Genomic DNA, 144179 nt, shown 5'->3' with positions numbered 1-144179 from the left:
ATTTGACCTAAGCCAGATAATGTGTTCTTCGGGATGACTCCCTTTTTGGAAAAATTAAAGCCCTACTTCTTGTCATCTTAAATTCTTGCCTCGGCAAGCCTTTCTTCAGCATAGTAGCTCCAAGAAGTGGCACTTCAACACACCCATAATTTTAATCTAAGATCAAATTTTTCTGGTTTCTTTGGGGTTATAGTATTTTCCTGTGTTAGGGAACAAACCTTGGGAAACTGTAGTTTTAAGCAATTTATTTCACACTCAGCATAATAAAACTTTTGTCTTCTCTCAGAATATTGCACTTTCACTATTGCTTTATTTTGCTAATGATGATAATAAACAATGAGTGATAATACTGATTGCAGCATTACAATGCAGCAACTCTAAACTGCAAAAGTGAGGTACTCACAAAATACATGTTTTCTAAGAGACTTTTTTGTGTAAGTCTGAGTCTCTTGGATGGGGGGGGTCTTAAAGATGAGAGTAAATGTACAGAAAATCTATAAAGGGAACACCCATCTCTCTCTCTCTCTCTCTCTCTCTCTCTCTCTCTCTCTCTCTCTCTCTCTCTCTCTCTGTCTCTCTCTGTCTCTCTGTCTCTCTCTCTCTCTCTCTCTCTCTCTCTCTCTCTCTCTCACACACACACACACACACACACACACACACACAAATGGGCAAGAACCAGGGGAAGGCTCTAGGAGCCATCCCACAGTCTGATACAGTTAGGTGGGAAGAGCAGATGCCAGAAAGGTTAGTGAAAGTGTCCTAGACTGTTAACAATCTAAGTAACTTTCAACAAATCCATTGAAGATCCTTAATCTAAAGATCTGTTGTTAGAGACTTTTCTGGAACCAGTTTGCCTTAAATCTGTGCTTCCCTGTGTTGATGCAAATGTGGCAAAGGATTTCTGAGTGTAGTACATGAGCTCACTCCCCACCCCCTCTGTTCAACAGCCATAGACGTTTAAGATTGGTTTCATGATTGTGTATCATGTGCTCCCCTGCCCTCACAGGTTCCTGTAATATTGTCCTGGCTGGTCCAGTATTCTGTAGCCTGTGGTGGCCTTGAACTTGCTTCTGTCCTCCTATCTCAGCTTCAAATTTCAAGTCTTAAGAGAAGATTTTAGAGATGATAAGAGTAGGAATTTTTAGAGTCTTATCCACTTCCCTACACTCCTTTAATTCCAGTGACATTACTCAGAGAACTACCTATGTATCACCAGAGCTTTTAGAGATACTATGATATTTTGAGAAATACCCTGATATCTGAGAAATGTCAAAAGAGTAGGAGAAATGGAACAGCAAGAAGTTTTGGCAAAGGTGACAGAGAGTCACTATGTTGATACTGACCATTTGTACCACAGTGTGTCAAGGCAAATAATGCATCAAGTGTAGCCCACAAAAGCGAGAGAGCTGAGTTAGAACCTTCTTGATATGTCTAAGAAGAGAGATGAGACTCTAGCAGAAACCCTGCTTGGCTTGGATTAGTAGAAAATGTATCCAAAGCAATGGATAAGTAAAGTATTGATGGAAAAAATTTAATGTTACTTATCTAGGGTAATCTGCTTATTCTTGTGGCCCCTGCTTCTTTAGAGCCAAAACTCCTGAGAGATGCTTTTACTGGCATTTCAAGGTCTCCTGTAGTCATGTACAATGGCCAGAACACAACAGTGAATTTCTGATCTTGTTCCTTTCATCTTTGCTTCCATTTTTGGAAGAGTTAGAATTTTGCAGACTTTAATTTTTAACTAAATTTCTTTTTTTACTTTTCTTTATGGATTCAATAAATGTGTGTGTGTGTGTGTGTGTGCGCGCGCGCGCACGCGAGCAAGCGTGTGCTCACGTGCACATGCACCTGTGTGTGGCGGGGGTGAATACACACATGCACATGAGGCCAAGTGTCCTGCTCTATCATTCTCACCCTCATTCCCTTGAGACAAGGTCTCCCACTGGACCGGAACTCACCATTTTTTAGCTAGCCTGGCAGCTAGAGAGCTCTAGAGAGCTTCCTGTCTCCCTCGCTTCAAGCACTGGGGATTGCAGGAGCATACATCCATCCCTGGCTTTTCTATGGATGTTCAGGATCTGAACTCAGGTCTTCATGCTTGTGCTGAAAGATCATTAACCAGTGAACCATTTCCATAGCCTAGGTAAACATTTTCGAGCAACTATTTAGTGTCAACCACAGTATATAATCTTTGAAGTACAGAATGAGAAACACAGTAGAAGCATATGCAATAAAATATTAACAAAAAAATTTAAGTGCTATAATACAGGTATATTATTTTTAGAAAGGAGCTATCCAAAGGATTTATGTCTCTATTTTACTAATTGTGAGCATGGAGCAATCCAGAAAACTAGCAACTCAGATACTACTTTTGGCTGCCCATGTCTACCCAACCTGAAGGAGTGTCAAGAGAGCATTAATTGACCAGGAAAGCAGGGGTTGTCACTTGCTCCTGAGATGGCTCTCTGCCCATCCCAGGATGTTGTGACTGTTACAAATGGCTGGCCCTTCAATGGATTCCTGGAAGATTACTCCATGTGAAACCTCTGAGGAAAAGCGGGAGACGGTCTGGCAAGGTGAGAACCCCGGAATCCTATAAATCTGTACCCAGAGTTCCATCATGGGTTCCCAGCTCTGGGGCCCCTCCTATGCTGACAGGAGAGTTTTTTATTTTTAAATATAATTTGTGCTTTATTCTTCTCCTTCTCTGGCTGTTACTTTTCTGTTCCCCATGGCTGTAGCCCTCTTCTTCCTGTCACTTTCACTTGCCAAGCACCAGGAAACTTTTCAGCACTCCCAGCTGACACTTTCACTTTCTAATTACCTGTGTCTTTCTCATTCTCTGGGTTTGTCTCCTCTCTCAGGTTTACAATTATGTGCTCATGTTGATACCCCTAGGTAACAACCCCTTACCTCAAGACCCTCATAATATACCTACAAAACCCCTAGCAAGTTACTTTCCTTTCTTTTACCATGAAGATCTCACTCAAGACCAGCAAGAAATCACAACTCTGAAGGTAGGTTCATATCAATTTTCAGTAGACACTTAAGGACCACAAACTATGAACAGAGGGAGCAAACAGGGAATCGACGATGAATTGTTAATGTATAAAATGCATGTTCCCAGCTTATGGACATAAACAGATTTAATACACGGTTATTTTGTAAGTCAGGTACAGGTCTTGGAAATTGTGATGGTTTACACATGCTTGGCCCAGGGAGGGGCACTATTAGAAGGTGTGACCTTGTTGGAGGAAGCGTGTCACTCTGGGCCTGGAGACACTCCTCCTAGCTGCCTGAGGATGCTCAGTTTGTTCCTGGCTTTCTTCAGATGAAGTTGTAGAGCTCTCGGCTTCTCTAGCACCATGTTTGCTTGGATGCTGCCATGTTCCCACCTTGATGATAATTGACTGAATCTCTGAACCTGAAAACCAGCCCCAATTAAATGTTATCTTTTATAAAACTTGCATTGGTCATGGTGTCTGTTCACAGCAATAAAACCCTAAGGCAGAAATGAAAGATTTAATTGTTGAAAAGCATAGTTGAATATCATCAGTACAGTTAAGACAGATCAAAAAGAGCCAACCCTCCTGAGGGACCCTTGGTGAGGGGTTCAACATTATTAGGGAATGTTAAAAATATTAATTTCTTAGTTTTTTTTATTGTAAGCATCCTTTAATATTTTCCCCCTGTGACTGAGCTAGAGTCAAGAATGGGCCAGCTGGCCCCTTGCATGAAAGCCTGTCTGCTCTGACTTTGGAGGCCTTGGTTATGCACTCTTCCCTGGCAACTGACTGACCTGCCCAGGGCAGTCCCTGCTGATGAACACCCCATGACATGAAGAGAACTATTCCAGCTGCAAGGAACCCCAAAAACCAAGACGACTGCTACAGTCCAGCTGCTCTTTCAGAACTTTCTCCAATCACAACCACTGCAGGAAACTCATGGTGGAATTGGAAGAGGTTAGTGGACTTTGTGGAACCTTAGATGATCTTGTCCACCATCAACTGTTCTTATTCAGGATAAGAAGAGGAGGCACCTCCCCGACTGACTCAGCATAAGCTCATGATTGCTACGTAAGGCTTCTGATTCATTCATAGAGAAGGCATCTGGTAAGGGTGTAAGTAAGCTGTGGATTTTAAATTGGAAGCCACCCACACACAAAGCTGTGTTTGGTAAAATCACCTTCTTCTAACACCCCCTAACCACCCACTTTTGCAACATTGGCACTCAGGAAAGGTTTCCCCCAATGACCCCTCCTCACACCCACCATAAGGATTTATAATATAGCCCATACTAGCCTTGAACTCACTCTCCTCCTCTCCCTGCCTCCAAATTGCTGAGATTACTGGTATTCACCACTGTGCCTGGCTCCTAAATATTCATTTGTTGGTTACTTGCAGGGGTTTTGTTTGTTTGTTGTTTTTACAGCTAGTGTAGGCTGATACAAGGAAAATCAGCACTCCTAGGGATTTTAGTCCCAAACCCACCCACTAGCTATGAAGATTTCAAGAGCGCCATGGGGAGCTAAACCAGCAAACCTGGGACGGAGGAGGGCAGAGGGGCTTTAAGAAACTGCAGGCAGAAGCTTGCAGCCCCTGGTTTCTGGAAGAATTCCTGAAAGCCAACAAAGTTAAAGAGTCAAAGGTCCTGTTACCTACTGCTCAGGAGCTGTCACACCAGCCACTGGGTACTGGGCTACTGCCACTCAAAACCTAGAGCAACCAATAATGTTTTGACCAGAACAGCTAGAACTGTAAGTCTTTGCTTTTGAACCTAGCAGTCATGAGCCTTTAGGTTCTTGGGTGGTAAAGCCATAAGCTTCTGGGTTCAAAGCCCAGCCCCTAGGTGTCTATCACTCAAAAGCTCAGGGAGCTGTTCCTTGCCTGTTCATGATTTCCACGTGAGTGGAGCAAAAGGAGCCTTGCTAGGCCATCTGTGTTTAGCCCTGGAATGTTAGCAGCAGAGAGGGAGGAATAACTGTTACCCAAAGATACTCGCTGTGCTGGTGGTATCACCCTGTATGTTTGCACACAAGACCTCTAGACGTCTCTGAGCAAGTGACAGGAGTCTGCGGTCACTCCTCCTCCTAATCTTAAGAAAACAAAAAACATGGAAAGAATCAACACAGCAGCCAAAACTGCATTCTCCCTCTGAACCCGAAATCCTGTAGTCCAAGAGCCTTTCACATAAAATGACAAAACAGTATATTTTAAGACAGTTCACGAATTCAAAACTGGGCCACTGGCAGGAGGCCTCTGGAAAGATTGGAGGAATGGGATAGCTTGTTATTTAAGGAAATGCTAATTAAAGATTTTAATTATTTTTAATTAACTAATTAATTAATTAATTATAAAATTAATTGCTACTTTAAAAATTAACTTGTTTAAAAAATTCCCACACATTATGGTCATATTTTCCCCCTGCTCTAATCCTTTCAAGATGCTTTCCACCTTGCTACCTGCCCAACTTTATGCTCTTTTTCTATGTTCAAAAAGGAAAGAACATCAGAACAAACAAGAGCCCAATATGACAAAACATACCAAAGCAAAGCAACATATATACACACACTTGCACACGTGCACATGCACACAAAAATGGAATCTATTTTATGTTGGCCAACTGCATGGGGCCTGTCCTGGAGTATGGTTGCTGTATTCAGTGACACTATATTGAAAAAAAAAACGATTTTACCTTCCAGCAGATATCAATTGCAGATAACGTCTTGGTTGGAGTGAGCCTTTGTCATCTCTTACACGTCTCCATTCTGAGATTTTTGTTTGGTTTGAACTTGAGAAGATCTCGTGAATACTATCACAGTGTCTGTAATTTCATGTGTCTATCAATCCTTCTGTGTCTGGATGACCATATTTCCTTGGAGTCATCCACCATCTTTAGAATCTTTCCTCTCCCTCTTCCACATAGATCTCTGACCCTTGGAGGGAGTGGTTTTATAAAGGTCACATAGAGGACTGAGTGCTCCAAAGTCTCCCATTCTCTACTCCTTGAACTGTTATGAGCCTGTGGTAATTACCATCCGCACGAAGAAGCCTCTCTGACAAGGCTTGAGCAAGGCTCTGGTCTGAGTCCCAGCCTTAGGGGGCAGCTGTTGACCCCTGGTTGAGAGTGGTTATGTGGGTCAGCAGCATCATATCTTCCCTTTGAAGCTGAGTAGTTCATACCAGCTCTCTAGTAGCAAAGTGCACATAACTGGTATCATGTGACTTCTGAGGGTTACAAAATGTTGCTTCTGCCTACCTCTCTCTTTTTGGAAAATTTACTCTGGGAAAACCAGGCACCTGCAAGGAACCCCAAAGTAATCTGCAAACAGAAGTCACCTGGAGAGACCCACAGGGAAAGGAAATGAATCTCCCAGCCAGCATCCACCACCAGCATTCTAAGGGATACGATCTCTAGTGACTTCAAAACACTGGTCCTCAGTCATCCTAATAAGGATCCAAACACTGTAGAGCAGAGATGAGCTGTCTCTGCATATTTTTGAGTCTGACTCACACAGAGGCCATGAGCATAAAAGTTGTTTTTATAATATTGAACTCAGGAGTCTTTTTCTTTTACAGCCACAAAATCTGAAATACAGGAATATGGTAGGTAAGTTGCACAGGATAATGTTGGCATACGGCAGTGGACTCAGTATTAATTAATTCTGAGCAGGACTAGAAAGAGGAGTGGGACCTGGAGGGATGACTCAGTTGATGGTGTGCTTGCTGTAGTTATCTGAAGACCCTGGAACCCCAATCAGATGTTAGGCGTGATAACAGACACTGGATGACCCAAGCCACAATGAAATGGGAGGTGAGAGCAAATTCCTTGAGCTCATGGACAGCTAGCCCAGCCTACTTGGCCAAGTTACAGGCTGGTGCAAGGCCTCCCTCCAGCAAAAGATCCATAGACACCTAAGATTGTCCTGTGACCTCCACATACACATGCACATACACCCCGTACACGTGCGCCCCACATTCATACCCTCACACACAAAGGAACAAGTTTAAGTTTATTAGAGTGGTATAATCATTTAAGGATAAATAGTAGATGAAAAGCTTCACATTCCGTTTTTAAAGTTCATTTTTAATCTTTTCATGAGAGATGCCTTTAAATGACACGCAAGGAGAAGAATGAAGAGAAAGAATATTCTGGGAGACTCTGTCTATTAAAAATACTATGGGACAAAGTAGCTTACTGGGAAATGACTAAGAGCAGCAAAGGAGACGGTGTTGGACTACCGAGGTAGCAGCCCTTTATCAAAGCCATGAACTTCATTGCAAAGAGCTTCACAGGCTCAAGGTCCAAGTTTGTGCTTTACAAAAATGAAGTGCTAATTCAGAAGGAAGAGCCAAGAGCTTGGATGGTAAGGCCAGGTGATTTGGAATGGATCTAACTAAAAACTATTTTATTGTCCAAATGTCAATCAGAATCATGCAGACTGTGTGCTGTACCCATTGCCACCTTGCAAAACTGAGCCTCTATACCAGGTGGCCCAGGGCCTCTCCACCCCATGTCTACTTGGCCTGCAAGGCACAGGCAATTTGTCTTCTTTCTTCACTAGACTTCAGATTGGTACGAACAATACCCAGGAGCTTTTCTTTGTTTGTTGGGGTTTTTTATTTATTTTGTTTTGTTTCAAGATAGAGTTCATAAGTCTAGCTGTCCTGGAACTCACTCTGTAGACCAGGCTGGCCTCATATTCACAGAAATCCACCTGCCTCCGAGTCCCTAGTGCAAGGATTGGAGGCATGTGTCACTACACCTGGTCCCAGTACCCTTTTTTTAAAGGATCTTACAACAAAGTCTCATCCACATGTAGCTACGTATCCAACTGTAGCCATTTTCTCCTGGAGGAAAGATGGGGGCTCAAGGATTTAGGAAGTAACAGAAACGAATCACAAGGCCCTGCCCTCAAGGTTGTAAAAGCAGTAAACAATTTCTGGGGAGAGGAGACCTCGCTAGCAGCCAAGTCATCTGCAAGTTATGGGAGAAGCCCCATGAGGAGAAGCCAAGCTGATGCAGCCTATGCTCCTGCTCTGAGTCACCTTCTTGAAGTAACCTCTTACCTGACTTATCACTCATGCCGGCTAGGTACCTGCTCTGAGTCACCTACACTCCCTTAAGTAACCTCTTACCAATGTTCCTGTAAGTATCCCTGGGAGGCTCACTAGTTACTAATCACTTCTATGACCTGTCTTAGGTGCCCTATCTGGATGTTCCCCAGGACGAGCCATAACACCTAGATATAAATTTGGGGGCTTTGTGCTCATTCTCTGCCGGCACATTTGAAAGTGACTGTATTTCCCACATGATAAGCACGTGAAGAATTGGGGAGGGGTACTTGGGAAACGAAGGAGGTGGCCACTGAGAAGGTGCCCAGTGATTTTTTCGTTTAATATTAACAGACTGTTAGCAGACAGTTGGTCTGTGCAGCCAAAGTGACAGAGTGTAATGAGGGGTGGGGGGGACCCAGGATGGGGTAATAAAGGGAAGGTGACTTGGACCTTGTTTTCTCTCAGATTAGTTGCTGTGGTGGGTGCCAGCTGCCATGCCAGAGTGCACACAACAGCCTGGCAGAGCTAAGGGATGCTTCAGAGGAGCCACCTGGCAACAGCTGCCTAGCATAGAGACACTTGAAAGCACATCACTAACCACTACTGTCAAGCTGTGATGGCACTTTTAGTGAGCCTGGCCTGCTGTTCCCTCTTGTGACACAGTGCCCCAGACACCTTGCAGTGCTGCTCCTGGGTCACTCCCCACACAAACTGTAATAAAATTACAAATGATTGTGAAGCTTGAGGCAATTGTTAATGTAATTATAAATTGATAACCAAGGGATTTCTCCAAAACATGGTCTATTTCCCTACCAAAACTATAAGCACAATGCATATCTCCAAGTCATGCTAGAGAGATAAGAGCCAAGCTGCTGAAAGCAGACAGGTAGAAACATTTAAGAGTGCATACCTGTATGCTTTCAGCAGCTTCGCCCTTACTTCTCCCATGACTTTGAAATATGTATTGTGGAATACCCAAGATACAATTCACAGACCACATAAAGCTCAAGAAGAAGGAAGACCAAAGTGTGGATGCTTCAGTCCTTCTTAGAAGGAGAAACAAAATACTCACAGGAGGAAATACAGGGACAAAGAGTGAAGCAGAGACTGAAGGAAAGGCCATCCAGAGACTGCCCCACCTGGGGATCCATCCCATATAAGGCCACCAAACCCAGACACTATTGCAGATGCCAAGAAAAGCTTGTTGATAGGAGCCTAATACAGCTGTCTCCTGAGCTATCAGAGCCTGACAAATACAGAGGTGGATGCTCACAGCCAACCACTGGACTGAGAATGGGGTCCCCAATGGAGGAGTTAGAGAAAGAACTGAAGGAGCTGAAGAGGTTTGCAGCCCTATAAGTTGAGCAACAATATCCACCAACCAGACCCTCCAGACAGTTCACAGGTGTTATCCATGGCTCCAGCTGCACATGTAGCAGAGGATGGCCTTGTCAGGCATCAGTGGGAGTAGAGGCCCTTGGTCCTGTGAAGGCTCCATGCCCTAGTGTAGAGGAATGCCAGGGTGGGGAGGTGGGAGGGAGTTGGTGGGTGGAGGAGCACCCTCATAGAAGCAGGAGGAGGGGGGTGGGATAGAGGGTTCCTGGAGGGGAAATTGGGAAAGGGGATAACATTTGAAATTTAAATAAAAATATCCAATAAAAGAAAAAAAGAAAAATTTAAGAGCAAAACTCATGCTGGAGAGATGTCTCAGTGGTTAAGGACACTTGTGGTTCTTTCAAAGGAGCCAGGTTCGGTTCCCAGCACCCATATCAGTTACAACCATCTGTAACTCCAGTTCCAGGAGATTTAATGCCTTCCACCAGATTTTCTGCCACCTGTATATATCTGTTGCACACCCTCACAAGAGACCCTTAATCACATAAAATTAACAATCAACGCTTTAAAAGCAAAACTTATATTTTAGGAATTGGATAGGTCATGATACCTAAATAGAAACAGGGGAAGCCAGAGACGATATAAAATACCTTATTTGCTGTGCAAGAAAACAACTGTCCACCTAGACTCCATGGCAACCAAAAAAATGAAGTATCAAAAGTGAAGCAAATACATCTTCAGACCAATAAACACTGAAGAATTACTTTAGAGCATAGACTAAAAGATGTATGGTGGTACACGCCTCCAGTCCCAGCACTTTGGGAGGCAGAGGCAGGCAGATCTTTATACAGGAAAATATTCTGTCTAATTGGAAGATATAACAATTTGTATGTACATAATAACATCACTTCAAAATGTGCAGAGCAAAAGGACAGAGCTATAAGAGAAAAAGACACATCAATGTTCATAGTGGAAATTTCATTATCTCTTATCAGCATGTAATAGCTGCATATATATGTGTGTGTGTGTGTGTGTGTGTGTGTGTGTGTGTGTGTGTGTAGGGTATATCACTACTACTACTACTACTACTACTACTACTACTACTACTACTGTGTGTGCATGTGTATGTATGTACATGTGTATACAAGTCAGAGAAACATTTTGTGTAGTAGATTGCTTGCACCATTATGTGAATTCTGGGGATTACTTGGGTAATCAGGCTTATGTGGTAAGCTCCTTTACCTGCTGAGCCATCTTGCCAGCCCCTATATATACTCTCCTAGTAACTAAGAGAATAGGGTCAAAAAGAAAAATAGAGATCTAGAAGAGAAAACTGACCCAGATTCACCTAAGTGACATCTATAGACACTTTGCCTTGTATGCACATTATTTTGAAAAGCACACAAATGATTTGCTAATCTTGACTATATTAAAGACTGTAAAGCAATCTCAACAAATTAGGACAGTTTGAGTTTCTGAGAAATTCCTTTTCTGATCACAATAGAATTGGGCTCAAAATCCATAACAAAAAGCAGCAAAGAAAAAAAATCAAAGAAACACTGCGGTTTTAGATATTAAGCTATATATTTCAAAAGAAACCCCAAGGGTTAAAGGAATACCATCTAAAAAGTTTTAACCCAGAATTATTCCTGTCTAAAGGAAATTCATGGACCAAAAAAAAAAAAAAAAAAAAAGAAATGGAGCAGAGACTGAAGAAAGGGCCATCTAAACCTTCCCACTTTGAGATCCATCCCATCTGCAGACGCCAAACCCTGACACTATTGCTGATGCCAAGAAGTGCTTGCTGACAGGAACCTGGTATATAGCTGTCCTCTGAGAGGCTCTGCCAGCACCTGGCTAATACAGATGCAGATACTCATAGTCAAACATCTGAATGAGCCAAGGGACCCTAATGGAAAAGTTAGAGGAAAGACTGAAGGAGCTGAAAAGGTTTGCAACCCCATAGGAAGAATAACAATATCAACCAACCAGAACCCCCCACTGAGAACTCAGGGACTAAAGCACCAACCACAGAGTACACATGGAGGGACTCATGGCTCCAGTTGCATTTGTAGCAAAGGGTGGCCTTATCTGGCATCAATGGGAGGGGAGGCCCTTGGTCCTATGGAGGCTCAATACCCCAATATAGGCATATGCCAGAGTGGTGAGGTGGGAATGGGTTGATGGGTGGGTGAGCACCCTCTTAGAGGCAAAGAGAATGGGGGATGGGATGGGAGGTTTTTAGAGGGGAGACCAGGAAGGGGGACATTTGAAATGTAAATAAATAAAATAACAAAAACCCCAAAACCAAACAAATTGACCCCCCAAATAAAAACCCTTGCAATAGAAGTTTAAAAAATATTTTGAAACAGCTAATGCAGTGCTCAGGAGGGAGATTTACAGGTTTATGCAGATGGATATGGAAAAGAGATGGAATGGGTTAGTTCAGGAATTCACTAAAGTGGCCAGAAGCAGAAGACAAGCTCATATGGTGTAAAGTGGAGAAATGAGCAAAGGAGTCATAGGGAGGATGAGCGGACTGGGAGGGCCATGGTGGGCACGCCTTCAGTTCCACAGAGGCAGCTGGATCTCTGAGTTCGAGGCCAGCCTGGTCTACAGAACAACAGGATCAACAAACTTAAAAATTTGGGTGCTTAAGATGAGAGACAGACAGACAAAGTGACTGAGTGTGTGTGTGTGTGTGTGTGTGTGTGTGTGAGAGAGAGAGAGAGAGAGAGAGAGACAGAGAGAGAGAGAGAGAGAGAGAGAGAGAGAGAGAGAGAGAGAGAGAGAAAGAAAGAGAGAGAGAGATCACAATTTATAGTAGCAATGTATAAGGATATAACACATCTACAAACAGGAAAATATATGGCTGGAAAATGTACAGAAGATACAAATGTGAGCCAATGACGTCACTATCAACACACTTTGTTTCTAAGCTTATACTTTCCCCTTCTTTCAGTGTGGGGAGTCTGACCTAGGGCCATGTGTAATGCTAGGTAAATACTCTGCCACTGAGCTGCTTCCTCCAGGCAGGACTCTACTTTCCAAAATAATCATCAAGTATAACTGCATTTTGAAATCTATTCATTCTGGGATAGCACTTATGTAATTTTAGTGCCTTTAAAACTATATTCAAATGACAAACACATTTAATGGTTATATTCTTAAAACCTTGTGGCATTTATCTGCTACTACTGTGTTTGAGATGCTTAATGTCTAAGTTCCTTAGTTGGAGAATTTCGTTAATATTTAATATGTTAAAGGAAGCTCCACTATGTGAAATGCTATATAAATATTTACTTATTTGTCTTGATCTTGGGATAGTTTGCATGGTATAAATTCTAGGAAATGTGCTGAAACTCTATCTTAAAATTTATCCCAAGAGTGAAGAGACAGCTAATGGAATAGAATAAAATATTTTGCTAAACAAATTTATTCAACAGTCAAATTTATCCATCCTATACATTTTTAAATGGACAAAGAATTTGAGTGGAAACTTTCCAAAGAAGAAACTCGAGTGGCCAATAAATATATGAAAAATGTCACTAGCTGTTAAAGGAATGCAAATAGAAATCACAGCAAGCAATTTTGTCGCCCTGGTTAGAATGGTTATTGTTTAACAAACAAAGAAACAAAACTAAGATAGCAAATATTAGTAGCAATGTAGAGAAAATAGTGTGTGGTCCAACAAGATGGTTTCAGCAGGTAAAACACTTGTTACACACAAATCTGGCCACCTGAGAGTTTAATCCCCCAATGCACACAAGGACAGGGAGAGAATTTGATTCCACAAAGTTGTCCTCTTACCCCCACCCCCACATGCACACCTACTCAGAATAAAATTTAACATTTTTTAAAAAAATGAGACTGTAAGTCAGTGCTATTATTATGGGGAGCAGTACAAACATTGCTTCAAAAAGTGCAAGTGTATGTGTTATAGGATCTAGTTAACCCACTTCAGAGCATAAATCCACAGGAAATGAAGTCTACACACCAAAGTGGTTTCTGGATTATCATCTTAACTGCACCACTCTTCCCAGTAGCTTAAGAATTAACATAGTTGTCCATCAACGGTGCCCAAAAAAAGGAAAAGTGTGGTATGTATGCACTTGAGAATATTATTTGGCTATGGGGCAGGGGATGAAATGTATTTGCACCAACCTGGATGGAGCTGGATAGGATGATGCTGAGTGGAAAGAATCTAGACACAGAAAAGCAGTTGCTTCAAGTTTCTCTCCTAGGTGGGAGCTTTGGATGCCATCAATCTGAATGTGGAATAGAGCTTTCTAGAAGCTGTGAGTGGGGGAGCATGAACGGAGGAAAGTGGAATGTTAGCTTGCACATTGCACCCATAGACTGAAATATGACATAGGACCCCACTGATGTGCTCAAGCAATACAGAGCAAGGGAAAGAAAAATGACATTTAAATGGGGCCTGGTGGTGCACAGTTGCACTCTAGCACTTGAGAGGCAGAGGCAGGAGGATGGCCATTTCAAGACAGGCAGTGTGGTGAGACTGTTCAAAGGGAGCTGCAGTTATGTAAGCATTCCGTTTTTCTCTGCAGTTTAAAGGCAGGAACACAGACATGAGATCTCCTTTTGTGTTTTGCTACACAAATCTTTTGTACTCTAGACCTATATGTTCCTGACACATATGTGCTAAGACCTCCTTTGATTGTGGACCACCTAGTTGTTTTATTTTAATTTTTATATTTTGCTTTATAAGAAAAAATTATGGGGTCCTGGAGAGAAGGCTCAGTGGTTAAGAGCACTGGCTGCCCTTCCAGAGGTCCTGAGTTCAATTCCCAGCAACCACATGGTGTGTCTGAAGACAGCTACTGTCTACTCATATGCATACAATAAATATTTTTTAAATCTTACATTATTATGTAAAAGTTCAGGATTATGATACTTTCTTAGTGATTGCTCTTTTTATTACTCTTGAGAGACTATTTTCATCCCCATTAAGCTTTGGTGTTTAAATGACATTCATAGTTTACCTGGTTTTCTTTCACTGTGTTCCTGGCATGTCTTCCCATCCTTTGCTTTCAGACTTCACACTTTTATTTTAGGCTTTCTCTTGTACAAAGTTCAGAGACTGCGTTTATTTTGGGGATTCAGTCTCAGAATCTGTCATGTATTGTCTAAGCTTAATTTGTTAAATTGGTTATTGATACACTTAGATTACTTTTTATTGGAGTACTACAGCATTATTAAGTTTTTATGTTTTCTGTTTTTCATCATGGGTGGAAAGCATTCATAGCTTTTAAATTTTCTCCTGGATTAGAAACTGTGGGATCTAAGTCTTTTCTTTTAGTAGTCATCCTTAATTATATTTCTCCTTATGGATATAAATTATGAGTATAAATTTTTATCAGCGCCCACACTCAATTTTCTTACCATGAGGTGCTTTACCCACTAAATGCCAACCCTAACTCCAAATCTTTTGGCTGGTACATAGTTTTGGCATCAAGTTGTTTGAAGATAAAATTTCCCCAAAGAATTAATTTTCTGAAATACTTTGTAACTTTCAGAAATCTACAAGTTGTTAAATCTGGGACCTCCCCCTGCCCCCAGGCTGATCTACCTCTCGAAAAGTTCAGCATGACCAGGAAGGTGATATTTAAGCTTGTTTATTCTTCCTATGTGGCAAATACCTCTATCCCACCTCCACTGTCCTGTTATTTTAGCTAGCTGTGAGGGCTTAGGTTGATAGTCATGTCCTCTTTACACTTGGCAGTTCCAGACATTGTCATGAAATCTCTAAGATTTTTCTGGAGGGGTGTCCTTTACTTTGTCATTTACCTGCATTTAATCTTTTTTTTCTTGCTGTCTTAGTGCTCTACTGCTAATCCTTCAGTGTCTGTCCCTAAAATGAGGAAAAGAGGAAAATGGAAGGAAGAGAGAGGCACGGGCTCTTTAAATGTCCTGGCAGTTGCTTCAGCCTGCAGAGGACAGTATTGTAACCGTGGCCTGCAGCAGGTTTGTGTGACCATTGGGCAACAATGCCTTTTCCCCTTTATGTCAGTACCTCTGTAATTAGAAGTAATGATCAGTAATCTCAGTACGGAACCAGGTTGGGGGTATAGCCTTGGTCTTGCATATGTGAACCACTGTGTACCCAACCACCACTGCCACAATACATAAAGAGGGAGGGAGAAAAGAAGGAAGGAAAAAGTGATTTGGGGGATGTGTGGAGCAAGCACTTGTTTCTTGTTGCATATCCTGGCTTTTACTCCAGGATTAAGAACCTAAGTATTTTCCTAGTTATTTCCAACTACAGAAGCTGGCATGAGCTATGAACTGAAATAGACAAAAACTGCTAGGAGTCAATCTGGACAAGACTTCCTCTGGAAGTTGTAAGCCTTCAGTGGACTTCAGAGTTCTGAAATAATTGCCTCATCAACAGATCCTGACAAACAGCTCTTGACTAAGTAGATAGACACCTGGTACCCACTTCCTTGCTATAGTCTCAGAGTTATTTCTAGATGCCTGTCTGTTTATAAGTTGTCTTTTAGATAAGGTGAAATTTATTTCTGCTTCATGAAGTCTACTCATTTCAAATGATTAATTTAATCTTTCTGTTCCAATAGTTGTGGATGTAAAAAGGGCCTTCTAAACTATTTTTTTAAGTAAGTGTTTGAATCCTGTTGCACTTTGAGCTAAGAGTGTGTCTTAGGGTTTTTATTCCTGCACAAACACCATGACCAAGAAGCAAGTTGGCGAGGAAAGGGTTTATTCAGTTTACACTTTCATAACACTGCTCATCACCAAAGAAATCAGGACTAGAAGCCAAGCAGGTCAGGAAGCAGGAGGTGATGCAGAGTCCATGGATGGATGTTACTTACTGGCTTCCTTCTCCTGGCTTGCTCACCTTGCTTTCTTATAAGAAAAACCAGCCAATATAACTAACCTCTTGTCAACTTGACACACAAACACATCACTATTAAGCCTCAACCCTTACTTTATCATTCATCCCCAAGATCTAAATAACCTTAAGTGTCCCACAATCTTTACAAAATCTTAAATATTAAAAATTTGATTCCTTTAAATATCCAATCTCTTTTAAAATTCAGTCTTTTTTCAATTCAAAGTCTCTTAACTGTGGGCTCCACTTCTTCTTTCAAGAGGGAAAAATATCAGGGCACAGTCACAATCAAAATCAAAATCAAACTCTTAACTGTCCAATGTCTGGGATACACTCACAAACTTCTGGGATTCTCCAAGGCTTGGATCACTTCTCCAGCTCTGCCCTTTGTAGCACACACCTTGTCTTCTAGGCTCCAGCTGCCTGTTCTCCATTGATGCTGCTGCTCTTGGCAGTTATCCCATAGCACTGGCATCTCCAATACACTGCTGTCCTCTGCAACTAGGCTTCATCAATAGCCTCTCACAGGCTCTCTTCATGGTGCCAAGTCTCAACTCCTCTGCATGACCCTTTCAGTCTGGGGCATTAATTGCAACTGAGGCTGCACCTTCACCAATTGCCTTCCATGGCCTCTCACAGTGCTGAGCCTCAGCTGCTCTTCATGACCCCTTCATGCCTTCAAAACTAGTACTGCCTGGGTGACTTACACATTACCAAGTCCAGTCACAGAACAAGGTATAACCTTGACTGTGTCTGGAACACAGCCTCTTTGTGCTCTCAGAAAACACTTCCCAGAAGACTTCACCCTAGTGATTCTGGTCTCTTCTTAATCACCACTAATTTCTTAGCTCCAGCTGACCAGCATGAATAGTCTTAGTAATACAGTTTGGTTTAGTAGTTCTGTTATCTTGTTAATCACAGCTGATTCTTCAGCCCCAACTAACCAAAACCACAGAATCTTCACAATCAAAACAACAACACTGATAAGAGTCTTTAATCTTCTCTCTGAAATTGCACAAGGCAGGCCTCCATCTTCTGCACTGTTCGAAACATTATCTTCCAAACTCCTATAGAACATCCCACAGAGCTCTTAACATCCTAATGGCTCTTCTAGCTCAAAGTTCCAAAGACCTTCCACAGTCCTCCCCCAAACATGGTCAGGTTGTTACAGGAATGCCCCAATCCTGGTACCAATTTGTCTTAGTCAGGGTTTCTATTCCTGCACAAAACATTATGACCTAGAAGCATGTTGGGGAGGAAAGGGTTTATTCAGCTTACACTTCCAAATTGCTGTTCATCACCAAAGAAGTCAGGACTGGAACCCAAGCAGGCCAGGAAGCAGGAGCTGATGCAGAGGCCATGGAGGAATGTTACTTACTGGCTTGCTTTCCCTGGCTTGCTCACCTTGCCTTTATTTATAGAACCTAGGTCTACCAGCCCAGGGATAGCACTAGCCACAATGGGCTGGGACCTTGCCCCTTTGATCACTAGCTGAGAAAATGCTTTACAGCTGGATCTCATGGAGACATTTCTTCAACTTAGGCTCCTTTCTCTGTGACAACTCCAGCTGTGTCAAGTTGACAGAAAACCAGCCAGTACAGAGTAGGATACTGGCAGCATGTGTGCGGTCTAGCTACTCTGATGTTTTGGATTTTTGAAAAAGGCAACAGAGGTAATCTAAGACTCACTAAGATCTTTTTTTTTTTCACTTAAAGTTGGTGAGCTTCTATCTGTTGCCTTGAGGTTAGGCTCCTTTGATTTAGTTGGCTCCTTGTCTCTGATGAATGTAAGCTGTCTGGTGACTTGGTCAGTTAAAGTAAAGACTATGAGCTATAAACAACCCCCTACACACTCAGTTGATTTATTATGTAATACTTATTTCCAGGCTAAACTCTTTTTTTCTTTTTAAGTTTTTTAGTTATTTTATGTATATGGATGTTCTGCCTGTGTGCATGTGTAAGAAGCATATGATTCTCTACAACTGAAGTTACAGATGGTTGTAAGCCTCCATATGGTTGCTGTGAATTGGATCAGGATCCTCTAGAAGAGCAACCAACACTCTTAACTGCTGATCCACCTCTCCAAATTCTATTACTTCTTTTTCTGCTACAGTCTAGTTTTCCCTTCCTGTTAGGAAGACAATGAAATACAAAATTACTTGACCACAAGTCATTCAGTTTCTCTCTTTCCCTCTGTTAAATATTAAAATAAAAATAATTTAAATATTTGTCTGACTCATTCTTTAGTATCAAGAATTATCAACTCAAAGACAACCATTTCATCTTTTATCCATATTATTTATTATATGTCTTCCTCTTACTTGTCAAATAATTTTCTGATAAACTACCATCTTGTCTGTAAAAATGCAATACATCTCTAAGTAGTACATTTTAAAAGCTTATGTATATATATGTGCGTGTGCATATATATATATAATTTACACTTATATATTGAAAATTTTTACTACCAAGTATCTTCAGTCTTCAAACTTCCAATTGTCCCTTATTCATGTTTGTTTGTTTGCTCAAATAAGGATCAAAGTGACATCTGTACCTTTATCTCTTACAAAATTTCTCTGTCTCTGTTTGTCTGTCTCTGTGTGTGTGTTGTGTAGTGTGTTGTGTGTGTGTCTGTGTGTTGGTGGAGGCCTGAGGTTGATATTGCAAGTCTTTCCTCCTTTGCTCTCACGTTCAGGTTTTGAGACAGAGTCTTTTACTGAACACAAAGCTCAAAAATTCTGTGAGGCTGGTTTGCCAGCAAGCTTTAGAGATCTTCCTAACTTTGCAGAAAGGATACACATTTTGGTTTGTTTTCAAGGTGGATACAGACACAAAAATAAAGTTTGATGAGAATACTTCAGAGCATGATGGTGCATCATTTTCTTCATGTAAATTATAAAAACTACAACAAAACTAACTACTCATATTCCAAAACAACTATTTTTTTTCTACTAAAACACAAACAAGCTTTTCTCCCCTTTTCTCTTCAGCAATGTGTGTCCTCTTGTCTGGAGCAATGCAAATATTATATTAAGGAGAAAATCTACCAGCATTCACGAGGTAGAGATAGGCAAGAGCTCTGAGAGTTCAAGGCCAGTGTGGTCTATAAATTGAGATCTTGAACAATTGGGGCTCTGTTACACTGTGGCAGGGCCTGTTACCCTGTCTCGTTGCCCCTTCCTCCAAGAAAATCTATCTTGCAAGCATCATTATATATCATAAATATGCCCTTTTGATATTAATAGGTTTCACCTTCAGTTTTATATTTATGTTTGTACTTTTTGTGTAAATTTCAGCTTCCCTCGTCTAGGACTGTAGTACACCAACATAGTTACCACCCAAACCCAAGGGTTCTTCGTGCGTTTCTTTTTCTTGTTCCTTCCTTCTTTCCTTTCTAATTAAAGGGTAAAGTTCGTGTGGCAACAGGTCAATGTGTTCAAAAGCATATCCTAAGACAATGGAAAATTCATAAAAGTTTTAAAGCTGGTTTTAGGAAAATTTTCGGCGTGCCAGAGGTTCCACCCCCAACCCCCCCCCCAAAAAAAAACCCAAAAAGCAAAAAACAAAACAAACAAGCAAACAAACAAAAAACCCCAAACCTACGGCACACAGTCGAAGCCAATATTCTCAGTTTCGATTTTAATATTTTGCTATATCCCTCCGCCTCGAATTTTTGATGGCAGCAGTTTCCACGGGTGCTTCCACGTGTTTTTTTTTTTTTTTCCTCTCCATTTCCCCCCCCCCCCTCTTAAGGAAGGTAATTATTTACCACGTGAGATCAGTAGGCTTCTAAAACGTTCTGAGAGGAGCCACGTTTGAACTTTGTACGACTCTTGTGTGGTGTGGGGGAGGATTCTTTTCTTGGGGGCAAGGATTCCATTTTTGAGTCTGTGAAGTGTGTGCAAGGGTTTTCTTCGCAGAGAGGACTTCCTTTGCTCTGACAAGACCTCCGGGCCTTGGGCGGAGGTCATCCCGCGTTGGGAGAAGACCTTTCCTCACAGTGTAGCGTGTGAGGCTGCTTTTGAGCTCAGGGTTGGCTCCCTTGCGGGCCAGAGCTTTGGGTGGCAGCTCCGTCCAACAACTAGGACTTCAAGGGATACCAGAACTTGCGTGATCCGAGTAAGTACAGGGAAGACGCCATTTGCTAAGTCGGGGCTGGTTAAACATCTCTGGGTTGAGAACATTTCCTGTCAACCAAGGTTTGCCAAGAGCACCAGTTCCTGCTTCTGGTGTCTACTTGGGAAAGTACAGTAGCCATTTTCCCGCTCTTCCACCGGCAGTAGGATGCCCGCCGCCGGTGAGTTGAGGGGGAATGGTGAGCCAAGACGCAGGGAGGCGCCTTAGGGAGAGGTCGACCGTGGCCTCAGCGCCATGGCCTAGTCTCGTGCGGCTGAGGCGCGGACCCTTCCGGCCGCCGTTCTCTTCCGCTCTCCTCAGGTGCAGCGTGGATCCCTCCGCCGCAGCGTGCGCTGCCGGCAGCGCGGCGCTCGGCTTTCCGGCAATACCCGGATGGAGGAGTAATGGCCGCCATCTGGGACTCGCAGGCAAGGGGGACCACGACAGGTATTCCCTGTGTGCGGAGCCGCCAAGACCAGTTAGGATGTCGGGGCTCACAGAGAGACAGCAAGGGGTCAAGGGCGAATTTGTGGGGTGCTAGGGTTCCCCCCGAAGTGGTCTAGGGGATCCGCCTCTTGTGATAGGAAGCTCATGTTAAATAGTCCCGTCCATCCAGCGCTTCCGGCCAACTTGCCGCAAAGTTTTCTAGAGAAGTCATTGGTTTTTAACCCGGGGCTCTTGCCAGCTATTAGGGCTGGTCACTGTCGTCTCGGCCTGGGCTTGTTGTAAGTTTGTCCGTAAGAACCCCCCCCACAGTCTCAAAGCTTAGGACTTGGGCGCGAGCGCGGCGACCGTGTACTTCCGCGCGTTCTTGGGGCAGCGGAACTCCGGGGAAAGGGGCGGATCGGGCGCGGCGTTTGGGGGCGACGCGGGGGCGTTTGGCGCGCGAAGCCATCACTCGTCGGGTTCCGCGGCTGGTGGGGACGGAATGGCCAGCTCTCAGCCCGCACCTCCCTAGCTGTAGGTTCGCTGGCCCGCCTCGACGGCATCCCTACGGTGGACCCAGTCTATGGCTATTGGGGGCTCTTCCTTGGCAGAGACTCCCCACTCTCTGGTGCGCTCACTGCGCGCCCTCAGAGTTGGGCAAAAAAGTGTTCCTCTTTGTAGAGCTCCCCCCCCTCCAACCACACCCAGTGGCTGATGGATTTCTTTGTAACTGTCTTTTTTCACTTGTAGGGTCCATCTTGAATCTGTTAACATGGTGTCCTCTTTGTTAAGTGTGTAGTTTCTTGAGTTAAAAGGCTTTGGTAACTCAAAAGTATTCGGTCTGAATGCATTTATGATAATGTGTTTTAACTCTTATCTAGACCAATGGAACAGATGGAACTTCAAAGTTTAGAACACAAAAAGTTAAGGGTCATCTTTCGCTTCAGGTTTAAATTTGGGGCATTTAGTGTTTGTGAAGTTTTTTTTTTTTTTTCAAAAGTCTTAAAAACTTGGGGGTGGTGTCAGTTTTTAAGGAATTCATGAGAATGTTGAACTGTGTGATTATCTCAGGGATGTAATGTGAAAACAACTCCTATCATGGTAGGAACGTCATTAATTTGAAAGTCTGTTTTTTAAGGCACATTTTACTAATACTAACTGAATTGCTTCCCCCATCCCCACCCCCAGCAAAACAGGTCTGATTTGAGTGTGCTCTAAAGTTTGTATAGTCTTAATGAGTAGAGAGCATTTAAGGTGACTTGCTGAAATTCTCTTACACTTTTAAAGATATATCTGCAGATCTGTTAATTATCCTTCAACAAAGATGTATATTTTTTAGAAATTTATGAGGGACCATTCATATTAACACTTGGGGGTATTGGGTAGGTAAGCATAGTAGACTTTACTCTTTACTGGATTTTCCCCCCAAATTATAATTACCAATTCAAAACGTTGTATGTCTGATGTTCGAAAGGATAAAAGGATAGCAACTACAATGGCTATGTCTGTGTGAATTCATAGCATATAAACTTAAATATTGGAGGATTTTTATCATTACGCCTTCACATCTTACCATATCCTTTCTGGAAGTAGTATAGTGTGGTTCCAAAAGCTGCTGTATTTTGAAATATTCTGATTGAGAAAGTTTCCATCTAAATATAGTTTGATTAAAAACAAAAAACCAAACCATATACTTTTATTGCTACTTTATTTGCAGTTTGGGGGGATTATTCTCACTGAAGCATTGTGCCCTGTAGAGAGCACTTAATATGACCAGTCTTCCTTCCTGGGTTTTTGTTGGTTTTTTTTTTTTTTTGTTTTTTTTTTTTTTTTTTTTTTTGAGTGTAAGATTTTAATCTTCTATTTCTTCCGTTACTCTACTTAAAAGGTTTTTGTCAATAAGGAAAAAAGGGTTCTTAGAAAATTTGAAGTGTTTATTTGTTGTATACTCTCATATATAACCTGTTAATTCCTATAGCCTTCACATCATAGGCAAGTCTCCTGGGATGTTGATACCAGCATTGAGCATTGTTATTGTTAGTATGCTTTTGTAGGGCGAATAAGTGGTTCAGAATCAGATTCGATACTACTGCTTTTGAGATTTGGATAGCGCAAGACCAGTTTTCCTTTTATAATATTAAATAATGCTGTTGTATTAGATTCTTTGAGTTGTGACTTCTGTATTACACAAATTATGACATGTTATCACTGGGTATCAATGATATCCTTATGCCCAAGTACAGAGGCACTTAAAAACAAATGAACATGCCTAACGTAAATGTGAGGAGTAATTGACAAAGATGAAAGCATTCCACTTTTGCTGTCAAGGTTTTAAAGCCTTCATTTTCATTTCCAGATACCATCTCTTTTGATCACTATACCTGATTGTGGCGTTGTCCAAGCATTAAGTTGTGTGCCTTTGTTCCTGGGAGAAAGGTATGGATTGGAGCACTTGAGCAGATAGACTAACGTTTATGTTCACACGTTTTAATATTGGATTAAATGGGATGAATGGTTACATATTTCAGAATGTTCAAAGTTACTTTAGAAGTTTATTTTTGGCCAAAAGGGATTTATTTCCCCCAGAAGTTTTTATTTTTAATGTAAGCAAAAAACTAATTTTGGGTTTCATAGTTGTTTAATGATTTATCAGAACTCAGATATTTTTAACATGTCATACTAAATACAGAGGTAGCGTTAAGGATTTCTGGATAATAAACAATAAAGACAAGTATGGTAGAAACAGGTTTCAAAGCTCTATAAATGCCAGAGTGTGTATGCCTTAATTTGGCAAGTGCTAGTCAGTGCGCCTAAAGAAAAACAATATATATTTACATTTGGATCAATGGTTATCTACTTGAAGTTAGGAAAGGAACTGGAGAATCACTAAAGAATTATGACTGGTTTCCTGGGATAAGCATCTGAATGTCCTGATGTGGGCAAAAATAAAATAAAATAAAACAAAATAAAAAACAGCAAAAACTGCCAACAAATGCATGGTATTTTAAGGAGAGCTATTAAAATGCATTGGAAAGCATTGTGTACCCTTCACAAACATGGTTTAATCTACTTCCAACACACTATGTCTGTCACTTGCTTGTGTTACTTAGGTCTTGGTATCTTTAAAAAGGGTGCCGTGGTGTCTTATAATTCTCATCTCTAAGTGCGTTAAGCATATACTGAAATACTTGGGAATCATAACCATGTTCTTCCATGAACCTTACCAATAGATTATATTCTTTTCAGGGTCTTTTCCCACAAAGGCATATGATTTTTTTTATTTTGAAATTAATGTCTGATAACTATATTGACTAGAACAAGTTCAGATACCAGGTTATCATTTATTTTCCTTCCTTGAGTAACTTCTTTTTATAAAACATGTTTGATGTCTTGCTAGATTTGCATAGTGCTTTGTTCCTTTGTAAAATAATGATGAATGTGGAGAATTTTTCAAAACTGTATTTGATGTGTTCTGTGTAGAAAAAAATCATGACTAGCGAAAGTAAATAAGAAATTGCAGCACAGTCATTAAACTAACTTAGATTATACATTTTGCAGAATTGATGCTAAGATTAGTATTGTTATACGAATGTTAGAAAAATAGACTATATTTATAGAGTTTGAAGGTTTATGCTTCACACGGGTGAAGAAGTAATAATAAGTAAAAGTAAGTATTAGCTCTATAGACAGTTATTAATGCTGTTTAGTTGATTTACAAATAATCAACTTAGAATGCTAGTCTGTTTCTTAAATATTAATGATTTTTCTTACCCTTTTTGAGAGATCCCTTAGTAACAAATACTACTTTTAGAGATACAACCAGTTCAAAAGTGATACGGGAGTAGATCACAAAACAGATAAAAAAGATAAGAAATGAAATTTAAGTAAACATTTGGTTACTTATAGAATTGATCTCTTGAAGAGCATGCTGGGAGAAGTCTTTAATTCCAACACTTAAAAGGCAGAGTCAGGAGGTTCTCTGAGTTCCAGACCAGCCTGATCTAGTTCCAGGTAGCCAGGTCCACACAGTAAGACTTTGTCTCCAACACCAAGAAAAAAGAAAAGAAAAGAAAGAAAGAATAAAAGAGAGGAAGGAAAAGGAAAAGAAGGAAAAGAAAAAAAATTTTCATGTAGAGCTGAGTGCTAAGAAAGACATAAAAGTTAACGTATCACTTGTTTATTAGATGCTGGTGTTGTCTAAAATCATGTCTTTTTTTCATAGCCAAATTATCTGACCTTCAAATTTAAGATTAACAGTTTAAGATTGTTAACCAGGGTTTGCAGACTTCTCTTGTAAATGTACAAACAGTAAATATCTTAGACTTCGTAGGTCATCTGGCTTATGTTGCTGCTATCAGCTGTCATTGGCGTATGAGAGGTAGTCATAGACAATATATAGTTGAGCAAATGTGGCTTGTGTTTCAGTGAGACTTATGAAACCAGCTGTTAGCCAAGTTTGGCCCATAGGTAAACTTGATGAGACACTTTGTTCCATGGGCACTCACAGATTGGTTCACCTGCTGGCATCTGTGTCACCCCTGTAGTTACTGCAGATGAAGTCTCTGTCTTTTCTGAGTATGACTCCAGCTGATTCTGTATGCCATCCCTTCCCATCTACCAGGTCATTGTCCCATATGTTTTCTTTTATTTTTAGCTTAAAAGATTTCTACTAGGATTATTTTCATAGATATTCATTTATACTGTAGTTTTTCTTACTAAAAAACAAAACAAAAACCCAATGACTTCAGTTCCACCTGTATATCTTCTGTGGTAAACTCCCTCAAAGAGTTGTCTGTACAGCAGCTTTGTTCCTATTGTCCCCACATTTTTTCTTAAACCTGTGTAATTCTGCCTTTTATTAACTCCTTCAAAATTGTGCTAGCCACTGTTCCTGGTGATTGGGACCTTAAAACCAGTGGTAATTTCTGTCTTATCTCACTTAATGGAATTGATTAATCCCAATTTCTCCTTTAGCTTCAGTATCAATGGATGTTTCTTTTCTACCCCACTTACTATTCTTGAGGCTTTAGGCTTTGAACTTTTCTGTTTATTTATACTTTGGTGAGTTAATTATGTCCCTGGTAAATAAATGCAAACACAGTTATATCTTGGTAACAACTGAAACTTTATTTTTTAACTAGACCTCTGTGGAGTACTCATTACATAATTCCTCTTGAATGTCAGAGACATCAGAATTGTGCCTGGATATAACTGATACAGTTTCCTGCTATTTCTGTAGTTTTTTAAAAAATCAGTAAATGTTTGACATACATTTTATTTATATTACAATACTTATGGCTTAATAATAGATTATATTTCTGGTTATTGGAGTTGGAAGTTTTAGTTGCTTTTGTTATATCTCTTTATATCAGAGAAGATTGGCCAATAAATCTTATAGGTGCTCTCCTCAAAATCAGTTCAGAACCTGACCATTCCTGCTAGATCCTGAAAGGTCATTATGTTATATAAAATAATTTATAATAGCCTTTAAATTGATTCTTCAATTTTCATATTTCTCCCACATCTTTTACTTTTTATATAATGACTCAGATGGTCTCTTTTAAAAGTGGTTCAGAGGCTGGGGAATAAAGATAAATGGGAATATATTTGCCTAACATGTCCAAGTCACTTGGAAGGAAGAAACAAAAAACTAATTCACTTCACGCCCCATCTGCTGAAGTAGCTTCTTGTCATTCAGAAGAAACCAGTTGCATAGCATCTTCAGGCCCTTTTTCTGTCCCCATGTGATTTGTATCTTTGATTTTACATTTCTTCTCTTTTCATGCTTTCTGATCCAGTAATACTGATAGAGCAAGTATGTTAGGTATGCTGTACACTCAGGATCTTGGGACTTTATATTTCTTTACTTAGAATGCTTGCTCTCTCAACTTCTCCTTTTTTCCTTTTTGTTTAATTTATTATTTATAGGCAGTGTTGTACTGTGTATTTGTGGCTGGCCAAGAAGTCAGTTTATAAACCAGGCTGGCCTCACACTCAAAGATCCACTTGTCCCTGCTTCCTGGGCCCAGGTACTAAAAGCAAATGCTACCACATCTGCATCCCAGTTTCTTTTTCTTAACTTTTTAAGACTCTTTCTTTTGGCAGTGCTGAGGATTGAACTCAGCCTTATTGAGCACACTAGACAAATAACTATCACTGACCCTCACCCTGTAAGAACTTTTGAAGAGAGAGTTTTCTGGTATTCTATTTAAAATTACAGCACTCTGGTTCTTCCTTTTCCCCACTGTTTTATCTGCTGTTGCTCCCTTTGACCAAAATAGCAGTGTCCTTTATTGTCTGAACAGTAGAATATTCGCTCTACAAGGAGAGGGATTTTTATCTGTTCCTTTTCCTCTATTGTACTCCTGATACTTAGAACAAAAGACCAGCACTATGTTGGTAGAGCAGCAAAGAACATTCTAGACACTGTCCTTACTTAGTACATGCCATAGTGTAGAGTTAGGAGATAAATTGGCAGAGTTAAAATAATGCTAACACATTATAAAAGTCTAATAAAGGCATAAAAGAGTTATTTATTTTTGAGGAGGGGGTGTTTTATAGGTTCATAGAAGGCCTTGCTGAGGAGGTGATGCAAAGTTAAGAAAGGAATGATTGAGGAGCTAAGAGATTGGTGACTCACCAAGATGTTTACAGATGGCAAGTGCGGTATGAAATCAAAGGGAAGGGGAAGGCAAGAAAAAGGTGCTGTTCCCTTTTTTAATAGTTACAAACACAGATTTGTTTTCTAATAGCTCAACATTATGTTTAGGTGTGTGCATATCTGCATGTGGATATGCACATTTGAGTGCAGGTGTCCATTTCTGGGCCAGAAGTGTCAGATACCCTGTATGTGGACTTACAGGTGGTTGTCCTGTTATTGGGTTGTCAGAACTTAGTACACATGTGCTGGGAACCAAACTCAGGTCATTTCTCCAGCCCCAATAATAATAATAGTAATAGTAATAATAGGCATTATTATTATTATTATTATTATTATTATTATTATTATTATTAGTCAGGCCCCTGCAAATAGATTAAAATTTAAGTGCTGAAGTATTACAGATTGAATAATCTTAATTCCCCAATGTGATGGCGTTAGAAGGTCAAGGCTTTGGGAATTGATTAGATTCTTTATGAATGAAATTAGTGTCCTTATTAAAGAGACCCTAAGGAGTTTCTGTGCTGTTTCTCTGCCATTTACAAACTAGGAAGATAGCAGTGATGCTAGTGCTTTTATCATGGCCTTCCTGGACTCTGGAACTATGAGAAATAGATTTCATACATTACTAGCTGCTCAGTCTGTAGTATGCTATTATTGAATCCTGTTAGGTCAGCCTAAACGGACTTAATGTTTAAGTTAAGGAACATTGTGACTTATATTGATAGATTATTTGGCTCCTGCTTAGAGAATGCATTTATATTTTAAAGTATTATTTTATGTGCATTGGTGTTTTGCCTGCATATGTATCCGTGCATCACTTTTGTCCAGTGCCCATAGTGTACAGAAGAGGATGTCAGATCCCCTGGGACTAAAATTACAGATGGTCATGACCTGCCATATAAGTGCTGGGAATTGACTGCTGGTCCTCTGCAAGAGCAACTATTGTTTCTATCCACTGAACCATCTCTTCAGCCTTAGAGAATGTGTTTAGGGGAAGCGGGAAGCATGGATGCCACTTAGGAAGACTCTTAACTTCAAGTTAGATCTGGTAGTGGCTGACTAAGATGATGACATTGAATATAGCAAGAGGACAGTGAGGACACGAGCTGTATTCTGAAGGTAAGAGTAGATTAAGGTTACTTGTGGATTATATGGTGTGGAGGTGCCCTCTCCTCCACGCACTACTCCTAAAAATCAAAACAGAACAGTATTTTGCCAGGTGTGGTGGTATACACCTTAAATCTCAGCACTGGGGAGGCAGAGACAAGTGACTCTCTCTATGAGTTTGAGGCTAGCCTGATCAAAATATAGTGAGTTCTAGGACAGCCAGGGCTATGTAGAGAGACCCTGTCTCAGACAGAAACAAACAAACAAAACCAGTATTTCATGGTAGTATGGGCTTCTTAAATTTTTCCACTCATGAACCCTTTTGCCCAAGAAATTTTTATGTCACTGTGGATTATTAAGTTTATAAAATAGGTATATAAATTAAATATTTAGTGATAGTCATAAAATTTTTGTTTTCAAGCAATTATCTGGTATACATATAATTTTATAACTTAGCAAAGGCTAAAACAAATTTACATACTAGTATCATGGGTGTGCCTGTTTGTTTTTATATCAAAAATTACAATTTGGCTGAATATTTGATACTGCAGGGGGCATCTGATTTTTTTTTTTCATGGTTGATCAGTATTTTGACTTTATAATACTCAGTGCCAAGAACACCACTTTGTATAAATACATAATAGCAGAAGTACGTTTAGGGCTACTTTAGAAATTATTGGAAAGTCTGTTGCATTAAATAATAAAAAAGGAAAAGCGTATTCTTCAGTCAGCAACCAGAAAAGCTTCTATCTTGCATCCTCTATTTTCTCCCAGAAAAATAATTCTGTCATGATCCCAATTCACGATTCACTTTCAATAATTATAAAATAATAATAACAGTTCGATGTTATTACTTTGTGCAGGGTTGGTGTACATATAAGTGTGTAGAGGTAAGAGTACAACTTGACGGGCATCAGTTCTCTCATTCTGTCTTCTACTCGTGTTCTAGGGATTGAACTGTAGTTTTGTGCAGCAGTGGCCTTAACCTGCTGATGAAACTCAAGTTAGCAATTCAGACAGTGTTGAAATCAAGTATTCTACCCACTACAATCTAAAGTTAATACTAATTAAACACTGAGGAATAAGAGAGATACTACAAGCTTTTGTCTTCTCTAAATAATCCTATTTCTGTAAGTAGAAAGCTTTGTATGTACAGTGAAAACTGCAGCTCATAGCGCAAGATTGTTGAATTTGAACTGAGCTATTTTCAGGCAGCATTGGTTGGCATTGTGAGATTTGAGGATATACTAGTACAAGTGTACAATTGTGTGTTCAGAACCGAGACTGCTAAGGTCAGGCCATGTAACAATGCTAATGAAGACACCTTAAATTTATTAAACTAGATTTTTAAATTAATTTTAGTTATTGTGTATTCAGAGACTTCTTAACTGTTTTATCTGCATATATGTATGTACACCATGAGTGCATGTGTGTGTTTCATGAGTTTTTACCTGCATCTATGTATGTACACCATGAGTGCATGTGTGTTTTTCATGAGTGTTTTACCTGCATCTATGTATGTACACCATGAGTGCATGTGTGTGTTTCATGAGTGTTTTACCTGCATCTATGTATGTGTACCATGAGTGCATGTGTGTGTTTCATGAGTTTTTACCTGCATGCTTGTGTGTGTACTAGATGCATGTGTGATCCCAGTAGAGGACAGAAGATAGTATTGCATCCTCTGGAACTAGAGTTGCAGATGTTTGTGAGCTGCCATTTGGGTGCTGGGAATTGAACTCTGGCTTCTCTAGAAGAATATTCAGTGCTCTTAACTGCTAAGCCATCTCTATAACACCAAAAAATTATTTTAAACTAGGAGGTATGGCTCAGTGCCTATAATCCCAGAAATTGGAAGGCAGAGCCAAAGGTGTGCCAGTTTTAGGCAGTTTGGGGCTAGAAAGGAAATTGGGTTTCAACCCTCTCCTAAATCATTTCAGTGACTTTGTGTGATATAACTTTGTTCTTGCATTCCTGTTGTTCAGTGTTGAGAGCTCTGTTGTTCTAGCCTTCTCACACAGTTTTTGTTGTTGGGATTTTTGTTGTTGTTAGGGTGTTTGGTTGGTTTTGCTTTTTTCCTTTTTTTGAGACAGTTTTTTTTCTGTACACTAGGCAGACACATTCAACAGATTCTGTACTTTTCAGCAGTTATATTGTCTCAGCCTCCAGTGTGCTAGGATGACATGTTCAGCCATACCTAGTTTACCTGCTTTGCTCTAGTATCAGAAAACTTACCTCATTAGCTTTCCAGCCTTTCTACTTTTTTAAATGTTTGTCTTATTATACTTTGGTTGTTTTATTACTTTAACGTGGTCTCACTATGTAGTTTAGGCTGGTCTCAAACTTGTCACCCTGGTTCAGTAAATATTAAAAAGTGGCTTAATCTTTCATCCTGCAGTTTGCCAGCTCCTGCGGGGCCATCTGGCACTGCAGGGATCTCTAACGTGGTGCTCCATGTCACCTCTAAGAACTCAGGCGTAGTCCACTCCAACACTCTGCTCTTGTGTCCCGGGTGGATATGACTTCCCTGGTGTGTTTCTCTCCTTCACCACCCGGTACAAACATGACTCACATCCATTAAGCAAACAGGTTTATATGTTAAACTCTCAATCCACAAACCTTCTACACAGTAAGCTTACAACCAGCAGACAAAGATATAAACTGTCTATCCAGAAAACATAAATTAGACCCATAGAAACCCTTAGAAATAATCATAACAACCTCCAGAATCCTCACCTACCACATCCTCTTTCGCTCCTCTAGCCTCTTTCCCCACCTAGCTCTCCACTGTCCAAACATGTATTACCTTAACATGAACCTACATCAACCTCCTACCTCTGTCTTACAAATAATTAGGATTAGATAGACGTACCATTGCTTCCAGTATTTATTTACTCTGTTTTAGTACTTCCAAAGAGCCTTTTTTTGTTGTTTTTTTTTTTAGTACCTTTTTTGTTTTATTTACCTAAAAAATCAGTTTTAGAATTAAGGTGTATTAATGTGTGTGTGTGTGTGTGTGTGTGTGTGTGTGTGTGTATTAGTTATTTTCTTTCCTTCTATTTGGTTTGAATCCTGAGCTTATTTTTAGAGATTGCCTCAGATGTCCAGTAAGCAGTGTTTGAATTGTTTGATGATGATAATTAGCCAGCCGATGGGAAGTTCTTTCTGAACTGATAGGCAGGTTAATATACACAGCATCTGATCCCCACCCTGGGGAGCTCTCTATGGGCTTGGTCCCCAGATTCTGGCTCAGTGCTTTTAAAGTGGAAAAAGCAGGATTTTTTTTTAAGCCTAATTTATTGTAGAATGGTAGTTTTTAAACCACAGTAAAAACAAACCATAAAAAAAATTAGAAGAAGCCATTTAAAACATGAGATGAGATATAAGTCCACAGAGGAATTTCCTAACACCCACTATGTATGCCAGTCTTGTGAGCTGGTGACATGGTTCAGGAGCCATCAGCAGCTCATGTTGTAAGTAAGGCTGTTTAGTCTAGGAGCAGTCCTTGAGGAAAGGGGATGGGCGAGGAGAGGATTGTATCTGTTTGTAAATGGTTAATGCAGTGATCTTAATTTTGCAGTGGTACTCACTTTCTCCTGTAGCGTGGCCTCTTTCACTTTAGACTTGTTTTACCCTACAGAGAACACACCTTTAGATTTCTACTGTGGTGGGAGAGAACAGTTTTCTATGTGACAAACTAGGTAGGGATCAGATCTAATACTTAAGCAGCTTGCTTCAGATCTCACTTTACTTTAGCTTTCCTGATGCTTCCTGCTGCAATTCCCGAGTCTTCTGAACATTCAGTGTAAGATGGATCCATTCTTAACTTTATCAGCTGCTGGCCAGAGACTTAAGTGCTTTTGTCACTTACTGCCTGAGTGCTTTCCAGCATTTAATGTCTTCTTACAATATCTGCAATGAGAAGTTGTTTATTTTTCCACATGAATTTTTTATGTATTTGATGTTGTATATGTTTCTTTAATCTTATCTGCTTTCTTAACTATATTAGTAATGATATTTATATTTACTTATATGTTGTAGATTTATCATATAGTCTCTTGATCTTCATACATTTTTTTCTCACTTGAGAGTTCTTACTAGACATAGAATAAACTTTTGGGTTTCTCCTTTTCTTAGAAAATTCAATAATACAACAAGCTAATACTGTATGTGTTGAGTTTTGTATTTTCCTCCTACTTGTAATTTTATCTAGCTTTTGGGAAAACTGGTTTAAGTTTTTTTTTCAACCTTGAAATTATTTTTGTCTTATTTGTGTTGTCTCTCTTAAAACATTAGCTGTTTTTTCTTTACTGTGATTGTCAACTATAGAACTCTTCCACTTTGAACAGACAGTGAGACTCTGAAAATGATGAATAGAAAAGTCCAGAAGCAACCAGTTCTTTATGTTTTTAATAGCATGCTACTGAGTGGTGTGCTGAAGTCTATTTCTGTACATCCTGGGATGTGAATTATTTCTTAGTGTGCCCATAGTGTACTATGCTACTTAGCCTGCTAGTCATTTGGGAGGTATATTAGTTGTCAACTTGATGTTCATAGATCATATTACCTAGTGTGCAGTATAGTAAGTAGCCCAGTGCCCTGTGCAATGTCTGTATCATTTACCTTGCTTTGGGAGCATTGTGTCATCAGGCATACCAGAAGAACTGTGAATATAATTCAGCAAGGAAATAAACATACTTTTTATTATAACAGTATTCTATTTTATTATTGTTAAATCTCTTACTATGTCTGTTTTTTAAGTTAAACATCATCATAGATATATGTAAGAAAATAACTATATACAGGATTTAGGTACTTCTAGTTTCAGGCATCTACTGGGGGGGTCTCCCTGCCCCCAGGTAAAGTAAGGGGATATGGGGTAGGGGGTGTTGTGTTACTTGATTTTTTTTTTTTTAAAAGAAAAAACTTTTTTTTCAGTAATAACTCATAGTCATTCTGGATAAAAGAAAGAAAAAGAAGTTTCTCTGAATAAAGTTTTTCCTTCTTTTCTCCCACTCACCCATCACTTTATCTAGTTATTTCTGCTTCTTGTAGTTTATTGTCTTTCTGTCTGTCTTACACACACACACACACACACACACACACACACACACACACCTGTTTGTTTGAAGCATGGTCCCACTGTATATCTCTGGCCAGCCTAGAACTCACTGTATGCTCCAGACTGGCCTCAACTCAAAGAAATCCACCTGCCTCCCAAGTGCTGGGATTAAAGGTCCATGTCCGGCTCCTCCTTATCTTTTCGAATGTCATTAGTAGTTGAGATGAGATAAAACAAGATTTTCTCAGTTTTTTTAATTAGAAGAAGTGAAATTTAGTAGGTTTTTTTTTTTTTTTTTTTTCCTTTCTGACATTGACATAACTTAAGAAAATACAGTACTGGGCAGAAGAAAATAGCCATCAGTACGGAAAGGTTCACTTGGTAATAATTTTCCTTTTATGTCTTCCCTGACAGTTGATACTAGCAATTCCTCATTCTTCCTGGCTTCTGGATTCCTTCTTTCTTATATGCCAGCCTGAACCTTCTGTCATCTAAAGAGCTCCAGTCTGATCTTTTATTCAGGCTTCCAGCTCTCCTAAGGTAGGTCAAGGGGCACATTTTTGCCATTTCCTTACTTTAGATGTAAAAGATATCCGTTATATATTTGTTGATGACTGTCTCCTATTGGCCTTTTTTTTCCCCAAAATAGTGGTTAATATCTGAATGTGATACTTAGCCTGTAGTTCAAGCTACTCACTAGCCCGAATGGAAAAATTGCTTGAGCCCAGAAATTTAAGGCTAGCTTGAGCAACACAGGCAATGTAGCTAGACCCAATGTCACAAACATTTTCCTTTTTAAATGGTAGTTGTTACTGAGTCAGCATTTACCTGTCTTACTAGGTCATTTCCTATCAAATATTTTGTAATATGTTTTTGGAATTTTGTTTTTAGACCCTTAAGTTTTTTTCTTTATATTTTTGTTACTTCATTGGTCAATTGGTAGAGGGAAGAAAGCCTGTAGTTTTATTAGCTACCATGTAGGAACTGATTTCCCTGCTTTTACAGAAATGTTTTATTTCAGTGACTTAGGACATTGGTACTTATGAATGAGTAGAACCATAATTTAGATAGCACATTTAAAACCAGTGACCTTTGTTGGTGGAGATGGAAATTTGACTATAATAAAAATTAACTTAAAAGGTGGTGGTCAAATTACAATAAAATTTCTGCCCTTGTGTTACATGAGGTATCTACAAGATAGTTTTTCTGTCTGTCTATCTGTCTGTCTTTCTTTTTTAACCAAAGGTGGCAACTCTAGTGTAAGTTATTCTCTGGTTGCATTGCTTACACACAGTGAGCATGTTTCAAGATCAGATAGTTTTTTTAGATGAAGTTGGAATGTGAGAGCAAATTACAAGCCCTCAACTACCTGAAAACTCTGAGCTTTTCCTATACTATATTGACATTCAACATTGATTGGCAGTTACCAACTTTGAGTAAAAGCTAAGGGTGGTTTTTATTTGTAAATTAAGCATTTTTGTAACTAATCATTATTGAATTATCTTTTAAGTTCCATTGGGATAAAGGAGAACGAATGTTCAATTAGACACCTTTGTATCCTGGCTTCCCAACAGTCTAGATACTTTCATTCAGATTAAATCCTTTATACTATATGAGGAAAAGGTGAATACGCATTTAGCTCTGATATTATTCATAGGACACACTGTTTTTTCAGAAAGAAGCACAAAAATAAATACAGACTATACATTACAGAGAAAAATTAATGTCTGTAATTCTTTAATAGTATTTCCAGTGTATGTTTCTAATTTTGTTGGATATGGGAAATTTTTAGAACTGCAGAAGTATTAGGATAAAGGCAAATGTATATCTAGAGGTATATTTCAGAAATATTGTATAAACGTGAGTTAGAAGTATAGCTCTTGTAGCTATTTTTGGTTTTCTGCTGGTTTGTATTAGCTTTTAAAATGAACTTTTATTTAGCTTTTATTTATTTATTTTTAGTAAGTGCAAGAACAAAGTCATCCAGTCTTGAGCAGCTTAGCTTGATGCATTCTAGATTCCCTGGTCAGAGCCTGTAGTAGCAAGAGTTTAGGGGTAAAGTTCCACCAGCAGTACGAATGTGAAATGTTCTGTAGCCATTGGAAGGGGGAGTAGATCTATTTATGTTGGTATTCCTAGAAAGAAGTCTATGATACAACAGTGTAAAAAAAAAAAGTCTAGGTATGAAAGTCTTATGGTAATACTGTATGCAAGAATAAGCAAAATCTCATATATGCATTTATGTTGCTTTTGCATTTATTTTATACATACCTACCATTTGGTAACAATGCTCTGATTTTCTTATAGGGAAGCATCCTCTAATTGCTAATGTCAGTTCGTACTTGATGGTGTTTTATGTCTCTGGCTCCCATGAGTGACCTGTAATCAGGTATGGTCCTTCATAAAACTGTGCCTTACTGTAAGGAAACACTGTTAAGAATATTTGGGCCAAGACTGTTTTGCTTTAAGAGGGTGATAAGTTTGTTTTGTTTTTTTTTTTTTTTTTTTATTAAGTTTGTGCCTTGAAAGGTGTTAAGCTTTAACTTGAACAGTCATTTGGCATCACATGGTGCCTAATCTAAGTGAAGAAAAGGTATCAGAAGCTACAGTGATGCTCCTGTTCATGTTGTTAGATGAAGCCACCTCTAAACCTGTGTGTTCTTAACAGATCAGGTCTTTGTGTCTTCAGTATATGTGTTTGATTAACATTTATGCTTTATTGATTCAGAATTAACTTAAAGATAGGAAATTTACTTTTAGTTTTGTGATGAAAATTTCAATTCTTTGTTTAATTTTAGGTGAATTGATTTGAGGAAAATCCTGGTTATTTTGAAGATGTTGCAGCTCATTATTTTGTGTTTAAATCACAAATAACTTCACAAGTTTTCAGAACAAAAGAAACTGGATTTTTAAAATTAAATCATGCCATTTGAACAGACACAGCTATCTTGTGATGAAAAACAAACTGTTTTGAAAAAAATTGATACAAAAAATGAGATAGAAGATACTATCAAATCAACACCTACACCAAAAATTTCAAAAACAAGTTTTCATTATGAATTAAAAAATGTGAACATCTGTTTACCCAAGATAAATATTCCAAATGAAATCTTAATGAAACATGAAGTTGAAAAATACAGAATATTATTTCAGAGTAAACCACAAACTGCAAGGAAATCCATTAGTGTAAAAACCGTAAGCTGTGCTGAGGAGTGTGTACTGCTTTGTAAATCCGAGCGAGCTGAAGACGAGACTGTGAATATGTCTGCAAAGATCCTCAACTTTAGTTGTTCAAAATGCCAAGACAGTACTCAGTATAGTCCAAATGATTTGCAGAAACACTTTGAAATGTGGCATCATGGTGAGTTACCTACATTTCCTTGTGAAATGTGTAGTTTTTCAGCAAGTGACTTCCAGATATTTAAACAACACCGAAAAACCCATAGGAACACTTTTGTAAAATGTGATATTTGTAACAGTGAGCGTTCATATACTTTGTTGGATTTGACAAAACACTTCACATCTAAACATTGTGTTAATGGTAATTTTCAGTGTGAAGAGTGTAGATTCTTTACCCAGGATGTCGGCACATTTGTTCAGCATATTCATAGACATAAAGAAGTACATTATAAATGTGGAAAATGCCATTACCTGTGTTTTACCAAGGGAGAGCTTCAGAAGCACCTTCGTGTCCACTCTGGTACTCTTCCCTTCACTTGTCACTACTGTAGCTATGGTGCCGTTCATAAAGACCAACTTGTCAGACATATTATAACCTTGCATAAAGAACACTTATATGCGAAAGAAAAACTGGAAAGAGACCAATATGATAAAAGAGTGGCAACGACGACAACAGGACTTAAACTAATACTTAAAAGATACAAAATAGGATCAACAAAGACGTTTTGGAAACGTAAGACAATTGCCAGTGGGACTGAAGAAAGTATAGGAAAAAATGTTCAAGCGTTTAATATAGTGAGCAAAACACAGACTAAATCTGAAGACCAGAGTCAAGAGCGATTAAATGAAGAAAAGGGTGAAAGACAGCACTGTGAGAATGGTGATAAGCCCATAGAATCTGAGTCAGAAAAGGCAGCTGTGCTCTCCACTGGGCAGTATAGTAAAGCTGACGGGGGAGCAAGTGCTACTTCAAGTGTCTTGAGTGCTGTACAGGGACCTACAGTATTACTGGTGAGAAATAATAAGATAACTATTCCTGCTAACTACAGTGCTAAGTTTATGGGCTTCAAGATGGTAGATGGGAGACAGCATATCGTAATAAAACTGTTGCCTGCCAATAAACAGATTTTACCTTCACCAGCCTTACAACCGAACACAGAAAAGGGTAGCACAGCTAATTTGCCACCCCAGGCTGCGGGTAACTCTGGATTTGCAACTGGATTAACAACTGAAATGAGTGACACAGATTTTGTGAAAGCAGCTCCACTTTCATGTTCATCCCCTGTGCTTCCCAGGAAAGTAAGTTCTGAAAAGGAAACAACTTTCATATCTGAAAAGAATAATATGCTTCAGATGGTGGATGACAGTAAAAGTTTGCCTTCATTGCCAACAACATCAGAATCAGTTACTACATCGGTGCGTTTGACTACAAAAGTTGAAGCAGGAGATAATGTTGACTTGTGGGAAAATCATAGCACTCAGAGTGATCCAGATGTATTAGGTACCTCCATTAACAGTCCAGATAAAGTCAACCTTACTACTAAGCCAAATGCATACAGTTGTGGAGATATGCATAACTATTGCATTAATTATGTCAACTCTGAGTTACCTGCTGAATCCTCCAATTGTTTTGAGTTCTCTAACCAAGGATCTTTGCCTTTTCATAATTACTCAAAGGTGAATAATAAATGCCGTAGGTTTTCAAGATCAACAATATGTGAAAACCTTCAGAGGGATTCCTCGAATAAAACAGTTACTCCACAGTCAACTAGTGATAGTGATACGGCTTCACCACCAATGAAAAAGGAGAATTCCAACTCTGATAGCCTGTTAACATCCGTCAGCCCTTTAAATGGAACTTTAAAAATAAAAACTGAAATTGAAGAACCATGCAATTTAGAAGAAACACAGAACTTTAATGAACAGAACTTCTTTACTAATGAAAACCAAAATTTATTGAATGTGACTGAAGAACCTAAATGGGATGACATTCCCAGTGCTGGCTCCCCTATGATGCCTCGAATCACATCTGTTTTCTCTCTCCAGAGTGAGCAGGCTTCGGAATTTTTGCCACCTGAAGTAAACCAATTACTTCAAGATACATTAAGACAAAAATCTGATATAAAGGAAGATTCTAATAACATTCCTAGTAAAAACCTTCCACTCAATTTTGACCAAACACTTAAAAACTCCAAAGAAGAAGTGATAAAATCTTCAAAAGACTTCCAAATGCAAGATATCATCCCATTTCCTTCTGCCAGTGTAGGTGTTAATGTGCCTGCAAATGATCTGAATTTAAAATGTAATGGACAAGAAAAACAAGCGTCAGTATTACAAGATGTAAGAGATTCAGAGGTGACCACTAAAATTCCAAGTATCATCACATTACTTAAGACTCAATCAGATGCAATCATAACACAACAGCTTGTAAAAGACAAACTCCGAACCACAACACAACATTCAGGTCCTGTGTATGTTCAGAATTCATTTCTGACCTCAGAACAGAAGAATCCTGTATTTGTTCAAACTCCAAAAGGTTTTTTTATACCACTGCATGTTGCTAACAAGCCTGGATTGCATGTTTTCTCCAGAAGACCTGTTCCTTTGGTTAATACACAGAATGTCCCTGCTGCTCTCCTTGTAAACAAGAAACCTGGAATGGTTTTGACAGTTAATAATGGGAAACCTGAAGGTGTTCCCACTGTTAAGACTGAGAATGTTCATAGTTTCGGAACTGTGACTAAGGAACCTTGCAAAACACCTTCTTTTAAGGCAGAACACAACAGGAACTGCCTTACACCTGGACTTTGTTCCAGTATTGGCAGTTGTGTGAACATGAAAACTTGCTCAGAGAATACATTGCCATTGAAAGGTTCTTATATTATTAAAACAGCAGTAAGTTCTTCAGTGAAAGCTGTTCCATTTGCTAATGTTCTACCTGAACAGCAGTGCTCTAAGATGAGTATCTCAGACACAGTAAAGCAACAGAATGAAAATTTACCAAAAGCATCTCTCTACACCCTCCTGCCTGATGGTAAACAAGCTGTATTTTTTAAGTGTATGATGCCAAATAACACTAAACTGCTTAAGCCTAAGTTAGTCCAAAATAGTACCTACCAACGTATTCAGCCAAAGAGACCCGCAGGAGCACCGCAGAAAATTCTCGTAAAGATTTTTAATCCTGTTTTAAGTATGGGTGCTGTTAATAATCTTTCACTTAACAACTCTGCATCCTCTTTCCAGAAAGAGATTATACCATCTAAACCAACTGTACATGGAGAGCAGAAAGAGCCAGAATCTTCTAGAGATGCCTTACCTGTCTTAGTGCATGGTTTGATGCCAGCAAATGAAACTGTTCTTTCTTCTACTGCAGCATGCCCAGGATCTTCTGAGGAACCAGTATATATCAGTGAGCATTCAGAAACAAGAGTGTTAAGAGGTAAAGCAAATTGTACAATTGAGAGAAATTTCAATAAAAGAAAGACTTGTAAAAATAAGTTTGCAAAAATTAAAACTCGTATAAGTCAAGATTCTGAAACTGCCTTTGTATCTAGAAACAGAAGCTGTAAACGAAAATACATTGATAATTACCAAGAACCTCCAAGGAAAAAGTCAACATTGCAAAGGAAGTGTAAAGAAAGGGCTAATTCTGAAGATGTCCAGGAGACATTTGGATTTAACAGACCTAGGCTTCCAAAGGATTCTGGTAGAACTCTGAGACTTTTTCCTTTTAATTCCAAACAGCTTGTGAAATGTCCCAGGAGAAACCAACCAGTTGTGGTTTTGAACCATCCTGATGCAGATGCCCCAGAAGTAGAACGTGTAATGAAAACTATCGCAAAGTTTAATGGGCGTGTACTGAAGGTTTCGCTGTCACAAACAACTATTAATGCTTTACTGAAACCAGTTTCTCACACTTCTGAAACAGCTTATAGTGACTTTTCCAAGAGACACAAAATGCTTAAACCTCTTAATTCTGTGAAAGAAAGATTTGTGCTAAAACTAACACTCAAAAAGACAAGCAAAAATAATTACCAGATTGTAAAATCTACCTCCGAAGATGTCTTGAAATCTAAGTTTAACTGCTGGTTCTGTGGTAGAGTTTTTGACAATCAGGATGTGTGGGCTGGCCATGGGCAAAGACATTTAGTAGAAGCTACTCGGGATTGGAATATGTTAGAGTAATTTACTATGATTACCAAGGAAAAGACAACTTAGAAGGAAAAATGGGTTGGTATCATAATTCAGGCATTTTTTACATTGATATAGTTTTGAAATTTTTTAAGAGTTGGTTATATTTCTGTGGACGAACAAAAGCTTTATATGTGGTATTTGGAAATGCCACAGTTACGCGTCATGTTTTGAAAGAAAGTAATTAGCACAGGCCTTGATTTAGTTGTGTAAAGATGCATCTGTGGAACAGTAAGGATAAGGAACTTTGTGACAAAAGAGTTTTCCCAATTGAATTTAGAGACAGAGTAGAGGGTAATGGTGGACAGCCTCATTCTCCTTTTTTTCCCACCAGCCTTATAGATCTGACAAATTTCTTTGGAGGTGAGGACCTACTCGAAAATGGTTTCCTACTACTTGTAAAGATGGACTGAGTTTAGATAAAGTTACTTCCTATCTATCATAGTATTACGTTTCCTTGGAGCTACATCTTGCTGGACTATAGTTAAACTTGAAATAATGCTTGAAGAGTTTGGGGCAAGTAAATCCTGTTGCTGTTGCTCTGCCCTATATCAGATTGGGATGCCCTCTCAAGATGATTGTCTTCTCCTGTGACTGTCTTGATCACTGCAGGAAACGGGACAATCTCCAGAGGAGAATCAAACTTTTTTGAAAATCCACTTGAACTTCAACATTTTTCTGAGTTTGGTCCTATTTTCCAGTTATCCCCTTGCACAGAACTATGCTTATCTGATTGGAAGTGTCTATAACCAAATGACTTTTTACCTCCCTTGGTTGGCATCCCTTCAAAATGAACAGAAAACATAGAAGCACTTCATAGGCAATGGCTTTTCTTGAAAATTAAAACTATTTTTACAGAGATAATATTTTGGAGCAAGATTAACAAAGCAGATTATATTTTTGCTTGTGTTTAATTACTGTTCTTACCTAAACCTGTCCACTTTAGGATAGACCATTTTCAGGATGACCAACAACCCAAAATAGTGTTAATAGTTGGTGTTTGAAAATAGAGAAGCAAGCATTAATGATGGACTCAGTAGCAGTTCATAAAACTTGAAAAATTCCTAAGAGACATGCCCAACAATTTCAAAATGGATATTTTCATAACAATCCACTGGTTTTACTATATACATTTGCATCATTTTTTGTCTCATTGGATAATAAAGTTATATTAGAAGATGTTCTATATAATTTTTTGTTTTATTGTTACTATACATGTTAATGACATTTTCATTGATTGGATCAAAACTTCAGGGCTTTTTTTGTATATAACAAAAATGTACATATTTTTGTACTTGATTATGTAAATTTGCACAAGAAGTTTATGACACAAAAAGTATTTTCTTTTTAGTTCTCTGCATGCATTAATAAAGTAGGTGATTTAAAAAAAAAGACTGTACCCATGTTATTTTATTGGTTTTTATTTCTGACTTTTTTTTTTTCAGGGACTAAACACTATTGTTAGCAAGTGCCTAAAAATGATGTGAACCGTTTACACATGCCAACTGTAACAGTAGGTCCTAAATGGGCCCATTCCCCTAATAGTTTTGATTTAAACAAAGCCATAAATAGATGCTTCAAGCTATATTGCTATGCACATTATACTTGTACTGTTTCTGTGCAGTTTATCTACTTTCTTAGTGGAGTATTTTTTGTATAAAACCTGTTATAATTGTGTTTATTGAATTGAGCCTGAGTGGAATTGATTGGAAATACACAGTATATATTAATAATGTACATGATGTTTAAAGAATGGTAAGCATTGTTAATTTCCTTGTTCATTGTTAATGAAGGTTTTCTTCAATTAAACTTAAGCTTGTGTTTACATGAAAGTTTCTTTTTTTTTTTTTTTTTTTTTTAAACTGAGCTAAAACCTAATGGAAATTCTAATCGGAAATCTCCCCCCTTCTGTCTATTCAGTGTCTGCAAAGACTACAGAATGAACATGGGACTTTTACTTTTTCTTCAAAATTAATAGTTGAACTTTGAGAAAGGCTGTATTTAGCATAACGTCCTTGGCTTTGCTGGGAAAAGCTTTTGATCTTTAGAAACTTTGTTTTTATGAATAGATCCATAATAAAGTAGGTTTCATTCTGTGTCTAGGAGAGAGAAAAGGCTATCCCAACAGTTGAAATACATGTCAGGGACTGGAGAGTGGTTCAGTGGTTAAGAGTACTTGCTTTTACCGAGGACTCAGCTTCAGATCCCAACACCATGTGTTGGCTCGCAATCCCTTGTAACTCCAGTTCCATGGATTCTGGTTCATATAAGGACACTGTGTGCATGTACACAGATAGACATACAGGTAAAAGGCCCATATATACGGTTTTTTAAAACACAAAGGTTTTATCGAAGGGTAAAGTATTAATTGAAGATAATTAGTTTTCATATCTTAACAATTGTAAGATGTGCACTGAGAGTTGGATTCTAAAATCACAGACTAAGGAAACAAACCCATTTATAGAAAAGGGCACAAAATAAAAGGCTTATCTAAAGGAAAAACTAGTCCAAGAAATCAATATTTCTCAGTGGGCAACTATACTCAACTCACTGACTGCATTTTCCTGTTTTGCCCTGCCTGCAACTCCTTCCCCAACCTCCAGTTCCTTAATCAAAGATTATGTTCAGAAGAATGCTAGAGTGAGCGTCAAGTAAAGCCTATTAACTACTTCAAGGAGTCTATTAGGTTCTCCATAGGTAGAATTAACACAAGGTATAGGTATTTGACTTATGTTGAATGTATTGACCTCTGCAATGAGGGAGTCTGGAAAGCCCTATACATAGGTAGCCTGCAGACTAGAAACTTGGAACAAGAACCTAAACCCATGAATCTCTGTGATTCTTCAGTCCAAGATCAAAAGCCTGAGAGCCAGGGTATGTTTAACATCTAAAGGCTAGGAACCTAGGAGTTCTGACGTCCAAGGGCATATGAATGTCCTAGATTTGGAGGGACATACAACCTGTCCCGTGCCCACCTACTCCATCTTTTTTTGGAAATAACCCTTAAACGGGGAAAAAAGGTCCTCAAGGCATTCTTTATTTCAGTCAAAGTGATGCCTTAAAACCATCACAGGTCTTTTTCATATTCAAAACTTGATGAGCAGTTTGCAAGAGTACTGCTAAAAACAGCAATCAGAACTGTAGGTAAGGCCAACAGTTTGGATCATACAAACAGGGTCCACACAGGAGTTTTAATGATAGGGTCAGAGAAAGTGACCACCTGGAGAAAAATCAATACCCTTTCCAATCGGTTCACGTGCTGGCTATAACCTCAAAGAAGTGATCAGAGGGATTCTGGCTTGCAAGTTTCTGGATGAACTGGCAACAACTTCAGGGTCTGTTCCTCAGGCTATCTGGGTGCTGGGATCAAAGGAGTGAGCCACAACTGCCCAGCAGATAGAGGACTCAAAGGATAAGACTTTGCATCCAGGACTTCCTGTGGACATAGTGTTCTGCTGCCATCCAGCTTGATGGAGTGACTCTCCTCAGCACGGTTCTCTTTACTCCATGGGTGACAGGTATCACAAGGGACATTTGAAAATACTTAGAAGTAAATGAAAATGAGAAAGTTATGTTCTAACATCAAATTATATCTCCTGTTCATCTTAACAACATGGAGCAAATCACACCAAAAACAAGTAGAAAGGGGGGAGTAATTATAAAGCTAGTTGTGAATGTCAACAACTACAAAAATAACAGAAAACTGGCAAAACAACCCCAGCTCTGGAAAGACCAGTAAGATTGATGAACCTTTAGAAAATAAAAATAGGTGGATATTACTACATATTTTTAAACATTGTAGTAGAATATTGCCGACTTTTTGTATTCCACTTGATATAGTTAACTACTTAGAAAACAGAAATTAGACACACACACAACACTATCCCATGCCTCTGAGGGAAATTGGGCTTATTATTCACAACAAACACAAGCCTCAGGCCAGATGGCTCTGCTGGTGATTCCCTCTAAAAATATTAGTGAGAAATAGTATCAGAAACAACAAGTTCATTGGTATTGCAGAAATTGTTAGAAAACAGAGAGAGGAACGTTGTCTCATCTCTGGGTTTAACAACGCTGACAGAAAACTTGAAGGAGCTGCCAGTGGTGACTCTCATCACAGCATTTGGAAAGCAGAGACAGGTGGATGTGAGTTCAGCCTGGTCTACAGAGTGAGTTCTAGGACAGCCAGGGCCACACAGAGAAACCCTGTCTTGAAAACTGAACAACAGCAACAAACTTGAAGAAAACTAGTGTCTCTTATGAACATGTATGCAAAAATCCTTGATGCTGTATTAGTAAATCAAATTCAGCATTATGAAATGGGTGTTGTTTTACAATTACCTCAAGTTTACTATAGGATGGCAAAATACAATATGCATAGAATGTGTGTGTGTGTGTGTGTGTGTGTGTGTGTGTGTGTGTGTGTAATTAAAAGCAACTCAATATTGGACAGGGCATGGAATACCAGCACTTGGGAAAGAGAGGCAGGTGTGTCTCTATGAGTTTGAGGCCAGCTTGATTTCTATAGAAACTTTCAGGTCAGCTAGAATGACATAGTGAGACCCTTCCTCAGTAAGTAAACAAACAAACAAATAAAACTATGAATCCCAGCATTTGGGAGTTAGAGGCAGGTGGATGTTTGTGAGTTCAAGGCCAATCTGGTCTGCAGAAGTGAGTACCAGGACAGGCAGGGCTACACAGAGAAACCCTGTCTTGAAACAAAAAGGGAACAAAAGAGATTAGACAAAGTACTTAAATAAACTACAGACATGAAGACATACACATGAAAAAATGCTCAGTGTCATTAGTCACTAAGAAAGTGCTGATTATGGTTACAGTGTATGAGGTACTAAGTCTTCAGTAGAATGGCTAAAATCAAAAAGACAATATCAAGTATTGATTAGGGTATAAAGCAAGTGAACACATTGCCTGTTCTGTAGCACATCCATTTTTTTAAAAACATTCTAGCAATATCTTATAAAGTAAAATACCCTTTCCATGTGACCCACATTTACCTTCCTGTGTGCTTAGCAAAGAGAAATGGAAACATCCACACTAAGACTTCTTCACACATGCATGTGACAGTCCATTTAGTGCCAAGTGGAATTTCCAATTGGATGGAACAACACATCGATCCACAAAACAAATACCATTCATCAATCCTCATACACACACACACACACACACACATACACTAGTGATACACAAAACAATATAGATGAATCTCAAAAGTATTGTGTGACTTTGAAGGCCTGGAGTGCCTTTCTCTATACAGCTTTCCTCTGCTTCCCTCTTTGATAGTGACAGCAAGTGTGGCTTCATCCTTGGCAGGCTACCTCCAGCTGCATCTCTTTACAGTCAGAAAACAACAAATTCTTCAGAAAATAGGACTTCTTGATGCCATCATGAAAACTAACAACATGGGAACCTACCAGTACTCATGTTAACATTCTGACAGTTCTTTGTGTACCTTGATCCCACCAGAGAATAAGAAGTGGGGGCGAGGGAGGTAGGGGAGAGAGGGAGGGAGAGGGAGGGAAGGAAGGATAGGGAGGCATCTAAATTTCTCTTCAGACCAGCACAGCAGCTTTCCTTGTATTGGCAAGTCTACACACACTCGGATGGAAGTATTCTGGCTCATTCTGTTATAAGAACTGCCCTTGAGACTCCTCTCTGGGTACTGTGTGGCTATGAATGTTGAATGAGTCACCTCTGAAGGACACATTTCTCCCATCGTCAGAGGATCTCATTCCTTAAATTATCCATGTTTGAAACATGGGAGTTCACAGGCACTGGCTTTCTCCTCTGCCCTCCACAGGTAGTCAGTCAGCTGTCATTCCTCAGACTTTCTCACCTGGTGTTTCATTGCTCCCTCTCCACTACTATTGTTTAAGTCTCTGTCTCCCCACAGGAGGTTATTGGTAAAAGCCTTGGAATTGTATTTTTCACTCAAGACTTCCCCTTGGTTTACTTGGACCTTTATCTATGATGACCCCACATTTTGAGAACTGACTTTGTTCCAGTCTTTCTGACACCCTCATAAAAACCTTCAGAGTCAAATGAAACAACAAACTCAGTGAACAGCTTGTCAGAGAATATACAGCAACAGGATTTCAATCTGGGTCTTACTGGCCTACTTATGAATAAGAAGCAGAAAATGGTAAAATAAAGAAAAGGTTCTGTAGGGGAAAGGATGAGACAGCAATTGAGGTAACAAGTGTTCATTAGTATTTTTCTTTTACTTACATTTTTTTCTTTGAAGTTTGTCTTATTAGAGGATATCATTTTAAAAGCAACAATTTCTAGATGAAAAATCCTGTTTGATGTTTTTATAAGGTGAGAATGCTAAATTGGAATATCTGGTATTTTTGGTGCTTCCAAAAATGTAAGATGATTCATTACCACACTTCCAGGACCTGACATATATATATCTGTGTGTGTGTGTGTGTGTGTGTGTGTGTGTGTGTGTGTGTGTGTGTGTGTGTGCTGCCTGGCACACAGTAGGCTCAGTGACTGTTGACTGGTTATCAGTGATAATCCACACTCTTGAATGTTTTGCAATTTTAATATACTCTTTGAACAATCCTGTAAGATAATTTGCATTACCATCTCTATCTGATGCGTGAGCGTGTCAAGTTCACACAGTCTGTGTCCAGAGAGGCTGGGATTGTATTCAAAGCATCACTGAAGCCTTTGTATGAAATCCCATCAGTACCTGCTTCTTACTCAGTGGAAAAATGATGCTCAGGCTTTTACTGTATAGCACTTCAGCCATTTTGATATAGTTAAGAAGGATACGAATCACAGGCCTAAAGCCTTAGATCTTGGGGGGTTTGGTTCATAGAAAAGGGGTACAGGGACCTTGAGAAAACTTGATAAGCTTTGGTGTATGTACCTAAATGTACTTTTCTTCTTGGGCAGAGAGAACTAACTTTGTAGCTTCTAAGAAAGAAAAATTAAAACCCACAGATACAGAGAAAACTCTTAGGGGTCTTCCTGACATGGAATCACAATAAATGTCCACAAGCAGTTTGAAGTAGACATATTTGAATGCTGTTCACAGATCAGTTTTTAATTTCTGCAAATGAGACTTTAGATAGGTGGCTAAGAGTTAATATTTAGTAGGCACAAGTTGTATGTGTCTAAGAAAAAATAAATGAGCTTTGTTCCTTCTTGTGTCGTTACTGGGAAGAAGTAGTTTCACAAATGTGAAAACTGACACTTACAGGGATAAAGAAGAGCCACACCTAACAGCGCACCGGTAGGCAGTAGACCTAGGACTGCCCAGCTCTGAGACCAACACAGTCTCACCTTGTGCTGAGACATGGCTTCTGCCAGTTGCATTCATTGCAACTAAACTTCAGGGAGCAAACCTTTACAACTTTTTTTTTCTATGCAACCCCACCTATAAGTAGAAGTTGAGTTATACACCATCTGAAAGTATTTGGAATTCATTCCAGCTCTCAAAACCATGCCTCACCTATGTCTAGTTTTAGCCTCACATCAATCCATTCTATTCTTGGGCAAACCTGCCCCAGTTGCTATAAATAACGTAGTTTAGCTCCCAGAGTTTGAAGTCAATGAAACTCCTGCTGTGGCTAGTTCATTTTAGCACAGGGCAGGATCCCAAGGGCCACAGGCCCAGCTTTCCCATCTCTGCTGTCCACTTGCACAAGCTTGCAGCTTTCCTGTCACCGAAGCTGCCATCTGCTCTCTTACATCCCTGAGACAGAAGACTGAGGCATTGCCGGGCGTTGCCGCTCTGACGCCTGCTTCTTCTCCCATCCCATCAGCTAGCTTGCCTGAGAAGTTCTCTGTGAAAACTCATTTTCTTATTAAGCATTGACAGTTATAGGCAAAACTGATTGGATCTCCTGGAGGTTTTCCTAACTTCACTGAGAATTCTACCTGCAGAGGAAGGCTTTGAGAAGCAGGGTGTGGTTACTTACCTACCCTCTAAGGGAGTCTTTCTGGGAGATGGAGAAAGGTTGGCATGTTAGGTACTGTGTATCTCCCAGTACTGGAATCTGAGAGGATGCCTCTGCAGAGACTGGCGTCTGAATCCCAGCTTTTGCTCCAAGAAACCTACCACAGCAGTGCTGAGTATTAAATTACTATAGGGTTGCATTTTTATTTGTTTGGTTGTTGTTGTTGTTGTTTACAAGCTATTCTTCTTCACTTTGTTGGACTGTGTCACCTGAAGGAGGACAGCTGAGAGCAAGGGTCACTGTGGCAGCAGAGGGGACAAGTGAAGATACTTACATTAAAAAAGTATTTCCGTGGAGCCCATCCTTCCTGACATTAGCTGGTGCTCTTTGCAAAGCACGGCCACAGTCTTCTTTCCTGGTAATTGCTCCTTCTTGTACATTCTAAGCAATTCCATTTTTTGTAAACTCCAGTTTTTGTAAAAGGGACAACACTTTCTATACTAAAAACATTTTGAACTTCTATGTGTATGCAATAATATTTTATTGTAAAAAGTGTCTATGAATTATATTTATTTATTAGGGGTGATATATTAACCACAGTTGGAGCGGCCTAAAGAAAGAGACTTATTGACCATACCCCCCGTGGCAGTCTTTGGTTCATGGGTGCATGGTTCCAGTCCCGTCTTCATACAGTGTTCTCTCCTGACTCCTCCTCACAGCCTTCGCTCTGTGAGCGGCTGCATCTCTGCTCACACTCTTCCTAAGGAATGGGTCGCCTGACTAACACCTACCTCATGGATTCCATAGTAACTTGACTTTATCTGGAAAGGCTTTGGACATGATTCAACCCATAGTCTAGTAGTCACGGAACTGACACTTAGAAACATGTCATTCTGTTTACAAGAGAGTCTGTGAGTTGCTCTGACCCATAGTCTTGGGCATCACTCTCTGGCTTTTAAAAAAACACACTGAGGCTTATCCAGGGATCAAGTGTGCTCTCATTTAATCATTAGGCCTAATTAGATGTATATCATTTCAACACTATCCAGAGTACATTTCTGGCCTGGCCTAAGACCTTGTGCAAGGCTCTTCACTGGAGCACTTGTATCTTTGTGATGGTTTAAATGAGATATGCCCTCTGTAGTCTTGGTCCTCGGTTGGTAGATCTGTTTGGGGAAGTTTTGTGGTATGAAATGGGGGTTCTGTTTGGGGAGGGAGTGGCTTTGAGAGAGGGAAAAACTTCACTTAATTTTCAGTCTGCTTCAGTGTGTGGTTAAGGCATGAACTCTTGGCACCCCACCCTAGCAGCTGTGCCTGCTGCCCACGGCCAGGATGGACTCTTGCTTCTTCAGAACTACAAATAAAAATCTTTGTTCTGAAAGTTGCCTTGGATACGGTGTTTTATTGCAGCAACAGAAAAGAAACTAATGGAATCCTTGGTATCCATTCACACCCATTTGCCTGCTGGTATTTTTCTAGCATCTGGTTTTTCCATTTGATCTTCCTACCATTGAATTTCCAAACTCACACAAGTTAGGCCTCCGTCTAATAGATGTATTTATTTATATCTAACTTATTTCCAATAGGCAAAGCTAACAACACGGTCTGGTAGAAGAATTGGAAAGCTCATTCCTGTCCACTTCTCCTGTGGATGGAAGCCACATAGAAAGATCTGCTCCACCCCCACCCCACAATTTACCTGCCACTCATTACCTTTAACATTTTAATCTACATACTGTAAGGTTAACTAAAGCTGGGCATGGTGGTGCTCACCTTCAATCCTAGAGCTCGAGAGAAGAGACAGATGGATCTCTGTGAGTTTGGGGCCAGCCTGGTCTACATAGTGAATGCCTAGAGCTACACAGTGAGACCCTGCTTTATCTCCTTTCTCCTCTCAAAAAGGAAAACAAAAACCTTAAGATATACTTGTCAAGCGTCAGTGGTAGACAGCCTCACCACACTCAGGTACAGTGATGGCTGGGGGTGGGGGGTGGGGCTACATTCCCAGCAGCTTAGTTGTATGCAAGAGTATAATTTTCTTAGTTTAAAAATACAGTATTGTTTTCTTATATCACTGAAAACGCATCACGCCTGTTTCTTTTAAATACATTTATTTAGACAATATTAGTAGCATAATAACCAAACCTCCCCGGCTATTGCTCCGTCAGGTCAGGCGATAGAAAAGCTCGTGTGAACATCTTATGAAGGAGTGGGTTCATTCATTCATGGAGTCTCAGTGGCTTCATTCATCTTTTCGCTTATTGCTGATGCTTCGTATGAATATGAACATGAAACTTTCTCAGAAGAAGAAAGGGGGGAAATGTCTGGAACGGTGGTATCGATGTCTCTTTCATTATGAAACCTTCACAGCATATTTCAGTCTCGTGGAATCTTTTGTGTTATTCTGACTGTCAATAAGAACCAGGGGGTTGTGCTGGTGATTCTTGATGATTTCCACAACACTCCCAAAGTACTAGAGAAGGAAAACATGGGTGGGTCAATTTCTGCTTATATTACCTCCACACCTTCTCTCCATCCCTAATCTTCCCCACCCCCATGCCAACCCCACTTTCTCAAGTTGTTCATGGTTATTGGGGCTCAACTAGCACTCTACTCAGAAGTGTCCATCTATTTTAACAAAGTCTGGACCCTGCAGGGTGACAGGCTCTAGACTTGTCTATAGTCACTAAGTCCAAAGCCATATGGACAGCTTCAATTACAATACCTACTTAGACAAGTTACTGATTATGGTGTAATGTTTGTTTAAATGTTTCAAATTATTTGCTTCTGAGTCAGGTGTGGTGGTGCACAATTTTAACCCCAGCATTTGGGAGGCAGAGATAGGTTGATCCCTGAGTTCAGGCCAGCGTGGTCTACAGAGTGACTTCCAGAACAGCAGCCACCTGTCTTAAAACCCTGTCTTGAAAAATCCAAAAAGAAAAACACATTCATAATTTTAAAATTGCTTCATATTGTCAAACATGACACTGCTGTGTGACAGACTTCTTTCTATCCCTCATGAAACACAAATTATCTGCAGTGTTACACAAAATCTTGACACTCTCCCAAAAGCCTGTGTGCGAAAATCTAGGCTCCCACAGTACCACTAATGTTAACTCAGTAAAACCCCTAAAAAGCAAGCTTCAGAAGTCTTCAGTTAATTCTGGATGTGCCCTTAGGGGAATCATGAGACTCTGGTTCTTCTTCCTCACAAGTGATTTCATTCTGTCATGATATACTGACTCACCATGGGGTCAGAAACAGGAGGGCCAATCTCCTGTTGACTAAGACCTTCAAAACTGAGCTGAAATAAACTTTTCATCTTTATAAGTTGATTACATTAGGAATTTTTTGTTATAGTGATGGAAGCAAACTGAAACACAACAATATAATCCATTCCTCAGGACTCAGTACTAGAAAACTTATTTCTATTTATACTTGGCTTCTTATAAGCTTAGAGGTGATTCAGTGCCAAAGTAATAGTGAAGTTTCCTGCTATACTCTTCTTTTTTAAGATTTTATTTATTATATATACACTGTAGCTGTCTTCAGACACACCAGAAGAGGACATCAGATCCCATTACAGACGATTATGAGCCACCATATGGTTGCTGGGATTGACCTCTGGAAGATCAGTCAGTGCTCTTAACCCCTAAGCCATCTCTCCAACCCCCCTGCTATACTCTTACCATACGTCTTACTTTTTCTATATTTGAATGTCCCATGTTTATATTAATCATTATATTATATTAATTATATTATTAATCACATTAACTATTTAAGGATGTCAGAAAGTTTGTTTTGAAAATGGTAAAAAGTTTTAAATAATATATTAAAGGAATATAAAATATAGGCCATACAACAAAATGCAATATACATACAAAAGAGTAAAATTATTAGTAAGCACATTTATCATTTTAAAAGTAGACGGTCTGTAATAGATGCATGGTTTGTGGATCAGTATCTATTGACTTCGTTGTGTCCCTTAACCTGTTAAGTACAGATAGCCATCTGGAGCAAAACAATTAAAAATTGTTATTGATTGTTTGGGTGACTTTCAAGATCTCCACATTGAATAACAATATAGTCATATTACTGGACAACTTCTCAAACAAAATAAAAGTCGTGCTTTAGCAGTCTGGCCTTCAGAATGACACCCTGTGGAGGAGAGGCCTGTGGTAGGGGCTTTCAGACCCTTTCACCTGTACTCCCTCCCCTGGGGCAGGCATGTGGTGATCCCGCAATTGCCAGTGGAATTCCTCAGTGAGAAATGCCACGATGCATTCCTTAGGGGAAGCAGGCACGGAATCTTGTCAAGGCAAAGGCAGTCAGGAAAGTTTGAAAAAGAATGGCTGGGGAATGAGCTAATACACATTCCTTGACAATGAATGCCTCGTTTTTAGAAGGTGTGCTCTAAACTCGGGAAACATAGGAGATTTGAATTGAGGTGGGATTATGTGAGACACAAAGTGGAGTTGATCAATGGAACTGACCAAGCACATTTGTGCTTTAAATACACGATGCACTGGGGACTGTGTAGTTGCTACTTTCCCCGGGTTCTCTTTATTTATCTTCATTTTAACTCGGTATATTGGAGATTTCTACATATGTACAGAAAACAACTGATTCGATAGCTACACATCTCACAATCAATAAAATAGATCAGTCCTCAAAGCTCTGACAAAACAACTTCATGAAAAGGTAAACAATTAATAAACTGGTTACTTACTGAGTACACACCACACACACACACACATACACACACACACACACACACACACACTATACTCAAACAGAAGTAGAGGAACAATCTTTAAAAACATATGCATAGTTGATATTAGATAGCCCAAATTTTCATTTTCCTGTTTTATATTTTATATTCAGTGTATTGAAAACATCACTTTTTCTTACAAATTATTTAAAGGAGATTTTTTAAAGTTGATTTTCAGCATTGCCGGACACCTTTCTAATAATGTACTACACATTTTAGTCCGGGGGCTAGTTATGCTGAGAGTTATGGAGTGGAGAGCTGACTTATTGATTCTGAGGTAGAGAAGAAGGTTCTTAGGAACTGAAGAAATCCTGTTGAGTAGCGTGACAAGGAAGATCTCAGTTTTTCTGAGAGTTCAGTTTATATCAGAAAATTTCAGGACCCGTGGATAGGACAGCTCCCAGCTCCCCATTTTCATGCCTCTTGAGGGTGAGCTACACCTCGGAGAAGACATGGAAACAAAATAACTCTTCAGTCAGCATCTCCCTGTTCCTAAGGCTGATTATGATTAAAGAACATTTTAAAGAGACTTTTAAGGATCGAGCTTGCAGCAGGAATGGGAGGTTTTATAAGCAGAGGAGAGCAGGAAGTGACCTGTAGGTTTATCTTGAGTCCTTCGATCATCCAGCCCTCTTACTATTGCCAGCAAAACTCTGTTGTGATGAATACAATGATACTATCGGTCTGTTTATTTGGCACAGGGTGGGGCTGGAAAGCCTGAGGACTAGGGGAGCCAGCCAGGAGCAAGAGTGAGGTCAAGATGTGTCCAAACCACAAAAATCTCATCTTGAGACAGGCAGGAGTTAGGACTGTTCCCTCCTTGCTCTGGGTCTGCATGGCTGTAGCCTGTACAACTCCTACCTCTGCCCTACTTCAGGTAGTCACATAGTCTGGTGGCCAGACTATAGGTTTAACTTCCTCTCTCCCTATAGGAACATGTCCAGCAATGACTTGGAATTCCTCTTTGTGCAAATGAAACATTCCCAACAACCAATAATTCTCACCCCGAAAACCCCCTACCCACTCCCCAATATATTTATATGTCATCTCCTAATAAAGAAGAGCCATATTACTGAAACAGTCTCAGACCCATTCTCCCAGATAAGCTTCATGACCTTTGCACAAAGATGCCTGAGTACCCCGAGGGCAGAAGCAGAACCGGCCAGCAGCATGAAGCTAAGTGCAGTTGGAAACTAAAAGGCGGGGAAATAAACTAGAACAGTTATTTAATGACACTTTTTTTAAAGTGACAATGCAATTCTGTTCTTGATTAGTGTTCTCACACAACTCAGGAAAGAGTAACAAGGGGAGTATGTTCCTACATCCACAAACTCAGAGCTCACCGTGGTGGCGCACAACATTAATCCCGGGGAGAGAGAGGCAAACTCAACAACAGCCAAACAGGGATACTTGATTAGAAAGTGTATAGATGCACAGATGATGTATAAGTGGCCAGTAATATATGTAAAAAATGCTGAGCAATCCTAATCATCAGAGGAATGTGAATGAGGCACCACAGCATATCCATTAAGATAGCTACTGTAACAGATAACCAGAAATAATAAGTAACCAGTGCTGGGGGTTCGCAGGGGTTGCTGAGTGCTCATAGATTGTTGGTGGGGTTGTATAATGATGCTAGATGCCCAGCTGTAACCTAAACATAACCAAGTGGTTTATGATAGCATTTTGATCTGTGTGTCTTAACCACATTTTTGTTTCCGAAAACAAGATATCTTGCCTAAAACTATTCAACTAACAAATGAATTCATTCATGCAGCATCCACTAAAGTAGGCCACTGTACTCCAGTCTGGAAAGGCACAGTGACCAAGACATGGCCAGGGCCTCAGCATTGGTAAAGACAGATACATCAGTAATTATGACTTTTTTAAAGATTTACTCATTTTATGTATGTGAGTACTCTGTCATTGTCTTCAGACATACCAGAGGAGGGCGTCAGATCCCATTACAGATGGTTGTGAGCCACCATGTGCTTTCTGGAATTGAACTCAGGACCTCTAAAAGAACAGTTAGTACTCTTAACCGCTGAGCTACCTCTCCAGCCCCATGATTTTTTTTTTTTTTAACAATGCTGCTTTTAGAAAGGGCTGGCTCCTTTTGAAAGAACCTTATTTGTGCTCCTTTTTCTGTTTAAACCATCTTTTCCACCATTTTTTCTTATTTCCTTATTCCATCTTTCATTCCACAGATTCAAATCCAACCCATTATTCAAGGTGAACAGGGATATTCCTCTCTGGACCATTCATGGGCGTGATGGTTTGAATAAGATTGGCACCCTTAGGCCCATGCATTTGGATGCTTAGTCATAAAGGAGTGGCACTATTTGAAAAGGACAAGGAGGTGTGGACTTGCTGGAGGAAGTGTGTCCTGGTGGTGGGTTTTGATATGTCAAAAACCCATACTAGGCTCAGTGTTGCTCACTTTGCCTGAAGATTGAGATGTAGCTCAGAGTTACTGCTTCTGCTGCCTTGCTCCCCGCCATGATGATAATGGACTGAACCTCTGAGATTTTAAGCCAGCCTTCAGTTAAATGCTTTCCTTTATAAGAGTCGTCTTGGTCACAGAGATAGAACACTGACAAAGACAATGGGTTATTCTAACACACTCCACCATTCCTTTATGGGAACAGGTTAGCTAAACAGAGACATGTTGAGCTGTCATTTTTGCCCCTAATTAATGATGTTTCTGTTGGTTATTTAAGGCCTATGCATTTCATTACATAAGCTCATCTTGGCCCAAGAATTATAGCCTAATATTTCAGATCAAGTTCTGAACTCTCAGCTACTTCCCTGGTCACCTAACTCAGTACCAGAGCTGAGTTCCTAGGCCTTGATTTTTGGAACAATAGTCAATGACCTTGATTCTTACAACTTTAATTGCTTTTGGCATTTCAACTTTCGTTTATAGTGTTTCTTGGACATTATACCAGATTTCCCTTACAAGGTGGAAACAGGAGACCAGGAAGATGGCTTGATGGAACAAACAGCATGGAAGTTCAGATCCCCAGTGCCCATAAGAATGCCAGGTTAGACACAGTGGCCTGCATGTAACTATAGTACTCAGAAGACAGATCCAGGGGCTACCCAGAACAAGTACCTAGAGCAGCCATATTCAACCAAAGACCTTGCTTTAAGCAATAAGGTGGAGAGAAATCAAGAAAGACTCCCAAATATTAGCAGTGGGTCTCCACATACCCTGCCCCACATGCGCTTCATACATACAGACATATGTAATTTAAAAGTTAAGCAAAAATACTAGCATATGTATCATATTTTCTTCTGAATTCCTATAGGATATACTATTAAACAGTGTGAGTCATATACTGTATTATAAAGTATTTCAAAACATGTCATTTCATCTTATATTCTGCTTATGACATATATACAATCCTAAGACCAAGTACTTTGGTACTTATTTCCTGCACCTAATAGAGCACGCTGCCACTATATTCAATACACAGATATAGAGCTGAGTTAAAGAGAAGTTACCAGCCATCCACAGTAATACTTTCCTGCAATCCTGTACTCAGGAGGATTGTGAGTTCAAGGCCTGCCTGGGCTAGGGAGTTTTAGGCCCACCTAGGCTACATATTATGACTGTGTCTCAACATAAGAAAATAAATAGAGAAATAACGGCTACCAACCTCTTCACCATTTTTCTTCTTTCCCAAAGCATATTGTTTGGTTGCTTCAATAAACCGTACAGGAATATTATAGACTCGCTTGTTAAAGAATGCAACTAATGTGTACGGCTGCTTCGAATCATGGCCAGAGCTTTTCCGAATAAGAAACGATCCATCCTGTTTGGTAAAAGTAAAGTGTAGTGATAGTATTAGTTATATTTCTTTAAGCTAGAAATCAGTTTGTGGGGCTGGAGAGATGACTCAGGGGTTAGAGCACTGACTGCTCTTCCAGAGGTCCTGAGTTCAAATCTCAGAAACCACATGGTGGCTCACAACCATCTGTAATAAGATCTGATGCCCTCTTCTGGTGTGTCTGAAGACAGCTACAGTGTACTTATAATAAACAAACAAACAAGCAAATAAATAAATCTTTAAAAAAACAAAAAAAGAAAAAAAGAGAAAGAAAAAATGGGAGAACAGGGGAAGTGAAAAGGAAACTTTAATCTTCCACCATCCCATCTGTCCCCAATGTTGAGCTCTCAAAAATATACATATATTTCCAGGTAGTTTCTTCTGCTTTTATCCATATCCTAAGCCCCCTTAGTTGGTTCAAAATGCCCTGTCCTCTCTCACTCTAACACATGGCTCCTCCAGCATCAGGTCTTCCCCAGACCTCCCTCCCTCCCATTCTCTCCGTTGTTTGAGGGTAGTGGGTCCTCTGGAGCCTTGAAATGAAAGACAAACAGGAAGGAGATGAAAGAACAAAGTGGGTGCTCCTAAGTGGGATGTGGGGGGCTTGGAAATACAGGGAAATAGCCCCCGTATCTAACCCATGCGATTACTGGTTAGATTTATGATGAACCGCGTGAATGATGTGGGATTTTTTTAGGTGCCCAAACCTTGTTGGATCTGTGCAAGGCCTCTTCAGCAGACTTTCGGTCACAGGCGCCAGCATACCAGGGCTTACCGTGCAGTTCCGCCTCCTGTGAGACAGAAGCATTGTGAAACACGAGTTGGTCCTCAGAGGAAATGAACATTCAACCTCGCTGTTTATGTGGCCCATTTTACAAAACCAAGACAGGGACAATAACCGACATTTTTTACCGGTAATGTTAAAATGAATTTTCTGCTTTGGCCAACCACAAAGATTATATGGCTAGCTCATTCCCACTTGGCATTAGCTGCTAAGTTTACTCCAAAACCATAAATGGACCTCACAAGATTCCTAAACTGTTTTCCTTCGGAATGAATTATATACTCTTTTCTCATTGAGCTACTGTTTTTTTTTTAATTATTTATTTATTTATTATTTTATGTGTATTGGTGCTTTGCCTGCATGTATGTCTCTGTGTTGTCAGTTCCTGGAGTATCAGACAGGTGTGAGCTGCCATGCGGGTGCTGGGACGTGAACCTGGGTCCTCTGGAAGAACTGCTGAGCCATCTCTCCAGTCTATGCTTTGATTCTTGATGCTTAATAGAGTGCTTTACAATGTCAGTGTATGTGTGTTTATATGTGCACGGGAGTGTGTGTCTGTGCACTCGTGCACACAAGCACATGTGCAAGTATGTCAAATAGCAACATTAGATGTTGCTCCTCAGGGGCTGTCCATCTTGCTTTTTGAGTTAGTGTCACTCACTGGGACAGGGTTCCAGGACTAAACCAGGATGGCCGGCTGCCCACCCTGGGATCTCCTGTTTCTGTCTCCCCAGTGCTGGATTATAAACACTCAGACAGCACACTCCCTTTTCATTGCATTTTCTTCTCTTCTGTTTTTGGGGGTTGGAAATGGGATGCAAATCCCTCTTGCCTGTGCATCAGGCACTTTGCCAACTTAACTGGTGTCTCAGTGGCACTGTCTTACTGGGTTCTGACAAGGACTCTTGTTCACTTGTCACCTTCAAGGGCACACAGAGTCCTATCTCTGTGTCTTTATGCTCTTCTGCTTGATATAGGCCTCCACAGGTCTATTCTGAGGAAATTATAAAGTTTAAATAAATGTGAGAGAAATAACAACAAAAACAACACGTTCCTGCACTATTTTAAAGAAACGCTGTTATTTGGGGCATCTGGAATAGGAATGGGAATAAATGGTCTCTCCAAGTCACTGAAAAGAGCAGGACATTCTGTATCCGTCTGACCAACTCAGTTAAAATCCAGACTCCATCCCGAGCCACACGCCCAATTGTCTTCTCAGAAGACACACGCTTTCCCGAAATCCACTGGAAACAGTCCACTGATATCAAGTTCATGCCATACCTGGTCTGCAAAAGTAGAATTACATGGAAAGCTACGTAACGGTCCATCTGCAGCCGGGCTTCCCCCTTCTGGGAACCCTGAAAGAGAATTGAAAACTCCATTAATCTTCTATAGTTTCGGTACCATCACAGCATCTATGCCCCACTGCTGCTCTAGCTCTATAGGGCATACACAGAACTGAAAAGTCTTCGGGACTGCTTGGAGGGCGGGCTCAGGACCCCTGTAAACCCTCAAGATCCTTCCAGATGTTTGAGAGGTCTTTGTTGTTGGCAAATGCTTATCTTTGAAAAGCCTAGGTTTTCCTCAGCTACTTCAACAAGTACAGCAACAGACTGTTGGCCCCAGAACTTAAAAGTTCAGGTCATGCAGGCTGTGATATCAGTTACTAGAAAACTAAGGCCGGAGGAGCACAAGTTCAAGGCCAGCCTGGGCTACACAGTAAGACCCTGACTTAGGAGTAAGTAAAACTTGTAAACTGTAATCCAGTGCCATTCTACTCATACACACACACACACACACACACACACAGGTGCACACACACACACAGGGACAGATACATACACACAAACATAGACATGTATATTTAGTTTGAAATACTTTTCACAAAAATATTTATGTTAGCTTTGAAAATAGCCTATTTACTAAATGTGTTAATTTTTGTCATTAAATTTTTAATTATTTTATTTTACTATGCAGGATAATTTTCGTGAACACATATAAAGTACTTTGACATATCTCCTCCATATTCCTTAATAGACAGCTTTAATTTGTAATATACTTATTAGCAGTAGGAAGACATGTTTAAACAAAAGGTATTTGGGTCTCCAGTAAATATTAAAAGCATTAAAAGTGGTTTCAAGGGGAAAATGTTTGAGAATCCTTGCATTAAAGAAAAAAACTCCCTCAGGTTTACAGTCTGACTAATAGAAACACAGGAAAACACTTCACTTGTTTGCTTTTTTCTTTCTTTGATTCATTCTTTCATTCTTGTGTGCCTGATGTGGATCTAGTCATTGGAAATTTTATATATATATATGTAAATATATATATATACATTACACACACACACACACACACATACACACACACACACACACACACACACACAAGACATCAAAATGTTTTGCCTTCCTGGAACTTGAACTTTAAAAGGCTGAGCAATCAAGGCATAAGTTACTTTACCCTTCCAGCATTGAGTTTTGTATTTTAATGGAATGACTAATAAAATATCACATTTCATGTATATCTCAGTGGTACAACACTTATCTATATGCATGAAGCTCTGAGGTTAATCCCATCAATGCAAATTTGCATAATTTGCCATATTGTGACATTAAGAGTGCTTGCAACCCAAACACATGAAGCTTTAATGTACTAAAAATACAAATATAAAAGAATAATTAATAAAATGAACAAAAAAATCATAGTTATAAACATAGGAAGAAAAATATACTTATGACAGATCATATGGTAGCAGTTTATATAATAGCAATATGTAATAAGTATATAATAAAGGCTTATCAATGACTCTTCTTTTTCCTTTGCTTTCTGTCTCATCAGGGTAAATACGTAGAGAGTCATGGAAAGAACCCTGCATACCCAACCTCACACCAATAATCTGGTCCTCTTTCAGGTATCCAATATCCTACCACAATCCTTTTTTTTTTTTTTTTAATTTGTCCACAACCTGTTCTTCTGTCATTTTATTTCCAACCATTTCTTCTGCCAATCAAATTCTACACATGCCATGACCCTTCCTCCCATATGCTTTCTTCCTTTCATTTATTTTATTTTTTTTATATTTCTTTTTTAAAAAGATTTATTTATTTTATATGAGTACACTGTAGCTGTCTTCAGACACACCAAAAGAGGGCATCATATCTCATTACAGATGGTTGTGAGCCACCATGTGGTTGCTGGGAATTGAACTCAGGACCTTTGGAAGAGCAGTTGGTGCTCTTAACCACTGAGCCATTTCTCCAGCCCCTTGTTTATATTTCTTTTCTTCTTCTTCTTTTTTAAAAATTATTTATTTATTCTAAGTACACTGTAGCTGTCTTCAGACACACCAGAAGAAGGCATCAGATCTCATTACAGATGGTTGTGAGCCACCATGTGGTTGCTGGGATTTGAACTCAGAACCTCTGGAAGAGCAATCAGTGCTCTTAACCACTGAGCCATCTCTCCAGCCCATTGACTATATTTCTAATACGGTTTGTTAGGCAATCTTCTCTAACCAGAAGCTACTACTGTCAGTATTATGAGCATGTACCAATGTTTGATAGGTGAACTGAACTCCTTTTTTTTAACTTATGAAAGGTGAAACAATCTCACTATAAGCGAGGAAATGTTGTAGACTTGAGGCATCTGGAAAGTAAGTATGAGCAACATTATTTGCAAGATTATGTTGCTGTAAACAGTGAAAACAGCCAGGCATGGTGGGGCGATGAGGCAGATTTCTGTGTTCCAGGTCAGCCTGTGATACATACTGAGACTATCTCAACCACAAAAGACTGGAGAAAACAAGAATGCATGACTATCTGCTGTGAACCCAAGCAACAGAATTTAATGTACACTTTTTGTTTTTTGAGACAGGATTTCTTTGTGTAGCCTTGGCTATCTTAGAACTTGCTTTGTAGACCAGGCTGAACTTGAACTCAGAGATCTGCCTGCCTCTGCCTCCTGAGTGTGTACCACACATCCAGGTGAAGGAGCCCTTTAGAACACATTGTTGAGTCCCTACCACTATAATTAGCAAACTCTTTAGTTTTCCCTTCATTCTCTTCTACTCTACAGACACAGCTCAGCTTCCACTGCCATCTCATTTCCGTAGGGCTTTAGCAAAGGGTACACCTCCTCTTCTAGGAATCTGTGGACCTGCTGGGGTGCTCGGCCAGTGAAAGAAGAGGGGCCCAATAAATGTTCCAACTGTGAGTGAATGGGGCTGAAGTAGGCATCTGCCCGAATTCGTTCTATAAGGTCATTGTCACCCCCTTCCTGTTTAACCACAGCAGCTGCCTGCTGGGAAAGCACTCTGATTTTCTCATGACAGTCCTGTCGGCTGCCCCCGGCTTTGACCATTGCCATGATGATGTTCTCTGTGGCCATGAAAGGAAGCTCTTGCCGAATGCGCCGTTCAATTACTTTGGGGTACGCCACCAATCCTTCAGAAATGTTCTGTAGGGTATTTAATATAGTATCTGCAGTGAGAAATGCTTCAGCCAAACAGATCCGTCGGTTGGCACTATCATCCAGAGTACGTTCAAACCACTGCACAGAAGCTGTCTGAAGCGGGTCCATGGTAAGGGCCATCAGGTGACGGGCCAGGCTGCAGCATCGTTCAGAGCGCATGGGGTTCCGCTTGTATGGCATCGCACTGGAGCCGATCTGCTGTTTCTCAAAGGGCTCCTCTGTCTCCTTCAGGTTTGCCAACAGGCATATGTCAGTGCAAATCTTGTGCACCGACGCCCCTAGGCTGGCCAGCACAGACAGTACTTCGATGTCCACTTTTCGGGTGTAGGTCTGTCCCGTGACGATGAAAGCTTTTTTAAACCCAGCCTTTTCCGTCACCATCTTGTCTAGCTGCTCCACCTTCTGGTGATTCCCCCTCGAAGAGCTGCAGGAAGCTGGCCTGTGTGCCGGTGGTGCCCTTCACGCCTCAGAAGCGCAGCTCATCACGGACCTGCTTCAAGTTCTGGAGATCCATGCAGAGGTCTTGAATCCAAAGGCAGCAGCGTTTCCCGACCGTGGTCAGCTGTGCAGGCTGAAAATGTGTGAAACCTAATGTGGGCAGATCAGCACGCTCCTTAGCAAAGTCGGCAAGCCTCGAGATCACTCTAGCAAGCTTTGGTAAAAGCAGGTCAAACGCATTTCTCAGAATAATCAGGTCCGTATTGTCTCTGACGTAGCAGGAGGTGGCACCGAGATGACTGATGCCGGCAGCTTTGGGACAGCAGTGGCCAAACGTGTGCACGTGAGCCATCACATAGTGCCGCAGGCGCTTCTCTTCCTCAGCTACCATCTGGAAGTCAATGTTGCTCAGGTTCGACTTCATCTCCTGGATCTGTTCATCTGTGATCGGCAAACCCAGTGTCTGCTCGGCCTCCGCAAGCCACAGCCACAACTGCCGCCACGTCTGGAACTTGTACCTGTCGCTGAACAAGAAGCACATCTCGTGGCTGGCGTAGCGGGCCGCCAGCGGAGAACGGTAGCTTTCAGCGCAGGAAGGGTCGCCGGCTGCAGCCATTTTCAACACACGACTGGGCCACTGCGGACCCTTCCTTTCATTTATTTATTCATTTTCTTTTTCTTTCTTTCTTCCTTTCCTTTTTGACTAAGTAATAAATGGTTTAATAAAAAGGAAAAATGTCTGCCTATTGTATCAGTTACTTTTCTCTTGATGTGATAAAATGTCATGATGGAGTGTAGTGGTTCGGATAAGCATGGCCCCTTAGATTCATGGGAGAGGCACTATGGAGGTGTGGCCTTGTTGGAGGAAGTGTGTTTTTAAGTTGACATTTACCTTGAGAAAATTGTACAGTTAATGACCATGTTCTCGTTTTAGGGTACATTTTATAGAAGTTCAATAAAACATATTTCAGATTTAAATTAAATAGCTAGCACACTGTTCTGGGTATTTTAATCTGATTTTGAAAATAGCTGTATTGGTTTTCTTTTTTTTAAATGATGCTGACTAATAAGTAAATATTCAACCAATACTAAAGATTGAAAATATTTACCTTTCAAAACAACTCTATGAAATGAAATTGTTGGCCCCATTTTACAGACAAGGAAGCAAATAAGACGCTGGCACAATGGAAGTGACAGTACCATTTGCTTCCATGCCTGGCCCTACCTTCCACTTATGACTGGCTGTCATGATCTTGTTGTACTTACTTGGCAGGGGTACAGGCTTTTGATGGGCAGGTCTGAAAGGAAGAAATGCAGGTTACATGAAAGGCAGAACACAATACAGAATCTGGAGAATCTACACCAAAGGATAATTCCATCTAAAGATGGAAGGGGCAATAAATATTTTGGAGAACCAAGATTTTTTTTCCCCTTTAGCTTTGAAAAAGGAGGAGCTGTGATTATTTGTTAGATGAGACCAGTAGTCTTCGAGATTCTCTAGTCTTCTAAGTCGCTTAATAGCATTCCAGATTTAATTAAGAAGCAATGAAACACTGATTCCCTGTGTGAGCTTTCCTGACAACGAATTTCCATAGCAACAAGAAGAAACTTGTTCTTAAAGGGAAGGATTCTCTTACTGGGAAAAGAACTAGCTCTTGATTTATTATCCTTGTACTCTGGAGGCTGAGGAAGAGGAGCTTGAATTATAGGGCAACTTGTCTGCATACATAAGGAATTCCAGGGAAGCTGGGGTTACACAGTGAGACCCCTTCTTAAAAAAAATAGAAGGACAGACAGACAAGTAAGTAAATAAGTAGTAAATAGAAGGGTGGGTGAGGTGATTCCTGCTCTTTCAGAAGTCCTAAATTCTGTTCCCAGTGCCCACAATGGATGGTTAACAACCACGTGACTCCAGCTCCAGGGCCTTTGATATCCTCTTTATACACGTGCAGCATATACTACCATATATACATAAATACAAAGTGAAAATATTTTTAAAGAATGAATGCATAAATAAATAAACAAACAAACAAACAAACAAAGAAGAGGATTCTCACTTCTGGGTGGGAGGAAACACTGGTGACCGTACAGTGTCTTGTCTGTGACTAGACCCTCGGTGGCGCTCAGCAGGAACAGGCTTTTCTGGATTAGGAGAGTCTCGCATTAGTATTTAAAGTGAAATGTTTGTCCCCCCATCCCCAAATACAGCCTCTTTGGCCAGATGTCTTCCCAATACCCTGCCTTCTAAGGGTTTCTTGGTCTGTGTATGTGGCAGTCTTTTGGTGCACATGTGCTCTTTGGACCAAGAGTCCTTTCAGCAATGGTACAGGTCAGGCTGGCTCCTCCAACAGTGTATACTCATGGGTACTGGACTTTAACTGTCTGAGCACAGATGGGTGCCAGGAGAGGAGCAGGGTCCGTAGTCCCTGTATAACTCCTCTGTATTTTGTGTAGACTTCCTTCAGGAGTTACCATAGCTTCCTGTGTCTTGATTAGTCATGAGATGTGGTGTAAGTAACTTATTGCTGATGAGAGTAAAACCTTAGGATTTTTAAATGACCTACTTCTTTTGAAAAATTAACGGAATCTAAGTCTAGGTCACCCTTGAAAATGAATATCACTTGGATCTCAGCGTGTTCTTGAAGGAGGGTCCAAAATAGGCACAAACAGAGTTTAAGAAATGTTTATTGAAGCCAGGAGGTGGTAGCTCATGGCTTTAATCTGAGAACGTGGGAGGCAGAGACAGGTGGGCTCTCTGAGGCCAAGGCCAGCCTGGTCTACAGAGTGAGCTCCAGGATAGCCAGGGCTACACAGAGAGGTCCTGTATAGAGAGTTAGGGGAAGGAGAATGACTACTGAAGCCCATAGGAAACTTTACTAGTGAGGCATTGAGAAAGGCCACAGGAACTTCAGAAGAAGAGAAACAGTGAGAACTCAGTGACTCAAAGCCGAAGTGCACCACCATCCAGCCAGCCTTGACCCTAAAGGCGTTTCAGACGCGTGGCCGGGTTCTTTGAACGGCTATTCTAGTTCTGAGCTTATTTCCTCAGAGCTCAAAAATCCCCACAGGAGCACAATGGAATCACAGTAGGTTCCAGCAGTCTTAAACTCTGACCACACTATATCACACATATAGAAACTGTTATCCAGAGCCTTGCCAGCTTGTAAACCGTCCTCCGTTTTGGTTGAGCTGTGACAGTCCCCATAATTACAATAATTTCATTTCCAGAGCTTGTTAGGTCTCCTGGGCTGTCCAGATAGCCAGAAATGAGTTCAAGCTGGACCTCAGGATTCCTGGTGATTAGATAAAAGACAGCATTCCTCTGGGACTTGTGAAACTGGTTCCTATCTGCCAAGAGGAGTCATAGGGCTACCCTTGGTACCCATCAGGATCTTAAAGACCATGCTGACCTCTGGGTTCCCTCGGTATCCTAAGTACCTGCTACAGGTTTCAAACTCCACGCTGGCACCCTAGGCCTCCTCCCCTTCCCATCGGCTTAGTGCCCCTCCCCCGCCCCAGCCACCCATCCTACCTGAACCCTGGCCTTTCTCACTGTTTGTCTCTCTTACTCTCTCTAGCTATGTTCTGCTCTCTACCTCTTGAGGTCTCACTGTCTCCACTGTTCTCTCCTGCTTCCCTAGCCTGGGCCGTGCTCAACCCACCCCTTTCTCTCTCTGATCCATCCAGAAACCTCTCTCTGTCCTGTCTCATGTCTCCAATAAAAGCACTAACCACCCCATGGGTCAGTCCCATCAACAGTTTGTTTCCCGCACCCACTCGCATATATAAGAACTCGAGTGGCTTGTTTCTCTGGATTCCCGACTTCTTGTCCAAGCCCCGCCCCCCGTCATGTGTCTGTCAGTCTGTCAGCCATCTCACATTCTTTTAACTGACTACACCCTGGCCGCCCCAGCAATGGCCAATTGTCAACTGGCAAAGGAAACTTTGACCTGTCTCCAAGCTTCTAAGAAAGCCACGGGCAAGGATTCTTAGAGTAATCCCCTCCTCTAATATAACCCTGTATGATCTCTAGTCGCTAATTTTCTTGTCAGTCTTTCCTTCTCATGGTTCTGATGTCTCTCCTCCCCTGGGCAGAGGAGGCTGCTCACCCCTTTGGGTTCCGATGAGCCCTGCCTGGGCTTTTGGAATGAGTCTACTTGTGAAACACCTCTGCAGGACGCCTCTGATAAGGGCTTCCAAGAAGACTTTGATTTTGGAAACTCCTGGAGCCTTAAAGTTTGCACAGAGGCCCTGCTCTGCTCCTGTTTATCAGGGTGGAGAGACTGGAAAGCCATATGTAAAGTATGCGCAGGTGTCCAGGAAGAGAAAAACTTCAAAGGGGAGGCAGAGAATCACAGGACAGCAGAGGAGGAGGTGGGGGCAGAAACTGCCCGGGAAAAGGAAAGAAGAGGGAAATAAAATGGGGGTGGGGCTGTAATGGTGCAGAGATGAGAGTTGCAGTTTGTGCTCAGGGAAAACCAAAAAGCGACTGTCCCATGAGCAGGGACACCAGTGTGCTCTGTGCAGACACTGACTTAGGACAGGGAGAAAGGACTGAGATTTTTACAGGGTGCCTTCATGTGAGGCACTGGGTGGGTGCAGGACTTCAATGTCTCTATGTTCTAAGTGTGGCATTGCTGGGATTCTGTAAACCCCACCCCACAGTTACCTGGCAACAGCCAGATAGACCCCACTCCACAGTTACCTGGCAACAGCCAGGTATGTTCTACCCCAGTTACCTTGCACTATAAAGGGGCTGCTTAGCACCTCCTATCTCTCTTGGTCTCTTGCCCTTGCTCTCCCACCCTTGCTCCTCCTCTCCCCATTCCCTTCCCTCCTCTCTCTTTCCACATGGCTGGCCTCTACTTCTCTACTCCTCTTCTCTCTTCTCTCTCTGCCTCTACCACCCTCTTAACTCCCCTCCCCATGCCCTGAATAAACTATTCTGTACTATACCATCATGTGGCTGGTCCCTCAGGGGAAAGGGATTTCCAACATGTGTCCCTCAGAGGCACCCCCCTTTCCCCATGCCTCGCTGTACCCCCATGGGCCATATCCCCCCCCTTCATCTTTTCCCTTACTCTCTTCATCTTTAACCTAACAGACATCATGGATGAATCTTACTTTTTCTTCCCAGTCTCTATTCATGCTTTTCAAATACAAAAAGTTATAATGGAGGGTCACTAAAAAGTGTGGGTTTTTTTTTTTTTTTTTTTTTTTTTGAGGGGTGGGGTGGTTGTGGTGAAGGGAAAACAGAGACACACTGGGAGATGCATTGGAAAATGCAGGGACACAAAGGGCATTTGAACTTTGAAAACTTATCAACAGAACTTTAAATAAACCATTTCTAAAAGCCATTAGCTTGTCTAAGCTGTTCATTCTGAGACATATATAGTACCACCATATTGCTGTCTAGTTAGTTGGCTGTGGCTATTGGCAATAGGCAAGAGGCAGGTAGTCTGAAGCTTCCTCCATAGCCCATGCCTGCCAGGCTCAGGCTCCTAAGCTAATGCGTTGCTCACTACCACAACTCAAAAGACCTATATCACTTAGAAGAATTGGCTTTATGTTTACAATTGGCTCATACAATGAAAGGAATTCAGAATGAAGAGCTTTATATGCATATCACTGCTTGAAAAAAATATTCTTAGAGTACATCTTTAACCTTCAGAATGAACACATTTACCTTCACAAACATTTGATGCATTCTGTAGGGGAGGAACGGGAGTCTATGTTAAGAAAAAAAAAAAAAAAAGGCAAGTCAGCAAATCAGAAGATGGAGATCAAAATCAGAGAACCATTAAATATGCTGTCAGAGATTTGCTGCAGTTACTCTAAGACACGATGAAGAAGCTAAGGCAGTTTCCAGCCTACACTTTTCATTCATTGAAAACTAGATGAATTTGTCTCATGAGAGGAGCAGTCCATTTCCTTGTGGGGACATCACTAATCTATCAACAATATTGATGGACACGGTGACCACCTCAACAGTTTCTAGGTGGTGGTGCTTATGCAGTGGGCATCTGGCACCTGGGTTTGGTCTTATGGTCACACCTTCTAAGTATCTAACCTGATGGTTACTGTCAAACTCCAGAGTAAGCTCAGGTCCAGCTGGGTTGCCTTGGATCATGGACTGGCCCAGGGTCACCCTGTTCCGGCCAGAAACCAGGTTTAGTTTGTGGCTATCTATCTGACACATAGTAGTCTGCCCGTTGCTCTGGGTTCAATATGGCAGGAAGTGGACAGGTGTTGGAATAACCACACCAACCACCCCCATCAGTTTAGAGTGAGCTAGACTGGGTCCTGCTTGCATGCCTCAACTCTAGGAGAGATACACGCCCCCTTTTGTTATGCTAAATGGCCCAGTCACAAGATACTCCACACCTGGCTTTACTGTTTCCAGTTGCCTCAGGTTACAGACTTCACGATGTAGGTGGGGGAGGGGGTGACTCCTCCACACAGCAGCTAGAGAATTTGCATACCTCCTCTGTAATTACCTGAGTGTATATTACTGAGACTGGACTCAGCCGTGCCAGAATGCAGTTCAAGATGAAGTAAAGCATTTCTGGTAACACGAATAATGGACTTGTGTCTTTCCTTCAAACCCTTAGGCCTTTGCCGGGTTCATAGCTGTTTGTGGTATGGGCACCACAGACAGAGACTTTCTGCAATACACAGGCATGGATGCCTGTATATTCTCTATTATCTGATGCACACATTTAGGGAGGTCAACAGAACCCAGCAAGGATCAGCTCATGGGAAGTAATGCCTTCCCAGATTCCTGAACATTAGAAGTTCCTTTGGGCTGTCTAGGCAGCGGCTTCAGTTGTTAAATCTGCTATGTTAAACACAAATGGATGCCTTGAGGACCTTATGTAAGTGGATGTCAATAGGTATTACAGGAAATGTGAAATACTTTCAAGTGCAGAATCAACTTACAGTCTTAAGTGGTGTAGCTGTTTTCTTCCTGGGGAATAAAAGATTAGCCTTGTTAAAACACAAGGATGATAAACTAGAACTACCTTCTTCTTCTTAGACCTAAACCATACACATCAAAACAGTGGCTAGCAAGACTGCTCTTGCAGGACAGATAGAAACAGATGGAGAATTTAATTGTGCCTATCTTCCCAACAGATGGAGAAGGGTTAATTGTCTTAGTCAGTGTTCTATTGCCGTGAAGAGACACCATGACCAAGGCAATTTTTATAAAAGAAAACATTTAATTGGAGCCTTGCTTACAGTTTCAGAGGTTCAGTCCATTATCATCATGGTAGGAAGCATGGCAGCATGCGGGCAGCTGCTGGAGAAGTAGCTAAGAGCTATAACTTTGATCCCATAAGCAGAGAGACAGAGAGACAGACAGAAAGTCTGGGCCTGGTGTGAGCTTTTGAAACCTCATAGCCCACCCTCAGTGACACACTTCGTCCAACAAGGTCATGCCTCCTAATTCTTTCAAATAGTGCCACTCACTAAGAATTCAAGTCTATAATCTCTAGCCATCTGAAACTAAGCCCAAATTAAATATTTTCTTTTATGTTTCCTTGGCCACAGTGTCTTATCACAGCAACAGAAAAGTAAGTAGTATGGTGTCACTTAATAACACGTCATAATACTCACCCAAAAATTTCCAAAGCCACTTTATATCCCATAAGCATCCTATATTCCACAAAACACCCTAATGCATGTTCTGATGCATGAGCACTCTAATGCATGTTCTGATGTATGAGCACTCTAATGCATGTTCTGATGTATGAGCACTCTAATTCATGTTGAGATGTTCACTCTTATAGGCCATGCTCTACTTTCAAACAAAACCAGAGAGCAGAGAGTAAAGATGGAGCCTGTTTGGAGGTCTCAGAACTATCAGGTGCTGAAAATTGGGGTGCCTTGCAAATAACGGTGAGCCAATGGACTCAGAATGTGGCTAAAACTGACTCTATGAGAAGCAAGACTCTTCATTTCCAATTTTAGCGGCTACTCATACATCAGAACATGGAGGGTATCATGGGAATAGAGAATTAACAGGAGTCTGCAGGGTGGCAGCTCCCACTCCACCCCAACCCCACACACCCAGTTCTCCCAGAACCACTAGCCTCAATCAGTACTCACCCAGCTCGTGGCAGTGGGGATGGTGCGACAGGCAAAGATGACCTAGAGTCCCAGACCCCACTGTTTCGACCTGCACAGCACAAACAAGAGTCAACCACTGTGTCTCCTACCTTTGGGGATAGTTGAACTATTGAGGCTAGCCTTTTGGAGACACGTATTTTGTGTTACTTTTACTGAAGTGTGTATGTCTAGTGACAGTGATGCCGAGGGGCAAACCAATGGGCACAGTGATGAGAAATGTGAAATGCCAACACAGGGACAGGCGGAAGGGGGGCTATTTCCGTGATTGAAGCACTTGCCACACATATGTGAAGACCAGAGTTCAAATCCCCAGAACCTATGTAAATGCAGGAGAGTGTGGCAGCCTCCTGTAATGTCAGCCTTAGAAGGTAGAGAGATAGGAAACCCAGCAAGACCAATGTCATCAATGAACTCTAAGTTTGATTGAGAGAGCCGGACTCAATGAATAAGGTGGAAGAGTGATAGAGGATTATTCCCAACATCAATCTGAGGCCTCCACAAGTACATGTACCCATACATTTGTGCACATGTAAATGCGCACACACACATACACACACACACACAAAGAAAAATGCTAACATATAAACTCAGTTGTAGGCTGTAGGTCAGAATGCCATTCTAACACTTCAAGAAGATCTTCTTAGAACTCATGGACAAGTTCAAGACCATCCCTCCCATCAAATCTTCTACAATCATATAAGGGAGCCTTGATTTTGTATCCATATCCTCTGCACCTGCCTGGCTGAAAATAAAGCCAGACAATCTGAAGGAGGCCATAAGAGATGACAGATTCTCTACATGGGTGGCTTCTTAGAAACAACTCAGTAAGGCAGGAGGTTCATGATGAGACCTTTTATTGGATCAAACTGAACTGAATAAACGGTGTGTGTGGTGTATATGCATGTGTGCACTTGTGCATGTGTGAGCAGAAAACAGAGGAGGGTGTCTGATGTCCTGCTCCATGATTCTGCCGTAATCCTTTTAGATAGAGTCTTTCATTAAACCTGGAGGTCACCTGGCAGCCGCCAAGTGCTAGTGACCCTCAAGTCTCTGTTTCTCGTAGTGCTGGAATTATATATACATGCACCCATGCTCATGACTGACTTTTTACACGTGTGCTTGGAGATCCAAACTCAGATCCAAGATCCTGCTTGATCACGAAGTGCCATACTCACTGAGCAGTCTCCCAGTCCCTGAGCAAACATCTCACTAAGAGACTATCATATAGAGAGCTCCCCGGGTCCTAATGGGCATGCAGGAGATACTCTGTAAGCTTGGGTGAGATCTGCTACCCTCTGTAGTGTTGTGGTTTTCCCATAACAGAGAAATCAGTTACCAAATACTACGGAGGACCTGGTCTGCGGTAAGCACTGGGAGGCACTCTCAGGCTCTGTGGAAGGTACCGGGAAGGAGAGACATACTGTCCTCATTCATGCATCTCATCCGAAAAACAAAGAGCTTAGAATGTATTGAAGGTCCGGCCACAGGGTTATCCTCTCAGTTTGTGCACAGAGGCCATCTATTCTTTCTTTATATGGTACTTGCCGAGTTGGGTGCTAATGTCACTCAACAGCAGAGTGGGCATTACTTTAGGTCTTCACCAGCACCCTGTGGAGTCGGCCTTCTCCAGTGCTGCTCCTGCTCATGGCTTACTTGACTTAGATACAACTTTAGGACACAGGTAAGAAAGACAACCACATTTCTAAGTGTTAGATCTCAAACTGTCCATATTGCCAGAAATAAACTCAGGCTGGACTGCAAAGGGATTCTAGACAGTTCGAGAATAGCCATCATTTCTTAGAAATGTGTGAAATGGTCCCCCCCATCCCACCCCACCTGCTTGGAGTCATTTCCCTTGGCTCTCCACTGACATATACCTACAGTAGTTATTGGCATATCAACAACACCCATGCTGGCCTCCAGGCCCCCTCAGTATCAGAAGCACTTGTTACACACATAGTCAACACTGGCCTCCATGGCTTTTCTTCCCCTCACCCCTAGCTACTTATCTTCCTTATAATTCATATGATTTGTTCAACCTTCCCTGCATGTGTGGATGTGTGTGTATATGTGTGTGTATGTGTATGTGTGTATGTGTGGGTGTGTATGTGTGTGGATGTGTGTGTGTATATGTGTGTATGTGGGTATGTGTGTTGTATGTGTATGTGTGTGTATGTGTGTATGTGTGTGGATATGTGTGTATGTGTGTGTGTATATATGTGTGTATGTGGGTATGTGTGTTGTGTGTGTATATGTGTGTGTATGAGTGGGTGTGCATGTGTATATATGTGGGTGTGTATGGGATATAGGTGATTGTGCATGTATGATCTTAGTTGTGCATATATTTTGGAACAGACTCAAAACCAAGCCATATATCTATTTACCTGCGATGGTTCCTGGAGGTGGCATGTGCTTTGAGGAGCTGTTTGGCTTGGTTGACCGATTCACCATGGGAGCTGAAACACACAAAAATACACAGGCAGAGTGATTGCAGACACGTTGCATTGACGAATGTTATTGTCGGCAGAAACATGGCCAGTCAAACCAGAGAATCTGCAAAGATTCCATGACCCTCAGTAATCCTATAAGCCATCCAAAGAAATCTTCTCAGGGAAGCTCTTGGATGGGTATAGTTATTCTTGATTAAAGAAATGAAATAAAGACAATCTGTTAAAATACACACTGGATCAGAATATTAGCTACTGGAGGCTTGGGAGACAAAGCTTCTCTCTTTGTTTCATTTTAATGAAAAGTATATTGAAACCTAAATATGGTGATGCTGTGCCGCCTTCCCTTCCAAACAGAAATTCCCTTGGATTTTGAGGTTGTCTGAAGAGAGAAGAGAGGGGATGTGCAGGTAGGTGTTGCTTTGTTCACTGGGTGCCTTGGTCTTCAAGCCATGGCCCATGCTTGGGAAATACAGGAGGAGCTGTTATTAAAAGCAGGAGAGGTGACGACCAGTTCTCTCTGCTCCAGTTTATCAGATGAGATCACCTGCCTGGGACTACATTTTCCAAAGTCACTGTTTCTGGGGGGTGCTGCTTTCACGTCTGATCTGGGACAACGTGTTTGTGATAGCATTTCCTATTCCCAGCAGGATTTACAGAGCAAATGTCCTATAGGCCCGAGACACCGTGGAACTAACAAGCTGGGATGCAGAGCCCACGCACTGTTGTTTTATCAACCCTCCACAGATCCGATAGCTGTACATTGTTCATAAGTCAACCCTGTGGCTTGCAGACTGGCCAGAGTTAGCTATTGAGAACCATTCTGAGTGGAGGCAGCAGAAGATGATAGCTCACTGCTTTTATAGCCTGGTGTATAAACTTGAACACTGAAGGAGGAGAAAGGCCCGAAGCAGATGCTCCCCTGGCCAAAGGGGGCATGTCTACAGGGGAGGGGCACTTGTGTGGTCTAAGTGCCCCATACTTATTTGCTGAGCAGCCTGGTGCCAGCTAACTGCTGGATGTTTTCAGGCACTCCAAACAGCAAATGCTTACCTTTCTCAGCAGGCAGTGGGCTGCTTTCTCTGGGATGGATATAGTTTTCATCGTTATCTTCCACAGGGACTACATAATCAGCCTAAAAGAAAGACAGAAGCGAAGAGAACACTTGCTGTACATTCATAGTTAATAGTGGGGGAAAGAGATTTTCCTTTCTATAAAAGCTTTAGTGGGCTATAATCCACACACTATACAATTGCTTACAATAGGGTGCCTTTTGACATTTAGACTTCTGTTGTATCCACAGGAGCTTGTCTACTAGACTCTGTTCCATGAATGCTAAGTTCATGGCTGATGAAGCCTTTTTTAAAAAAATAGATGATATCAGTTTTATTTTCTGTGATAAGACATCAGGAGCAGATGCAAGTTATAGAAAGAGGAGTTTGTTTGGTCCTAGTGTTGTGGAGAGATAAGTGCCCGTGATGGTGGGCAGGGAGTTGGGAGATGGGCACAGTAGCAAAGAGGTGGGCAGAAGAGGTGGTAGCAGGAGCAGGACGCTGGGAGTTCACATATTTAATCACAAGTATGAAACAGGGCCTTAAGTGGATATGGGGGGAAATTATAAAAACCCAAAGCCATACTCCTTCCTGCAAGGCCACACTTCCTAAACCTCCCCAAACAGTGCCACCAGCTGGGGCCCAAGTGTTCAAATGCCTGAGGGGCTATTTTCACTCAGACTGCTATGTCAGTATCCTTGAGTCTTTTAATCTCTAGACTTCTCAAACATATAATATGATGCTAGGCGTGTCTTACAGTTTGGATCCATCTTTCTTGGATCCAAATGCTTCCCAGCAGTTCACTGAAGCTCACTGTTTATGTACACACTGGATACTAACACCCCTTTCCACTTTTAATTGGGTTGTTTGCCTTTTATTGTTATGGTATATTAGTTCCTTGAATGTCCTAGATATTAGGTCCTATATGAGATCCATGACTCGAATGTCCCCCCTCCGATTTTGGGTCTCACTATGTGGCACGCAGCAGCACTGAGCCGACATCCTCCCGGTGTTGGGATGACAGGCATGTGTAATGGGCTTTGCTCATGCTTTTCTGATGCACTGCTTCAGGTACAAAGATCTAAATTTTAAGTCTAATTTGTGTATCTTTTTCTTCGCTGTTTGTGTTTTGGTGTCATTAAAAGCCGATTCCTGACTCAAGGCCATAAAGATTTACACTTCTGCTTTTTCCCTCTATGAGCCCAATAATTTCATATCTTATATTTGGGTCTATGATCCACTTCTGGCTGATGTTGTATATAGTATGAAGCAGGGTCCAGTTCCCTCATTTTGCACTTGGACATGCAGCTTTTCCAGCACCATTCCTTTTTTTTTTTTTTTTTTTTAAATCAGCTACCTCTTTATTAAATTCTCTTGGCCTTTGTCAACAACCAGTAGACCACAAATATAGAGAGGGAGAAATTTTTATACTGACAAAATACAGACCCACTACTTAGATCTTAAAGACAGATTTTCTAATCTGGTGGACTGACAAGATGTATACCAGGAGCAGAAAGCACACATACACACACACACACACACACACACATCATCATCATCATCATCATCATCATCTTGCTCAGTCATTTTAACAGCCCTGTCAGGTAGGTACGACCACCAACTCTAAGGAATGGAGAAAATACTGAGCTTACATAAGGCAGTAGATACAGGCTTTGAGCCCAGTCACGCTGACATTCTCTTTGTGGGCTTTATTTGTTTGTTTGAGACAGGGTTAGTCTAACCTCGGCTGTGGTTTTATTTGTTTACTTGTTTCAGACAGGGTCTCTCATTAGCCTGGACTCATTCCCTGACCTTCTCCACCAGTGCTGGGATCACACACAAGCGTTGCCACCCATGTGGTAATGTGGTTTTTATGTGGTTCTGAGGGAAATGAACTCCGGTCTTCCTCCCTTGCAAGGCAAATACTTTACCTGCGAAACTATCAGCCAGTTTGGTTGTTTTCTTTGTAACCACCCACCCCCATTTTTGGTTTGTTTGTTTGTTTGTCTTTTTAGACAGCATTTCTCTGTGTAGCTTTGGCTGTCCTGAAACTTGTTTTTGTAGACCAGGCTGGCCCCAAACCCATAGAAATCTCCCTGCTTGTCTTCCCTAGTGCTGGGATTAAAGGTGTACTCTACCGCACTCAGCCTGTAACTGTTTTGTAATGTCAACTTTCTATCTGCTCCTTCCAGCACACAGCCTCCTCTCTACTTCTTTTCCACTGGTACAGGTTTTCCTGAGCCACCTCTGCAGGGTGGGATGGGCAGAACTCTGCCCTGCCTCACTGAGCTTCCCTCCCAGCTAGTCACAGAAATGGGGATCCTGGCTCAGATCTTTGCTTCTGTGTCTAAAGTCACATCTCCAAGTGAATTTGCCCAAAGCTAAGAATGCTTACTGACCCCTTTCTCCAATACTACTGTCCCTATACCTGTGTCCCCCTCCCCCATGCCTGCCATGAAGAGACAGGAATGTGTCTTTAAGTCACCTCTCTGGCTGACCTGAGGACTGAGAAACCAGCACCCTCCAAGTCTGCCAGCATCTGCTTTTCACTCTCCTCCAGAGCAGGAACCTGGCACAGAAGTGTGTAGAGGTGATAGAGGTGAGGTAGGAGCAATGAGCCCGTGGTAAATGAGGAAAGGATTCGCTCACAACTGAGATGAGCTACCTACCATGAGGCTCAACAGCTCGGACTCAGTGTGGGCCAGTGTTTCACCTTCAGTGTTCAGGAGAAACTAGAAAACTGACCTTGTTAAAAAAAAACCTAGAATATGATAGAAACCCAATAGATGTGCACGTGTGTGTGTGTGTGTGTGTGTGTGTGTGTGTGTGTGTGTAAGAACTATATCTAGTAATAATCAAAATAGTGAGAAAAGAGAAAGGGAGGAAGAAAACAGACTCAGAGAGGTTGGCCAGTTTGCCTAAAATCACAGGGCTTCCAGGATCAGAAGGAATATAGACCTAGACACTGTTTCTACGGTGCTTTAAAAGGTTCTCTTTCCTGCCTCCTTACTGGACATTATATAAAGACACACATGAAGGTCATTTTACAACTGTTTCTCGCACCTGCTGACATCCCAAAAGAAGTGGTTTCTCAGGGTAGCTCCTCTAAGAATGTCTGCTGATGGCTTAGAGCTGTTTTCCGTGTCCTTCTGTGGGACATCTTAATAGCCATGAGCAAGGGTTGTCTTTCTTTTTAAAATAAAAATGCCCTGTGAGCCAGGACTACTAGGTTGGGGCAGTCCTTGTTGCACAGTTTGGGCACTGCACTTTCAAGAGGTCACACTCCCAATGGAATAAGACTCCCAAGGGGCCAGCAGTGACAGAGGAGAGGTTGATGAAGTCCCCGGATTCCCAGGGGTGGGTGCAGGGGCGGAAGTAAACCCAGTGAAAGTTGTTGAGAGGCACTGCAGGGATGGCAGGAGAGGCTCAGATCTGGTACATAAGTCACATTTCGGTGGAAAACCAACATGTCCAAAATGAGTCACAGAGTCACAGGTACTTTTAGAGAAACTAAGTTCCCCTCAGTGTCACCTTGAGGGACTTGCAGGGCTTAAAGGAAGGGAGGTCACTCCAGACCTACTTCCCCAGTCCCGTCAGCTCTTCTCCTAGGCTTACTTTACCTCATCCTCAAGGAGGTCTTTGGGCTTGGGGGGCACTTGAGGCTTCTGTAGAGAGTTGGGGGCTGGCAGAGTGGAGGCCAGCCTCGTTTTCGCTGAAGACCAGCTGGGCTTACTGGGAAGTGTCTTGCTGAAGGGTGGAGAGTGTCTCTGGCTGGATCGATTATCTTGAACAAACATAAGACAACACAGAAGAGGCCCTGGGTCATTCATTGTGTGGATATCATGGGGGATCTAAAAGACACACAGCCAAAGGCATCTATCTAACCAGAAAGGATGGGCATGGTTCTTAAAGGAGCCAAGTCAACAGGTAGACAGAAAGCATCAACTGTCAACTGTTTACCTATGTGCACATAGACGAAGAAGGTCTTCAAGAGCACATTGGGAGGGGGGTTGGGAGAGCTGAGAGCCCAGAGTACTCTCAGGTGTATTTATTTACACATTGGAGACATCTCGGGGGCTTTAAAAGTGGCCCTACTTTGGACTTCTGAATGCAATCTGTTCTGATGGGTTTTTAAGTCCTCCAGAATATATCAACGAGTTCTTTCCCTCAACTGGAGAAACCAGGCGGCCCTGCTTTGTCCAGGACTATTCTTTTCAGCAGGAGTCTGAGAAAGAGCCAAGGCTCTGATGCTGGATGGGTCTGGGCTCCTTCTGCTCTAGCATCGACTAACTGCGCCTGTTTGCCGCCAGCTGGGATGATAGACCTGAGCTACCATGGCAGACTCTTTGGTGGACCACCAGAGGCATGCCTCAAAGCCAGATCGTGCAGTGTCACTTGACCTAAGTGGTTGATTGCAGGCCCAGGACTCAATGACACCCCCCCCAACCACAGTGGACACACTTAGTCTAGATGGCCTGTTTGCAAAGCTGTCTGGACCAGAACAAAGAGGGGGCTTTCATGGACACTCAGGTCCTTGAAGGGCACCATTATTCTGTGTGAGCTTCTCAGAAGTTCCAGAGCCTTGGATGAAGGAGTTCCCAGGAGAAAATGTCTGGGTTGACTTCTCGTGGGGGCAGGAGTAGGGGTCAGAGGATGGGAGGGGGAGCAATTATTAGGGTACAGTTCTTTATCATTTCAGAGAATCTGTTCAACACTCTCTACCTGGAGGAAACCCACCCCATAAAATGAAAGCCTTACTAATGGTGACCCCCACCCTACGGTGCACCTGCCTGCTCCGGACCTACACTGCTGTTTGGGAGGGAGAGTGGAGACAGGCAGGAGGCCTTCAGGGAGCAGCTATGGTTGCCCATCTCCCCATTCCGTGGTCCTAGAGTCCACAGTGGCCTCACCTACATACTCGCCCCTCGTGAAGGGCAGAGCTGGATGGACCACCCGCGTCTGCTGCTCAGCAGGAGGCGGCTCATAGGAATCGTCGCCCGTCTCCTCTGCAGGCATCACATACATCTCGGAGTCCGAATGGTCATCTGGATTTTCATAGTCACTGTCCTGCAAGTGTAAGCACCTTGCTCGGTAATCCTGCAGGTGCCACGGATCCCACCTTAGGAGGCAGGAGTGGTTCCTGTGGCAGAGGACAGGAAGTGGAGGCTGCTCGTGTCTGCCTGCTGCACGCATCTCCTGCCGTGATCACACAGGACTTTCGGCTGCAGAGACAGACATTGTCTCCTTTCCGTTGGGATGTTATAATGGGGCTCTTCTGTCTGGCCTAAACGCTTTAGGAACAAGTCCGTGTTTCAGGCTATCTGCAGCAGAGACCCACCAAAGTAAAAATAGCTGCTAGGGGAATTTAACCAATCCTTATTAATCTTGGCTGTTTAACTTTAGGGTAGGTCGGTCCCCACTCTCCGGGTTTTTACTTCGTGTTCCTCGCTCTATGCCTTCTTTGTAAAGTTTATTCCTTTTATTTCTTGAGATCATAATTACACTGTTTTCCCCTCTTTTTACTCCCTCCACACCCTCCCGCGTGCCTATCCTGGCCCTCTTTGAAATTCTTAATTCAGCCAGGGAGCCAGCCTCCCTGCCATGGGATCTTGCGCTGAAGCCAGCAGGGGGCGCAGCCACGACACTCTAGACACTAGTTTCTTCTACACTGGGTTCTAAGAGGAACTTCATGCCCGAGTGACCCACAATGAGATCACCCTTCCCCTTATTTTTCTTTTCTTTTTCTGCGGTTGAAGAAGGAGGAACTGCTGTCTTAAAGACCACATCCACTCCAGGTGGTGAACACAGATTCGATTCTAGACGCTGGCCTAGAAGTCTTCATTCTGAGTCGTCAACCCGGTGAGGGACAGTGGGATTGTCAGTTCTGTCCTCGGGACCTTCATTTCCTAACATGTTTGAGGTGGGGGTGTGGTGTGTATAGGGTCCCTTACAGACTGAAACTCAGATCAGAGCATGGTAACGTTGTGGAGTCTACATTGTGGATGTTGAAGAAAACTTGAGATGCATGGTCTCAGCAAGACTCGGCTCCCAGTAGGTGTGGCTGCAGGGACCCTGCAAACTACAGGGCCTTTTGGAGAAGGGTGACAGTTTATTCTGCTGTATCACCTGTCAGGGTCACCGATGTTCTTTTGGTCATAACTGGTACCTCAATAGCTCACAGCCTGGTTCTGAGGCCCAGGTTTGAGTGTGGGACCTGCAAGTTAATTAAATGTTTTTTTTTGTTTTGTTTTGTTTTTTCTGGTTCTAGAAGCACCTCTAACTATCCTTAACGCTAGTCAAAAATAGGACTTTTTTTCTTAGTAGCCTGGCCTCAAACTTTCCAAATAACCCAGACTGGCCTTAAACTCTTAAGTCTTCCTGCCTCAGCCACCCAAGTGCTGAGATTATGTGTGTACCAGCTGTGACATTAACTCTTTGTTTGGGCGGGTCTCCTGTCCGGTGTCAATGGGGTAGCCTCGGTCAGAAGTATGCTCATCAGTATAGACTATCTGAATGCATTTGTTACTTCTGGCTCTGTGTGTCTGTGAGCTCAGAGAATGAGGTTAGAATACCCACCTCCCCTGGCCGCAGTAGAATAAAGCAAAGTTACATATAAAAGCGCTCAGCCTGGCTTGTGGCGGGTATTGGACCCAGTCAGCTGTCAGAAAGGTCACTGCCACCTACCTGGAGGAGGCTTTTCAGTCCTTCTGAGACCCACCCACCTCCCCGTGTTGCTCTGCTAGCCTTCAGCACACGGTTCAGAAAGAAGCCATTTAAGAGGTCTCCCCCAAGAGGCTGGCACCCTTCTGATCCCAGGAACAAACACTCACAAAGTCATCCGACCATTGCTCCTCTTCGTCCACAGGGCTCTCTGTAGCAGGAGAGGAACATAGAGCAAAAAGCATGAATCTAGCTGACAGCTCTGGCTGACCCACAGGCACATGTATGGTCTGTCCATAGACCCCTGAGCTGTCTGCCCATAGACATCAAAGGTGGCACTTTTCTGTGGGCCTTTCAGTGTATTTACTCCTTGTCCTTGAGCAGTAATTACAGCCATGTTGTCATTCATCCTTTTCATCTCTTTTGTCAGAAAGCTTAACCTAAAGCACAAAATAAAAGTCCCGCAGAACAGAACAGTGGGGTTCTTTACCTAGGCCTGCCTTTGTCAAGGGACATTTTTGTAACATTAAACCAGACTCGAGGAGGATGTCTGGTGGTTAGATAAGAGCCAGGATTCCTCAGGAACTTGTAAAACTGGTTCCCACATGCAAAAAGGAGTGATTTTTCCCCTTACCTTTGGCAGAAGGGACAATGGCTCTCTCCTGACATGTACCTGTGACTTCAGGCCCAGACTGAGCCCCAGACTCCCACAATTCCTGTTTATAAGTACTTTTATATATTTCAGGCTCTCTCCTGGCCCTTCTCACTTCAGATTCCTGCTCTCTTTATTTCTGCTCCCATTCTATTCTCACTATTCTCTTCCTACCCCACCATGCACTATTCTATCCCTACCCCCACCCTACCATGCACTATTCTATCCCTACCCCCACCCCACCATGTACTATTCTATCCCTAACAACCCACCATGCACTATTCTATCCCTAACAACCCACCATGCACTATTCTATCCCTAACAACCCACCATGCACTATTCTATCCCTAACACCCCACACCATGCACTATTATCCTTTCACCCTTCCCCCTCTGTGCACTATTCTCTTCCTACCCCCACCCCTCTATACACTCTCTTTCTTCTCCAGCTCTTCACCCTTCTCTTGCAGATAGCCCAGGCCATGTGCAGTCTGCTCCACTCCCCAACTCTGGACTCTTAGATGCCCCTTTATATTTTCTTTCTCTTATGCACAACAAGACTAATTGTACCCTGGAGCAGTCATGTTGGCAGTTTCTTTACTGTGTCTCTTTGCATACAATAACCAAAAGCAACTTGGAGAGGGATGGATTTATTTGGCTTATGGATCTGCCTGTCTGTCTGTCTCTGTCTCTTTGGGTAATTTTCTTTTGAAGCCCCTGGAGAGTCCCTGGATTGAGAAGCTTAGGGGCTGATTTCAAGCCAGAGCGTGCAATTGAATGAGAACCCCCGAAACATAGAGGCAACTGCTGAAAATGCCCCTGGGTCATGGATATCTAGGTGTGCGGGAGGACAGGACAAGAAGGGGCACAGCTACAAGTGGTAACACAGGTTCTGCCAAAAGAAGAGTTCCCAAGGATTGGGGGGGAGGAACAGAGTGGGAACAGGCTCTGTTGGCAAAAGTGCACGGGACCAATTTGTAAGACTGGGAACTTGGATGGACTTGGTTTAAAGCAGATTTGTTTCACTTTAATATGTGGGAGTTCTTGCTAATTCTGACTCAGTAGTTGGGTGGCAGGGTGGAGGCTGTGTACGCCTAACAAGCTCCCAGCTGACTGCTGTCACCAAACGAGGGATCAGACTGTGAATGTTCCTGTGCTCCAAGAGACCATATATATTGATATCAAGGCTACATGGAAGGACTGAGTCTGCAGCTCAGATGTAAAGCTCTTGCCTAGCATATATGAGGTCCTGGCTTTGAGCCCCAGGGCCATATAAGAAAAGGCTAAATGGAACATTTCAGAAAAAGATCAGGTATGTGAGGTCAAAGAGAACACATTCCTAAACCCAGTGTCAGAGAGGTTCACTGTAGCAACAGGACCAAAACCCAGCAGATCTTCATTCTTCAGATGACAAGGGTGACCTGGAGTGACATCCACAGTTACATAGCCAGTTAGTGGCTAGACATGAGAAGACCTTGTCACTAGCCCTGTGGCCTGTAACTGCACTCTGGTGAGCCATAAAAAGTTCAGTGGGACCAAGATGAAGAGAAATGTATTATGGCACAGTTCTCTGCTGGGGGGTGAGAACCAGAAATAGAATCAGACACTGAGGGCCACTTAGAAGCTCGGCCCAATGGCAAACAAGAAATGTGAGGGCCTGACTTATAGCCATGGCAACAGAGAGGAAAGATACTTGAATGTGGAATCAGCGGGATTTAGATGAAAGCTCACCCTTTCTGCAAAGGATAAGGAACAACAGGACTTGACAAAGAGCCCCATGGCAAGGACAGATATGCTTACAATTTGTCCCCTAGCACATGAATTAGATGTCACCTCAGAGAGACCATCCCATCTGATTCTTTGCCATTGCACCTTGACATTTTTTTTCCTGTTATCCATAGCAGCTATCATGCTTAGGAAATTACTTATTTTTAGAGAGAGAGAAAGAGAGAGAGAGAGAGAGAGAGAGAGAGAGAGAGAGAGAGAGAGAGAGGGAGGGAGGGAGGGAGAGGGAGAGGGAGAGGGAGAAAGGGAAGGAGGAGGAAGAAAGGGAAGGGGGAGGGAGAAAGGGAGGAGGAGAGGGGAGGGAGAAAGAGAGGAGGAGAGGGGAGGGAGAAAGGGAGGAGGAGAGGGGAGGGAGAAAGAGAGGAGGAGAGGGGAGGGAGAAAGGGAGGAGGAGAGGGGAGGGAGAAAGGGAGAGGGAGAAGGAGAGAGGGGAAAAGGGAAAGGGAGAGAGGGGGAGAGGGAGAGTGGAGAGGCAGAGGGTTGAGCTAGTTGGCCTAGGAACTTATAGGAATTCTGTCTCTGCTCCCATCCTGTCCTGTGAGAGCTGGGGTCACAGACTGCTACAATATTTAACTGTCTGTGGTTTTGGGGATCCAAACTCAGACCCTCATACTTGTGTGGCAAGCACTTTACCCACTGCCACACAGGACAAAACTCTTGACATATTTGTTGAACGGACCGAAGCTGCAGCACCTGCAGATGTTCATTCTACAAAGTAAACTGTTCAAATGCCATCACTTCTGAATTGTCTGCTTTGAAGCTGTACATGCATCTCTGTTACTTCCTTGTGAGACTTCAGAGCCTGTACCGAGTGGCCATTAGGAGACATTGGAGAGGAATAACACCTACATCCAGTAAGGGATGCCCATTTCTCAGGGATCAAGTAAGCTCTGGACACCATCATGGAGGTGACCTTTGTGAGGATACCAATGATGGGGGTGGGAGTAAGTTCAGTACAGATGTTGGACTGAATCACCTCTTACACACGCGAATCCATCATTCCATGACTTCCCTATTATTCCTGTTTGGATCCTAAAATGGTCAGAGTTGTTCCCTTTTCTCATCTTTGGAGAGAAGAATGGCTTGTTCTCACTTAGTCATGGTTGGGAAACAGGTTTCCTTGACTTATGAATTAGGTAGATTTTTGAATTCCTGGACAAAATCCCCATTTCTTAGTTTCATGCTCCACAGAAATTCCATGGCTATCTGTATAAACTTGCTAAATGCCTGACAGTGTGTGCTTCTGTCTAGGCGAAGGGGTCAACAGATGACTTTGATCACCTTTGCCTCAAATCTACTAATCTCAAGATTAGTCTTTTTGCAGCCAAAGCTGATTCTGGTTGAAAGGGAACCATGGATGTGTAGGAGGCGTTCAGTCTTGAGTGCCATTTCTCAGGATCCCTCTGCTGCTATTGACATGGTCTCTCACTGGCAATGGTTACCTGACAAGCCCCAGGCTCTGTCTATCTCCATATCTCTAGCACTGGTACTACACATAAATGCCACCATACCCAGCTTCTTATATGGTTTCTGGGGGTCAAATTTGGCTCTTCATGCTTGCATTCTAAAGCACTTTACTGACCGAACCATCTGACTCCTTAAATAGCTTTTTGTGCAGGATAGATGAGTCCCCACTGTCATGGACTGCACAGAACTGCAGTTTCTATACTGCAAGAAATTGTAGCTATTTCTAACGTCATCTGTCTTCCCGTTTGGGCTATCAGTTCTGTGGCAGGGAGAACTATAAGTCACTTGAAAGTATGGTTTTTACTTAATATCTTATAATGCCTGGGACATGGGATATGTTCAATAAATAGCTGCAAAGACACTTAGATGGGTGTATAAATAGACAAAAAGATGGATAGGTGGGTGAATGGATGGATGGGTAGGTGGGTGGATGGATAGGTGGTGGATGGATGGATAGGTGGTGGATGGATGGGTAGGTGGGTGGATGAATAGGTGGTGGATGGATGGGTAGGTGGTGGATGGATGGGTAGGTGGGTGGATGGATAGGTGGTGGATGGATGGGTAGGTGTGTGAATGGATAGGTAGGTGGGTGGATGGGTAGATAGGTGGTGGATGGATAGATAGGTGGTGGATGGATGGGTAGGTGGGTGAATGAATGGGGGTGGTGGGTGGGTAAGTTGTGGATGGATGGGTAGGTGGTAGATGAATAGATGAATGGGTGGGTGGGTAGATAGATGTGTGAATGGATGAATGGGTAGAGTACATTTGCACTGAAGTTAAAGGCCCCATTGATATGGTTGTTCTTAAAATCAGGCTCAGTATCCTTTGCTTTCAAATGAGTAGAGCATATTTCCCTCCCCAAGGAAGACATATGAACACTAGACAAAAGCCAGCTAATATATTTTACAAATATGCTTACCTAATGCATAGTCCCTTCGAGGAACACTTGGAGGTCCTTTGACCTTTAGCCTATGGATGAGAACCAATAGAACAAAGGTTAGTGGGCAGGACAACTGTTGCCAAGGCTCACAGCACATGCCAACACAGAGATGAGAAATAGATCTCTACTAGAACATCTTTTGTGCCCATTCGCTGAGTTTAGTGTATTGTAATCTAACAAGGCCAGTATTCTCCACAATACACAGGGGGCTTATAACTTATCCCAAGTCAGGCAGAGACATGGAAGGGCTCTGTGAGGTTAACACTGCATTCAGTGACTCAAGGGAGAGAAGTTCTCATTGGCTGACAGGACAATAAGAAAAGATGAGCTGTGTTTTAAGGGTTCATAATATGTTTCTTAAAAGGGAAAAAAACATCAATAGTAAGTACTTTGCTCATAGCTGAATTAAAATCATTTTTGCCATTTCAAAACATGACAAGTAGGGCCTAGGCTATGGCCTAGTGGTCAAGTGCTTGCCCAGTGTGTGTAAAGCCCTGGGTTCTAGTCCCAGCCCTATAATAAAACAAACAAAACCCAGAGCAAATAGGCCAGTATCATCTCAAGATGGAAGGTTTATAGTAAATTACCAATTAATAATAATTACCCATGTTATTTAAGAGTGATTTCCTTAACAAAATTTAAAGCACACACATATAAAACTAACATCCTACAGTAGCCTTTAATTACTGAAATATTATTTCCTTTTATAGAAGCAGTATATATGGTAATAATTATGTATCTACTTCATTTCTTTTTTTAAACTATGTATTTTAGAAATATATAAAATTCCTTATAAACCAAAATTGCAGATTGTAAAAATAACATTTGTTTTTGTCTGGGAATCTACCCTTTCTCACCACAGGTTTTTGTATCTATCTTTGCTCCCGTTCCCATCACAAGCTAACAACTTGCATCAAAATAAACTTGTGATAAAATCTGCAAAGAGATCATTAAAGGAACCGAAGGGAAGAGAAACAGGAACAAAAGGAACACAAAATTTCAAAACGCTCAAGCCAGGGACCATTCACCTCCATCCCCGAGTCAGAAGAGGAGAATTTTAACAGCTCAACTCACCTGGGAACAGAAGACAAACTTAAGAATAAACTGTCAATAAGCACACAAGGCACAAGCACCAGGAGTGTGTTCGGGTGCCCAGCATCCACCCACATAAAATATGGGTGTGGTGTGCCTGCCTATGAATGCAGTGCTAGTGGCTGGACACAGGAGGATTCAGGGAGTTTGCTGGCCAGTCAGTCTAGCGGAATTAGTGAGCTACAGTTCAGTGAGAGACTGTCACAGAAAACTAAGGTGGAGAGTGGTAGAGGAACATGGGATTCTAGCCTTACACACACACACACACACACACACACACACACACAAACACACACACACAGAGATGCATGCACATGTACACACATGCACATTAAACTATATACATATGTGCACATACCCATACAAACATGTACATCATACAACACACACACACACACAGAGGGGGGAGGGTGCAGACCACAAACCAGGAATAAAAGGTGTATTTTGAAAGTAAGGTATAGCTGAGAGCTATACACTAAACCCAACACTGTGTATCACAGTGACAGAGGAAACAGTGTGTTCAACCATGCTTCCTCCTCTCAAGGGAGAATGCTGTCTGGTGTCACAAGGGAACCCAACTGCAGTTCCTTTGAGGCAAGATAATCCTTGACTTCCATGGTAATGGTCACAGTGGCCAGATTTTCCACTATCTGGAAATGTGACTTGTCAAGAAGAGCACTCTAGAGGCTAGGAAGATGCTTGGGGAGTCAGGGTAAGAGCATTTGCCCTGCAACCATGACAACATGAATTTATATCCCTGTCACCCACATAAGAAGAGGTGCCTGCATGGCTGTGCACCCCTGTAGCCACAGAATTTGGTAACAGAGAGATAGGGACATCTTGAGAACTCTCTGGCCAGCCAGCCTAGTAGAAGCAATGGGTTTCCAGTTCAGTAACATGCTCTGTCTCAAGGTAGTAAACTGGAGAGCAATAGAGGAGGGCACACCCAAAATCCAGGACTTGTTTCTGTGTGCATGTACATGTGTGCGTGTAACACACACACCACACACACACACACACACACACACACACACGTGCTCTAGGGACAGTGGGAAAAATGTTTGAAATAGAGACTGCCAGGATTACTGCTGCCCATGCCTTCTGTCATATGACTGAACACGAGAGTGAAACCTCGTACCACTGAGAACATCGGAGTTGCAAACCTGGCAGCCGGGGCGACCCACAATTGCTAGTGAGTCTAACAGTGGCTAGTGTGGGGAATGAGATTTCATAGTAGAAAGGATAAACAGAAAAGACCTCACATGTCTGCCAGCCCTGGGACAGAGCCTGTCCTTGAAGAGAGTATCCCTTCCCCTCACAGAGGACCACAGCCTCTGCCTTCCAACCCCCATGTATGGTGAGGCTCCTGTATGCGTTAGGTTCTAAAAACAATCAAAAAGAATAAATATGTTCTACAGACACGAAGAAATGAGCAGGGCTATACTGCCAATGGCATAAAACTGGGGAGGGAAATTTGGCAATGGTGATAACGCATTAACTTCCTCTTAGACATTTTATTTCAAGAGTTTAGATTAATGGACCCCTTGAAGTCTGAGAAGAGCCTCACTGGAGTATTATCTTTGACAACTAAATAGAAAGGAATGGCTAGGGAACTTTGGTTGAAAGGGAGCTATTACTCTAGAGACGTTATTCGTTCAAACTCACACCCTCCCCTTTAACACACTCATCCATCTAAGGCTTTAATTTAATTTAAATTATTTAATCCTAATGCAGTTATATAGTAGACAACTAGGCAGCACTTATGAAAAATATGGTTTATCCTTTCATACTACTAAGGAGGTCCACAGTAACACCAACACAACAAGCTAGGAGAACCATATACACAACAGGATGCTGCTTCAGATGGGAGTGCTTGCATGCAGACATGCGCAGTGCTGGCATATGCATGGACAGATAGCTGTGCATGAGTCACTGGGGTAACACATTGATTGATGCCTGTTTTGGGGGAGGGGTTTAGAGAGGGAATGTGAGAAGGTGAGCAGTCCTGATTCATTTCAAATTTGGTGGAAATTTTTCATGGTGAATTTGTAGTACATTAATGAAAAAGCAAACTTAAAATTGAATGTTAGGTAGAGTGTGATATCTCAGGACGTAGGGGATGCTGTCTGTCTTTGAATTTGATGCCAGCCTGGTCTACAAGTTGAAAAACCATCCAGGGATACATAGTGAGACCCTATCTCAAAAGACAAATAAAACAAAATCCTGCTTCTCTTTTCATCTTGACTTAGACTTTGAATAATGAATGTAAGAAATATATACAGTTTCTGTGGTGTGTGTGTTTGTGTATGATTGTGTGTGTTGTGTGCACACACATTTGATAGTATGTGTGTGGGGGGGATGACTCCTAGGTCCTATTCATGCTAGGACTCTGTGTTTTAAAACTGAGTTCAATTCTCAAATAGTTGGGATTTCAATTGTGTGCCATTATACCTAGCCTAACTTCTGGGGTGTGTGTGTGTGTGTGTGCTAAGTTAAGGGGCACTTGGTGTACATGAAAACTCAGGATTGTGGTTTTCCTTCTTCAACAGCCAGATGAAATGGGATTTTAAGGCAACAACTAACAAGGCAGAAACCAAACTATAGACCAGCGATGCAGCATCACAAAGAAGCAAGGGATGCTTGCCTCAGTAGCACCTATAAGTCTGAACAGAAGAAGCCAGGTCGAGTTCTCTGTGCTCTTGCTGGCTTCTCCAGGTTAATGCTCAGGCCTCAGCTCAGTAGTCATCCAAATGAATCTCCTGCTAGGTGTCTCGAGTGGGCCCGGCATATCTCTTCAGGGAGATGAGCAATGGTAGATCCCTGAGTTCCACTTCACGAACTAACCTGTTTCAAGATGGAGACCTAACCACCATGGCTTCCTGGCCCCAGTAAGAAGGGGAGGGGTATCATGGTCTCCACTTGCAGACAGATCTTTGCTCTCTACTCAGACTTAATGCATATAAGTAATAGTGACTAACTTACTTTTTTATCTTGTCCATTATTCCACCTTCATTGTTCTTAATATCATGGACCATCTTTTGAAGCTGTCTGTAAAAAATAATCACAAGCATAAAATATTAACAACTAGCTTAATTTTTGCAATACAATTTTTACCTTCATCAATAAAAGGCACTGGTCATATTTGGATCAAAAACTACTGCTGACATATTTTTTAAAGCTATTTTATTTAGTTTCTTTTATCTCTTCCTCTCTTCTAACCCTCTCCCTGACACTAGGTAGGAGAAAAAGAAGGTTAGAGGGGGAAAAGGGGTGTAGGTGTCGTTAAATGACTTCCTGCTGACTAGGGACATTGAGTTTTTAGGGGCAAGTCCAATCTTAATAGTCAGGATATTTCTAAATTCTTCTTGTCAGTTTGCTCTTTGCTTCTGATCGCTCATGAACCACAGCACCAACAATCAGGAGCAGCCGAGGGGGAAGCAACAGTTTTCTTTCTCTACCTTCTTCCTTCTTCCCTCCTTCCTTCTATTCTTCCTCCTTCTCCTCCTTCAGAACATGCCCCCATCCCCCTCTGGATTCTGGCATGTATACCCTCTCCAGAGTCCTCGGAATTAAACTATCCGCAGCCGGCAGCATCACACCCCTGCCGGAGCACATACAAATAGTCAGCTGCTGTGCATAATCTGAAACAGCCCCATATCTCACACCCGGGGTTAAAATAAAAACATGTTTAAATAAATGTTAGTGGAGTTTCTAAGAAACTGAAATTCTCACTACAACTTACTACCAGGGCAACTTTGTCATTTCTAATGGGTAGTCTAGAAATCACTAAGGAGATGATGACATTGGGCACTGTAACTTGAATGGCAGAAGCTGGAGATGCTGTTTGGTAGTAAAGCACACGCTGCTTCCATCATTGGATAGACAATTCTGGGTCTGTGACTGTAACTCAATAGTAGAACACTTGCCTAGTGTGCTGAAAGGCTTCATGAAACAAGATAAAGTTATCTGGGAAGAGGAAAACTCAATTGAGAAAATTTGCCTACCACATTAGCCTGTGGCCAAGCCTGGGGTGTTTTCTTGATTGATAATTGATGTGGGAAGACACAACTCACTGTGGCAGGAGATCCTGGCTGCTATAAGAAAGCAGCCTAAGCTTGCCATGAGGAGCAAGCCAGGAGGTAGCATGCCTCCATGGCCTTGACTTTCTGTCCTGACTTCCTTCTTGATGGAGGGTGACCTGTGACTATGTTAAAACATATGCCAAGTGAAAAAGAAAAGCCGATTCAAAGAGTTTCTGTACTATCTGATTTCAGTTGTGTACCTGACATCGTGGAGAAGGCCAAGCTACAGAGAAGATAAACCAGCAATGGCATCTACAGCCTTGAAGGTCAGAAAGGGTGAGACTCAAAAGAAACATCTATAAGGTTCTGCAATAGTAGACCCATTTAGTCCACAGGACTGTGTAATGAACCCATGGCAGACACTATGAAAACAATACTAAAAATGTGTGTTTCAATTCCAGTCTTCACTAGAAACATTCCTTTGAAAAACTGCCCAAGCATATACCCCAAAGATACTCCAACATATAAAAAATACACATGATTCACCATGTTCATAGCAGCCTTATTTATAATAGCCAGAAGCTAGAAAGAACCCAGATGTCCTTTAACAGAGGAATGGATACAGAAAGTGTGGTACATATACACAATGGAGTACTACTCAGCTGTTAGAAACAATGACTTTACGAAATTCCTAGGCAAATGGATGGAACTAGAGAATATCATCATGAGTGAGGTAACCCAGTCACAAAAGAACACACATGGTATGCAGTCACTGATAATTGGATACTAGCCCCAGAAATCTCTGAATACCCAAGAAACAATTCACAGACCCTATGAAGCTTAAAAAGAAGAAAGGCCCAAATGTGGAAGCCTCAGTTCTTCTAAGAAGGGAGAACAAAACACTCATGGGAGGAGGTACAGGATCAAGTGGAAGAGTAGGGATTGAAGAGAGGATCATTCAGGGTTGCCTCACCTGGGGAACCACCCCATGGGTTTTAGCACTATTGCTAATGCTGGGAGGTGCTTCCTGGCAGAAACCAGAACGGTGTGCCTCCTCAGGGGCTCTGCCAGAGTCATGCAGCTGAACATACTTCCAGCTAACCATCAGACTGAGCACGGGGACCCCGGTGAGGGTGCTGGGGTGGGGGGGGGTAAAAAAGCTGAAGGGGGTTGTGGCCTCATGGGAAGAACAGTGTTATTAACCAGCCAAATCCTCCACAGCTCCCATGGACTAGATCATCAACCATCGAGCAACATATTGAGAGGCCCACGGCTCCAGTTGCATATGTAGCAGAGAATAGCAGTGTCTGGCATCAATGTGAGAAGAGGCCTTTGGTCCAGTGAGGGCACGTTTTCCCAATGTAGGGGAAGCCAAGGCACTGAGGTGGAGAGGGTGATTGGGAGCTAGTGCACCTTCGAGAAGACAAGTAGAGGGGGAGAGGGGATGGGAGCGGGGTGGGCAAAGGGGATAACATTTCAAATGTAAATACAGAGAGTATCTAATATTTTTTAAAATGACTTCACTTCCTTCAGCATATGCCAAGCAGTGGGATTGCTGGATCACAGGGTAGTTTTATTTCTCTAATTTGGGGGGGAGGGGAATTTCTATATACTTTCCACAACACCAACTACCGAAGTCTAGTCCGGATACACCACGTTCCCTTTGCTCCACGCCCTTGTAATCCCGCTTCATTTGAGGGTGAGGGCCACGCAGGAGGGACCACAACTGGCTTTAGAACTCATGGGATTCAGTCCAGGGGTTAGCGCGGCCATGACCCTGAGGACCACGTGTCCTGAGGACTTCATGCCGTTTCGAAGTTCTGCTGCTTTGCTCTCACATCCCTCTTAATCTAAGAATTGTATGAAAGCTCACTGGGCTGGATCTCTGGCATTCATAATGATAGTGCTCCATCTCTTTCAGACTTGCTGCTGGAACAGATCAATGATTCGATCACCACCTTAGGAAAGAACTCAGAGACGCAGATTTCTAGCCACCCTTAGGAAACATTTGGAAAAATAAAATTGCTAGTAAAGTTATGTTAAGATGTTCTTGCTACTGGCTCTGATGTAGAAAATCTTAGGGAACAATATAACTTTCAGAAAGGCACACTGTTAATGGATAAGCTAGGGACCTTTGTGGTCGGGGAACAGGACAATGGCAGCGCTGGCTGACGTGACTCTCACTGAGGCTGGACTGGTGATAACTGGTTTCTCAGACCCATTTTTGCCCTCAGCTTCCTGATATAATTTAATAAGAATTGCTGATGAGTAGATATGCATTCTGAGGATTTAAAGTAGATATGACTGATCTTTATGTAAAAGTTTAGACTTGTGTTTCTTTTAAGATTACTTTTAAAGATAGATAATAAAATAATCAATCCTTTCTTTGTAACCACAAATTGATGCCTGACAGTAAGAGAAACTAGCTAAGCAAATTCCCTTGCTTGCTCACATTGTTAATCTATAACAAGTTGCTTAGTTACAAATGTACGTGGGTCTCTGGGAATGATTTGTTTTCTTTACCTGTACTATGTAATGTTACTTCTTGTAAAGGTACTGGGGTACACACTGTATTTTCATAGTCATTCACTAAAAGAAAACTAGGACATAATCACATTGTGGTTTTATACTGTTTGAAAGACTTTTCTGGGATATATAGGCCATAGGAGGGAAAATAAAGTTGTTGGAACATTGTTCCATCCATCAAATCTGTATGTATGTATGAATGTACGTATGTATGATTGTATGCATGTAAAGTTTGTCTGAGTGTGTGTTGGAGCTTGTTCCATTCACCAATTGTGTGTATATGTGCATGTGTGTGTGAGAGAGAGAGAGAGAGAGAGACTTGGAGCCTGCTTGCTGGAGCTTTGCTCCATCCATTCTATCTATAAATGTATATGTGCTTGTCTGTCTATATATGCATATATGTATATATTTGTATATATAAGTTTATTAGAGTATGCTTTCTGCTTCATTTATTCAGTGTGTGTATATGTGTGATTGAATTTTCTCTCTTTTTCTTTCTTGCCAGCCCCCAGGAGTTAAGAGTTCAAAGTTTCTCCCTGGCCATGTGGAGTGCCAGGCTCAGTAAATTAAGCTTTGTTCCCTCAGAGAAAAGTCTGTTGAGTAATCTCTCAAATTACTCAAATTAATTCTATAGGCAGCAGATTCCATCACTATCTGGACCAACCCCTGTCATCGGCTCTAAGCACTGACCCCCATCTGCTGCCTGCCTCGGTCCAACCACCCCACAGATGTCAGAGCTGGTTACTGGCAATTTGTTAGTGGCCATTCTAACTGGAGTGAGGGGACACTTCATTGCCCAGGAAACAGAATGTGACCCGCCTCCTGTTTCAGTCAGCAGCACAGGGTCCCTTCTGCCTTAAATGTGGGAAAAGAGCAGGAAGGGGAGCTCTGGCTGCTGGTGGCCTGGAGTCTTCCTTCATCTAAGCTCAACAAGTACACCAGCATGGGTGGTTCTCACCTGCTGAGTATCAGAGCAGCTATGTTAACCCCAAAGCCACAGAGCACACCAACATCGTACACCATCTTGTCTGCTTCCGCGAGTACATGGGCAATCATGCAGAGTCTGTAATCATCCTGATACCTAGGCCTCACTCCAGACCACTAAACCCAGAGTCATTGACCCTCAAGTGTTTCCAATGTGTTACTGAAGCTGAGAACCTCAGACAGCATTATCAGGGTGGGAGAGCGTTGTGCACCCACACTCCTCTGCTCTGGGGATCTGGTCTGAGAAAGAACATTGGGGAGGACCACGGAGCCCACTGACCACCACAACATTGCCAGGCATTTGAGGGTGGAACATATTCTGGAAGGATAGTTTGTGGGACACCAAGGTGAGGGGCTCTGGGGAAAGCAGCTGTGTTGAGGTGTAGCCAGTCACCAAAGAGGAGTCCAAGAAAGCTTACATTTTACAAGATTCGTGTCCTAATATCTTTTTATTAAATAGAGAAGAGGATTCAAAAAATGGTAGCATCTGCCACAAACATATTTTTAAAGCCTATCAAAAAAATTTAAAGACGGTGTTTGTGTGTGTGTGTGTATGTGTATGTGTGGTGTGGTGTGTGTGTTTGTGTGTGTGGTGTGGTGTGTGTGTTTGTGTGTTTGTGTGTGTGGTGTGGTATGTGTGTATGTTTGTGTGTGTGGTGTGGTATGTGTGTGTGTTTGTGTGTGTGGTGTGGTATGTGTGTGTGTTTGTGTGTGTGGTGTGGTATGTGTGTGTGTTTGTGTGTGTGGTGTGGTATGTGTGTGTGTTTGTGTGTGTGGTGTGGTATGTGTGTGTGTTTGTGTGTGTGGTGTGGTATGTGTGTGTGTTTGTGTGTATGGTGTGGTATGTGTGTGTGTGTTTGTGTGTGTATGGTGTGGTATGTGTGTGTGTGTTTGTGTGTGTATGGTGTGGTATGTGTGTGTGTGTTTGTGTGTGTGGTGTGGTATGTGTGTGTGTTTGTGTGTGTGGTGTGGTATGTGTGTGTGTTTGTGTGTGTAATGTGGTATGTATGTGTTTGTGTGTGTATGGTGTGGTATGTGTGTGTGTATATGGTATGAGTGTTTGTGTGTGTGTGGTGTGGTATGTGTGTGTGTGTTTGTGTGTGTATGGTGTGGTATGTGTGTGTGTGTTTGTGTGTGTGTGGTGTGGTATGTGTATGTGTGTTTGTGTGTGTGTGGTGTGGTATGTGTGTGTGTGTTTGTGTGTGTGTGGTGTGGTATGTGTGTGTGTGTTTGTGTGTGTATGGTGTGGTATGTGTGTGTGTGTTTGTGTGTGTATGGTGTGGTATGTGTGTGTGTGTTTGTGTGTGTGGTGTGGTATGTGTGTGTGTTTGTGTGTGTGGTGTGGTATGTGTGTGTGTGTTTGTGTGTGTGTGGTGTGGTATGTGTGTGTGTGTTTGTGTGTGTATGGTGTGGTATGTGTGTGTGTGTTTGTGTGTGTATGGTGTGGTATGTGTGTGTGTGTTTGTGTGTGTGGTGTGGTATGTGTGTGTGTTTGTGTGTGTGGTGTGGTATGTGTGTGTGTGTTTGTGTGTGTGGTGTGGTATGTGTGTGTGTTTGTGTGTGTGGTGTGGTGTGGTGTGTGAAGTATCTTACTTTTCCCTCAGTCCGCATTGCACTCACTGGACTGTGGCGAGGGGACAGAGCATGCTGGTATTTGCCCCACTTCTCTCTTCTCAGAGGAGACTGAATGCAAAGCAACCAGATCAGAGAAAATCCCCTTATGGTCTGGTCTTCGGATTAAGAGTCTCAGAGGAGAACAAATCCTGCTGAGAGCAGATATTTTTGTTTCCTTTCATCCATTTCAGCCCCAGCTCCTTCAGGAGCTGTAAGGTTTGCCCTGCCACCTGAGCTGATCCGGGCCTAAGTGCCCCTCCCTCCGTAGGAAATGCTGTGCCAGGCTTCAAGGCCCCGCCCTCTGCTTCAAGGGCTTTCAAAGCCTCCGTATCTAAGTCTTACATTCCGCTGGCCGTCCCCTTCCTCGTGAGCCTGCAGTAGCTCCCGAGTGTCCACTGAACCTAGCGTCATACTTTTACGGAGGCTGATCATTACTGGGACTCACCCTGACCTCTGTAGAAACGCTATCTCAGGCACCCTTTGGACCTCTGTGCTGACACAAGGGGGTGGGGCTGGTGTCTCTAGCTATGTATCTCTAAGATTAATTGGGAGCAATATTTTCTCTTTGATCCTCTCTGTCTCTCTGTCCTTCTGTCTCTGTGCATCTGTGTATAAAGAACATATCGCTCTCTTTACTACTTTTTACTACATATGTATGTTTGAAACTGCTTTTGTTTTAAGCTTATATATGATACATATCTATTTAAAGTTATACATAATACACACACATGCACACACACACATCTGTTTTTTTGTGTTTTTGTGACAGGGTTTCTCTGTCTAACCCTGATTATCCTCAAACTTGCTCTGTAGACCAGACTGACTTCTAACTTAAAGAGATTTGCCATTGCTTGGCTTAAACTTATATTTTAAATGAAACGTGTTTTAATAAACATTCCTATGCCTATTGGTATTTGGTGTGTTGGTTTCTCTCTCCACCACGTAAGTCCCAGGACCCAGGTATGGTAAGAAGCAAACTTACCTACTCAGCCATCTTGCTGGCCTGTTTTGAGACAGCATCTCCAATCTCTTTGAGTCTTTACATGGTTTAATATTTTTGACTCCAGATTCTTTTTTTTTTTTTTATCATTTTCATAGGACTTCCATTTTCAGTGTGAGGGTGGAGGGTGACTGAACTCAGGCATGAGCTATATCCCCAGCCCACATTTTAGTTTTTACTTAAATTGTAATACATATTTAAGTTAGGAAAAAAAAAATCTTCCAGGAAGCCATATAAAAGGAAAACAATGGATGTGGTAATCTGCTGTCCTTGGATCTTCAGAATTGAAGCTTCTGAGTTCTCTTTGATCTTGTGGCTACCGATAGCTCTAAACCCCTAGCCCTGTAAAATGGGAACTCCAGCGGCTTGTAATTTATCACCCAGATTTATAACAGTAAACCTTCAACCCCCAAATGCCCACAAAAAGAACTCAAAACTCCAGTGATACAGATACAAGCTGCTCACCTTGATTGGACAAATGTATGCTACATTACTCTATTAACCTTCTGTGATATCCATGAGCTACCTATGGCTCTTTCAGGCCTCCATTTTCTTTTCCATCTGTTCCTGTCTCCTCTGTCTGTCCCTTCTTTAAAACTTTCCGCTCCGCCCAATCACAGGCTCTAGCCTCATCTGACTAATTAAGATTTCACCTGACTCACCTGCATACAGATTGCCATCCACTGATACAGACCAACTGCTGTGAGGGATGCTGTAAAAGTGAGGCTAACCGGCTGGAGGCAGTCAAAAGTGAGGCTAACCGGCTAGAGGCAGTTGAAAGCGAGGCTACCCAGACAAACAGACGGACGGGGGAAGGTGCCAAAACCTTCCCACAGGCTTGTAATGAGATGAGTCCCAGGCAGCCGGAAAAGCCCGGGGACTGGTCCCGGGATGTGTCTTGATTAAGGGTGGGACCATGGGACACTGGTGGCCATTTGGACATCTCTCTGATGAGCCTGCACCCAGAATAGTGAACATACTGAAGACACAAGGAAGATGTGAGGTTTACTCCTGGAAATCCAGGCTGCCACCTTTCAAATGGGACAGTGCTGCCCAGTTAGTCTCAAAAAAAACAAAGCCCCGGGGAAGCAGCTCACTGGTAGAGCACGTGAAACACAAGCCCATGGGTTTACTTCTGTCACAGAAAGAAAAAAAAAAAATCTCTATAGTGTTAAAGTTCTGCTCAGCGTGCCATGTTGGAGTCTGAGGCAGAAAGACTAACAAGAGCCCTGCCCTGCCTTCGTTTAAAAAGTCTTTGTCTGTGTGTGGTGCATGCATGCAATTGGAGTGTACTCGTGTGTTGGTGCACATAGGAAGAATCATCCTCTAACTTCAGCCTTATTTACTGAGGAGGGTCCCTCAAAGCCAGGACTCATCAATATGGCTGCTCTTGCTAATGAGCTTGCGCTGAGAATCCTCCCCTGCCTTCGAGGCTGGGATTACAGGTGAGCTGCCATGCGGGTGGGTATGCTCACGTGCTCCGGAAGTCCCGCCCTGGCAGGTGCTTTAGCTGGCACAGCTCCTCGGCCTCACATTTCAATTTTCAATATCTAGTTCTTTTTTTAAAATTTGCTCAAAATATTGTTTACCTTGGTTTACTTCTTTTTCCAGACTACTCCTTGAAGTTTGGTGTCATGATTTTTTTTTTTTTTTTTTGTTTTGTTTTGTTTTTGTTTGTTTTCGTCCTATATATCCACAATCCAAGGAGTCGGCCAACCTTGGAGTCCAGAATTAAACTGAATACAAATCCTGCCCTCTGTGATGCAGGGCAGGGGTCCAGGCTTGCTCAAATCCTCTGGCCTCTGACACTCAGAGCAGAGACACAGAGAAAAGCCAAGGAGTCTGCGTCCTATATATCTTCCTCTCGGATAACTTCTGACTTAAGTAAGACATCACTGGCTCCTGACACAACATTCTGAAGCAGACATCCCCCAATGGGCTGCTTCTTCTCCCCCTTGATGTCTAGCCTCCTTCCTCCAAATTCTGGCCTCAACTTCCCCATGCCTACCTCCTCCAGCTTGACCTTCCTGTGGCATTGATGGCGTTATATTTAGGTTTGTGAACTCAGCACCCTCAGTCGCTTCCTTCTGAGCAATGTGGTGTAATTACTGAGACTCGGTGGTTCCTCCCATGGCAGGGTGCCTCCTAGGGTTCCGGTCCCATTTTATTGATGCAAATACGGAGGCCTAGAAGGAGCATGGTGCTGTTCCAGACTGACTAGCTTTGAAATTCGGGCTCCTTATTTGGTCCATGAAGTTATATAAATTTAGAATCAGCAGAGACCTTGCCATGTTCTGGGTCAGTCTCTTCTTGCTACAAGGGAGAGAATTAGGTTCTAGGGACTTAATTGGTGACCATCCCAGGGTTAGCTTAGTTAGAAAATTGCTTTGTTCCTTTGGTACAAATGCTCTCTCTACTCTTCCCCACCCAGCTCATGACTCCTGCTGGGATATATGCTGTCCTATAGGAATGAGGTACCTCTTCCATCCTGGACCACAACCCAGAACTCTGACTGAAGCACAGACCAAGCAAGATGGGGCTGAAAGACTGACCCACCCTCAGGCCAGCCCAGAGCCTTGGAGAAGGAACCAGAACAGAAGTAACCCTTGGCATTTGTTATATATCATGCACCAGGTACTGCGTGTGTCACGCCTTCCCTGGTGTAGCTCCTGTTTTTATCCCATTTTCTATTATGACAAGAATGTTCGTAACCATTTTTTCCCCACATCTCCACAAGGGTAAAGCGTATTGATACTTCTATAGCATCCCCTTTTATAGAGATGAGAACATGTAGTCAGAGAAATTAAAGGATTCATGTAGTCCTATTGCTAGCAAGGGGTGATACACAACCTGAAGTGTGGCCTCAAAGTGCATAATCTGTGCCCACTCTGGATGGCACGCTGATTTATTTCAACTTGGGCCCCTTTCTGGGGTGGTGACCAGCTTCACCATGAGCCTCTATGGCCAGCCTCCACTCTAATATTTGAAGATGACACACAGTCCCCCTATCTGTCCAGCAGTCATACTGGGGACACTTGTGTCCCCAACCCTACCCTGTTATTGGCTTCCAAGGTCAAACATGTTGCTGAGCTCTTAGTGCATCTCAGCCTTTAGGGAGGGGCAGAAAGAAAAGAGGAAGAGGCAGATGACAGTGGGTGGTAAGGAGGGAGGGTGGTGTGGGAGAGTAGAAGGGGATGCTGTGGGGCTCTCCAGGCCTGGAACATGTTGGTAGTGATTAAGCAGAGAAGCTGGAAGAAGACAGCAACACTATTATTCCATGGCCTAGCAGGAAGGCCCCGTGGCGTCTGGCACATGAAGCCCCTGTCTGCCTGACGCCACACCTCACAGCTAACAGTCACAAATCATGGAAAGTAGACCACAAATAGTTCCAGCATTCTTCCCTGTCTATTTTCCCATCAACATCTACAACTATTTGCTGCTAGTGGCTGGCGTGTCTGCAGTGCTGAGCTGGGTTATAAAACAGACAGAAATTGGGCAGCACATGGTACAATCGGGAACAGGGAGGAGTCTACAAATACCAGGTATCTCATTCAAAGTCCTGATCCCATCTACCCTGTCAGGGGCAGACTGGCTGGGGACACTATTCACTGAGACAGACCAGTTGACCAAAAACCTGAGCTTTCCTATCTTCAACATGTTCTTGGAAGCTTTGCCACTTGATATGACCACAAACATTGCCATGGTTCTTCCTCTTCCTGATTTCAGTGGCTAGAAGCCCTAGGTGTCTTCAGGGCTTTTTCTGTTCTCTGATAATGCAGGGCCCTGCTGCCCTTGGCTTTTACCAACCAAGCTTCATGGAAGGGAGTGAAGACTCTCCATAAGCTTGTAAGAAAAGCAAGTTATAAACCCAAAAAATCACAGGAGGCTCCCATAAAGAGGGAGGCCCTTGGGTGAGCCACACTGTTAATTCTCATATATTCACTGTTTCTATCAGGTGCTGTCTAATAAAGCTTAGGATGCCCGGCCTGTCCATTACCAGCAAAAACAACCACCCCAGCCCCCACCAGAGCAACAACAACAAAACAGAGTTTCCAAATTAAAGCAGCTAAAAATGCTTTTGTAAAAGCAGGTGGCCATGAAGTCATTCAAACCTGCTCCTAGAATATTCTGGAAATATTTTTCTAGGAAATGAATGTGCTTAAAGAATTTGAGTGTGTCCCTTTTAAAGTTAGCTTAATAGGAAATGGAGGGGTGATATCCACCCCTCCTATGATCAAAGTACATTAGATACACGTGTGAACACCTCAGGATGAATCCTCTCATTCTATATAATCATTATATGTTGGCAAAAATATTTAAGTTAATGCAGTGTGTGTGTGTGTGTGTGTGTGTGTGTGTGTAAATCTCATGACAAGACCCATCATGTATGGTTAATGCATGCTAACATAAACAAAATTAAATTGACTCAACTGGAAAAAAAAGTATCTTGCCTGTGACCACATGCCACCTGATTGGCTAGGCATTCTTCCTGCAGCTAAACCCCAAAACTTTGTTTAAAGTAAAGAGTGATTTTAAAGAATAGGTTTTCTATGTCCTGAAAACATTTGAGCCCAGTTAAGCTTTTTTTTTTTCTTTTTCTGGGCTTTGGTTTAGAAAGAGACACTGGGGGGAACTTCTTCTGTTTTGGGGCATAAAAGGTTTCAACCTTCTTCTTTTTTAAAATTTATATCATGTATGTGAGTATACTCTCAGTGTCTTCAAACACACCAGAAGAGAACATCAGATCCCAATACAGATGGTTGTGAGCCACCATGTGGTTGCTGGGACTTGAACTCAGGACTTTTGGAAGAACAGTCAGTGCTCTTAACCACTGAGCCATCTCTCCAACCCAACTTCACAATTATTAAAAATCCTGAAGAAATGTCCATCAAGAATAGCTTTAGGGTTGTGGTTACACAATCAGGAGGACCTGAGTGTAATCTCCTAGGATCTATGTTAAAAAAAAAAGGTAGGCACAGTGGTTACTCCTGTAATTCCAGCACTACAGAGGCAGAAACAGGGTGGTCACAGAGCTTGTTAGCCAACCAGCCCAGCTCAATCTTTGAGCAGCAGCTTTAGTGAGAAACCAGACTCACACACACACACACACACACACACACACACACACACACACAAAAAAAAAAAAAAAAAAAAAGCAGAGAGCAATTGGGACATTAGTCTCTGGGGCTTTGGGTCTCTGACCTCCAAACATGTGTACAAACACACACTCAGTTATACACAAATAAACTCACATATGTACACACAAGACAAAGAAAATGAAGTTATATCTAATTGGCCAAAGAAAACACACACTCACACTGATGTTCACATATTCTATGGTGCCCTGTGGAGACAACTGGGAATCAGTTCTCTCCTTCCACGGTGTAGTCCAGGGAATGGACCTCAGCTTGGCAAGTTCATTTACTCACTGAGTTGTCTCTCTGGCCCAAAAAAGTTTTTGATTGTCGCAAAACACACACAGTGCAGATTTCACCATTTAGATGGTAATGTTTAGTAAACTCACATGGTCGACCATGCAGACTCAGTGAGCAGTCAGTAACAGTTTTAAAGCATATTATTTTCTTTAGTTTACTTTTGGGGTATTAAATGAATAGTGTGTGTGTGTGTGTGTGTGTGTGTGTGTGTGTGTGTGTGTGTGGTTTACGAGACTGTGTGTAATTGTACAAGACAGTGTGTGATTGTATGAGACTGTGTGTAATTGTATTTTGGAGGATTGAATGCAGGGCCTAACACTTTCTGTGGGAGGCAAGGCTCTTCCGCAGAGCTCACTCCCAGCTGTGCTATTATCATTTAAGAAATGACAACATTTATACCAAAATATAACACTAGGCATAGAGGCCCAGCCACCCGTGGTTGGCATGGCAACTGTGAGAGCCTTGAATGTGAATATGTTGTAGAGCCAGAAGTCCTCCCATTACTAAATACATTTAATACACGCTTGAACCAAAACCTGTACAAGTCACATGTATGCAGAACTTAGCTTTCTAAGAATTTAGCATTCCATTTTCCCTTTTCTTCTCTGTACTTTGGTTGCTCTGTTGAGACGAGACCTCACAGAACCCACGCTGGCCTGGAACTGACTATGGAGGTCGTAATGATCTTGAACTCTCCGTCTGCCTCGTTGCTTCACCCTCTCTAGTGTTGTCATTACAGGCGTGTACCGCCATGTTTGGCTTTCCATTTATTCTTTGAAAATTCACTCATCAGGGGTCGAGAGATGACTCCGTGGTTAAGAGCACTGGCTGCTCTTCTACAGGACCCAGGTTCAATTCCAGCACCAACATGGATGTTCATAACTATCTGTGCAGTTCCTGTCCCATTGGATCTGATGGCTTCTCTTGCCTCCGAGGGCACCAGGCATGCAAATTACACAGACATACATGGAGGCAAAATAATAATTAAAAAAAGAAAGCATATTCCCCTGTATGTGCTTGACTATCACATACATATAAAAAATTATTTTTTATCTCCTTGTTTGTGTGTGTGTGTGTATTTATGTGCAAATTTTTGTACTTGAAAACAAACCTTATTATTCTTGCTACATCAGTTTAGACCTGAATCAAGTATAGGTTTCATTTTTATTGTAACTTTCAGTAGTGAAGATTAGGTCAAGGGTCAAGAATCAAGGGTCATTCTTGCTAGGTAAGTACTCTACCACTAAACTATATCCCCAGCTCCTCCTTTTACTTTTTGTTTAGAAGCAGGGTCTAAGTTTCCCAGGCTAGCCTCAAACCTGTGACTCTCCTGCCTTGGCAAGTTGAGTACAGAGGGTTACAGCTCTCTGTTTAAAGCAGTGGTTCTCAATCTTGCTAATATCACAACTCTTTAATACAGTTTTTCATGTTATGATGACCCTCAACCATACAATTATTTTTGTTGCTACTCTGTAATGTAATTTTGCCACTGCTATAAATCATAATGTAAATATCTGTGTTTCCCAATGGTCTGGGCAACCCCTGTGAAAAAGTCCTTCAATCCCCAAAGGTGTTACACCCAGAGGTTGAGAATCACTGGCTTAAAGTGTGTGGGGGACACAGGAAAACATTCATTCTATCTCTAAGCCTAGATCCCTCCATTTCTGCTCTGATGCCCATAGGCATAGCCCCTACCTGGGAACTCTGTTCCCTTGGTTAGGTCTTCACCTCTGACCTCCTTATCTACAACAGTGTTCTGTTCATTCAACTCACAATCCTTGTTGACTGAATAACCTCTGTTGCAGAGGCAGGGGCATAGCATTTGTTGCTGGGTCCAAGCTAGCTGTCAGAGCAGTGGTTCCTGGCTGGTCCTGGTGTCAAAATAGTGAGGGTCCATAGCTGCTATACTTAGTGATGTGACTCTGGAGCAGAGCCTCAAAATTCTGTGGACAGCTCTAAGGACATAATTTAGTGCACCAAGGAAGTTGAGGCTGGTATTTATTTGGGGGAAGAGGATATTCCCACAATTGGCTTTTTATTCACTAATATAGTGCCCCTGTCACACTCTGGGTATTATTAGTAAATAGTATTACTTCTATTTTCCAGACAGATGAGCCAAGGTTAAATGGACTTAGGGCCCTTTCCAAAGACTGTGTGGTAATTAGTGCAGATCAGGCTGCCAGACCTGGGTCTGCCTGATTCCAACAAACGTGAATTCTCTTTCCATCACAGCAAAGACACTTTCCCAGGGCGCCTCCTAAATTATACCGCGCTGGTGATGCCTGCCTGGCCTGCAGCTAAGCCAGCTAGGCTCTTTGTAATTATAACTTACCACAGCAACGACGGGAACCAGCTCAGGCTCAGTCACTGTAAAACACATTTGTGTGTGTGATAGCACTCAGCCTGAGTCAGTGAATTCAAGTTTAGGCTCGAAACGTTGTGATAACTGCGCCCAAGTCTAGCTCCCCAGAGGTTTCTGACGAGTAAGCAGGCTCCTTTTAATTTATGTTTATTTGCATTATTTTATGTGTGTGAGCCTTTTGCCTGAATAGACATCTGTACGTCTGTCCACTACTTGTGTGCCCTGTGCCTGAGGAGATGGTAAGCTTCCATGTGGGTGCTGGGAATCAAACCCCAGTCCTTTGCAACCACAAGAGCTCTTCACCACTGAGCCGACTGTTTAGCCCATCCTTTTTAGCTTCTTAAAACAGTTGTGTAGGGTATGTATAGAGCACGGACTAAGCTAGAAGGTTTTGTTGGCCAGTACGTGGCTCGGGGAGAGGGAAGGAGAGAAAGGATGGTGGGTATCTTACTTTCCCTCTTCATCAAAGGCAGCAAGAGGTGGGTTTCTTAGCACTAACACACACTCGTGGCTTTGTCTTTCTGGGCTCAGCTGTCCTACTTGAGATATAAAGGGGCTTGAGAGATGTCTCTCTGTCTTAGAAAGGTGGGCCTCGGTGCTTCCTCACCACATCTTTACATTAGGTAAGCAGGCATGCCACAACATAGACACTTAGACCAGCATTGGCTGCCTGTTTGCAGGGTCCAACATCAAATGACCAGACCTCTCACCGAAGTTACTAAAGCCTGTGTCCACAGAATGTTAAACAACAGGTGGGTCTTTCAGTGTGTGTGGCTGGGTCCCTAAGGAAGATCAGTAGCCAGGCTGCATGTATCCTGCCTGCTTTGTGTGAGGGAAATTCAAAGAACGTCTGGGGACCCCAGATAAGTTGCCTGTAAGCAGAGATGCTCCTGGGTTACTGAGGTCTCTTTATCAGACAAGTGGTTAACAGAAGCATAGCCCAGCAAGGGGCACACTGTGATCTTGCCTGGCTTCTTTGCTTTTGGGATGGGCATTGGTGAGCGCATGCGTCGGTGAGCACATGCTGGTCTGAGAGAATGGAGTTTTAAAGGCCCTGCCCCATTGTCATGGAGACTTGTGAGAGTATCAGAGTGAAAACTAAGGCTGCAGGCATGGCTGCCAGTGTACTGTTTCAGAGAGGAGGCAAAGAGAAGCCAACAGGGTGGGGCAGGAGAGCAGGGCAGGGGCCTGGAAGAGGATGCCTTTAAGAACCTCTCAGCTGTGGAATAAGATTTGGAAAAGAAGAGAGAAAGACAAATGTACACCAATTATAGTTTACATGCCACAGGTCCCCATAGGCTTGTGTGTTTGACGATGTCTTGGAAAGCTGTGGAACTTTTGGGACCATAGCCTAGTCAGCAGAAGTGGGTAACTCTGGGAAAACCTTGAAGGTAATATTCATTTTGGGTTTTATCCCAAACTCGTTGCTTCCTGATCTTCCAAGATGTAACCAAGCCACGCTGCAGGTACCCAATGTTATTGACCAAACCATACCCTCTCCACCATGATTGGGTTGTGACTTCTCCTAAGGTGTCCTGTTGGGTATTTTTGTTACAATGATGAGAGAAGTGACTAGTACACTGGGGGACAGAGACCCAGCATCAGCCAACACAGAGGCTGCTGCCTTACAATGGAATTGGGGAGCTTAGAGAACATGTGAGACCCAGAAGACAGCCCCAATGTCACCTTCTAGGTGTTCCCATTCTCTTGGAGGGACCCTTGAGAGGAGGGATGGAATTTCACCTTCTTCAGGCTACAGTTCTGGAGTGAGAGACTTCATTTTCTTAACCCCTCCCCCTAGTCACCCACGCACCCAATGTGTACTGGTCCATAGGATCCGAAGTCCCTGAGAACCTAGGAAATCCAGCAAGGCTGTGAGATGAGAAAAGTATCTCCATCCCTGAGGCTTTAAGCATCGTCCTCCAACAGGGCAAACAGAGAGAAGCAAGGCTACCCCTAAAGGAGCCAAGAGCCACTTGCCCACAGACGAGGGTTATTAAAACATGATGTCCCTCTGCAGCACATGTGAACCTGGAGCGTTAAGCTAAGCAAAGTAAATCGAGCACAGAAAGACAAACACGGCACCATTCCAGGTATCTGAGGTTCCTAGAGGAGACATGAAGTAGACTGTGGTTTCCAAGTGGGAGGGAGGGCAGTGGGAGCGACTGTTTAATGAGTGCAGAGTTCCAGTTTTGCAAATGGCGGAGTCCTGGGCACGGATGGGGATGGTGCTTGCACAAGGTTATAAATGCACCCAATGCTACTGAACTGCACACTTAAAAAGGGTTTGGATGATATGTTGCATGAATTTTGTCAGGATGCAAAGGGGGAAATACAGAAAAATAAGGAGGAACCACTGAGGTATAATCATAAGCCCAGAGTCACAGGTGTCTGAGAGGGGCATCGGTGACATCCCAGGGCAACAGCCTCTACTAAGGCTGATTACAGAGGTCAGGAGCCTTGAAGTTCTCTGAGTTCAGAGGAGGGATGTAGGATCAGCCACCAGCCTCAAACACGCCACTTAACGAAAGACAGGCCTGGATCCTTCATATAAAATCAGAGAAACCATTTCCCAAAACCTTGATAAGATCAAAGACAAAGAGGAGGGGAAAATATGATTTATAATAGTGCCAGGTAAAAACTCTTAACAGTAAAAAAAAAAAAAAAAAAAAACAAAACAATGCACTCTCAAAATCGACTCACAAAACTTGACAGGTGCTCATGGGGAAGATTGCCTTGGGCGGTGCCACGCTGGCTGAGGGAGGATTCCTGAAAATCTATGTCTCTAAAACACTGCTGGAGATTTGCATATGTGACTAAGAAGATATTAAAGGATAGTTAACGAGTGTGTACGATCAGTCCCGCATCTCCTTAGCCTGTTCTTCCTCCAGACATAACACTTCACTTCTTTGGGACCCAAGGCTGGTAACCAGCAAGTAAAGCCAGACTTTTGGTGTCAGCCCCATCCTTCTAAACACATCAGAAGTATATATACATATATATTTTGAGGCTCCCCCAACACCCATGCTTACAGGGTCACAGAGGGCTATAGAGAGCTTTGGGAATTGTTAGACCAAATCACCTGCTCTGTGGAGAGGTGTGGAGCAGGCACCATGGGAACATGGGATGGTGAGGACCTTCCTCAGATGGCGTAGAAGAGGAGAGCACAGAAGTGAAACAAAGGAAGACTGCAGGGTGTGGCAGGTGAGCAGGCTTGAGTGCGGAGCACAGAGGGTGAGTCAGAATCAGGGCTGCTCATGAAACCTTGTCGGAAACAGGGAGGGCCCAAGAGGATGAAGGTAGGGCAGAAGTGGGAAAGAAAGCTGAATTGGTTTCTAAAGAACTTAATGTGGAAAGTCAAGGAACTGAAAATCCTAATGGAAAATTTCAGGACACGAAGAGAGAGCCATGTCCCAGAGTCTGACAGAGAGAATCCTAAGGTAAGACCCAAGCAAGGCCTGGACACCTGTGACAGTGAGAGATGTGTGTCATGTCTACAGTCCATGCAAAGCTGAATGCTGCAGATGCCAGACTGAATAACAAAAATATCCTAAACAGAAAGAAGAAATGAAACCAGCAGGAAATGTGCCAGGGGCCGGCACAGTCTTCTGTTCAAGACCAGAAAGTCAACTGCAAGCTACAAAATTAATAAGAATGATCATGGTGGCTATATTAATAACCATTATTTTTTAAACTCAGTAATTATGGTGCCAGGGTCATGATGTCAATGGCTTCATGGGACAATTGACTTAATTGCCACAATAGTTCTGTAGCATCGGTACTATTATTATAACCATTGTTGTCTTACAGGTGAAAAAACTGAGGCCAAGAAAATCACGTAAACTTGCCTAATGTCATAAAAGCTCTTAGTTTGTCTGACCAAACACAATAGTATATCATTTAATCAATAAGAGAAAGACTGACGAAATGTGGTTTGACCAGCCTTATGTCAAAGACATTCTCCAAGTCTACAAACCAATGGGCTTGTGTTCATGCGTATTACAGAAGGAAATCCACAAGTACAAAAGACCGGTTACTGGGGAAGCTGTTTAAAATGTAAAATTTCATTTTTCAAGTTAGTTACGGTAACCCAGAGAGAATGGGTGTCAGAACTCTTCAAGATTCCCAAATGCTCACGCAGTAACGTGGCACTTGTGTGCTCCTAGGGATGTTTGATGTTGAAGAATTAAGAACCCGAGTCTCAGATGAGTTTGTGACAATGTCCTTACCTTCTAAGATTCAAAGGGAAACCATGGCTTAGTACTATGAAAGTATGGGAATTTGTGTTAACAAAGACATGTCCCCATACACTCCCAGCCACCTCTACTGCCTCAGCTCCGGTACATGGAAGATCTGTCAGTGAGCACCTTCTGGGGTGCCTTGGGAGACTTCTATCCTTCACACTGAGGATCCCCTACCCATACACATCCAATCCTGCCAGTCTGTGTTTTCCTGGTTCATTCTGCTTCTCTTCCTGGTCATCCCTTCTGCTCCCAGTCTCTCTCCAGACCTGGACATGTAGCCCCAGGGTCCAGGTCATCCCACTGAATCCCTTTTGTGAATAGAATACTCACTGTCTGCTTTTTTGTTGTCCCTGCATCATTGCCGTTTGCTTGGCTTCGCTTTGATCACATTCCTCTATGAGATTTGATGAGTTTGAAAGACACCAGAGTCACTCCTCATTTACATTGCAAAATGGAGCCAAGTAAGTCTCTGGGTAACCCTTGTAAACTGCTATTGACCAGTCAGGAGAGGGCACACAATCTCCCTTTAACTCTCGATGCTTGGGACCCTTAAGTCCCCAGCACCCCCGGAGTCTGTGCCTTCAGCTTCCCCTATGCAATCCATCCTGTTCACCCTCTAACCAGCACAACCACTGCCCAACTCTCTCACATATTTACAGAAAATACTTTAGGTGGTGTTTTCAGTTGTTTTGCTTATAGTTGCATTTCTTTGTGAAGGTCCACACTGACTGCACATTTCATAAAACCTGGGCTGAGTCTGTGCAGACAACTTAGTAACCAAGTGCGGGAAAGTGTTGCTTTGCTCTCAGCAGACGGGCAGAGCATGTGATTATCTGCAATATAATTTTGGCCTTCTAGCCTATAATATAATTGCATAATGCCCACCACCCACTCCATGATTAGACTGGACTTCGTTCCAGGGGAGGGATCATAAAGTGATTAAAATTCTATTGCTCTCTTTACTTCGATTCTCATCTAGGTTCCCTGGAGCACCTTCTGGGGCTTTGGGTGGCTTTAGGTTAGAGACCATTGGAACCTCGGCTCGGAGCAGCCCTGAGATGAGACATTGCCAGTTCTCTGTCGTGTCTTCTGACCTTTCCCTGCTTGTCCCTCTTCCCTGCTGTGCCTGTCTTGTTCCCTCTCTAACAGCACAACCACCACCCAACTCTGTATGGTTAGACCCAACCCCCCCCCCCCCCGCCCCAACCTCACTCTATTCAGCTGGCCACCAGACAGGACCAATTGGGGACTCTCACCCTCTATGTTTCACTCCGTGGCTTCTACTGGGCAGAATTTTTCCTCATGAGCCCACATTTGAGACTGTGCTCACACCAGCCTGTCCATGTGAGGTCGCAGCCTCCACAGCATTAACCTGCTTCCCCAGTTCTCCATCTGTTTTGTCTCTTCTGCCTCTTAAAAGCTTAATTCTTGATGCACCATCTTCATGAAGATGTCTTTATGGCCCCTTATTATTGCCACGGTTTCCTCCCCACCTCTCCCCTCCATGAGATGCACAGCAAAAGACATAGGGTGACTGTGGGACCTTCTGACTTCCATGTTAAGGGCTCTGTGTCTCTCCTGGGCATGCTCTATAAAATGGCTGACCAGCTGATGCTGCCCACTGCTCTGGACCCCTGAGTACAACTCAGTCTGTATCTTACCAAACCCTTCAAAGTGAGACCCGTGTGTCACTGTAAAAAACTGCCTTTCTACCGACTCCATGCTCTTTTCTCTTCACTTATCTCAGAATCTCCAGTTCTTCAACTCCTAAGTATGACCTCATGAAAGTCCAAAGTTTCAATCTGCACATGGACTATAACACACCCTTAAATATTTAAAACTTCCAGCCTCTGGAAGTCGTCAGCACCACTGCAAAAGACAAAGCTCTCCAAACTCAAAAATTGGGAAGTCATCTTTGCATGGTCTCTTGACTTGCTCCTTAGGCCACTGCTGGCTTATTCTTTCTAAATACATATTTCTAAATAAATATAAATGTGTGTGTGTGTGTGTGTGTATTTTTTTCCAACGCTGTTTTAAAAGTGGTTATTGTTATTCGTGTGTGTGAAATGGGTGTGGGCATGATGTGTCAGGGCATTCGTGTGCCAGACAGTGAGTGTGGAGTTGAAGGACAGCTTTGTGGAGCTGCTTCTCTCTTTGCCTTTTGATCTGGGTTGTAGGCATGGAACTTAGGTCACCAGGCCTGTGCGCTCAGCACTTTATCCAATGGGCCAGCTGACTGGCCCTTAAGCACTTTTTAAAATAGATCATCATGAGGGTACTGGAAAGACACGTTCCCCCAATAAACCTTGGATGAACACCCATGAAATGAACAAGAGACAGTAGCTGACAGTGACCACACACACTCTTCACGTGGTGGACAAGACCTTTCCCAGCAGTGTCTTATTCAAACACAGAGAGCTGGCTGTGCGTAGTATGGGAACCATCAAATTTCCTATATTCTTGCCTTTCCAGAGCTTCACTCGTTGTCCTATTCTTGGCAAAAACCAGCCAAAGCAGGTCTCCTCACTCTCCCTACACATTGCTTTAAAAACCCGATCTGCTTCCCTATAGTCATTGCCAACCAATTCCTTGGAACTGGTCAAGTATTCCATGGTGCCTCCAAGCACTGGAGGAGCCCTAGAGAAGAAAGAAGAGGTGTACGGATCCGAAGGGGAAATCTTACCTCAGCTTCTGGCTGGCAGGGACAGTTATCTTATTCAGCTTGTCCATTTTTCTTGAGAGGGGACGACTTGAGTTGCTGCCCAGGGGGATGTCAGCAGCTCCTGGACTTCCTGGGGAGCGGCATGGTAAGGCTCTGGTCTCAAGAGCTCATGCCACTGGGACCGACTTCTGAGAGCAACCGCAGGCTGCTGGCAAACACCCCTGCACAGGGGAAGTAAAACTCGCTGGAGCGCATCGCCAAGTTTCATGTTTCTACGAGGTCATGTGATCCAGGGAGTCAGCCAGCCTGGCTGATTACTGTGCGTTGTGTAAACTTCGGTAGTGAAACCTTATTGGGCATGCAAATCCCGTTTCAGCCGCTCTCTTTTATGATCAGGTTTGTTGCCAGGTTGGGATAAGCTTCTGGCTGAGCACTACTTCCTGTTTGTCCTGAACCTTAGGTAGTCCCTGTTTTCAGCAGATGGCCAGAGTCACCCTTCCACTTCTCAGGTACGAGGAGAAGCTGAATAATCAGTTATATCTGGATGACTCTTGGGGACTTTCTGCTCATTTTCATTAAGCCATGGATTAGCCTTGTCTTCTTAGGGAACTAAGACATCAAGTGGATGATTCTTGGTACCAAGGTCACCACAGTGGTCTTTAAAAGTGTGACGGGTAATTCTTTGTGCAAGATCAAGGTCACTTAAGGGTAAAAATAGGTGACTCTGTCGTATGCTGTGTGGAATCAGGGGTTCTCTTGCTGAAAGGTTGGCATTTTCAGATAAAGCCAGGATATACTCAAAAGTCAGCTGAGAACAAGCCCAGCCATTTCCAACACATGACAGCAGGCAGATACCTCCTCACTCCCCTCCATGACTTTGGCCTCTCATCAGACCCAATGTGATATGTCAGATGTGGGGGTATCCCAAGCATAGTGAGGTCCCACATCTGCCACTGACCCCATCCAGATAGCTCTGCTAACCTCCTCAAGAACCCCCAATTCCTCTGCCTACTCTGTGAGCTTCTGATTTATCTGCGTTGAAGAGCAAAAGGCAGTCTAGGGTTAAGGATTAGAAAAAAATGAGAGGGGGGTGTTCTTTTTTCTCCTTGTACCTGAACACTCCCATTCCTGTCACCTGGCATGTCCTGGTCACCTTTGTGAAAGGAGATTATGTTCCAAACATTATCAAAGGACCATCGACCTGGGTCTAAAAAATGCATGGGAGTTGAGGGGACAGAGTGGAGGGACTTGAGTTATTGTTGCAGCTCCAAGGCTGACTGAAGCCAGAGCAGGAAGGAGGGCCAGGCAGAGAAGGAAGGACAAGAGATAGAGAGTAAAAGTGGATCTCTCCCCACTGGGTTCCTTGACTGTTCACATTCCTGCACTGTATCGGAATTTCCCACCCTTCAGGATGTCCGAGAGCTGATGCTTCAGGGCAGCTGAAGGGCGAGGTCCTTCTGAAGGAGAGTAGGTCATTGTGAGAAAAATGGAAAAGCTTGCTTCCCGTAGCTGTTGGCTTTTCTTAGTCAGGCTGCTCGGTTTTCTTGCAATAGATCCTGAAGGAGATTTAGTTCCCTACCCCGCCCCTCCTATAGCTCTTAGCAGAAGAGAACAGGAGGAAAAACATGTATGATGTCATCAAGGGTCAGGAGAGTCTGGCCAGCGGGATGATAATAGCCTTTTGTGCCTCTGGATTATTGTAAAATGCTTCCAGTTGACCCACTGACTTTCCTCTCCACCAACTCTGCTTAGCACCTGGTCTGGCAACTTCTTATTTCCCCAGAGAAAGAGAGAGGGGCGAGGGTTATACTTCTGCTTTTTCTTTTTACAGCCGCCAGTCTTTCTTCTTTTTACTGTATTCAGTCGGACACGACGAAAACGAGAAACAGCTTTTCCAGGCGGGTGTGTGGAGTTCCGCCCGGCGTGGTGTGGGGAGTGTGGAGTGTCACAGCCCAAGGAGCCAAGCCTGACCCCGAGGCTTTCTAGCTGCCATGGCTTGCCAGGAAGGGCTGAGCATGAATGGAAACTGGTGTTACCAAATCTCAGCTGCTGACTTGTTAAAGGAGTGAGACCACGCAGGAGCCAGGCCCAGTCTACCACAGCAGGTACAGAGATGACTGAGTCACCAAATTAACACAACAGATGCCCAGACACACACAGCCTTTTAACAACTGTGACCCATAGACACCAGTGAGAGAGCCAAAAAGCACGATCACATTGGAAAGAACGTAGTGTTAAAAGGTGTACATATTTGTGAGCGGGGTAGGTCTGTAAGGCATTTCTAAGTTGATACGCCAAGGTCACGTGCAAGAATGCTCAGTGAAGCATTACTGCTCCGTCCTTCAGGGCCTTGTGAAAGCCATTCAAGTGCTGCCCCACTGAACACTACCTTGCTTTCCTGTTTCTAACAGAAAAAAAAAAAAAAAAAAAAAACCTAGTTCTGGAAATGGCCCAGTTGTCTATCAACAGGACAATAATGGATGATTTGTGCCGTATCCACATAAAGACTATTTAACAGTGAAAACCAGTGAGCTCCTGTTGTATCACTATGAATAAAGAGCAAAAATAATATTTTTCTCTTTAAAGGTATTCTATTAACCTTTAATTGCACCAGTGCTCTGCCTGCATGTCCGTCTATCTATATACCTACTTGAATACTTCTGTGGGGGGCAGGGGGACAGGAAGCATTAGATTCTCTGGAACTTCAGGTACAGACAGTCGTGAGCCCCCATGTAGTTGCTGGGACTCAAACTCAGGTCCTCTGGAAGGACACCAGCGCTCTTAACCACTGAGCCACCTCTCCAGCCCCGGTTCTTAAAATACAATTTACACAATAAAGACAAACCAAAGAAGCAAGTGTTCAAGCCTATAAGATGGCTCAGTGGGTATGGGCACTTGCCACATATAAGTAATATTTAAGCAAAACTTTTCTAAAGAAGTTAATGCTTTCTAGAAATGACTGTCTAAACACAGCCATGCAGTGGAACTGTCAATAAACATTCTAAATGCAGAAGGGAGAAAAGCTCACGGAGTTCCGTAGGTGACTGATGACTTCTGAGAGACGGAGGGTTAGCCATTCCTAGGGATAAGCCTCTCAACTGGGTGTCCAATACAAAGTTGTCAGAACTGAAATCATGGGAAACACAAACAGACTCAAAAAGTTGAATTTATATAATTGTGTGTGTGTGTAGATAAATAGACAGAGATTCACATATACATATAGATAGATAAACATATATGTATGTAATAGCAATAGGCAAAGAAAGTGAGACTATAGATTTAAGAGGAAGACTGGAGGAAAATGAGGTGCTAGAGGGAAGGAGGAAGTGATGCAATTATATTTTAATTAAAAATATAGTAAAGAAAAATGAAAGAGGCCACTGTTGAGTGGTTCTATTTATATTAAGGTTAGACACTTAACAAATTACATTGAAAATATATACATGTATGATAAAATCATTGCAGGGAATAAAGAAAATTCAGGTGAACGGCTTCCAGGGAATGGGTTTGGAGTGAAGGAGCCCACAGGGCTGCCGGACAGTGGGAACATTTTGTTTCTTTATGTGTGTGTCTGCGGTTGGAGGGTCAGGGTGTATGTGAACACCAAGGACATTAGGCCCTGTTCCTCAGGCACTGACCCCCTTGCCTTCTGAAGGTCCCTCAACAAGACATGAGACTCAGCAGTTAGGCTAGGGTGGTTGGTCATGGAGCCCCAGACTTCCTTCTGCCTGCTTGTTTCCCACGGCTAGGATAGCAAGTGTGCCACCAGATCTGAATTTTCTATCTAGGTTCCAGGACACCATACTCTGGCCCCCTTGCCTCCACAGCAAGCATCTTACCAACTGAGCTGTCTTCCTGGTCCCCACATCCCATTTCTTAAGTCAAGTGTTGGATTTTCAACCTGTTATTTAGCCTAAGAATGAACTCTTCATATGAGAAACCAACGTGACTGTAGTGCAGGAAACACAGGAAGTGCTCAACACACACATTGCTGAGGTTGTTACCACAGAAGCAAGGAAAATCACCCGGGACTGAACGGAGCTGTCCGGGCCTCACCCTTGAGTGAGCTCCCACACAGCCCGTCTTCCTGTTCTCAAGGGTCTCTTAGAGGGCAGAGCTTCAAGGAGAGCCCAGACATCTGAATATTGGCAGGGCATCTAAAAACTAGCACCTGTGGGACAGCCCTGTATTTCCAGGAGAGAGGTTCCCTGCTTCTCTTTTCTCAGACATCTCAAAGAGAGGCTAGTCCTCAGAGAGCCTGCCATATGAGCTCCAGTTATCTGCTCTGCCCATGCCCTCTGACCGAACTTCCTTGCTGGAGCCAGTTTAGGCAAACAGAACAAGAAAAGAGGTAATGTGTGCCGTTGGCACTGTGCAGTCTGGTCACTGGGCTTCACAACAACCTCATTATGGCTATTGTCCTTCCTCTTTTGTGATGTGAGACTGCTCTTCAGGAAGGAGAGAATTACTCCTGAAGGTCATTAGTCACCCTTGAACAACAGCATCCCTGGCTGCATTCTGACTACACAGGTTCCTGTGGCAGGAACCTGCCACTGGTCAGCCATGCTTGGCCTCCCCAGCTAGTTCCAGTCAAGGGTGTAGTAGCTGAGAAGCTACTGGAGGCAGCTAAACAACCTGGGTGGGACAGGTGGGAACAAAGATTGGAAAAGGACAGGAAAGGAAGAGGGGCAGCTGCTGACAGCTGGTGGACTCTTCACTTCTGCTGTGGCAGAAGAAAGAAGGAAGAAAGAGGAGGAAGGGCACGAAGTGTGTGGTACAAGCAAAAGACTAGGGCTTCTTGAAGTTCAAGCTTCACTTTCTGTAGACAAATGGGTCCTCTATTCTACCTGCTCAGAAAGCTCAATATTATCCTGTCTCTCTGTGTGACCTAGAATGCAGCATCTAATTAGTTAAGACAAAGACCTAGATTTTATTCATTGCATCAGTCCAAGATCATGTTGGAAAAAGCATTGTAGCTGCCTGACATAGCCCTGGAGAACTTTTAGACTCTTGTCTTCAGCACGCAGACACTTTGTCAAGAGTCTCTGGTGACACAGTTTTGCCTTGGCCGGCTTTCCCTTTAGTTTGAGCATTCACTGGGTTTTAGACCGACTCCTTGCTACTTCCTGGAGCTCATGTTCTGGCTTCCATCAGCAGGCCCTTCTTTAGGCCGGATGCCTTCCCCAGCCCTCTATGATGCTCTCCTTGATGAACCATCTTACGCCTCACTACCAGTCAGCAAATGACCGTCTCTTTGATCAAATACCAAACCCATTGACTTTCAACAGTCACGTGGTCCAGCTACTACCCCAAACTAGCAAACTGAAAACAGCGGGGTACAGATACTTTGGAGTCCTAGGCAAGCAAGTTGGTTCCCAGAGTCAGATAGCAGGCAAAGGTGGGGAGTCCTCTAGCCATGGGATAGGCACATAAAAGACATGGGGAGCTGAGATAAGGTAGAGGGGTCTCTAAGAACAGAGGCTCTGTCTGCCAGGGAGAGGGGAGCATCAGCAGATGTCACAGCTTTGATTAGGTAACACATTCTGTTACCTTTATCTGATGGGACTTGACTAGTCCCCTTGTCTTCTTACCCAAGCCATCTACCTGGATTCAAAAGGCCTCCAAATAAGCTGTTCGTGAGTGTGTGTGTTTTGACTTTTAAAGTGAAATTTTTAATATATGGCTGGCATAAAAATTGGTAGAAATTAATATTCATAGTATAAAAGTGAAAAAAACCTTCAAAGAACCTGTCTTAGGAATTATAATTTAATAATAATAATAATAATAATAATAATAATAATAATAATAATAATAAACAGCCTGCACAAAGCATTAATGGGCTTTAGAGACAAGGTTATTCCAAATAGCAGACACATAAAAAAATCTCAATTATAACCACACTAAGAAGGCAGACTCCTCACTAATGAGAGGCAGGTGCTCCCACTGAAGCAAAGGCTGGCTTCAGATGAGGGTAGGGAGGAAGGAAGGTAAGCTCAGCCATCTTGTTTTGTCTTCTCCCTCACAGAGTTGCCCAGTGAGGGCAGACACTGAAAGAGGTTTTTGTAGATACCTTTGGAATAATTTAAATGTCAAAAGGAATAAATGACTATGTTAGACCATCAATCAATAAAATAGTCCACTAGGCCAGAATAATAAAAGTTTAAAAATTGCTAATATTAGAGATAATTATTTAATTTACTCCAATAGGTAGAAGTTTATAAAATTAGATTATTTGGAATTTTGAAGAGAATAAAGCTTTTGTTCTAGCATTTTAAGAAGGACCTAAAAATCCTCCCCAATTTTTATAGAAAAAGAAAGCTAATTAATCAATGTAGAATGAACGAGAGAATAAGACAATCACAGAGAAGCTTGACAGTGCAGGCCTGTAATCTTACACTCTTAGGAGGCCGAGGCAAGACGATACGTTTAAGACATAACTGGGCTACACAGTTCTGAAATAACCTGGGCAAGTCAATGAGATGTGTCACAATGGGAAAGAAAAAGAGGGCCAGAGTGTTAATCCGAGCACTTAGGACGCAGAGGCAGGTGGATTTCTCTGAGTTCAAGGCCAGTTTGTTCGACAGAGCGATTTCCAGACAAGCTATCTTGTGAGAATCTGTCTCAAAGAAGAAAAAGAAGGCTGGAGAAAAGGCTCAGCGGTTGAGAGCACTTGTTGCTCTTGCAGAGGACCCAGGTTGGGTTCCCAGCACAGTAGCTCACAGTTCCAAGGGATGAGATGTTTTCTTTTGGCCCCTGAGAGCAATACATGCACGTGGTGTACACACATACACACAAACAAAACACTCATATAGATAAAGCAAAATAAATGAATCTCTAAACAAATTTTAAAAGGAGAAGGAAAAAAAATAAAGAGTTTGGGGGGAAACAAAAGAGGAGGCTAGAGATATGACTCGGTACCATGCATGCATGCCCGGCAAGCACAAAGCCCTCAAATTCACGTTCCAGTAAAACCACCATTGCACAACCTCAGACGAAAAGCAGATCAAGTTAAAGAGCATCAGCGAATGCCAATGCCAGAATTCGAAACATCTGGGAGGACACCATATCCCAACGACAGCACAGCATATCAGAGTCTCATCCCAGAGGCTACTGGGCAGTTGCAGGGGTGAGGTTTGCAGAGCTGAGAGCTGATGGCTGGCACCTGAAATCGCATAACCAAGCCTAGCACTAAGCATCCTGATATGTAACTAATCTACGTGGAGGACTCACTCTCAGACCGGTTAACATTCAGATCTAGCTTTCCAGTTTCCGTGGAGGGTGTGAGGGTTGCGATTAACCAGTACGCCAAGACCGCAGTGTATAAGCAAAATATTAGACAAGCCTGGGAATGAGATCCTTATGAATACAGAGTACAGAGGAGAAACTTGAAGCAAAGAAACAATAATGGTGGTTAGGCTTGGGGTGTTTGTTAGTTTTAAATCCAGATGTAGACATTCTTTTTTAAAAAAGATTTATCTATTTTATGCATACGAGTACACTGTCACTCTATTCACACACACACCAGAAGAAGGCATTGGATCTCATTACAGATGGTTGTGAGCCACCATGTGGTTGCTGGGAATTGAACTCAGGACCTCTGGAAGAACAGCCAGTGCTCTTAACCACTGAGCCATCTCTCCAGCCCCAGATGTAGAAATTCTACAAGGCAACCACTTGGCCTTAAAAGAGGGAAAGGAGGAAAGGAGGAAGGGGAGAAAAGAAAGGGGAAATGTTCAACATTAAACCGGACTCAAAAGTCATGGTAATCAAGTGTCACCAGTGCATGAACTAAGCTGGGTGTCGGCTTGAGGAAATGAACTCCAGAGAGCGCGTGAGAGAACTGCAGAGACCGTGATCTGGATAGTAAGTGGTATTAACAATTTAGGTGATCTTGGCAGTTTAAGTATTGTCCGCTGGTTAGTTATGATTTACAGTAGTAGTGTAGAAGATTCTTCCTAGACCATTTTTGGGTCTGTGGGCCAGACTGGTCTCAAACTCATAGAGATCCATCTGCCTCTGCCTCCTGGGTGCTGGGATTAAAAGCCTGTGCCAGCACCACCTAACTTGAAATCCTAATAGTTTACAAGGGGAACTGTGTGGCCAGGGAAACTGGTCCCTGCACTGAGTCTGTGAATGAGTCACAGGAGGCCTGGCAGAAATGAAGACACTTTTATCTCCCATCTGATTATCAGATTATTGAAACAATGAACCCAAAGAAGCTGGAATCCCCCCAAGAATCTTGTGCCAGGAGAGGAAAAGACCTAAACCTGGACCATGAAAGAGATTTACAACTAGTCATCACACCTGCCAGAAAAGTCAGTGGTGAGCACCTTGATGAGGACTTGTGAGCTATACACAGCTCTGGTCCTCTGCTTAAGCTTTGACCCCACATCAGGACACTGCATATGGCCTTGAGTGGGTCACTAGACCTCTTTGTCCCTCTCCCCAATGTAGCCACACTGAATACATCTTCTTTTCTTCCTTTCACTATTAATTTGGCTGCTTTGACTAGTTTACCAAGGACAGGTGGCCAAGATGGCTTATTGGGACACAGGCTATGATCCTGAGTCCAGGAACGCTAGTAACCAAAAGCAGACACTCCATGGGAAAGGGGTTGGCCATCTCTACCCAAGGAACAGACTGGGGAATTCAAGCTTTGTTTCTCCAGTGACTCACCCTGTCATTAACTCCAACGCTATGGTTGGCATGAGGTCTCTGATTCTACTAATGTGTCTTGTTTACCTTCGAACGGTATCTCTAGACCCCGAGGGGGGCTGATAGATCAGTGCTGACCTCCCCAGCATTCTTTCATTCTTTTCACAACTCTAGACATTTCTTCTCTGGTGAATTCCCCATTCTTTGGACCCCAACTATGCACTCCTCAGAGTGCCCCATTTTTCTTAAAGTCAACCAGATTTAGCACATAACATAAAAGGTGCTCAGTTCAATTTTAGACAGAAAAAGTGGGTACATTTTAGTAAAAGTATGTCCCAAATGCTGTGTAATATTGTGTATTTTTAACTTACATATCTAAGACCAAGAAACCAAGGCCCAGAGAATAAACTGACTTGCAAACATTTATCTTTTTTATTTCTGTGTTGGTTTATATTTTATTATGTTTTACGAATATTTATGCATGCCTACATGCATGTATGTGCACCACATGCACTCCTGGTGCTTTGGAGGCCTGGAGAGGCTGTTGGATCTCCTGGAACTGAAGTTACAGAGGGTTGTAAGCTGCCATGTGGGTGTTGGGAACTGAACTTAGGATCTCTCGAGGAGAAGTGCTCTTAACATCTGAGCCATTCCCCCGGCCCCTGAAAATGTCTAAAACAGATAAATACCTCAAACTAGAACAAAATAAGACAGAACTAAGACCAACTCCCTCCTGACCTAGACAGGGCCCTCCTTTCACAAAGACAACGACGTCACTGGTCAAAACAAGGACGACTATTGTTTACGAAAAGAATTTCTCATGCTGTATAATGTTACTTAACTAACAATATAATATAGGCCCTTAGGGTGAGTTGGCTTATGAAAGGTGTTCTATTCCAGCCTCAAGCTGTCCAAGGACAAGAATTCAAACCTGATCTTGCAATAACCAGATAGAGATTGACAGACTAAAACGTTGACAGCCTTAAAATTAGAATGGGAAAATCAGATGGCCATTGTCTTTCTCACTGACTTCTCCATTTTGCTCCTTTATACACAAGAGGACCTAACATGTAAGAAGTAATAAGTCACAGAAATAGACCTTTAATGATACCCAGAAACAGGTTAGTTCACAGAGATAAACCTTTATCAATGCCTTGCAATATAATGTATAAAGAGATTTTCCAAATCAGGAAGTAAATGGCTAGACCCCATAGAAAAATGTTATATAAACATATATATATAATGTTATATAAAAATAGATGTTATATAAACAAGTGCACAGTCCTGCCAAGCCAAAGAAATTCAAATTAAATTAAATCAAAAGAAAATCAAATTAGAGCAAGCTTGAGATGCCAACTCAAGTTTTAAAAACAATTTTAAATAAGTGATCCTATTCATCTTTTATCTTGTTGATTAAGGACTAGCAATTGATAGGCACTTCTTAAAGTATATTTAATAACATGTCTCAGGATTCTTAAAGCAGATGTGTACCTAAAGTAAAATCAAAAATTCAGAAATTATCCCTAAACTTAGGGTTACTTCTAAAAGGGCAGAATTAGATTGTAGCTTGAGAAGACAAGTTACTTAATGTTTAAGAGACAAATATGGAAAAGCTCTATTTCGTTCAGAAAATTTTCAAGTATAACTAACAGACAACCCATGAGTGACCCGGAAGTCCGGTGCTGGGCAGGGTACAGAGGTCAGGGCCCAAGCATCATGCTTAAGACGGTGTCTCCCTCATTTTGGGCTGCTTGCTTAGTTCTTCCTTCCAAGGTGACAAGATGGTCCTTGTTCAGTGAGTGGCTGGATGGATCTAGTTCGACAATTGTCAACTTTTAGAGAATTTGTGAACCTTTATTTAGCAATGCTTGAAAATAATATATATGAGATTAAAATTAAATTTATAGAAAAATAAATGTAACAAATCTACTTATCTCTTCCTAGTTAAATTTCTATTATGAATGCTTTTGAGGCTATATTTTTCTCTATGTGATGAACATTATGATGGAACTTCTAATAGACCCTGGGAGAAGGAAGGATTTTTCATTCCAGGAAGAGATCAAGGTTATAAACCAACAACTTCCTCCGCACCCCCACCCCTGCTCAAGAGGCAATTGCTGGATGTTTACCACCACACCATCACTTTGGCTGTCTGGGGGCTTCCATCTCCTCAGATTCAGTTAACAGATGAAGATAACATCTTCAGATGTAAGAAGATTCAGCTTGCATGCACTGTGTAAACTGGCGGCCTGACCACTCCACAGTATGGTTAAGGGGAAGGATTGTATTGTAGATACGAGGGGGAGAACAGCCAGAGGCATCTGGAAGAGTCCAGAGCAAGAGCAAGGCCAGCAGACAAGCAGGGTGGGGGCAGGGCAGAGAAGAAGACAAAGAAAGGAGCACAGAAGGCAAAAGAGGGTCAAGAGTAAACATTGTCAAATGGCTGTAGGATAAAGAGAGTGAGAAACTGGGGGTAGGGAAGTTAGAGAAGGTAATGGTGGGAGGAGGTGAGAAGAGCTGGGTGCTTGGTGGTACTGATGAAGCTTGGAAAACTAGAGAGCACTTTGGGATGCTATTAGGCACCACAGGTAACCATTTGTTCCTTCTGCCAGAGGTAAGGAAAATGGCTCCTTCGATCAAGGAGAACTGGCTTTTGTCTAACCACCAGACTTGGAGGAAATGGAGTTTCCTCTGGACCTGACATATACCTAGGTCACATTTCCATCTGGAAATCTCTGAACTAAACATAAAGGCTGGGGAAAGACATGCTGCCCTCCACTGTGGAGCCAGGTCAGAGGCCCACTGAGATCTGCAAAGTTATTCCCATCCGAACACCAAGAATTGTAGATAGACAGGCATGGCAACAGGGCTTGGGGTGGGGGTTGGGAGGAGGCATCACAGTGTAACCACCATCATTTGTAAAGTAGCAGTTTAAGACTCCTTCCCATCCTTGAGCCATCTCTTTGGAGGGGCAATGTCTTCCTTCACTCTCTCTATCAGTTCTGTATTTTACTCATGGCTTGGCACCAACTTTGACAAATGAAGCACACCTGCTGTGTTAGGTAGGTCCTTGAAATCCTTTAGAAAATGAATGTAAATTCTTTCTTCCTTTGAGAAGATCCTAGGCAAGGGAAGGGAACACATTACAGTTGTGAAATGGTATGATGCTTTTTCAGAGATAGCTAGAAACTGCACCATGAGTCAGTGGGGAAGCCAGGGAAATGGGACGGCTCCCCAGAGAAGACACTGTGTGAGCATGGGGGACAGCTGGTGCCCCAGTGCAGGACTGAGTGACAGCATTGAAGGTCACAGTGTTTCTCTCCCCTGGTCCCCTTCTTTCTGAGCTCTATGAGCATCTCAGGAAGGCCTTCTTCCCCCCTCTTGCCTTGTTTCCTATGCTCAGCCAGAAGGATGAAACAGGACCATCACATCACAAAAGCACAACTTGGAGCCCCTGAAGAAAAACAGGCTTTCAACTAAAGCCTACAAAAGGCCTGGGCCATTGGATCTCCTTCTGCTGTTGGTGTGAAATACATGTTCAAAGCCAACAGGTTGACACTGTTAGCTCCCCTCTTCTCCTCCATCACTGTGTTACCAGCTGTTTTGTTTCCTATTTTCATCAAAAAGGCAAAAGTTTTCTGCAACAGACCTTTGAGCCAAGGGAACAAAGCTCCCCATTTATAGTTTCCCGGGGACAAAATGCTTTCAAGTGCTTAACAAGAACCTACAAGTCAATGATTGAACTCAACTGCAGCGAACTTCCTGGAATGTTTTATACACTCCAGTGCTACAGAAGTGTGTGTGTGTGTGTGTGTGTGTGTGTGTGTGTGTGTGTGTGTTAAATTTTCTAAATATGGACTCTGGGTGCTGTGTTTTCTGAGTATATAATTAAAAGACCTTAGTGGAAGAAGTTGTGAGAATGGGCAGTTAATTAATTAACTAGCAACACTAGAAATGTAAAAAGACATATTTCTATTAGCACCGTATGAGAAAAGGAGTTTCTTATTTTGTTTTGTTTTTTGATGTTATCATTAGAAATCAAAGCAACTTGCCCTGTACCCTGAGAAGCCAGAGATCAAAGACATGGATTTCTACCTTGAGTCCAGCCTCCCAAAGGTTAGCTCTGATGAGATTTCTAGTTTGGTACAAAACAAGCCCAAAACAGAAAACATTTAAACCCAAACAGTGGGGCTTCTGTGTTGAAGTCACTTGCTGCTGAGTCTGATGACCGAAGTTCAGTCCCTGGTACCTATGAAGCAGAAGTGACTTCAGCACACTGTCCTCTGACCTCTGTATGTGTGTATAGCCACACACATGTGAACACACATACACACAAGCACACAAGCATGCACACGATAAATAAATGATAAATAAATAAATAAATAAACAAACAAACAAAAGCCACACAAGGAAGAGAGCACGTAATGTGTCCTGCTAATAAATCCATGCATGCATAGAAATTACTTTTTGTTTTTCACTAAAGAAAGACATTTGGGCTTGGTGCTAACTTTAGCTTAGCCACCTGCCTCCTGCTTACTCCTTATTTCTCTCCTACGCTCTTGACCAATCTCTCCTCAATTTCTCTCTGTCTCTCTCTCTCTCACTTCCTCTAACTAGGCAGTATAACATGGTGAGAATGTTCCCAAACCAACTTAACTACAATGACTGTTTTTCTTTTCAAAACTGCCTATTCTCTGCTGTTTATTTGAGATTTATACTTTACATGTGTACATTATTATCACAATACAGCAATTTCCTCCGTAAATATTGATTTATATTTCCCTTTTTATTTTCTTGATTTTTTAATATTTATGTTTTATTTTATTTTATATATTTATTTCATATTTATTTTTATATTTATTAATTTTTTAGTTTATGTGTATGTGTGTCTATTTGTTGTTATGTGCATGTGAGTGCAGGTACCCAAGAAGGGCAGAAGAGGACCCCAGATTTCCTGGAGCCGGATTTAAGGTGGTTGGGGAGCTGCCTCATATGAGCGCAGAACAGTATATGCTGTCAAATACTGAGCCATCTTTCCAGACCCTCTTTTCTTGTTTTCTTTTAAAACCATATTTTATTTTACTTGTTGAGACACAGTCTTGCTATGTAGCTTTGGTTGGCCTAGAACTTGTGATCTTCTTGTCTCCTGAGCGCTGGGATTATATGCATGTGTCACTAGTCTGGTTATAAGGGTTTTTTTCTCTTCTCCTTTTCTATCTCTTGTGTTTTCTTCTCCTCTGTTCTATCCCCTTCCCTCCCCCCTTCTCCTTTCTTCTCTTTTCCTCTTATGTTCCTTCCTTCCCTTTGTTCTTTGTTTTGTTGAAAAAAAATATTTCATCATATAGTCCTGACCTAGAACTCTCCTAAGTAGACCAGGCTTTCCTTGAATTTGCAGAGATTAGATTTGCCTTTCTCTTCAGAAGTCTGGGAATAAAAAGATGCCGCACCATGCCTGACTTGTCTGTGCTTCTGAGCATTCTGTTATCTAGTGAGCAGAACTGACTACATACTTTGCAGAGCTCAGTATTAAATAAGGCCCCCTGTTCATCAGAACATGGATCCAATGTGAGCCTCCTGAATGTAGGCACTGGGAGACTGTGCAGGTTACCGCCCCACCCCAGCCAGGGGTAAACAGTAACAAGAATACTCACATGGACATTTCTCCAGCTCTAGGCTGGGACAGAAATTTGCATTGCAAATAAAATAATATGGACCCTCTCCAAAAAAGTGTAAACATGTCCATGGTGGTTTTTAATTCTTTCCCCAAGGGGTCACTTATTGTTGATAACTGGCCCAGAGAAAATGTCGTTTGTCACGACACCTGGACCAACTGCTGGGGTGTTTTGGATGACCAGTTTTCAAAGTTTTAGAACTTAATAAAATATACTAAAATGTGCTAACCAGAGAAGAATATGGGTGTCAGTTTCTCTTTGAAGAATAGAATGTGGAAGAGTCTTGTTTTTTGAGTTTTGTTTTTTTTTTTTTTTTTTTTTTTGGAGCTGAGCAACATCCACCACCAAGTAACTTAACTGGTGGCCACACTGATGTAAACAGTGATACAGCCAGGCTCAGGAACTCTGAGGAACAGGTTTCTCAGGTTCCAACCAACCTAACCACTGTGGCACTGTTTTTCATCAGCTGCCCTGTAGCCTCTTTTTGCCCTGATCTAAAGAACCTTCTCCTTAAGCCACCATCTAGTCACCATCTAGTGTGCTCATATTGTATCCAGTGTGCTTCACCTTGCATCTAGTGTGCTCACCTTGTATCCAGTGTGCTCACCTTGTATCCAGTGTGCTCACTTTGTATCCAGTGTGCTCACCTTGTATCCAGTGTGCTTACATTGTATCCAGTGTGCTTTCTACATTATGTCTTTCTGGATCAGGTAATGTCCTCTTGGGATAATAGAGTGACTGTTCCATGATTTCTCTGCCTAAGTTGACAAGATCTTAGTAGCATTTTCCTGTTGGTTGGTTGTGTGGGAAAGAGCAATGTTCCATTTGGCTGTGTCCCCAGCAGGATGGATCACAGGTACAGTACACTGTGTTCCCTGGGGCAAGTATGAGCTGTCAGGAACCCCTTGTGAAGACTTGCATCAACACCAGGAATGCTATCTTCACAACTCCTGGGGTGGAGTGAGGTTGAGTGGGTTCTGACAGGAGGAATTGTGCTCCAATCACCACACTGCCTGGTTCTTGCCTTCACTCTGCACTGCCAGCAAACTGCTGTGAATCATAGAACAGAACATTTAAAGTAAAATCATAGAAGGTGGGTGATGGTGGTGCATGTCTTTAATCCCAGCACTAGGGAGACAGAAATAGACAGATCCCTGTGAGTTCAAGGCCAGCCTGGTCTACAGAGTGAGTTCTGGGATGGCCAGGGCTACATAGAGAAACTGCCTCAAAACAAAAAAAAAAAAAACAAAAAATTAAAAATGAAACCAATTCTCGAATCATATGAGGCTGTGAGCATCACTCTAGTTTTTAATCCCTCTCTCTGGCAGATGACATTGACCTTCCTGTCACTGTCCTCCTACAACCTCCCTGACCAGATGCTGTCTCAAAGGATAAAACTAAAAACCACAGACCCAGGATTCTATCAGCAAGGTTAAAAAAGTAAATCAACATTTAAACATTTAGAAGTCTGAAGTCTCAGTTGTGTTGCTTTACAACAACCAGGCCCCCCACAGTTTATAAAGGTCTTTCATAGCCACTAATACAGTTGTGTGACAAACCATATCATGGCACGGTGGCTAATATTTATTTGCACAGAAGAAAGCCAAGTCTCAGAGCAGTTGTGTGTCTTGCTCACAATTACTGATCAGGAGAACAGGGGGAGGGGCTTTCTGATTTGGGGGCGTGTTCTTTCCGCTCTCCCACGCAGCTATTTATTGAAATGGAGCTTCAGTTCAATGCACATTTGTTTCTCTTTTTCCAAACGTCAGAGGCACAAATGGGGCTAGAAGCCCCAGCTGAAGTTCTGAGCCCACAGAGCTTTCTGCTGCCAAATTTAGAAGTCATCGTCCTCTGCTGATTCTTTCCAAATCTAAGGAGGTTTCAGGTCAGGGGAGAAAATACAGATTATTTGATTAAAGACACTGGGACAACTATGAAGCTAATGAGAAGAAGAGAAACTTTATCCAATATCATATTTCATCTGTAAAAAAATAATTTCAGGGGGTTGATGATTTAAATATGAAAATAAAATCATAAAAAAACCCCAAGAAGTGAATGTAGGATTCCTGCTCCTGTGTATAACCTGTGACTGGGTAAGGGTTGCATGTGATAGGAAACCTAGACTCCATAAAATGTCCGTAAAGTACCACTGTGAACCAAAGAAGCACTAGGGAGAGGGTGCAATGGGATAAGGCACTTGCTGTGAAAGCTGTGAACTCAGAAAGACCTGAGTTCAGATCCCAGAATCCACAAGGAAGCCAGGTGTGGGAATGTGTGCACCTTGAGCCCCAGCACTGGTTGGGGGAGGGGAGGCCTAGACAGGAAGATGTCAGAAGTTTTGTTGGCCAGACAGTCTAGCAGAAATAGTCTCTAAGCTCAGTGAGAGACTTGTCTCAAAAATATGGTGGAAAGTGATAGAGGAAGGCATCTGATGGTGACTTCTGGTGTGTGAGTGAGTGTGTGTGTGTGTGTGTGTGTGTGTGTCTGTTTGTGTGTGTGTGGTGTGTGTGTGTGTGTGTGTATTTAGTCTTCACTTCAGTTATGAAGTAAACAACCCACATACATTTAAAAGAAATAAGTTGTGAGTGTGTGCTTGTGTGTGTGTATACCTGTGTGTGCATGCACATGTGCATGTGTGTACATGCATGCACACATTGTTGTGTTTTATAAAAAAGAAAGAGCAGAATATGTTTGGTAGAGGCACAGTATGGTGAGGTGGAAGAGGATGCCTCTGTGGGCCCATGCTAAGGTGTACCCCCTCTGAGGTACCAGCCATAAGACAGATACAGTATGGAATAGCATTTATTTAGGACATGGGAGGGGAGTTGAGGGAGTAGAGGCAGGGAAAGGCACACACACACACACACACACACACACACACACGGGGTGTCTTGGCCAGGAACTTGTGGAGAGAGAGGGGAAAGGGGAGGGGAATGGAGAGAAGGGACAAAAAGAGAAGAGGGTAAGAGAGGGTGAGGAGGGGACAAGCAGCCCCTTTTACAGTGAGTCAGGCATGCCTGGCAGCCCAGAAGGAATGTTAATACACATACATAGAGGCATACCATACACACACACACACACACAAACACACACACACACACACACACTTACTTTTTTTTTTTTTTTGCAGAGAACACTTTGGAGCAAATGTTAACAACCAAACCACAGGAAGAAAAGCTCATTTTGTTACTGTCAGGCCCAAAGGAAACTCTAATTCTCCAAACCTGAGAAATCAGTCCAGCGAGCCACAAATGAGCTTGACCTGCGCTATAGGAGGATTCCTGGAATTTAGGTAAGAGCCAGGATTCCTCAGGAAAGCCTAAAACTGGTTCCCATCCACCAAAAGGCAGCATCCCCCTTACCTCAGGCAGAAGGGAGGACACTTGGCCACCTGTGGCAACTATTAGCATAATAAAGCCCATGCTGGCCTGCAAACTCCCTCTGGACCACAAGCACAAGCATCCTCCTGCTCTTCTCTTCCCACCTCCAGCTCCTGGACTTCCCTCCCCTCAGCTACTCACTCTCCATATAACCCCCCCCCATCCTCCACAACTCTCTCTGCTCCTGCTCTTCTCTCCCTCCCTCTCTCCCACCCCCTTCACCCTGCACATAGCCCTGGCCATGTCTGGTCTGCGCCTATGTTCAGTCCACTTCTTTCTCTCTCTGCCCTGGACTCTTTCAGATGTGTCCTGTGGTTCTCTCTCTCATATATAACAAAAGCCTCCCCCAAATAAGTCCTACAAAACGCAAAAACACCCACAAAATATCCAACAAAAGTAATCTTAACAAACACAAGAAATGATACTCACACCCCCAGGGAAAGCAAGCAAAAACCCCACTACAGTGTCATTTTTTTTCTTTTAAAGATTTATTTATTCATTATATGTAAGCATACTGTAGCTGTCTTCAGACACACCAGAAGTGGGCATCAGATTTTATTGCAGATGGTTGTGAGCCACCATGTAGTTGCTGGGATTTGAACTCAGGACCTCTGGAAGAACACTCAGTGCTCTTAACCACTGAGCCATCTCTCCAGCCCCACAGTGTCATTTTCTACAGGTTACATTATGCAGAAATTCCAACATCTGCTAAGTGTGGAAAGAAATGAGCCCATCACCTGTTTGATGTATAACTGTCAACTGATATTTTCTCAAAGAGCAATGTGCAGATTGGCAACGTCTACAGAAATTAAGTGAATCCCAGGACAGCCAGGGCTACACAAAGAAACCCTGCCTTAGAAAACAATAAAATAAAAATAAATAAATGACTAAATAAACAAATGGGCGCCTGGAGAAGATTTCAGGAAATTTCCTGTCACCAAGATGTCAGGAAAATGGTGGAGCCTGAACTTCAACCTCCTGCTATGTGTGTGATCCACAAATGGATAGTCAGGAAGCAAGAGGAGCCTCTACACAGACAAGCCTTCAATCAGTGTTCACTGAGTGTTGGCCTTCAGTCTAGGCTCTGCCTCACAGTTACCTGGCAACAGCCAGGTGTGCCTGACTCATCATAAAAAAGCTGCTTACCCCTCCTCTCTTGCTTTCTTGCTCTTGCTCTGTCCTCTTGCCCCTTATCCCTCCTCCATCCCCCTCCCCCCTCCAAGTGCTCCTGATTGGTCTCTACTCTTCTCTCCTTTCTCTCTGCCTTTTTTTTTTTTTTGTCTCTACTACCCCCCCCCCAACTCTCCTCCCCATGCCCTGAATAAACTCTATTCTATACTATACCATCCTGTGGCTGGTACCCCAGGGGAAAGGGATGTCTTAGCATGGGCCTGCCGAGGTGCCCCCTTCCCCCACACCAGACTGGGCCTCTATGAAACAAACCACTGGCTTATTTCTCTTTTATATAAAATACAACAAAGGGCACAAGTAAGTAAGATCATTAACATTTTAAGTGAAATAATTTAAAGAACAGTTTCATGGTTTATAGCAAAATTAAGAGTCAGATAAGGAGATGCTGTACATATACTTGAACACACAGACTCTCCTGTTACCAATAACCCCCATCAAAACATTTGTGTGCTGAGTAGGCAAGCCCTCAGAGACACCTCAAAGCCCACTGGTTACTGTAGGGTCCACTTGTGCTCCACACATGTCACTCCACAGATTTGAACAATGTTCAATAACCATCGTGCAACACCTTTAATTCTCAAAACCAGGCAAGAGGAAGTGTTTGCTGCACATGCTGTATGCCAGAGAAGTTGCAGCTACAGGAGAGTTAAAAGGCCTTACCCATGCTTGCCCAGCTGCCAAATGGCAAAGCCAGGCTGAACACCAGGACAAGCTTCTTTTCCTACCGAATGACCACTTCCAAGAATTCTGTGGCATCTGGAATCCCCTAAGCTCTATAGGACCTGACGCCCGAGTTACAGATGTTATGTATACATTAAAGACTAAGGAGACAGCTCAGCTGATGGTCTTACAAACAGGGGGAACTGTGTTAGAGCCCACTGAAAGGAAAAAGAAATATCTGGTCATGAGGAAATCTAATCTCCTCACACGGGGCACCAATGTTGTTAAAAGATGACGTCCCAGGTTTCGGCCCCATTGTTAGGAAAAGGATGAAGAGAGTTGGGGGGGGGGATATGACCTATGGAGGTGCGGTGAGGCCTGGAGACAAGGGAGATGCCGTTGGGACCAGCCACACAGGAAGGTATAGTACAGAATAGAGTTTATTCAGGTCATGGGAGAGTTAAGAGGGTAGTAGAGGCAGAAAGAGAGAGAGAGAGAGAGAGAGAGAGAGAGAGAGAGAGAGAGAGAGAAAGAGGAATAGAGGAGTAGAGCCCAGCCATGAGCATGTGGAAAGAGAGGGGGAAGGGAAGATGAAGAGGAGGGGGAAGGGGGGATCAAGAGAGCCAAGAGAGATCGGAGGGGCAAGCAGCCCCTTTTATAGTGTCAGGTCACTGGGGCGGAGCACACCTGGCTCTTGCCAGTAACTGAAGGTGGGGTTTACAGAATCCCAACACTCATGGCTCCAGTGTTGGGTGAGGATACAGACACCAGCCAGCCTACTCCATTTGACAAAGTCTGTGCAAGAGAGTGATGAAGTCTGAAGCTTGTCCTATGGCTTCCAAACAGAAGCGCGTGCTCTCTCCCTCTCCTTCTCTCTCTCTCTCCCTCTCCCTCTCTCTCTCTCTTCCTCTCCCTCCCCCCTCTCTATCACACACACACACACACACTTACTCACACACAAAACATGTTGGCCAAATGCATGGCAGGTGACAGCAACTCAAATACATTATACACGCACAGGTCTGAAAACTTCAAATTGTGTTTTTCTATACTGAATGAATGGCTCAAGTCTGGTGTCAGCCTTTGCAAGTAAAATGAATGATTCCTGCACATGGGAAAACACAATCAGAACTGAGGCAGGAAACATAAAAACAAGAAAGGGGATGCTGGAGATGCTGGACACCCTAAATTCATTTCATTACTGAATATTTCACCACATTTTCTTTTTCCTTCAGGGACTTGGCTCACAACCAGGAAGTCTTTTAAGATGGAAATACTGTCCCCAAGTGGTGAAAAGGAGAACTTCAAGTCTGGCCAGATGAGGAAGACACTATGTTCTTTGCAAGTAAAAGCGTGCTGTTGGCGCCACTGATGTATTCATTTTGCTGCATTTCTTGTGGATATAAGACCGAATTTGCTCTCAGGAATCTGGAGTCCGAGCTCTACCCAACAATCTAAGAGCAGGCTGGTGCTACTAATAAAGCCCCTTTTCCCATTGTCTTTGTCTTCAGTGTGTGCCTGTGTGTGTGTGTCCATGTATTTGTGTACACAGAGACATGTAGATGGACGCACCTGAGTACTCACAAGCTCATGTGTCAGAGAGAGCAAAATCATTAACCTTAGCTGAAGCGCACGGAGAAAACATGAGCTTCTCTCTTTTGTCTATAGAGGGCGCTGCTGTGGAAACAGCTAAAACTCATCCCCCACCTGGTCCTTTCAGCCCAGTATGATCACAACCAGTGCATTCAGTGACTTCCCTTTTCTGCTTGGGTGGTTCCAGGGATGTGACGGTCTTCAGCTTTCTACCCCAGTATAGACCCTGGGTGTGAGAGACAGGAGTTCTCTGTCCTGTGACACACTGTAATACAGTCCAGATGATACCTTCGGCTGATGTCCTGACACCTGATGAGGTCTTGGTGGTAGAAATTTAAAGACCCAGCAGTTAGGAGCTTCTGACCTGCTTGGGTTCCAGTTCTGACTTCCTTTGGTGATGAACAGTGATATGGAAGTGCAAGCTGTGGGTCTTGATCATATCAGTTTTCTATTAAGGAGATCAACGCAGATTTCCATCTCAGCCATACTCCACAAAGATTCTACAACACCGTTTTCCCTCCCTCTCTCTCCTTCCTCCTCCATACACCTCTCTTCTTCCCCCCCTTCCCTTTCTTACTGTCCCACTTGTTCTGGGTGTCCTCTTTCTCCCTCCTCTTCTCTCTTTTTCTGTCCTTTTCTGCTTCCCCTTCTCTGCCTGTACTGGCTGATTTTGTGTCAACTTGACACGAGCTGGAGTTATCACAGAGAAAGGAGCCTCCCTTGAGGAAATGGCCCCATGAGATCTATCTGTAAGGCATTTTCTCAACTAGTGATCAAGTGGGGAGGACCCAGACCATTCTGGATGGTGCCATCCTTGGACTGGTAGACCTGGGTTCTATAATAAAGCAAGCTGAGCAAACCAGGGGAAGCAAGCCAGTAGGCAACATCCCTCCATGGCCTCTGCATCAGCTCCTGCTTCTTGACCTGCTTGGGTTCCAGTTCTGACTTCCTGTGGTGATGAACAGTGATATGGAAGTGCAAGCTGAATAAACCCTTTCCTCCCCAACTTGCTTCTTGGTCATGATTTTTTGTGCAGGAATAGAAACCCTGACCAAGACAAATTGGTATCAGAAGTGGGGGATTCCTATGACAACCTGGGCATGTTTTGGGGAAGACTGTGGAATGACTTTGGAACTTTGAGATAGAAGAGCCATTGGGATGTTAAGAGCTCTGTGGGATGTTCAGTAGGAGCTTGGAAGATAATGTTAAGAACAGTGCAGAAGATGGAGGACTGGCTTGTGAAATTTCAGAGGGAAGATTAGATTCTTATCAGGGCTGTTTCTATTTTGACTGTGAAGATTCTGTAGTTTTGATTAGCTGGGGCTGAAGAATCAACTGTGATTAACAAGATACCAGAACTACTAAAGCAAAACCTTTACGTTACAGGGACCACTGATGCTGCTCAGCTGAAGCTAAGAAATTAGTGTTGATTAAGAGACCAACATCATTGAGGTGAAATCTTCTGAGAACTGTTTTCTGAGAGCACAAAGAGAATGTGTTCCAGAGATAGCCAAGGTTGTACCTCTTGCTGTGGCTAGACTTGGTAATGTGTAAGAGTCACCCAGGTGGTACTGTTTGTGAAGGCATGAAGGGGTCTTGGGGAGCAGCTGAGGCTTGGCACTGTGAGAGGCCATGGAAGGCAATTGGTAAAGGTGTAGCCTCAGTTGCAATTAGTGCCCCAGGACTGACCGTAGTGTTTTGGAGATGCCAGTATCATGAGAAGACCACCCAGAACAGCAGCTGCAGTGGAGAACAGGCAGCTGGAGCCTAGAAGACAAGGTGTGTGCTACAAAGGGCAGAGCTGGAGAAGTGACCCAAGTTCTTGGAAGAGCCCAGAAGTTCGTAAGTAGATTCCTAGACATTGAATGGTTAGAGATTGATTTTGATTTTTATTGTGACTGTGTCCTAATATTTTTCCCTCTTGAAGGAAGAAGTGGAGCCCACAGTAAAAAAAACAAAAACAAAAACAAAAACAAAAAACAAAAACTTTGAATGTAAAAAGACTTTGAGTTCTAAAAGAAACTGGATATTTTAAAGGTATTGAAATTTTAATATGTAAGAATTTGTAAAGACTTTGGGACCCTTAAGGCTATTTAGACCTTGGGGATGAACAAGAAAGTAAGGGTTGAGTCTTAATAGTGATGTGTTTGTGTGTCAACTTGACAAGGGGCCAATTGTATTGGTTGGTTTTGTGTCAATTTGACACAGCTTGAGTTATCAGAGAGAAAGGAGCCTCTGTTGAGGAAATGCCTCCATGAGATCCAGCTGTAAGGCATTTTCTCAACTAGTGGTCAAGAGAGGAGGGCCCAGCTCATTGTGGGTGATGCTATCCCTGGGCTGGTAGACCTGGGTTATATAATAAAGCAAGTTGAGCAAGCCAGGGGAAGCAAGCCAGTTAGTAACATCCCTTCATGACCTCTGCATCAGCTCCTGCTCCCTGACCTGCTTGAGTTCCAGTTCTGACTTCCTTTGGTGATGAACATCGATATGGAAGTTTAAGCTGAATAAACCCTTTCCTCCCCAACTTGCTTCTTGGTCATGATGTTTTGTGCAGGAATAGAAACCCTGAATAAGACACTTCCTTTACCCATTTCTGGGTCTCTGCTCCCTTCCCTGGCTCCCTTCCCCAAATAAACTTCCTTTTGTACTAGGCCTGTCCTGTGGCTTTACTGTTCAGGGAGACACCACTCAGGCGCTCCCACCCTCTGCACTACTTTATGTTTCACAAAGCACAGCAGTGAGAATGTGAAAAGGTAGTGGGTTCACAAGGATGGAGCCCTTATCCATGAGACTAGTGCCCTTATATAAGAGACAGAGTGGGGCTGGCTGAGATGGATCAAACCGGGAGAGAGTCCTGCATTTAATCTCTGGGACCTATGTAAAGGTGGAATGAGAGAACAGACTTAGCTAAGGTGTTCTATGTCCTCTACATACGCTGTCACAACACACTCATGTGAACATACACACATACACACAAGAAAGAAAGGATCGCTCCCTCATGAGGGATCTTGAGGGAGAATCTAGCTCAGTGGCTCTCAACCTCCTCATGTTGAGATCCTTTAACACAGTCCCTCATGTTGTGGAGACCCCCAACCATAGCATTACTTTTGTTGCTACTTCATGACTGTAATTTTGCCACTGTCCTGAATCACAATGTAAATATCTGTGTTTTCTGATGGTCTTAGGTGATCTCTGTGAAAAGGTCATTCTATTCCCAAAGGGGTCACAACCCACAGGTTGGGAACAGCTGATCTAATGGGAGGGGGACATCTGGAAACAGAGAGCTGACGCCTCACCAGGGGTAATCTCCTGGCACCTTGCTCCTGGACTTACTAGCCTCCAGACTCATGCGATAAACTGTTGTCTGTGCCATCCTGTTTGTAGTGTTTCTAGTAGAGCCACCTGAGTCTAGGAGATGGCGTGATGACCCAGAGACTATAGCAGACAAAATTCCCCTAGTTGTCCAGTCAGAGCTGCGGGTCCGTCCCTCAGTAGAAATTGTTCAGAATCTTCCGCCTTTAAGATGATTATACTCATAAAAGGCTACTATCATTTGTGTGTTCACAGTGTATGTGTGAGTCTATGTGCCCATGATGCAAATATGGAGGCGGAGGGAGGGTCTCTAGTGTTCTGGAGCTCACTGTTTTTGCTAGTGTGGCTGGCCAGCAGGCTGTGACAGTTTTGCTGTCTGTACCCCTCACAGTGCTGGGGTCACAGGTGTGAGGAGTCACTCCTGGCTTCTTACAAGGGCACAGGGGATCCGAAGTCAGGTCCCCACATTTGCATGGCCAATACTTTTACCCACTAATGCATCTCCCCAGTTCCTTTCTACCTTTTCTAGCAGGGTCTCAGCTTACCAGCCGTGTGAAAGTTTTCTTCTGCTGTGAAGCAACCTGTTGCCCCAGAGTGTGTTCAAAAGGAGCCAACTTCCTGTGCACCACAGAAACATAGAGTTTGTGTGTGTGTGTGTGTGTGTGTGTGTGTGTGTGTGTGTGTGTGTACCATATATATATGATATTTGGCACATGATGCAAGCTGAACTATTGTCTCTAAAACCTTCTAAATTGAATCTAACTTTTACTCAAATTTTAAAAAGGAACGAATTATTTATAGGTCTGTATTTTGAAAATGACTGTTGCATTGAAAGTTATTTCTCATGCCACCCCCTCCCCCATAAATTTTTCTCTCTGAGAAACATGTAAACATTTAGAATAAAGTCTCAAGCTTGCTGAGTTCAGGACCAAGCTTGGCATCACATGCACGGATTGTGTCTGCAGGGCGGTTGAACCCCCCTTTCCTCCCAGGTGTTGATAAAAGACTTGTGTTTCCTGGTTAGGAATGAGGAGGGCGGTTGGCTGTACCACCCGAAAAAAAAAAAAAAAGAAAAAAAAAAACAGCCTTAGAAAAATGGTTTGGCACCACGGCTTGTGGACCTGGGCCCTCTGCCTGTCTGCACCTGTGTCAGAAGCTGACAGAGTTGCGATCAGTCTCTCTGGACAGACAGAAATGGTATCCTTAGGTGTGTAATTAGGAATTCGTGTATGTGTAAGATGCTCGGCCTTCCAGGGCATGTGAAGGCTACATTCATGGAGAGATAAGCTACACTTGTCTGTTTATAGAGTGGTAGGTAGGGGCAGAGGACAATTCAAATGTATATTAAAGGTGTGTTTTCTGAGGAAGTCTGCAGGACTTGAGATGAGGGATGTGTGTGGGGTCAACATCTCTGGGGCAGCAGGAGAAGATTGGTCAGGAGGAATCGCAGAGTCAACACAGGCAGCTGATGTTGTGTTACAGCCTGGTGATCACTCAGTGCTGTTGCCCATGGTAACAACCTCTCCCAACTATTGACTGGGAACTGGTGTGGGTCTCCTCCACGGAAAAGTCCTGAGCTGAGGTGTGGAGGCATTCTCTCTGAGCCATCAGCCTTCTGCCTGAGGAGCTGGGGAGCCTGTTTTCAGCATCCTCTACAGAGGACCAGGGACTTGGTGATCACTGTCTGTGCTGGAGAGAAGAGAGAAGGTCCGAGGCTAAGGGGCAGGGTGTGATCAGGGGACCAGTTTCTATTTACTGGCCACTACACCCCCACTTAAGACAGCTCAAACTCCCAGAGCCACCATTATTCCCATAACCTTAGATTCTCCCCAATAAGACTCATAAAAAGAAAAACCAAAACCATTTAACAGATCTCTTTAAGCCATGGAGTTGATACGCACACCAGGTTTTGTTTGACACTGTTTTGGCTAACAGTTCTATTTTGTCTTTCAATTAATCGTCCAGAGCCTGCAGAAGTTGCTTTTGAAATTGGCTTCTTTCTGACTTGACTCCTTAGCCCAGCAAGTTTGTCCTCGAACTCCCTTCCTATGGTTTGTGTCTAGACCCCTGCTTCAATGTTACCTTCTACTTAATTGCATGGAAAACAAGTAAAGTCTTCTCAAAGCAACTTAAAATTGGCCCAGTCCCACCCACAGACTGTTTATATCTCATAGACTCTGAGTTCCAAGATGGCAGGGACTGGCTGTGTCTCCCTATCTAGAGCCCTGAAGAACCAGATCCTGGAAGGGGGAGCTCAGGGCTGGATTCTCAGCTCCCATCAGCTCTATTCTGGCCACTGGCAACAGTGCCTAGCTTGAGTCACAGCTTTGGGTCTCTACTCTAATCTTCCAGGCAGATCCTGCCAGCCAGAATGCTCACCTCCAGGGATAGCCGAAGGCCAGGACAAATGTTGGAGTATTTCCTAATGTGGACCATCTCTACAGATGAGATATTACTAATATCTCAGCATGTCATTAACTTCTCAGCTAAAGGGTTATACCCTGAAAGTTGGGACCAGAGTTGAGTGGAATTTTCCAGGTGATGGGTAGTCTCCATGTGAAGTCACCTGAGGACAGCCACCGATCATTAGCAGTGGGGAGTTCAAGAGCTTGTAATGTTCGCCTGCTGTATCTACTGCTCTCTGACCCTGAACTCACATCTCATCGGCAATCCAGAGGGAGAGGATATTTTGCTGGTTGCCTCAGGAGTTTTCTGTGCAAAAGAGAGGCTAGAAGAGAGACAGAGTGGAGCGTAGTGATGAATAACCCTGTCTTGGGATTTTGGAAATGTTTCTAAGTGGAATTAAATACTCCTGGAAGGCAAGGCAGAGATGCGAGCTGGGCAGGCAGGTTCCACTTGTGTTCCACACTCAAGAGCTAGAGGCAGAAAGACAGAGTTCAGTCCTCCCTGGCCGCATCCCGAGTTCAAGGCAACGAGGCCTGGCTACAGGACAGCCTCCAACAAAAAGAAAAACAAACAGCAAGGAAGGAAAGCGGCTACAGATACCAATGCAAAGGAAGCCAGGAACGCAGGGCTGGAGGGCTCTGCGGCTCCCAGGGACCATGGCTGAGAAGTCTTCCTCCCAGCCACTGACCACCAAGCAGCTCAGCCTGTGGTGTGGGGCTGTCATCACACCTGAGACTCCATTCCCATTCCTTGGCTGGTCGTAGTTCATGTCTCACAGTTAGTGTCTCTTAACTGCTTCCCTCTCCTCTGATTTCCTAGTTCGGTTTTCATGAGGCACCACATTGCTCAAACTCATTTCAACAGCTCCCCCATTTGCAAACAAAATCCCAACTCTCCTATTTAGATCTTTCCTGTGGGCGATTGTCTGTCCTTCCTCACCTCCATGGGTGGGGTGGGGGAGATGCTCAGGCTGTAGCCTGCTCATGTTTTGTTTCTCTGGAGTTTAGCAAATATGGTTGGATGAAAACTAGATGTCACTGGTACCGAGATACGGCCGTCAATGCCCTTGATCTGTCATGTCTTAGTGGATAACAAAATAGAGAGGTGAAAAACAGAATGATCTTGTATTTAGGCACTCAGAAGATAAATATCACCTGGATGGCTTCTCAATGACAAGAAACATACTTCCTGAGACTTTTGACCTTTGAGAAACCCTACAGTTTTTCCCTGTGGGGTAATTCTCCGCTCCAGAAGACACCTGCTGTGAAGAGCCCAGAACAGCTGTGCAGGCAACAGAGGAAGCTGGCACTAGCTCGGTAAAACACCAAACCAAAACAAGACCCTGAAGCTGGATGGCAAGGTTCCCAGATGGGCAGCTTGAAGTAAAAAGGTGCTGTGAGGTGTTTGATATAAAAGAAAATAAAACCGCCGGAAACAGATGTCTCCTCTCCTAAACGGACTTTCTCAACGAGTGCCAAGAACAACCCGGCTTGGGTTAAAATAGTGTTTTTTGGATGGAGGCAGATGGAGTCCATCCAGGGAAAGACTGCAGCCTGCCAGCCTCTTTCCTGCACAGTGGAGGGCTCTGAGGTCAGTCGCATGGGCAACCAAGGAGAGGAGAACAGGCTGGAGATACAGATGTGGGATCAGTATTAAACCCAGGGGAGAAACATCTGCACAGGGATGGGAGAATGGTAGCCAGTGGCCAGATGTGCCCCCTGCTTTCCCATCCCTGTCATACCATGCCCAGGCAGGGGCACCAGTCCTGCCAGCTAGCACCTTGGAGTGGTAGGGTAGGAACACGAGGAGAACAGTGAGCGGAGTCCACGTGGGTCAAGCAGGCAGAGGAAGTTTGGTCTTATGAAGCTATGAAGGCCAGATCGCTGTCGTTGTAGACATTGGAAGCTGACGCACACGTAATTGCCCAGGCAGACACACCTGACATGTGTCAAGTGGCTCAGGCCTGTCTCGTCCGGGGTCACTGATGCCCCTTATTGAGTCAATAGATTGTCTGAGTATTGTGCAAAACAGCAAACAGAGTAGGGCCAAGCTGAGCTCCAGACTCAACAAACCAAGCAGGATTCTTTACCGCAGGGCTCTATGGGGTGTTAGACATTTTAATACTCGTTGCATAGAGTTTGTCTGATCCCCCAACTTAACTTACTACATCACCATCATCACCATCATCACCATCATCACCATCATCGTTATCATCAGTAGAGTCTCACTGTATAATCCAGGCTGGCCTCAAACTCATGTCCCATGTTGCCTCAGTTTCCCCTTTTCTGAGGTCCCAAGTGTGCTTCACCACACCCAGCACTGAAGACAGTTTTGTATAGCTTGGAATATCTCTCTGAAACCCTGGGATCCTTGCAGATCTCTTTCCCCCTCCCTAAGTTGCAGAGTCTAACTTGGGTGGCACTGGCAGAAATGTTGGTGAAGTGTTTAGAGACATAGGGACATGAAGGGGGACAAAGCAAAGTCATGGCCTTTTAGTTAACAGCATGGTCCTGAGCCAGCACCATGTGCCAATATTCCTGTATTTATTTAAACACTGACAAGATGGAAACCACTAGACCCTCACTGTGCACATGAGAGAACCGAGGCACAGGAAAGTCTGGCAACACAGTTGAGGGTATGTTTGTAGCACATAATGCTGGGTGTTATGGGCAAGAAACAAAGATGGTAGGAACAGGAAGAGCCCCTGGAAAAGCCCAGGAAAGCCTCCCCACCACTTTGATCAGAAGGCTCCCTCCAGACCAGGGTTGGAAGTATTAGTTGATGTGGTTCAGGGAGACCACACCTCCTTGTGGGTCCATATCAGCAACTCAAAACTCTAGCCTGAGAGAAGCCTGAGCACAGCAGTGGGTCCTCCCACTGAGATGGGAAGAGGGTGGTCATGGGGCCTCCCTGTTCCTTCCCTGGCTTCCTGCACATTTGCTCTTATCCCCTTGACATCTGCCAGCGAATGATCCTGACAGGAACATGTGTTCTCCCACATCGCACTTGCTGTCCCGCATTTTTTGGCCGTGCTATAGAGAGGAGGGTTCTTGAGACTACTCTAACCAATGGGCAATGAACAACGACCATGTGTACCTCTTGACACTGCGTGTGGGCAGGAGGCAGTCCTGCTGTGATCTCTGTCCAGATGCCGCAGGTACAAACATATCAAGCTTCCATCTGACCCAAATCTAGAGTAGAGCAAAAGCCTCCACCGCGTAGCATGAAGGAATAAATAGACTTTGATTTGTTTAGCCAACACAAAGGATTTGGAAATTATTGGCTATTGACTGGACCAAGAAACCACTTAACACCTGATACAATTAGCACCAGAAAATTATAGTATAAAAGGAAGAAATTAACTCCTGCCATTTTCAGGAATGCCAATGGGAATAACAAAACAATTGACTTTTGTATAGTGTTTCATAGTTTTGTGTGGATGTGTGTTTGTGTGCAGATGTGTGTGTGTGTGAACGCAGGGGTATGCATGTGTGTGTGTGTATATGTGTACTGGTGTGTGTGTGCAGGGGTATGTATATGTGTGTGCTTATGTGTGTTCAGGAGTGTGTGTGTGTGTGTGTGTAGAGGTTAGAGGACAACCTAGAATGCCACCACCTTGACTTTGAGAGAGTGTCTCTCACAGTGACCTCTCTAATCAGGTAAGGCTGGCTTGTCAGCAAGCCCTAGTGATCTGCCTGTCTCTGCCTCCCTAGCACTCCTTCGCAACCAGCTTTTAATATGAATACCATGGACCAAAACTCAAATCATCATGCTTTTGGCTAACACTTTCCCAACTGAGATATCTCCCAGACCCACATTTCAGTCTTCTAGGTACTTCACCAGCAGAGTTTAATTAATTCCCAAACTGACCACGATGCTTCCATGGCTCGACCCATTTTAGAATGGTTCTGAGCAGTTTTCTATCCCCTTCCGCTAAGCTGTGACTGTGTGGTCCATTTTCAGGATGAAGCAGAGACATGTCCATCCTCTACCCAGCTCACTTAAAATAATCTCACCACCCCTGAGTCACCAAGGTGTAAACACAAGAAAAAGATTTAAAGTATCTTATTGTTGTGGCTGAAATACAACTCCTGTCTATTGTAGAATCTGTTAACCAATAGCCAAGCAGGTGTGCAGAACAAGGTGCTCGAAGAGGTGTCTGTGGGAGGGGCTCTGTAAGCTGTTGAGTTAGACCAGCCTGGGAAGCGTGCTAGACTCCATGTCAAAGAAAAATAAATACGTAAGGAAAAGAAGGGAAAGTAAAGGAAGGGACAGAATAAATCTGAAAAAGAAACATGCACAAAGACAAAACTAAATATCCTGCCTACACCCCATGAGCGGTGGGATTCACTGTCCCAGAGTAGGTCTTGCCATATACTTCCTTGCTCCTGTTTATTAGAACTGGTCACAGTGTATTGTAAGCTGATTTTGTAGTTATTGGATTGTAGACATTTACCCATTAACTAGCATATGGCATGACTTAAGTGGCTATGAGTGTCCTGTCACCTTTTATCCAGTGGCTGGCTAGTAGACAACTCATGTTGCTTCTGACCTCTATGTGCAGATCAGGCCATGATGAGATGCCTGGGATGTATGTCTTTGTGAGTCTCTCTTCAGAAAGAGTATGCCTCCAGTGGTGTGGCTAATACCCTGCCTGCTCCTTCACTCTCACTGTATACCGTGCTAAAGATACAGTTGTGTGTGTCATACAGTGGGCATGTCAGGAGAGAGAATTTGTCATAGGTTTCTTTAATGGACACTGGTAATCTTGGAGGTTGGGAATCAGAAAATGCTGATACAGCTCAGAGTGACTGTAGGAGCACGTCCCACTCTTGGGTGCAGCGGTAGTTAACACTGGTCGACGTGATACGTGGATGATTTAACGGTTTTTTAAAAATATAGATCTGATTGTAGACTGAGCTAAGATGACCCACCCTCTGAACAAAACAGAAGTTAGTAAGGTTCACTTCCGTCTCACGCCTTCTGTGCGGAGGTGGAATGGGAC

General features: G+C 42.8%; 2 protein-coding genes and 1 pseudogene across 8 annotated transcripts; 1 reads left to right on the top strand and 2 right to left on the bottom strand.

Moving 5' to 3' along the window:
* Positions 1-36556: 36556 nt before the first annotated feature.
* ZNF518A (zinc finger protein 518A) lies at positions 36557-42712 on the top strand (the record flags this gene model as incomplete). Its single annotated transcript, XM_080912676.1, has 1 exon — positions 36557-42712. The coding sequence occupies one exon, from the start codon at positions 36557-36559 to the stop codon at positions 40997-40999; it is 4443 nt and encodes a 1480-aa protein (XP_080768802.1). The 3' UTR covers positions 41000-42712.
* Positions 42713-51286: 8574 nt separating this feature from the next.
* Positions 51287-112451, bottom strand: BLNK (B cell linker; the record flags this gene model as incomplete). 6 transcript variants are annotated; one of them, XM_080912430.1, is made up of 17 exons in its annotated part: positions 112327-112451; positions 90439-90504; positions 86344-86393; positions 81692-81732; positions 79772-79928; positions 78482-78645; positions 74863-74944; positions 73747-73818; positions 71342-71411; positions 70172-70199; positions 68919-68961; positions 65290-65374; positions 64499-64530; positions 59603-59679; positions 58245-58328; positions 57367-57522; positions 51287-51406 (listed from the first exon to the last, which is right to left on the bottom strand). In XM_080912430.1, the coding sequence occupies exons 1-17, from the start codon at positions 112371-112373 to the stop codon at positions 51287-51289; spliced, it is 1374 nt and encodes a 457-aa protein (XP_080768556.1). In that variant the 5' UTR covers positions 112374-112451. The 6 variants fall into 6 exon arrangements, with proteins under 6 accessions (XP_080768556.1, XP_080768557.1, XP_080768559.1 ...); XM_080912431.1 differs by having other exon boundaries at positions 59603-59670; XM_080912433.1 differs by lacking the exon at positions 57367-57522.
* LOC308417258 (adenylosuccinate lyase-like) lies at positions 62326-63848 on the bottom strand (annotated as a pseudogene). The gene has a single exon. The product of its transcript is annotated as an adenylosuccinate lyase-like (transcript).
* Positions 112452-144179: the final 31728 nt, after the last annotated feature.

This window comes from Micromys minutus (genome assembly GCF_963924665.1).
Source record: "Micromys minutus genome assembly, chromosome: 2".
NCBI lineage: Eukaryota > Metazoa > Chordata > Mammalia > Rodentia > Muridae > Micromys > Micromys minutus.
Note: the sequence above shows the minus strand (reverse complement) of the source record. Positions and strands in the feature narration are given on the sequence as shown.